Source organism: Taudactylus pleione, unplaced genomic scaffold, assembly GCF_031769625.1.
Source record: "Taudactylus pleione unplaced genomic scaffold, aTauple2 ptg000169l, whole genome shotgun sequence".
Lineage (NCBI taxonomy): Eukaryota > Metazoa > Chordata > Amphibia > Anura > Myobatrachidae > Taudactylus > Taudactylus pleione.
The window spans coordinates 4,279,314-4,423,492 of record NW_028284571.1 but is presented as its reverse complement, the minus strand read 5'-3'; positions in this window follow the sequence as shown (position 1 = coordinate 4,423,492).

Genomic DNA, 144,179 nt, shown 5'->3' with positions numbered 1-144,179 from the left:
GCGCAAGACGTGCCTGCGAGTAGATACATGTACTGCGTTCGCACCAGTGCCGCCATAAGAATGCATGGTGCTATCGCACTGCGCAGGTAATCGCATGGCGCAATGTGTGCACGTGTTTGTAGTGCAATCGACAAAGATGTAGCAGGACACATCTGTATGTAACTGGACATCTTCTACATCTCATTTTTGGAGTCGATTATGACCCTTTTGCCTCAAATTTTGTATTTTGACAGGCTGTGTTGCCGGATCTTGAAACTGGAGTCTCTGCTTTTTACAAAAAATGGTGTGTTTACATTGAATCCCTGGACTTCTCCACACCATCTAAAATTATGAAAATATTTGAAACCACCTCATAGCATTATTTATACAGGCAATTGCCTTGAGTTCTAGATTGTTTTGTTGTGTCTTGGCTATCAATGTGATGGCTTCTTTGGCTGCAGTTGCTTCCTGTGTACATATTGATGGTTGCCACCTGTGGGAAGTGGTGAGCCAATTACCTGTGCTCATAACATATTGAAGTGCTCTATTTTTATTTTCTAATTGTTTGTTTTTTCTTTAGTTTAGTTATTCCCCTCTTTTATATTTTTGTTTCTACTGTAAGTTTGGTTTTATTTTATTTCTTTTTCACTGTTCTCTGTATAACTACATGGTATTCCTATATATATGTTGGATGTGCCTTTATTTAATGCATTTACTTGTCTCTTGTTCTTCTACTGCTCATTGTATTCTGATTGTTGACTATGTATTACAGTTTATTTTAAAACTAATACAACAGATTTTTTTTTTTAAAGGGTAATATATATTTGTTTACCAATGTGTTTTGCAGAGTAGGATTTATTTTAAAACAACTGTAAGACCTATGAAAAACAGTGCCAGCACTACCATTAAGGAAACCTTCAGTGCCAGATGGCATCCAAAACACTGAAATTGGCATGTATCAATTATTAATATTGTGGTACATTCCTCCAACAATCACCTGCATACTGGCAATTTTTTAACTCCGTTATGCAGGTTCATATAACCAATGGGACAGCTTTTAAGATATAGAGCTGTCCGAGCAATAAGAAAAACTTCAGGTTTATAAATCGGGAGTCCTAATTGGAGATGTTCAGTTCGGTTTTCCTGAAATACAAACACCCCAGAACTTAGGAGTTCCGAGTTGAATCGAGTCCCAGCTCGGGTCTGTTGTCAGTTCCAAACTCGGATTTTAAAACTGAACTCGGGTTTTGGATTGCATGTAAACAGATCCAAATTACATGAATCGATTTTTATGAAATCCAAAACCAACCCGAATCTGAAACAAAACACTTGGGGGTGGTTTTGATGAATTGGAACCAAACACGGGGTTCACGCACATCTCTGGCCCTAATGTGCATGCACGGCCATGGGGTACAGAGACAGATGCATTGTTATTTGCTATTGACCTTTTTAATACATATTGATATTCACTGTATAGTGGTAAACCTCCAAAAATAGCAGTCCTGTTCTGAATGAGTGTCATAATTTTACACATTCAGTGTTTTAAGGGTCCTCACAATGGACACCAGCTGCTAACATAACGGAGAAACAGCCTGCAGCTTCTTACATGTCAAGCAGCAGGCTGCTGTTCCTTCATGTCTTTGATACTGTGAGTGTGGTGCGAGGCTATGATGTCACAGCCAAGCAACACACATCTAGCCCAAGGAGGAGATGATGTCATCCTCCTACTGATAGTGGCCTAATAGCGTTTAGTCGGGGTCACTCCCATTGTCTGTTTCTTTTCTGTATATTATTGTATTCATTATCAATTGTAAAGCGCAACAGAATTTGCTGCGCTATATAAGAAACTGTTAATAAATAAATAAATTATGCTGATGATTATGTACTATGTGATTTACAGTCCATTATATCATTGATTGATTTACATTTTTAACTGTGCATCTGCAAAGTTTGTATAGAGAAGAGTTTATTTCTCTCCCACACACTTGTAATAATATGGAGGCAGAAGACAAGGGTACAGGAAATTAAGTTGTTTCAGATAGGAACAATGAACAATTATTGTAGTGGGATGAGATGCAATTAATGAGATGTGGGCAGAAGCTCTTAAGAGGACTGCTTTGTTAATGTTAACTTTAACCAATGTTATTTTTAACACAACAACTGATCTGAGGACAGACTCAAATTGGCCCTCTGGAGCAGTGGCGGGAGTCCCGGAGGCAGCGGAGTCACTGAGATCCCAACCGCCGGAATCCCGAAGGTAAGTAGCGGGGTTGGGGGGAAGGTTAGTGTTAGGGTCAGAGGTTAGGGTTAGGCACTAGGGGGAAGGTTAGGTTTAGGCATTAAGGAGGGAGGGTTAGGTTTAGGGTGCAGGAAGGGGGAGGTTAGGTTTAGACACTAGGGAGGAGGTTAGAGTCAGGTACCAGGGAGCAAGGGTTATTATTAGGGTAGGGAGAAGGGGAGGGTTATAATACTGACCGACAAGTGTCATACCCATCCCACCATGTCTAACCTTTCTTGGCTGGGACTGTCCATATACAAAAAATAGGCACATCTGCACACATTGGGCCTGATTCAGACCCACTCGCGAGCGGCTGTCCGCTCGCAAGTGGGTCGATGTTCTTCACTGAGCATGCGCACGACGGAGGGTGCTCCGTAGTGCGCATGCGCCAGACGCGACGAGCGAAGGAAAGTCCTTCGCTCGTTGTGTCTGATCAAAGGGGGCGTGCTGTCGATGTTGATTGACAGCACGCCCCCTTTGGTGGGCGTGCCGGGGGCATGCCTCCCTGACGGGGGCGTTCCTACGGGAACGCCTCCCGTCAGAAGCCGGCCCACTGACATCACTAGTGATGTCAGTGGGAGTGATTTTGGCTCTGATAGAGCCAAAATCACTCCGGAGCTTGCGGTTGAAAACCTCAACCGCAGGCTCCGGCTCGCAGTTTCGATGGTCGCGATGGTCAAGACCATCGCGGCCATCAAAATGCACGCTCGTATAGGCTGTGGGTGGTGACCCACAGCTATACGAGCGTCCAGGAGGACGCTCCATTTTCATGGAGGGCGGCCCTCATTCAGAGCGTGCGCTCTGCTCAGAGCGTACGGCTCTGAATGAGGGCCATTAATCACAATCTGTGGTGAGGCCCAATATTTATATTTATTTGAATTGTTATTCAACCTGGGGGTGCTGCCTTTTGACAAGGGCAATAGTTACAAAAATAGATGCAAGAAGAAAAAGGTTATGTCAGTATACCGATGCACAGTAATTATTATATTAATGTAAAAATGTAACGTTTACTAGATATACATTAATATATCCTTATTATAGGATAATAACCAGCGAAATAATGGATTAAAAGTAAAGAGTGGTGAAAAAGAATATATTATTAAGAAAATGTGTATTAAAATTCAAATTGACTAAATAAGAATTTGCAATTGACTATTGCGTGAAAAGAAAAATACACATTTATTAAAAGCTAAGAAGAGCCAAATTCAATTAAACCAATAATCATTAAATATGCTAAATGATTCCGAATTCTCATATTATTGATGCGACCACATCAGGTCTCCTTAATAACTTACCAATGTACAGGTCTAAAAATGAATATACAAATGGAAGATAACTGTTACCAGCTTCTGTTTGCGGTGTGGACTTGCATTGCCCAGCTTAGTGTGAATGATCCATGTACAGTCTCGGCCGAAAAGATGCAAGAAGCAAAAGGTTATGTCAGTATACAGACGCACGGTAATTATTATATTAATGTAAAAAAGTAACGTTTATTAGATATACATTAAAATATCCTTATTATAGGATAATAGCCAGCAAAATAATGGATTAAAAGTAAAGAGTGGTGAAAAAGAATATATGGTTAAGAAAATGTGTATTAAAATTCAATAAAGAATATCCCGGCTGTGTGTCATTATTATTTCATCATTATATGTAATATATTCGTATTGAGCTGAGAACCATGAAGGTAATATATTTAATGTTATAATTAGATACCTTCAGATCTCATATGGGTGAGGCTTCTAACATTGTGCAAAGAACTACGTAAATTACAATAGTTGAATGTAGGAATGTCCCAGGGTCTTTTGCTGCAGTTAATAGTGCTTTGATATTTAATTTATATAATCAGTATTCATCCAAAAGAACATATAAGCAGCATGATCCCTGACCATCAGACTCTAGTGATACATATAAAGCTCCTGAAGTATTTTCTATTTCATATTGACATTTAGATCTAAATATGGTCTTAAATGATAACAAGAGAATTATACCACTGAGAAATCATCTTTCTCTACAGTCTCAAATGGTAAATGAGTGTGTTTATATTCCAAACATTCAGGGATGGTACATGGAAACAATGTTACCTATAACTATTTGTGTCCCTACATTAGGTAACAGGGGTTTCACAATTAGCTCAGTGTCCGTGTAACGAGGACATACAGGGCTGGTACATAGTTGGAACAATGTTGCCTATACCTATTAGTGTCCCTAGATTCTATAGCAGGGATTTCACACATAGCTCAATGTCCATGTAACGAGGACATCATCAAGCATCTACATGATATAATATCCTAAGTTGGCATTACATTATCCACAACATGTATTTGCTATTAGTAACACAGTGCGGGCTTGCCGACGCGCGGTTTGCTAATGAGGCTTTGTCAAAGCAAACAGATTGCCTCTACTAACCTGAACTATATTCATAATAGCGGACCAATGGATTTGCATTATTGTGGTCACGTGAAACCAGTGACCAAACTAATGCCCCTTGTCATTTTAGTTGGAGACTCCGTGTCATGTGATGTTTGTGACCAATTGTGGGCTCTTGATATTGCACTTGTCTGGGAATGCCGGCAGCGGATCCCTGTCCCCACCCCCTGGAGGGACTGTGACCACCATCGCAGTCAGTGATTGGCACATGCACAGTACAGGTCGTCCTGTGCATGCGTCGATCATTAAACATCTGAGTTGTACGAAAACCATTGGATTTGCATAGAACTCTGAATCAGGCCCATTGTTACTAAAATCTTTACAACATTTGCACATTATCTCCTGTCTTGACTACTGCAACCTCCTGCTATTTGGCCTTCCCTTTACTCATTTATCCCCACTAATATCCATCCTAAATACTGCTGAACACTGAGTCTCCTCTCTCTCTGTTCCACATCCACTGAGCCGCTTTGTACTGTATATAGTATAACTGGTTAGCCATTACATCCAGAATCCAAATCAAGCTTCCTTTAAATTCCCTAAGAACTTATACCCTCACTCATCTCTTGCCTTTAAGATCTACCTTTGAATGTCGCCATACTGTACCTCCTCTGTGATAATTAACTGTCACTCACTCATCCAAGACTTCTACAGTACTGCCCCCACTTATTCAGCTCCCTATTCCTCCCAACCAGACCCTCGTTCAAAGTTCTTTCAAGTACAGTCTCAAAACCCTCCTCTTTACTAGAGTATTCCCAGTCCCTACATGATAGTACTTCCTGTATGGGTTGTCAGTATCCATCTCTTCCCTATAGCTACCCAACCACTATATGATACTACTTCCTGTATGCATTTTCAAAAGCCACCTCTTCACTTTAGCATATGGAGCTCCTACATGATACTACTTCCTGTAGGTGTTCTCAGTTGCCACCTCTTCACTATAGACTATCCAACCCCAACATGATACTACTTCCTGTATGGGTTGTCAGTATCCATCTATTCCATATAGGCTATCCAACTACTACATGATACTACTTCCTGTATGCATTCTCAATAGCCACCTCTTCACTAAACACTATCCAACCATGATACTGATGCATGTAGGTGTACATGACCCTACTTCTGGTAGGTGTTCTCAAAACACACCTCTGCACTAAAGACTATTCAACCCTTACTTGACCCTACATACTGCAAGTGTTCTGCCAACTACAGCCCCAATCTCCATTCTATTGGCTTTGCATTGTCCTCTTCCTCTAAGTTGCAAGCTCTATTGAGCAGGCACCTCTCTACCCTCTGTCTAAAGTTCACACTTCCTTTGTCAAACTCATCTGTAATTGTTCTGTTTCTATGTATGGTTTGAATTTTCTTTGTACTCATTATTATAATAGTAATATTAAAAATGTTAGAAAATGATGGTGATAGCTGTCTATTTAGTAGCACAATTCAGAAAACCACAGCTTATATCTGGATGACTGTTATAGGATGCTATGTGCCCAATATAGTTTTATATGAAAGGTTTGTACAATTTAATTTATACAAATGTACGCAGGTTGACTTAGGTTGATGCAAATTTGCAGATTTACTTACTGCTGACTACTTAAATTACTATATTTTATATCTTTGCAAATTCAGTTTTAAAAATTTTGATTCTAAAAAGACTCATTATGTGAACTAAATAACTGTTGTGCTTTTTACAAGGGAAAGCATAGATAAAGAACTGCTGGCAGGACTTCCACGGTAATGAAATGTTTACAAGGCACACATTTGGCACTTTGCTTTGGTTTAACATTGGTATATATATACGACAGGACACAAATTACAATGTGTTCATTGTATATTCACACCTCATAAAACATATTATTATGAAGAGTCAGTAAAATCTGATCTTGATCCAAACATTAAATGACCAGCTGTGTCTGATTGCTGAATAAATGCATTATTATTAGCAGTGCAGTGTGCTTGGTTCTGTCATATACATTCTTTCCTTGGTTGAACTATGCTTATTGTTTACTTATGGGGACCATACATCAACAATCTATTGGCACAATAGACAATCAACAATATATTTTACACATTCTATTGGCTGCGTTTTGCTCATAGAATGTGTGAAAAAGTCAGAAAAATTTATCATGTTGCTAAAAATTATCGGAATCGGTGACACATTTTGGATTTTCTTGATCGTCAGAAAAACATAGATCAGGGAATCAGAGTAGGGATTAGGGGAATCAGGCAATTAATGTATGGGCCCCTTTACTGTGTTACTTCAGATTTTCCATTGTATGGACCATCAAGGGACCTGCTTGTGTGGGCTCGCTAGCCTACCTCACTCAAGTGAAACATAAAAAATTTAATTGCTGTTGATTTAAAGCCACAAATATGTCCACAATTATCCTTATACGTTTTGTCCGTGAAGTCAGGACCACCAAAAAAACTGTAAGGCCGGTACTACCGGCATTGCCAAGCATGTGGCTGCTTGGCCACTACCTGCTTTGAATACCGGCGCTCAATAAAGAAATTGTGTGCTTGGCCCAGCGCAAACTCCTTATTGGGGAAAATAATTTCCAAATGTCACTTATACAAAAATTTAAAAATGTCACTTCACAACATAATACCGTCCAATGCTGATATGAAATAATCTTCGGATAAAAATCCTATAACGGCAACTTTTGCCCAGTGTATATTCCAATAATTGTCACTTTTATCCGACTTCTTAGATAGAGGTTGGTACTTCTGTTACTCTTATGCTGTACCTCTGGTCCCGCCAATACATATATAAAAGAAATATAAGTATGCAATAGTATAACACAGCTTTATTTTCGTGACAAAGTTAAAACAGAAGAGAGGCAGCGTACCAGAAAGTAGGGTTATATATTAGCACCATCAAGCATTTAGGACATAAGTAAGGTACCTCCCAGGAACAGGAATCGACCCAATGAGTCCAAATCTGGAACAGCTGCCCTCCTCTGGTCATTCATCAACGCGTTTCAGCTACTATGAGCCTTAATCAAGGTGTACTGGGCTAGTAATGGAAAGATCCTTATATCCCCCTGCCCGGACCCTCATTGGTGGATCTCTCAACGAGGGTCCAGGGATGGGGATATACTTATACAAGAGCATTATTGGTAGAATGCCACAGCCTCAGGTCATCTAACATTGCAGAGGTAAACACCTCAGCAATGTTAGATGACCTGAGGCTGTGGCGTTCTACCAATAATGCTCTTGTATAAGTATATCCTAAATTGAGACTGTTCCATTCAAATGGGAACAGTTGGGTGATATGAACTGTGAGCAGGAGGTGGCTCCGGGGATAGTATTTTTTCAGGAGGGGGCATGGCCATGCCTTCCAGCCCACACTCCCTTCCCCAGTGCCTGGGCCATGTTCACCTTTTAACGACACTGACTGTGGGCCTGGGCATGTAATATGTGATGTACACACGCAGCAAACACAATGCATCAGAAACAAAGAAGTACCTATTGTTACCATGAAAAATAAACTGGCAGCAATGGTCCTGGGGCACGATTCAGCACCATACGCAACAGCGATAATGCACGCAGTCGATCGATTGTTTGCCATTGCGCATGTGTACAAGCCGCACAGCGTTCACATTGCGATCAGCGTTTTGGAGTAGTGACACGGGAGTGGTTTGGAGACACACAGGCGCGCCTGTCCATTTGAACGCAGTTACATGAACGTGCATTAATTAGCCACTGCGATTGCATACGCAGCATGAGAGCTCTCTGCATGCAACGAGACTTACAGTTACTGCGGCTGGTCAGACCTGCTGTAAATGTGCATGACGGGCCGATCTGCGTCTATGGTACCGATGTATTCGTAGACGTGCGAGGTTGAAAGGATATCAGAAAGCAGCAGTGGGCGTCTTTATGCTGGCTGAGCTGTGGCAAGCATTAGCATATTTTCGCAGCTGCGTTGCGTGCAGTTTTGCAACTGTGATTGCAATTGTGATCTGTACTGAATGAGGCCCCTAGTAATGTTTTCTCCATACTGCTGTAGTTTCTATAGTTTACAGAGACAGAAAAAGCTTTACCAACTCTGTTTAATTACTATCTAATTATTTAATCATTATACCAACAATAGAGCATACAGTATAAATCTCTTCTTCCTGATTTCTAAATGACTCCACTGAATTATTTGTTCCCATTTATTAAAATGTTACTGATCAATTTCATTTTTAAATGACACTAACATAAATTAACTGTACCTATCCTTCTCTATTGAATTTCATAACACATTCGCCTTATAGCAATTGGTAATATTTTCAAATATTGCAAATCTGCAACCCAAGTCATCAATATGTTGACGACAGGACGTCTGTCTGCCAGTGACTGTGATGCCAATGCTGGATGCTATAGAAAATATTACATTGCTATTGTATTATTGATCACAGAGTAAAACACCTGAATAAATACATTAATGTAGTGCACTAAGCAATAATTATGTTAATGCAAAAACAAGCTGGCTAACTTACAGTAAAATAAAGTTATAAAGTTAAGAAATTAGGTTACTGGCAAAACAATGATTTGGTATTATTATTATTATTATTTTCTTCATCATTCTTTATAGGTTGTATGTTGAGGGTATCATGGCACAAATTATACCAGTGGCATCTTGTGACTGCGCTTACGTTGAAAACAGTGAACGCGATGTGTGCATGCATGACAAGTGTTCACAGTGGCAAGGAGCTCCATAGGAGTTAGATCTCAAGCTGACTGAAATGGGCATTTCTAGTTGGCAACTAGGCGTCCAGTGGTAAATACGTTGCATGGGAGTGTCATGGGAGTGTCACGTAGCACAACTTCTGTGCATGTTTGAGGTATGCAGATTCAGACGGGATGCCTCAAACAAGGATAGATGCAGATTTTCACCCAGGATGGGGTGAATCCAAGTGCCAAGACTAATGATGGCTGCGACTGTGGCTGGAAAAACAGTAGGCAGTGCAACCATATGCATGAAGCCACATGGATACGCACATATACAGACGGACAATGGGCATATTAGCATTAGGTAGCTGCCCTAACAGCTGCTTTGTGTCCAACTCATAGTCAGACCCAATAACAGGAAACAGAAGGAAAAGGGAATTAGTATGATATACCGCCGGCCGCATGGTTCAAATCCCGACAGCGGAAGCTCGGCATGGGTGAAGATCCCTAAGCTACAAAAGGTAAGTACAACTAACCCTATTCTACCCCCTAACCCTCCCTAAGTGCCTAAACCTAACCCCCCCTTCCCCGCAGCCTAAACCTGTCTCCCAGAGGGGTGCCTAACCCTAACCTCCCCCCGGGGGTGCCTAACTCTAACCCCCCCTTCCGCTAGCCTAACCCTAAGTCCCCCCCTGGGAGCCCATAACTTAACCCTCCCCCCTCGTGGCTGTCCGCGCCCGGCGACCGGCTTACCTTCGATCGGTATGCTGGGTGTCGGGTTCCTTGTGTAGGTCTAATGACAGGCGTCGGGATTTCAACACCTGTCATTAGTTCCTTGTCGGGATTTGACAGTCGGGAAGCCGGCAGTCGGCATTGCGACCATCGACTTCCTGACGGCATCCCAGGAAATGATAGCCCTGCCCAAATGACCTATCTTAGAGGTATGGGGAACACATTATACAGTACATAATGTGTCAGAATAACAATTGTCACTTCCTCTAGCGCTCACCTCCACGATTTTGCTTGTTGTTCACCGCTACTCTGGAACTCACTCAATAGCCTTGTTGTATGCTCTGCTAATATCCCCAGCTTTAAACATGTCCCAATATTTAATTTCTTATTAAAGCTTACTAGCCCTCCTCATAAATTACTACTCATCTTTACTTCTTTACCCCCTTTATGCCTTTTATCCTCCCTAGTTCACCCACCAATACTTCATCCCTTCCCTTTAGTATCTAAACTCTCATAGGCAGGACCCTCTTGTTCTCCCTCTACTCTATCCATGTCACCAGTGCTCCAACTTTTTGTCTTCTACTCCCCTTCAACTGGTTGCTTGACCTTCCAGTGGGTACAGGGTCAATGAGTACCAAATTGACGTCACCCTAAGTCTCACCACTGCTTGCTCTTTCAAATCAAGTTTCAGCGAGTTGCCCATCTCTGTTATTTGTTTTGCCCAGTCTGTGGAGTTATAGTACTGTTCTGTAATTATGCTATGTAGTTACGCTATGATTGGATGTTGTGTATTGTACTTAAGCTCTTGGAAATTAAAGTTAATTATGATAATCATCATTATTATCATCATCATCGCTTTCTTTTTCTACTCACCCCAAAATATGGTTCAATTTCAGATGCCACAGGTTACCTCATTATAGGAAAACTCCTATATGCCAGCCTACATTATAACTGGCCTATGTTTTCATGTATTTTATATTGTTTATGTGCTATTTAGTTGTATGCTAACATTGTTTTGGATTTAGGAATAAAAATCTGTATTTACTATTGTCATCTCACTTTCATCTTTCAATTCAAGTAGAGATAAGCAATGTTGTGGAAAAAATGTAACACAAATCAAATTTGGTGGCAGAAAAGGCCCATTTGCAGCATGGTGATACCATCTTCATGTCCGGTTCCTGCATTGCTATTCTGCACAATGACCATTCCACGATGCATTGGTCATTTCCACATTTTGCTTAATTTCTAGCAATTTTTTAATTTCTAGAATGTAAAACTCTAAGGTAACTTTTGCATGGAACACTTGTGGCCAAATCCTGCCAGAGAAACATGCTTCATTGAGTGCCAAATTGTAGAATTCTCCACAGAACAGGTTTGCAAAGTTTGTTCATCTCGAAATTCAAGTTAGTTAGAGACAAAAGTCAGTGGCCTAACTGTAATGACTAATGATAGGCCACTACAAACCTTTCTCCCAGCCCACAAAGATTCCTTGTATAACTACAATGTAAATGTGCAGTGTTTATAGGACAACATGGATTAGGTACACACAGCTATCACAATTGCATTCTTTAGCAGTACTATGGAAACATACAGCTGACACAGTACCATTTATTGACACAGTCTGACCTATTTCCCTGGAGCTGTGTTTGCTTTGCCACTTATGAACACTTAACATTTAGGAATGTGTCTTTGTCTTGCCAAAGGATGGGTATAAAGATTGATGTTGAGTTATAGGATCAGAATAAGTCAAATGTTTATGCATTTCTAATGGCAGATATTTTCAGCTATCAAGAATAAATACTCAGGCCAATTGATGTAGTACTTTGGCCAAAAAAGTACAGGAAATGGGTTAGATTCATTAATGTCTGTTAAAGGACCAGTAATTGTCATATGGAGAAAAGCCATAAATATGGCAAAAAATTGGTGTTTTTTGCCAGAGCTGAGGTTTCTCCATATTTAAGAAGCCCCCAGCTGGCGATGGACATTGCTGTCTGCCACCAGCTGGTAGCCTATTTTACCGGTACAGCAGCAGTACATGTGCCACCGGCTGCAATTTCAGGATGGGGTTAGTAGATGTGCCAGAGAGGAAAAATGCTGTAAATAGAATATAATAACAGTGACCACAACCCATTGAGATGGATGTATCAAACATTACAAAGAGGACAAGTGAAGACATCATTCTATAAAATGAAAGCTAGGAGCTGATTCGTTGCTATGGGTAACTTCTCTACCTGTCCTCTTTAGAAGTTTTGATACAACTCCTCTTAAGTGACTGCAATTGAAGTGTGACATGTGTGTGACCAGTTTGTAAGGTAAATGTAATAGCCTGTGACTTGCATCCTTCGGCGAGTTCCCAGTGAGTCTTCCTGATGTTTTAAAGTGGCAATAATTTACAAGGGAAAACCAACCTGGTTTGCAATTTAATTGATTGCCCCACTAAAACATTGAGCAGACTCTCTGGGAACTCGCCAAAGCTAGTTGCAGGTTATTACATTTAGCCTCGTGTTTCTAGAGTTTGCATTGCAAGTCACATTATGGCCAACGTTATCTACCCAGGAGATAATGGGCAGGATGTATCAAGCCTTGAAGACAGATAATGTGGAGAGATTGCCCAAAGCAGCCAATCAGCTTCTAAGGGGTAAATTTACTAAGGTGAGAGTTTTTAGAAGTGGGGATGTTGCCAATCAGATTGTAGCTATTCTCTTCTAAAAGGTGCTAGTTAAATGTTAAGTAGATTCTGATTGGTTGCTATGGGCAACATCTCCACTTCTAAAAACTCTCACTACAGTAAATATACCCCTAACTGTCATTTCAAAGACTGTGCTAGATAAATTATATAAGCTGATTGGTTGCTTTGAGCAACTTCTTTACTTTATCTCTCTCCAAGGCTTGATACAGCTCCCCAAATGTTTCTAAAGTGTACACTAAATAGGAAAGGAAGGTGTGTGATTTCCCCAGAGAATGAAGTGTCAGCTCTTGGGAACTTACAGTAATGTACTGTGGCAATTTATTGCAAATTCCAAACTTGTGCAATAGGTATTGTGGTAGAATGAAAATAGATAGTGTTGGTAAGCCACTGAATCTGTGCTGTGATGCATGGTGGGATCCACCCAAGCAAGTTTAAAAAAGGGTGTGACCACATCTATCTGCTGCCCAGGTGGGACTGTGGCAACCAAGCCATGCCAGTGGACCAGCGGACCCATGGAGGTATGTGGAGGCCAGGTCAGTCAGCCAGGAGGCCAATGTAGGTCTGTGGAGTTCAGGCCAGTGGCCCAGAAGTACAGTGGGCTGTACCTGCAAGAAGCAGACAGGACTGAGACATTGCGTGAAGTTGTACGTAGATTAGCTTCCCTTGATAGTTAGGGTTGAAGTAAGGTAACGCCCTGAATAGGAGCAAAGTTGTTTCCTATTTTATGTTACTGTATGCTGACGATATTAAAGCAGCATTTTGTTTGTTTTATTCTGTACAAGCTGTATGGTGACCCTTTTTTGAGCACCCAAATACTGCACCTCTGACCACTCTACTGAGCAAAATCCCCCAGAACATCACATTATTATGAAGATTGCAAGCAATTGAGATCTACGCAGATATACGTGGATTGCAGCAGCAGCTGCTTAAAATATGGATGCTTTCTGCACAGCTGCTTAATGGAGACAACAGGGCCCACATGAAGCCCAGGGAGCTGGTGAGTGACAAAAAACCTGTTGTGAAGTGTTGTTTAAAAAAAAATGTGTCTACATCTGTGAGGTTGCCAAACGGTGATGCTAATTTTTCTAGAGAGCAAGAGGTATATTTACTAAAGTGCTGGTTTTTAGAAGTGGAGATGTTGCCCATATCAACCAATCAGATTCTAACTATTATCTTCTAGAAGGTGCTAGATAAATGTTAAGTAGAATATGATTGGTTGCTATGGGCAACATCTCCACATCTAAAAACCCGCACTTTAGTAAATATACCCTCAAGTGTGTTAAATCACAAGTGTCAAGTGGACACTTGTGATGTGTCTTTGTTGGTTTCAGCTGCTGGAATTAAAGGGCCAACATTATTAAACAAAAACAGACGTGTTTCGTATTGAATATCATTGGCCCCTTTAAATCCAGCGACTGAAACTGCCAAAGATGTTGCGTCTTTGAAAAGCGCTACATAGTTAATTATGCCCTATGTATTGGATACATTTCTACTTTCAGGAATTGCACTTATGATGCTGGGAGAATTTAAACATTATACATTTTAATAACATCACCAGTATATCAATGTGCCAATTTTATTGGTAGGAACTAGAGATGTGTGCGGACCCCTGTGTTTTGGTTTTGGATCTGTAATTATTTTTATAAAATAAAAAAAAACAGCAAAAATCATTTCATTTGGACCTATTGTTACACGCATTCCAAAACTTCAGTTCGGTTTTTAAATTCTGAGCTGATCGCAAAACCGAGCTGGGACTCGGTTTGACCCTGAACCCCTAAATTCAGTTATTGTTGGTTCTCTGGGATCCGGACCTGCACATCTCTAGTAGGAACTCCCACAAGTTAGATGCCTGGGCCCCCCACAAACATTAATCTGGTTCTAATTATCAGTTAAGGGAAAATTCACAGTGTCCCCCTCAGTACACACACTCAGGGCCTGAGTTGACACTGAAGCGCACGCAGCAGCATCTATTGGTGGTTGCCCATCTGCGTCTTTTGCAAATGCTGCTACAAACTCCTTCCCTAGTGTACATCTCTGCTGCCAAATGTGCTGGGGCTGAGACGCTTACTTTCAGCGCCTGTAAACGCAGTAATACCGATTGGTAGGTGCAGTTTTTCCATCTGACTATTGCCTCCTATGCCTGCAGCTCTGCATACTTGAATGCAGCCAACAGGCCAGCAACACTTCCATAACACGCCAGCCGATTGGACTATTTTTACATTTCTAGCCGCCTCCCAGTCACCGCCCAGGAACGCCCATCACTTCTCCCCAGCATGCTTCATACCTTCTGTCTCCATCGCAGCCTTCTGCATGCACATTGTTGGATTCACAGTGACTCACGTAATAAAAAGGTCACCAATGACTCCTCACTTTCATAATTATCTTAAGCCATTAAAGAAGCTATACCAAACAGTAGAAAATGATAAAGGTGTAAATGAATGAAGTTGGTAACTGTAAAATGTTCGTATGTTGGACCTTGCTGTGATTTTCCCTCTTTCTACCTTGTGCAATTTTAGGGCCTGCAACAGAGAGAGGAACATAGATCCCGCTGTGTCTGTCTCTTTGTATGCAACAACTGTGCGAGAGTATGCAAATGCCGCAGCCGCCTACATTTATATTGAGATGCCCACCAGCATTTTCTCACGTCCAAGCGATTGTGTACAAAGGTGTGCCATCAGACGCAGATCAGTCGATTATCGAACTTCTGAGTAACCTACTCAGACTGGCCGTCCGAACTGAGAAGCCGGAGCATTTGCAACTGCCTATGGGAATGCAGTTGTAGACTGAGATACACTCTAAAAATGTTCGCGACAACCCTCCTTTTGAATTGTCACCCCCCTCATTGCCGCCCACAAACAGTCCCTGCCTGTCAATCACATTGCAAATAAATACTCACGGCGAGCGACAATGATAATCCATCTTTACGTCGGTGCCGTGTGACTCCGGCACATGCACAGTAATGAAAACATCGGCCAACTGTGAAAATAACCCTTAAAACCAAATGCTTAGTGATTCTAGGGGACAATTCCCAGGACAATGATGGGAGATGTGTTGGGTGGATGCACATAAAGAAGCAGTATGGAGCTGCACTTTTCAGTTTGTAAATGATGTAATTGACCCAATTTATGATTCAGTCTGATGCTGTCACCACTGTTTTCCAGCTCATCAGCAGTTTCTTCTAGTGGAAAGTCACTTAAACCATCTCTGCTTCTCTTTAAGGATTGTCTTTGTCTGACTGAACTGGATATAGACTAGTGGTCACTGAATCCCACATTCTCATTCTCAGCTGCATCAGATATTAGATCACTATTTGTATGTGTAAAAGCCAGAAGTACTTCCTTGTGAAACTACCATTCTTTTGGAAAATGTATGAAAAATGACCCTACAATGAATCAGAAATTAATATGTTTTTTTCCAGCCAGTATGTGGCATAAGGTTCATTCACACTAGTGGTTTCTTCATCTATATCCCAAATGGGGGGCAAATTTGAAAAAACATTACTGAAGAAATAATGATCTAGTGATACCTATTTTTCACCAGCACTGCTCTCCATATGCAATGAAGTGCTATATGGTAAAAAATGCAGTCAACGCCATATGCTATTGGTGTCCTCTGAGCTGTATACACTGATCCTGGCTGTGAAGACAACATAAGGAGGCGGAATAGCATAAGGTACTAGAATAGCATAAGGCCTCATGTATTTCAATGATGAGCCAATTCTCTGGCAAGTTCTTGAGTTTTGTCCAACTTGAAATGCAGCTTGAAACACCTCTCACATCAAGGGGTTATAATCCAAATGTCCATCGTTTATTAGTGTGATCTCATATGCGGCTACAGTTATAAATAATTCAATATTCTATTTGCCTTGGAAGCCATTTTCAATAAAGCCTAATATATTTACGAACTAGCGACCCGCCCCGGTTTCACACGGGAGCAATTTTGAATTTACAGCTATGGTCTTTTTTAACCGAAGTCTCATCAGATTGCCTTGTAGATGACATTTTTTATCCTGATGCCAACTAGAATAGATTTAGTTTTGACGTGACACACAAAAGGGCCACGGAAAGGTGTCCATGAGCAAAACAGATTCCACTTAGGTCAACTCCAGCCACATTAAGTGTCTGTCCCTGAGCTTTATTTATTGTCATGCCAAAGCAGCCTCTTACCGGGAACTGGACTCGTTTGAAATTAAAGAATCATTTTTCACATAAATGAAATAGGGGTGTGCACCGGCCACTTTTCGTGTTTTGTGTTTTGGTTTTGGATCTGGATCTTTCTTCGTGTTTTGGATCTGGATTGGTTTTGCCAAAACCACCCTTCCGTGTTTTGGGTTCTGGGTTTTGTGTTTTGGATCTGTATTTTTTTTTTAAAAAGCATAAAAACAGCTAAAATCACAGAATTTGTTGGTTTCTCTGCTCCTATGCTATTATTAACCTCAATAACCTTAATTTCCACTCATTTCCAGTCTATTCTGAACACCTCACACCTCACAATAGTGTTTTCATGTCCAAAAGGTTGCACCGAGGTAGCTGGATGACTATGCTAAGCGACACGAGTGGGCGGCACAAACACGTGACCCATCTAGGAGTGACACTGCAGTGGCAGACAGGATGGCAGTTAGAAAAACTAGGCCCCAAACTGTACATAATGCAAAGAAAAAAAAGAAGTGCAAGATGGAATTGTCCTTGGGCCCTCCCACCCACCCTTATGTTGTATAAACAGGACATGCACACTTTAACAAATCAATCATTTCAGCGCCAGGGTCTGCCACACAACTGTGGCTGAAATGATTGGTTCGTTTGGGCCCCCACAAAACAAGCTGGCAATTAATGTGTCCCTGCACAAACTGGCTCTACGGAGGCAAGATGTCATCCTCATCCTCCTCATCCACCGATTCCTCACCCTCTTCAGTGTGTACATCCTCATCCTCACAGAGTATTAATTCGTCCCTGCTGGAACCACAGGTCCCTCTGTACGTTCTGGAGGCTGGTCTCCCTGGAAGAGTTGATAATTCATTTTATGAACATCATCTTCTCCACATTTTGTGGAAGCAACCTCCTACGCCTTTCGCTGACAAGGTTCCCGGCTGCACTAAACACTCTTTCGGAGTACACACTGGAGGGGGGGCAACTCAGGTAAAATAGAGCCAGTTTGTACAGGGACCTCCAAATTGCTTCTTTTTCCTGCCAGTACAGGTACGGACTGTCTGACATGCCTACTTGGATGCTGTCACCGATGTAATCCTTTAACAGACAGACGCACGCTTGTCGCTGCTGCTTTGAGGATTCAAGTGCGGCTACAGCCCACACAATTCACAAAGACAGAAAAAAAAAAAGAATATTTTTATTGTTTGTGGAGCACACTTTGAGGGTTACACCACCCTTTAACAGACAGACGCACGCTTGTCGCTGCTGCTTTGAGGATGCAAGTGCGGCTACAGCCCACACAATTCACAAAGACAGAAAAAAGAAGAAGAATATTTTAATTGTTTGTGTAGAACACTTTGAGGTGTCACCACCCTTTAACAGACAGACGCACGCTTGTCGCTGCTGCTTTAAGGATGCAGGTGCGGCTACAGCCCACACATTTCACAAAGACCGAAAAAAAAAGAACAATATTTTAATTGTTTGTGTAGAACACTTTGAGGTGTCATCACCCTTTAACAGACAGACGCACGCTTGTCGCTGCTGCTTTAAGGATGCAGGTGCGGCTACAGCCCACACAATTCACATAGACAGAAAAAAAAAGAACAATATTTTAATTGTTTCTGTAGCACACTTTGAGGGTGTCACCACCCTTTAACAGACAGACGCACGCTTGTCGCTGCTGCTTTGAGGATGCAAGTGTGGCTACATCGCACACAAGTCACAAACACATTAAAAAAATAGTTTTTTATTTTTTGGAACACTTTGAGAGTTACACCACCCTTTAGCAGACAGACGCACGCTTGTCGCTGCTGCTTTAAGGATGCAGGTGCGGCTACAGCCCACACATTTCACAAAGACCGAAAAAAAAAGAACAATATTTTAATTGTTTGTGTAGAACACTTTGAGGGTGTCACCACCCTTTAACAGACAGACGCACGCTTGTCGCTGCTGCTTTAAGGATGCAGGTGCGGCTACAGCCCACACATTTCACAAAGACCAAAAAAAAAAGAACAATATTTTAATTGTTTGTGTAGCACACTTTGAGGGTGTCACCACCCTTTAACAGACAGACGCACGCTTGTCGCTGCTGCATTAAGGATGCAGGTGCGGCTACAGCCCACACAATTCACAAAGACATAAAAAAGAACAATATTTTAATTGTATGTGTAGCACACTTTGAGGGTGTCACCACCCTTTAACAGACAGACGCACGCTTGTCGCTGCTGCTTTAAGGATGCAGGTGCGGCTACAGCCCACACAATTCACAAAGACAGAAAAAAGAACAATATTTTAATTGTTTGTGGAGCACACTTTGAGGGTGTCACCACCCTTTAACAGACAGACGCACGCTTGTCGCTGCTGCTTTAAGGATGCAGGTGCGGCTACAGCCCACACAATTCACAAAGACAGAAAAAAGAAGAAGAATATTTTTATTGTTTGTGTAGCACACTTTGATGGTGTCACCACCCTTTAACAGACAGACGCACGCTTGTCGCTGCTGCTTTGAGGATGCAAGTGTGGCTACATCGCACACAAGTCACAAACACATTTAAAAAATTTTATTGATATTTTGGAGCACTTTGAGAGTTACACCACCATTTAACAGACAGACGCACGCTTGTCACTGCTGCTTTGAGGATGCAAGTGCGGCTACAGCCCACACAATTCACAAAGACAGGAAAAAAAAGAACAATATTTTAATTGTTTGTGTAGCACACTTTGAGGGTGTCACCACCCTTTAACAGACAGACGCACGCTTGTCGCTGCTGCTTTGAGGATGCAAGTGTGGCTACATCGCACACAAGTCACAAACACATTAAAAAAAAAATTTTGATTTTTTTGGAGCACTTTGAGAGTTACAACACCCTTTAACAGACAGACGCACGCTTGTCGCTGCTGCTTTGAGGATGCAGGTGGAATCTAGACGGGATTTGGAACCGAGGACACACTACCTCCATCAATTGTCTAAATCCCACTGCACTAATGTCGGATACCGGACGCACGTCTAACACCAACATAGCAGTCAAGGCCTCAGTTATATGTTTTGCTTCAGGATGACTGCTGTCGTACTTCATCCTCATCGCTAGGGACTGTTGGAGGGTCAATTGTTTAGTAAAAGTAGTGATGTTCCTACTTCCTCTCTGGGATGATGAACAACTCCCAGCAGCAGCAACAGCACTAGGAGGAAGTGGTTCATGATCTTTCCCTATTTTATTTTTATCGGAGAAAGTTTGGTCCTCCATTTATGTTATATTGATATATAATATACGTGCGGCTAAAGCGCACACAAACACAGAAAATATTTTTTTATTTTTGCTGGAGAGTAGTGCACTTTGTGGGTTACACCACCCTTTAAGAAATGAGCCAGCCGGCTCTTTACTTATGGGACACAGGCGCACGCTTGGCGCTGCTCCTTTGTTGATGCACGTGCAGCCACAGTGCACACAAGTCACAAACACAGAAAATATATATTTTTTTGGTTTGGAGTGTACTTTGGGGGTTACAGAACCCTTTAACGGTCAAGCCAGCTGGCCCTTTACTTATGACACAGGCGCACGCTTGGCACTACTTTGTTGATGCACGTGCGGCTACTGCGCACACAATTCACAAACACAGAAAATAATTTTTTTTTTGGTTTGGACTGGAGTGTACTTTCGGGGGTTACAGCACCCTTTAACGGTCAAGCCAGCTGGCCCTTTACTTATGACACAGGCGCACGCTTGGCACTACTTTGTTGATGCACGTGCGGCTACTGCGCACACAATTCACAAACACAGAAAATATTTTTTTTTTGGTTTGGACTGGAGTGTACTTTCGGGGGTTACAGCACCCTTTAACGGTCAAGCCAGCCGGCCCTTTACTTATGACACAGGCGCACGCTTGGCACTACTTTGTTGATGCACGTGCGGCTACTGCGCACACAATTCACAAACACAGAAAATATTTTTTTTTTTGGTTTGGACTGGACTGTACTTTCGGGGGTTACAGCACCCTTTAACGGTCAAGCCAGCCGGCCCTTTACTTATGACACAGGCGCACGCTTGGCACTACTTTGTTGATGCACGTGCGGCTACTGCGCACACAATTCACAAACACAGAAAATAATTTTTTTTTTGGTTTGGACTGGAGTGTACTTTGGGGGTTACTGCACCCTTTAACGGTCAAGCCAGCCGGCCCTTTACTTATGACACAGGCGCACGCTTGGCACTACTTTGTTGATGCACGTGCGGCTACTGCGCACACAATTCACAAACACAGAAAATAATTTTTTTTTTGGTTTGGACTGGACTGTACTTTCGGGGGTTACAGCACCCTTTAACGTTCCAGCCAGCCGGCCCTTTACTTATGACACAGGCGCACGCTTGGCAGTACTTTGTTGATGCACGTGCGGCTACTGCGCACACAATTCACAAACACAGAAAATAATTTTTTTTTTGGTTTGGACTGGAGTGTACTTTCGGGGGTTACAGCACCCTTTAACGGTCAAGCCAGCCGGCCCTTTACTTATGATGACACAGGCGCACGCTTGGCACTACTTTGTTGATGCACGTGCGGCTACTGCGCACACAATTCACAAACACAGAAAATAATTTTTTTTTTGGTTTGGACTGGAGTGTACTTTGGGGGTTACAGCACCCTTTAACGGTCAAGCCAGCCGGCCCTTTACTTATGACACAGGCGCACGCTTGGCACTACTTTGTTGATGCACGTGCGGCTACTGCGCACACAATTCACAAACACAGAAAATAATTTTTTTTTTGGTTTGGACTGGAGTGTACTTTCGGGGGTTACAGCACCCTTAACGGTCAAGCCAGCCGGCCCTTTACTTATGACACAGGCGCACGCTTGGCACTACTTTGTTGATGCACGTGCGGCTACTGCGCACTCAATTCACAAACACAGAAAATAATTTTTTTTTTGGTTTGGACTGGAGTGTACTTTCGGGGGTTACAGCACCCTTAACGGTCAAGCCAGCCGGCCCTTTACTTATGACACAGGCGCACGCTTGGCACTACTTTGTTGATGCACGTGCGGCTACTGCGCACACAATTCACAAACACAGAAAATATTTTTTTTTTTGGTTTGGACTGGAGTGCACTTTCGGGGGTTACAGCACCCTTAACGGTCAAGCCAGCCGGCCCTTTACTTATGACACAGGCGCACGCTTGGCACTACTTTGTTGATGCACGTGCGGCTACTGCGCACACTATTCACAAACACAGAAAATAATTTTTTTTTTGGTTTGGACTGGAGTGTACTTTCGGGGGTTACAGCACCCTTAACGGTCAAGCCTGCCGGCCCTTTACTTATGACACAGGCGCACGCTTGGCACTACTTTGTTGATGCACGTGCGGCTACTGCGCACACAATTCACAAACACAGAAAATATTTTTTTTTTTGGTTTGGACTGGAGTGCACTTTCGGGGGTTACAGCACCCTTAACGGTCAAGCCAGCCGGCCCTTTACTTATGACACAGGCGCACGCTTGGCACTACTTTGTTGATGCACGTGCGGCTACTGCGCACACTATTCACAAACACAGAAAATAATTTTTTTTTTGGTTTGGACTGGAGTGTACTTTCGGGGGTTACAGCACCCTTAACGGTCAAGCCAGCTGGCCCTTTACTTATGACACAGGCGCACGCTTGGCACTACTTTGTTGATGCACGTGCGGCTACTGCGCACACAATTCAGAAACACAGAAAATAATTTTTTTTTTGGTTTGGACTGGAGTGTACTTTCGGGGGTTACAGCACCCTTTAACGGTCAAGCCAGCCGGCCCTTTACTTATGACACAGGCGCACGCTTGGCAGTACTTTGTTGATGCACGTGCGGCTACTGCGCACACAATTCACAAACACAGAAAATATATTATTTTTTTAGCACTTGGGGGGAGCACCCCTGATGGACAGAGCACCCCCTGGACAACACTACAGCACCCCTTTAGGACTGGGACACTGCACAGGACTTTGGAGTGGACACAGCCCCTATGGAGAACTGACTGCACAACACAGTCCAGCCAGCCCCTATGGACTTTGAAGTAGTGGACACAGCCCCTATTAACAACAGCAGCACAGCACAACACAGCCAGCCCCTATGGACTTTGAAGTAGTGGACAACAGCAGCACTACACTACACTACACTACACTACACAGCCCAGCCAGCCCTAACTCCCACCCTCCCTCTTCACTGTCCACAGCCGAGTGAGAAAATGGCGCCGACGCGGGTACCTTATATAGGATCCAAAACCCGCGAGACTCGGAAGGCGGGATGATGACGTTTTGCCTCGATTTCAGATCCGAGTCAGGCGGGAAAAGTCGAGCCTGATTCGGATCGGACTCGGATCGGGGGGGCTCGGGGGGGTTCGGATTTCAGAAATCCGAATCCGCTCACCCCTAAAATGAAATAGGAACGGTAATAAAAGGGAAAAACTGAAATCAGTAAACAGGGCTTACATCAATTTTTCTGGAGAAACCAGATAATACGTATCAGTCTCTAAATGGTATAAAATAAAGTCTATCATTGTGATATATCTTTAATGGTTTAGGCAGCGTAAGCTAAGAAAGCGCTCGGATTTCTATTTTTTCATTGACTTGCCTCACTAAAATCGCCATTGCTCGGCTCCCTTTTGTCCTACATTAATGTTTGACAAATGCTCTATAGAATAGTGAAAACGGCATCAAAATATGTCCAGTGGTTCTTGAGATTAGCCCAAAGAAACTGACAGACAACTACCAGGGACTTTATTTTATACTTGTGACCCACCCTGCCTTTGCACGGGAGCAATTTCATCTCGCCACAGCCCCCTGCATCTCATAACAACCTACACCATGTCACCACAGTCCCCTGCATCTCATAACAACCTACACCATGTCACCACAGCCCCCTGCATCTCATAACAACCTACACCATGTCACCACAGTCCCCTGCATCTCATAACAACCTACACCATGTCACCACAGTCCCCTGCATCTTATAACAACCTACACCATGTCACCACAGTCCCCTGCATCTCATAACAACCTACACCATGTCACCACAGTCCCCTGCATCTTATAACAACCTACACCATGTCACCACAGCCCCCTGCATCTCATAACAACCTACACCATGTCACCACAGTCCCCTGCATCTCATAACAACCTACACCATGTCACCACAGCCCCCTGCATCTCATAACAACCTACACCATGTCACCACAGTCCCCTGCATCTCATAACAACCTACACCATGTCACCACAGTCCCCTGCATCTTATAACAACCTACACCATGTCACCACAGTCCCCTGCATCTCATAACAACCTACACCATGTCACCACAGTCCCCTGCATCTTATAACAACCTACACCATGTCACCACAGTCCCCTGCATCTCATAACAACCTACACCATGTCACCACAGTCCCCTGCATCTTACCACAGCCCCCTGCATCTCACAACAGCCTCCCGCTGGCCCTCTGAGCTTTTCTCTGCTAGCCTCATCTGGCTAGCAGGGTGCCTAGAATGGCACCCTGCCGCCAGCATCTATGCAGCAGTGCCGCCTGGAGCGTCTTTAGGATGCTTCAGATGGTCACACCGCTGCCCTTACAACTCCCCAGAGCATCCTCAGGATGCTCCAGCCATTGCTGTAATCACCGGTGATTGTGGCCTGGCCCCTGTGTGACATCACATGGAGGGAGCGTGGCCTGCACCGGGGCCGCGAATAATGTTCTATATATCAAAATGGCCCTCGGCAGAAAAAAGGTTCCCCACCCCTGCACTTCAGCCTCCTGCTTCTAACTACTGCCCCCTGCATTTCACCACAGCCCCTTGCATCTCACCACAGGCCTCTGCATTTCACCACTACCCCCTGGTTCTCATTCCTGCACCCTGCATCTCACCAGTGTCACCACAACCCCACTGCTGCAGCCCGCAGCTGGCTAGGCCCACTAGGTAGTGCTGGGCAGGGCACGAGGATCATGGATAACAGATTTGTATTGCAGTTACTGTAAGCAGTATCAGCAGCATGTCCCCGGGGTGGGGCACATGTGAATATGTTTGCAGCCTCCATGTGCACCCCTCCCCAGGTGCCGAACATGATGATGAGCAATATCCTCTTTGCCCAATGTACCCGGTATTTCCTGGGCTTCCTGTTGATTTTATATACTGTGGTGCCCCTGTCCAAGAACAGCGCTGACTTCCATGGGAGTTACCTCCTGTTCACTGAGGATCTGTTGCTGAGCGGGAACATCAGCTGGAGAGGGAGCACTTCACAGTGGAGGAATAGTGGCCAGAGTCCGCCTACAGGTTTAGCGTAGGGATGGACAACAGAATCTGATGGTTACTAACTATCGATGTTTTTGTTCCGATAGTAGTGTTTTTATCATTTGATGGTGGCTGTCCAATGTTTGCCACCATCGAATGGAAATAGTTAGATGGTGTTCCGATGGTTGTTTTTTTTTTTAAATTCCTGACAGCTATGCCTCCCCTGACTCCTTCCTGGCTACTGTGTCTGTATCAGGGCATCTTCATGGGTTTGTTGGAGGCTGTCTCTCGCTCTCTGTTTGCCTGAGATGTTACACTGCTCGGTCCCTGACTCTTCTGGGCCTGATTCAGACCCGCTCGCAAGCGCTCTGAATCAAGGCGGGCGCAGGTTTTTTTAGTTGCAGCCACTTGGCCGCTCGAATAGCTGTTGCGAGCGGCCATGATGATGGTCGCGATGGTCAAGACCATCGCGACCATCGGGCTTGTGATGAGACCCTTGTGGTAGGGTCTTGTGGCCGCAAGCCCCAGAAAGCTTCTTGCTCAAATAGAGCCGGAAGCTCTCCCACTGACATCACTGGTGATGTCAGTGGGGCCGCCCACAAATAGCAGGCGTTCGCATGGGAACGCCTCCGTTTGTGAAGCCACCCCCCCGCCGCGCCTGCAAAATGGGGTAAGCTGTCGATCAACATCGACAGCAGCCCCTTTTGTAGTGAGTCCCAAAGCTCGCGCTTTTTGCGCTTGCTCCAGGGCTCGCGCGTGTGCACTGGGCCACCATCGACCCGCTTGCGAGCGGGTCTGAATCAGGCCCTTTGTCCACTCTTTAGGCTGCTGCTAAGCAACAGAGCACATTGCTATCTCTGAATGTCTCTCACAGTCTCAGAAAGCCAAACAGTGCAGCCCTCGGCCCTGCAGCAGCAGCAGCAGTCACTCAGTGCAATAGTTTTTTCTGTGACTAGCTTCATTCCATGCTTCAGTTTCAGATGCTCTCTTGCTGTTTTGCCACCCTGGCCAGCTCCTATACATCAGCTTGGTGCAAGTTTTTTCTGTCGCTTGCTTCACTAAAATTGTCACTGCTCTGCTCCCTTTTTCTCACAGATGAATGGTTCATACACCTAAACCTTCCTCGACCAACGCTATTTAGAATAGTGAAAACCCCATCAAAATCTGTCCAGTGGTTCAAGAGATTAGCCCAAACAAACAGACAGACCCCTAAACTGGGTACTTTATTTTATATACAGATGTATTTAACAGGATTACTAAAAAACTTTGGGGACAGATTTATCATTGCAGGGAAGTGCACTGCTGAACGCAGATTCCCGATTATTGAGAATCTGCGCGTGCACAGGACCAATTCTGCGAGTGTGCCAAATGGGTCCTGCATAACCACACGCAGCCCCTTCAATGCCTCTACTTGATTGACAGGCAAAGACATTTAAAAGGCGGTGCGGTGGCGAGGTCGTCGACGGACGTAGTTTCCTAGCCTCACTAGCTGACCGACCTGAGTAAGCTGAGGCCTACTCATGTGGTTGTCGACCCAGCGTTGTCCACCTCGGTCGCAGTGCTAGGATCGCAAATGCAGCATTTGCATATTAGCAAGGACGGAATTACAAAGCCGGCTGCGTGCAGCTTTGCAATTCCGTCCACTGCTGAATCACCCCCTTTATCAGCAAACCTGAGTACGTAGTTCACCAGTTTCATCAAAAACTTCAGCTTTGACTTACATTTTCATTTCTTTTGATGCATAGTTGCAATTATATTTCTGCAATTTATTTCTATTTATTCTGCACCTAAGAATATATACTGAGTATAGACAAGTTTAGGCCTTTTCATGGTATTTTAATTACATTTGCATTACTCCTGCTTGGAATGTAACAACTGTATATGACTTCTTCATTAGTACTTTTTATTGTTTTATTCCTAAATTATGCCCACATTTCCGCTGAGGTTTGGGATTTCTTTATATAAGTATATACGGTATGGCATTATTGCTAGTAAAGTCAATTATATTAATGCACTTTAGGATGCTTAAAACTTGTTACATAGGTATGTGTGTTACTGTCATTTCAGTGGGGAATTGGGGATAAAATGTTCCGCTTTCACCATTCTTATTCATGTCTACAGATTGCATTTATCCTATCATAGTAAATACAACTAATAAAGTCACAATTTCCTGCAAGCAGGAGCCAGTACAACATCCAGAGTGCTAGAAATACTTGTGCAACTGCTTTCCAGGTCTTAACCCCTTTAATATTACTTGTCTACATGGCTATTTCCAGATACCTAAAATCCCCTTACTTTTGCCCTAGCATTGGGAATACTTTAATAGTAGATATGTTTTATTCTAATGAGATCAATTTATCTGTGCTCTATATTGGACTATATTTGCATCTGTATCAATTTAGATGACCCATATAATATAGTCATGCATATTTTACTTGTGCCAGCATTTAACAATAGACAGCTGCTTGTAAACAGGATGCGAGCCCATAAGTATTTTATTTAAATGACAATTTCCAAACAGACTGGATCTGCTGTGTGTAATTTATCTTTATATCTGTATGCATGCATGTGTGGGTAGCTTGTCTGTGAGGGGGAAATGGCACATACCACGATTACTAGCATTTCAAATGGATTATTCTCTAGATTGTAAGCTCTCAGGAGAAGTTTCCTTGTTCTATTAGTGTGATTTTTTTTTTTATGTATGGTGTATTATACCGACTTTTAAATAATGATGATGATTACATGCTAACTAAATTAGGTGACAACCATCCATTAGATACACTCTCTTGAAGCGTGTATACTGTATAAAAATCTGATAACAGCAAGAAGTAACTGTTATTTGCAAAATGACATAGAAGAATTTTTTTTTTTTTTTTTTTATGAAAGTCTTCACTACTAAATAGACATATGTACTATTTGCTAATGTATATTTAGGGCAATGGTGACAAATGAATAGCTTGTCACAACAGTCTATGTCTGCCTCCCTAAATAAGCTTTGAGTGCCGCGCTTACCTTCATAAATATCCGAAAAAGCTTTTTAAATCCACACTTATCTTTATGAACACTGTCCAGTTTCCTAAATGCTTTAGATACACAGAAATGTTACAAATTATATTTTACCCTGAAACGTTTATATATATACCCAGGAAGAGTGAGTTACAGAGTGTGTTAACTTGCACATTTATAAACAAGAAGAGATTCTGTTAATCCCAGTACACAGTTATATTAACACTCTCAGGATTTTCCCAGGTGAAACAGGATGTCTGGACATCATAACAAAATGTACAAAAATCAGCTAACTCCACTTGTTATAAACTTGAACTAAGGGTGACGATAAAGATGGGAGAGAAGTCATATGTATTTGATGGAAAGTTCCACTAATATGCTTTGAAATGTTCTTTGTTTGATATTAAAAACACATTGTGAATTACTGCAAGTTACAGTATATATCAGAAATGTATATTATTATTGTTATTATTGTTTATTTTAAATAGAGATGTGCGCCGACCCTGTGTTTTGGTTTTGGATCTGTATCTCCTTCGTGTTTTGGATCTGGATTAGTTTTGCCAAAACCACCCTTGTGTGTTTTGGATTTGGTTTTGGTTTTGGATCTGTATTTTTTCTAAAACAAATCATAAAAACAGCTAAAATCACATCATTTGGACTTTATTATTAACCTCAATAACATTAATTTCCACTAATTTCCAGTCAATTTTAAACCATCTCACAGCTCACAATATTGTTTTCATCCGGTTTAGACCCAAAATTTGCACTAAGCTATCTAGCTGACTAAGCTAAGCGTCAGCAGTGGGTGGCACAAACACGTGGAAGTTTAACTTCCAACATGGAACATAAGAAAACATTTGTTCATTAATCAAGAGGCCTGAAGAAGATGGAGTATGTATGTAGTTGATGGCAGGGACTAGAAGGGTTGATTGGTAGTAAATTTAATAAAAAAATTTGATTCCAAAGCAAATTTTTGAGGGAGGAAGGGAGAACATGGGTTAACAATATGTCCCATGTTTTGCCCACAAATTCAACTTGCTGGTTCAGATATTTTTTTAAATTAAAGGGGTATGCAGGAGATGCTGTCTGTGGCCATAAACATTTCTGGACATTTTTGGCATTCAGCAACCACATGTCAAAAATTGCAGCAGCTGTGGCAGTTCAACTTCCAACATGGCACATCAGGAAACAAATGTTTTTATTATTCAAGAGGCCTGAGGGAGTTGGAGTATGTATGTAGTTGAAGGCAGGGAAAGGAAGATTTAATTAGTAATAAATTTAATTTAACTTTTCGATTCCGAAGAAAATTTATGAGGGAGGAGGGGAGGCATTTACAAAAAATATTTAAATCATTCACATCAGTCCTTGCCCCCAGAAGAATCCTTGAGAGCTATGTCTGCTGCTGGAAGTGGATTTTCATCCCAGAAGGGGACCAGAAAGACTACTAGTAGTACTTTAAAAAACAATTGACTGTTAAACAATCCTTTGCAAGGGGGAGCAAATATCACAGCAGTCACCCAGTTGCACAACAGATCACTGAAGCCATAACATCTATGCTGGTATTAGATGTGCGTCCAATATCCACCAATAATGCAGTGAGTTTTAAACAGTTAATTGAGGTCCTGTGTCCCAGCTACCAAATCCCATCAAGATTCCACTTCACTAGAAAAGCAATTCCCAACCTGCACAGGGACATTAAAAAAAAAACTTAATTATTGGTCTCCAAAATGTCATTGTACCCACTGTCCATTTAACCACAGATATGTGGACAAGCTGAACAGAGCAAACGCAACATTTAAGATCCAAGGTTTAAGTCTTACATTGTGTCTTACTTCCCAATGGACACAGATCTGAAGAGATGCAAAAAGCTGTTGGTAAGCAAATTGTCAGCTCAGGTGGCACGTGATGCAGCGATGGCTTCTTCTTCAGTTTCTCCAGCAAGTGCATCTGCCGAGAAAAAACTAAACTTTGCCTAACGACCCACCCTTGGTGATGCAGATAAGTCAACACAACCAAGTTTTGACATCTGGTTGTGTATAAAGGAATTGCTTACAATTAATGAGACCTCTACCATGACTCCATCTGATACGGTCACCATTCAAAGAATGGTTAGGACTATTTAAATTTTTTAATGATAGCATCCAATGGCAATTAGGCATGTCAGACAGTCCATTTGACTGCTGGCAGGAAAAAAAAGGCAATTTGGAGGCCCTTGCACAAATTGGTTTTGCTTTACTTGAGCTGCCCAACCTCCAGTGTGTAATCCAAAAGAGTTTCCAGCATAGCCAGGAACCATGTCAGCGATTGGCGTAAGAGGCTACTTCCAGCAAGTGTGGGAAAGATGATGTCCATCAAAATGAACTACAAATTCTATACCAATTACATCCTGTAATGGTGGATTCAAGCGGGGACAAATTAATATTGTGTGAAGATTATGTACAAACTGATGAGGGTGAGGAATTGGATGATGATGGTGACAACATCTTGCCTCTGTAATACTAATTATGTGCACATAGAGATCATTGCCAGCTTTGTTTTGTGGGCGCCCAAACAAACCAATCGCTTCATGATTGATATTGTTGATGAAGGTGTTGGTGGTGAAGATGTGCTTGGATCTAGAGAGAAGGGAGCTGGCTGATGCTGGACTGCTTGTTGGAACTTTTTTTTAGCCAAAGTTTCTGAATTTTGAAAAAACTTTTTTCTTTTTTCTTTACCACTGTAATAGATTGGTTCTTGGACACAGCAGCCCCAGGATGGACACAGCAGCCCCTGGATAGACACAGCAGCCACTGCCCCTAGATGGACACAGCAACCCCTGGATGGACACAGCAGTTTCTGCCCTGGATGGACACAGCAACCCCTGGATGGATACAGCAGCCCATGCCCTGGACAGATACAGCAGCCCTTGGATGGGCACAGCACATCTGTTCACTACACTCTCCACAGCTGGAGTGACATGGCGCCGATGACCGGGTACCTTTATGGTATCCAAAACCCACGAGAATCTGACAGCGGGAGGATGATGTTTTGTCTCGTTTTGGGTTCCGAGTAAGGTGGGAACTCCTGAGCTGTGCTCGGATCTTGGCTCGTGACATGAAGTTCGGGTGGGTCCGGTTCTCTGCTTGCTTTCTGCAGACATTGTAAAGCATTCTTGAAAAATTCTATTTATTGGGGCATCCATTGGACATTTTTATTGGTATATAGTTCCAGATTTGACCAACTAATACATTTATTCTTTACCAGCTTTTGGTCTCCGCCATCTGATCACAGTATACCTGGCAACTGTTCAAAACAGATTCAGGAATATGCATGTGTTTAAAAGCGGACATGGCTACAGCACATGGGCATGGCCACATAGGGATGGACATCGATGGTGGATGTTTGCCAACCATCAATGTTTTTCTTGAGATGTTAGTGTTGTTACCATTCAATGGCAGTATTCCGATGTTTGCCGCCATCAAATGGTAATCATCCGATGGTGGCTTCTTTTCTTTAAATTCTAAAAGCTATGTCTCCCCTGGCTGCTGTGTGCTGTGTCTCTGCATGTGAAAATCTCCATGGCTCATGCTTCTGGGTTCGTTGGAGGCTGTCTCTCACTGCCTCAGACATGACCCTCAGTCCCTCCCTCCATCCCCTCTCTGCTAGCTCTGATTGGTTCTCTGAGACAGTGAGTGCCAATCAGTGTGCAGTCCTGTCCTTGCAGCAGCAGTCACTCACAGACACACACAGACAACAGTGAGCAGGTGCCCTCAGAGCTTACCTGGGCGCGGTGGGTAGGCCCATAACCATGGCCATGATTATGCTAAAACCTCTATCTATTGCAAAATGTTATTGCATTATGTCTTATATATAATTAGTAATGTTGGAGATGTGCACTTGTACTTGTTCTTCTTGTGTTCGCAACAATAGTCTCCGCAAGTAGTACCTCCCATTATATATATATATTTGGGGTGTGCAGTCTAGGGCCCCCTTTTCTATATACTCTATTCAGTGTGCTCCCAGGCACACCTGAAGGTATGAGACTCCTTCAGCCTAGATTAGCACCCCTCCCCCATTGGTTTTAAGCAGGGATTCTGGCATTTTAACTGCACCTTAGTACAAGGCACAATTTTAGGTAAGTTCTGTAAATTTTTATACTGCAGTGCAGCTATGGGTTGATTTTTGGGCGTGGGTCCCCTGGATTACTTTAGTTGGGCTGCTTCAGGGCATCGCATTATAAATACTGTTTCTTTTTATGCACTCTTAGCACCTCTATTGTTTGTTTAATATATATGTATTATTTTTAAACCTCTATTTTTCACCACCTTATATATGCAGCAGTAGCTGCTCTTATCTATCTTACACTTTCTTACACTTCACCTTTTCTCATTAGAGTGATGCCCTGGGGTGGCTCAGCTGGGCTGGTTTGGGGGTGTCCTGTGTTCTGGATTTCAACCCCAGTATGTTAGGGACCTACCCTCAGAGGTTACCTGGGCGCGGTGGCTATTGTAAAATTTTATTGCATTATGTATTATATATAATTAGTATTAATGTTGGAGTTGTGCACTTGTACTTGTTCTTCCTGTGTTCACAACAATAGTCTCCGCAGGTAGCACCTCCCATGATATATATATCCAGGGTGTGCAGTCTAGGGCCCCCTTTTCTATAGGTCCCAGACAGTGTCAACTCAGTTGTGACACAGCAGCAGTGGCAGTGACAGTGTTTCTCTCACCTCTTCATCCTCACCTCTGCCCGACCCTTGACTATTCATATAAATAGTCTTAACCATCGATTTCTTTTGATGCAATGATTAGTTACCATCGCATCAAAAGATTCAATGGTGGAAGCCCTGCCATCATTTAATGATGGGCTTCCGATGTCCATCCCTACGGCCACGTCACAATGGTGTAGGGTGTGGTTAGTACTTTTGAAGTGCTAGGCAATCCTTTACTAGCGGTTTCTCTTTAAAACACCCACATTTCATAACCGCAGGGCACAGTTCACCAGGGCCGAAACTAGGATATCTTGCACCCGGTGCAAGGAGGAAATTTTGCACCCCCTCCCTTCCTGTACCTGGAGTTTGTCCTTGCTCCTCAATAAGGCAGTGCACTACTCAGACATCCCTGGTATAGTGATTTACATAATTCCATACACAATAATGCCCATTACACATTATGCCACACACTGTAATGCCTATTACCAAAGTGCCACTTACATATTTGCCCGACACCATTTTATGCCCCACAGTGATGCTTCTAATTACTTTAAAATTACCTGCTCATTGCCATGGGGTTTCATGCTTGTTGCCATGGGGTTTCATGCTCGTTGCCAGGGGTTTCATGCTCGTTGCCAGGGGTTACATGCTCGTTGCCAGGGGGTTTCATGCTTGTTGTCAGGGATTTATGCTTGTTACCAGGGGTTCCATGCTCATTGCCAGGAGTTACATGCTCGTTGCCATGGGGTTTATGCTCATTGCCAGGGGGTTTCATACTTGTTGTCAGGGGATTTATGCTTGTTACCAGGGGTTTCATGCTCGTTGCCAGGAGTTACATGCTCGTTGCCATGGAGTTTATGCTCGTTGCCAGGGGGTTTCATACTTGTTGTCAGGGGATTTATGCTTGTTACCAAGGGTTTCATGCTCGTTGCCAGGGGTTACATGCTCGTTGCCAGGGGGTTTCATGCTTGTTGTCAGGGGATTTATGCTTGTTACCAGGGGTCCCATGATCGTTGCCAGGGGTTTCTTGCTCGTTGCCAGGAGTTACATGCTCGTTGCCATGGGGTTTATGCTCATTTCCAGGGGGGTTTATGCTCGTTGCCAGGGGATTTGAAGGGAGAAGATGCAGCTCTCAGCATCTTCTCCCTGCAGCGCCAGCGTTCCCGGCACTTCCGGGATCGCTGTGTGTATTGCGCTCTGCTAACAGACACTAGAAGTCCAGTAGGACCTCTAGCATCTGTCTCTTCCTTGGCGGCGGCCATTTTTGGATGGCCGTTTTCAGCAGAGTCCATGCGGACGGCTAGTCCGCATGGAATCTGCTGAAAACGGCCATCCAAAAATGGCTGCCGCCAAGGAAGAGACAGACACTAGAGGTCCAGTAAGGACCTCTAGCATTAGTCTCCTCTTTGGCGGCGGCCATTTTCGGATGGCCGAGTCAGCTTTTTCACCCCTCCGCAATCCCCACCCGGTGCATGTGCACCTCTAGCCCCCCCCTAGTTGCGGCCCTGCAGTTCACCACTGTTTTTGTAGGCAGGTGGTGAAGACAGTGGCACAGGCTGGTCAATTCTTCCCTGCACAGTTCTATCTATATTGGTACAATTGGGAGTATATGCCAGAGTACTTACTGTCACAATAAATACTGGCTAGTTTGCAAAAGAGCAAAACTATAGTCATGCAGCACACAAGCTTTATTATTTTATTTATATTATTATTATTATTATTATTATTATTATTATGCTTTATTAATATAATAAATTATACTGCACTATGCAGTCAGAGAATAAATTTTGAAGAAGCAATCACAAATTAGGGAGTTCAGTTATGGGGAGAAAGCCCAGCTAAATGAGAATAATAGAAAATGTGCAGATAATAATAATAATAAAAATAATAATAATAATAATAATAATAATAATAATAATAATAATAATAATAACTATTATTATTATTATTATAACTATTATTATTATTAATAATAATAATAATATTTATGTAAAGCTGTTAATTGTACATTATCTGTACAATACAGCATTAATCAACAGGCTGAAATATAACATAATGATGATAACACAATTTTATATACATTGATAACAAAACGAGAAGACAATAAAAAAAAAGAAAGAAAGAAAATAGAAGAGTTAGAGAATCTATCATCTGGCTAATTATAGAGATATAAATATACTATTTATTAGCTTATATAGGCAGGGCCGGCAACAGAAATCTCGGGGCCCGATACCTGATGTCTCTGGGGGCACCACTTTCTCACCACCACCCCCGATCCCACACATCCCTCCCCTGCATGTGTGATATGTAAAGTATGATATGTTAACTGAAAGATATGCCAGCCTTTAAATAAAATTAAAATACACTATGACTTACCATACTTTCTTTCTGTCACTGATGATGCAGGCTGTAGTTCTTGTCTGCCGTCTCTTCCAAGGTCTTCTTGATGACAGTGCTGTCAAGGGTAGAAGGGATGGTGTTTGCAGTCAGCCATCCTCAGTCCCTCATCACCTTCCTTAGCCCAGAAGCCCCCATCACCTTCCTGTGTCCCCATCCCCCATCCCCTTCCTGTGCCCCCAGCACCTTCCTGTGGCCCCAGCCCCCATCACCTTCCTGTGCCCCTAGCACCTTCCTGTGACCCCAGCCCACATCACTTTCCTGTGCCCCCAACACCTTCCTGTGCCCCCAGCTCCCTTAATCTTCCTCTGCCCCTTCACCTTCCTCCATCCCCTATCACCTTCTTCTGTCTCCAGCCCCCTTAACCATCCTCTGCCTCCAGCCCCTAACAGCTTGCCCCCTCACCTTCTTCTGTACCCAGTGCCTATTAACTTTCTCTGCCTCTGGCTTATTTAGGGCCCCCTCACCAGCGCAGCGGCGGCAGATGTGTGGCAACGTGTCCTATGATGTCATGCCACCGCATTGCTCTCTTGGAGGTCATGGCCGGCCCGGGTAACAGCTGAGCCACTGGGAAGAGCCCAGCGCTGCCCGGTTCTGGCTACAAAGGACTGGAGGTGGAGCTGGGGTTGGAGGCGGCTATGGGTCCCGGCGGCTTCCCTTCCGGTCCTCAGGGCCACTCTGGACCTTGGGGCCTGGTACGGGTGTACCCGTAGTCTTCCCCTGTCGCCAGTCCTGTATACAGGAATATAAGGAAAGGTTAAAGAAATAAAATGCACAAAAGTTTACCCCAAGAACATAGCAATTTGTCAGCACTAAAGCTTACACTCTATGGGCTCTATTTATTATCATTATTTTTACTAAAATAAAGTGAAAAAGGGTGTTTTCATACCCTTTTCACATTATTTTAGTTTCACCTAAAGTTACTACAGGGCAATTGGAGTAGAATTTGTAAAATTCTACTCCAACGCCTTAGTATCACTTATTTTTAGAAATCAGATCGCATTTCCCATAATTGTAATGGGAAATGCAATCTGTGTGCAAGTTACTAAAAATAAATTGTGAAAAAAATACCTGGGGAGACCCTGTGATAATAATGCCACCTGGAGTTGGCGTTATCCAGGGTCTCCCCCGGTTACCGGACTCCTGCTCCACTCTAACGTGCAGAGCAGAGCCCGCAGCCAGCCCCAGTGATCAGCTGTGTGGTCTAAACAGACCACACGCTGATACACTGCAAAAAAAAAATAGTAAAAAAAAATATTAACTTATCTGAGTCCAGGGACCGGAGTTCGTGGCTCCGGTGATGTCCTGCCTCCGGTCAGCTGGTCTCCCATACTGCACTGTGGCCCGGTCATCAGGTGACCAGGTCCCAGTGCAGTATGGGATGTCAGCTGACCGGAGCAATGGAGGACATCACCGGAGCCCGGATCATGTAGGTAAGTGCATTTAAGGGAGGGGGGGTTGTGGGGGGCAGGGCTTAGTGCCGGGGGGACGGGGCTTAGGCCAGGAGGGGGGTAGCAGCGGCGGCTGGTCGGCACATGCGCGGGCACTTGTCACTGTATTTTTTACAAAAATACCATGATAAGTCTGCGGAGGGGATTTGCAGGGACAGAGCTTTATCGCAAGCTCTGTCCCTGCAAGGGATTTTTAGTAAATCCCTGTGATATTGCCTGAATGCGCAATGCGAATTCAGTCGGTAATATCACGCTGCAATCTGCATTACAAATGCGGATTGTAGTAAATAGAGCCCTATATGAAAATAAAATGTAAAAGTGTCAGATACACACATTTGCAAATATACAATAAGCAACCCATAATGTCAAGGGGGTAGCTACGGCCCACAGAGCCCTGCGCTCTCTGCGATGGCATTGGTCACACACCCCTAGTTACAGCCCTGTGTTGTGTTCAAGTGTTAGGGAATATAGATTGTTAGTCTAACTGGGGCAGGGTCTGATGTGAATGGCCAAATATTCTCTGTTAAGTGCTGCAGAATAAGTTTAGTCCCAACTAACCATTTCTTACCAGTAACGACTTGTAACTTGTTTATCCAGCCTAACCCATTTACATTCTTAAATCACCCATTTATAGTCTTTTATATCTATTATGATTAATCTACCACCTATGCACTGTATTTATTGTTTGATTTCTATTAGTATTCTCTTTTCTTTTTTTAGTTATGTCATATAATGGTTTCTATTGTTGGTGTTTTTCCATCTATTATTATTACAGTACTATATTTGTATTATTAAATATTGTTTTTTACCATCTTGCTCCTATATTTATCCTCATTCTCTTTCTGGAACAGGTCTTCACCTTGAGTTGCCAACTTGCCACACCCAGCGCCTCATGTCAGCAATCAGATGGAGGCAAAGCAATACACTGGGGCCCCTACCCACCCATTCACGGGAAAAAAATTTAATTGGTCAATAAAATTAAACCCTCCTGTATGCCCATCAGACCTCCCACACATGCAGAGAGACTCTGTCAGACTGGTCTGAAGCCGGCGGATGAAGTGAAACTGGGACTTTGGTGAGTACTCGTCACGGGGGGGGAAGGGATTGGGGAGGTTAGATCGGAATACAGTAGAAATTTACCAACTGTGCGTGGCTGCAGGGGGGCGGCTTGGCGTGCGCAGGGCTAACTATCGACCCGGTTGCGAGCACATCGGTGCTTGCGACTGGGTCTGAATGAGACCCACAGTTCCATACCCGCAAATCATGTAGGTGAGCCCTAAGAAATGGACATGACACTTGACATATATGGGTGTGATGGAATGGTCAGTAGATCCTGAATTTTGATTAGCTCTCCTGGATTCCCAGGAGAGTAGACCTACCTTCCAAACCCCACCCACTCCCCCTGTTACCGTAAATGTCTGGGATACTGATGACATGAGCTGCACCATTATGAAGCTGGGGTGGGACTTAATGACACAAACTGCATCACCAAGCTCCTGCAAAATCCAATTTGGACCTCCCCACCAGGAGAGGAAACACACATGTCAGCAAGCATGGGCTGAGTCCTCTTATTAGTGGGATTATCACTGAAATGTGTGGGACAAATGATGAAAAACATATTAAAATGATTGTGGAATATGAGGACTCATAAAAAAAGACTGTAGTCAAATAGTCAAACGCAGAATGGGATGGTCCTGACTCGTCTATTAGTGGCTACAGTATTTTATTATTTTATTTTTCCCCGATTTAACAATTCTACAATCTACAATCCACCAATATGCACCCATACATTGCCGATATTTTACAGTGATTTGCAGATCTTTTGATTTGAAGATCAGATCTGTGAATCATGAGAGCCCTGATTGGTTGGTGAAATCGAACATCCTGATTTACTGATTCTGATCACTTTTTGGTTAGAATCGGCAATCAGTGAAACCCTTACATTGCCAATTTTTTTACACAACCCTCTTCAATTGTCCCAATTGATTGCTGGTCCCTTATACACACATTAGACTAATCCTTTCAAAATAATGTATCACAAATTAAATTGCCAGTACCTTAACGTCAATTGTATGACATAGTTGGCACTTGTGTCGCCTTCTGTAATATTAAGGATAAATACATTTTATTCATGATTTAAGTAATTAATGTATATATTAAACAAATTTACAAAAATATACATATTTTTCTTTTGCTCATTTATCTGTTGAGATGTTATAGCGTGTTTGGGTTACACAGTTTTATCATCTATCAACAGTTGTCGTTTCTGATAAAGTGATAGGATACCAAAGATTATTTTTTATCACAAGTGACAGAATCTTCATGTGACTAGCCTACAGACAGTAATATTGGTGATAAATAGAGCACAGACTGTACCACAGACCTTCAGCCTACGGAGATCTATTTAATGTTATTTTATATATTTCCTATGTAGTAGGTCACATAATTGGCACCACTATAACATCTATCGTATAGACCTGGAATTGCAAACCCATCTCTAATAACTAAAATACTCAGCTTATTAAATTTCAATTAATTAATATTCCCTTTTCAATTGCTGCATGGATGCCCTAAGGACCAGGAGCAATGTTGCAAATGCTTAAGAGAAATGCTGGGAACTCCTGGCTAAACTTGTCCACACTTTTGCCTTAATAAATTAATTAATATATTCAAGCTATACTTCAGCCTACTTTTGACTAATTAATCGGATAATTTATTTTGCGACTGCACCCTCCAACTCTTACCCCTTTCAATTCTTCGCTCCTTGCCCTGTCCTTAGTCTCCACAAAAACTATTCATAAAACAGATATATATGACAAACATGGTAAAGTAAGATCGGAAATCAGCAAAAACAAGGCCGGCTGTAATAATAGTTCTGGGTAACTTTTTGAAAGTAAGAGTATGCAGCAGTCTATTCAGACTAAGCACAAAATTCCATCGTCCATATTATGACAATGATATGACACAGTATGTGCAATTTTCCCTCCTAAGAACACAGAAATACAAAACCATTACCATCATTGATTATTTATAAGATGACACAAATTCTACAGTTGGGGCCACCATCAGAGGGGTATGGGCTATACACTTGTAAGGTTTTCAAGGGGACCAGACTCTGATAATCCCATAAATCACTTCACTGAGAGCTGGGTTTTTTACTTATCACTTGTTGATTAATTGCACCATCCAATCCTTAAGTTATGAATTATTTTCATATGTCTCAGTGCATTTTTGGTCTCTAGAAAAGATTGTACAACTCAGCGTGGATCGCTATTCTGCTTATACACACGTAACGCTGTTGCTAATATCAGCGGTGATAAGTAAACAAATTGCATGCGCATTGCGATCGCAGCCTGACATAAGGACGCCCACTTCCCCTTACTCACATCCGTATACTTGGCCAACACAGCAAAATAATCGGTGACATCTAGTAACATTGGACCCATACGCACAGTTAAGGCAAGTCAGACCTCACTCAGGAATTGCTAATAGTCAGTAATAGAAATAACACTGTAAGCTGTAATTCACCTAACACTGATGTGCTCAAGACTTTATTTAGAAACTGCCCATCAACAAAATGCCTGATGCACGCAGGCTATAGATATATGATGTATGCACACAGGCTATAGATATATGATTTATGCATGCAGGCTATAGATATATGATGTATGCACGTAGGCAGCTTTGCAATTGTGATCCTTGCAGATATGGTAATGCAGCAAGAGGCATGTGCATTACTTATCCGAGCTGCGTTGTCCAATGCAGCATCGGATAATCTGTGTAACATCGGCCGGGCTTAGGTGAACCATGGGGTCCCGCAGCCGGCCGTCGCAGTTTAGAGGAAGAGGCCAGGAACTCTCATTCACCCGACGGAGATCCTGGCCTCTTCCCTCCCCCCGAATGGAGGCAACACGTCTCCGTTTCAGGTAACGGAGGCTGTTGCCGCCCCCCTCCCCACCCCCAAATGGCAGCAGACTGTCAATCACTGACAGTCTGCTGCCAGTTTACGTGCAGACTCGCAGACCCGTTCTGCACATGCGCAGAATGGGTCATTCGCCTGCGCAGATTCCCGAAATTCGGGAATCTGCATTCAGCAGTGCACTAGTTTTCACTGCTGAGTTAGGCCCTATGTGTGTCTGTCAGTGTGTATGTCTATATCCCGTGGGAGAAGGTGGGGACAGTTTAGGGAGGTCCTTTATGTTTCATTTGTAAGAGGCCACCCAATTTCTGGTCACTTCACTGTCTACAGCACTGTATAGGGAAGTGGGTTAAGAGAAGAGCATGCTTCAGTATGAAGAGGAAGAGGAATGGGAAAGGTTGAAGATGTGTAGCAGGTATTCAAAGAGTGGGAGCATATGAACTTAAAAGAAACTGGGCGAACAAGAGGAGAGAGTTTCTCAGATTCATTAGTAGATTATTTTTTGAGTTAAATGAGGGGATACGGTATATAGTCAAAAGTTTTTTGGGGGGATGGGGGTGACAGAGTGGCGGGGGTGAGGACAGAGTGGTCGGTTGTGGGGGCACCGGGCAGTCAGCAGTCTGAAGTGACCTGGTGTATACTGTGTAACTTCACTAATAGATGCTCACCGGGCACCTCTCATGTTCCGGTTACACAGGGAGCAGGGGCAGAGTTTTTCTCTCTCGCACTTTTTCCCTCTGCCATTATGATTGGCTAGCTGTCAGTCAGGGGGCAAGATAAGCAGGGAGGAGGCAGGAATACAGGAGACTTCGCTGCTCTTCTCTTCTCAGGAAACTCTTTACACCATCCTGAGATGGCAATTTTTTTCTTAGAAGTGAAAGGAAAAGCTGAGCTTTCTGTACTTCTATGAATCGCTCTCCCCATACTACTGTATGGGGACATGATATCTACTCTGGTCAGGGGAACCACTGGAAAAATCTGAGATTTCTCCACGGTAACCCCTTCTGTGAATAGGAGGTAGCAGTGGAAAGCCCTGTTATCACTGATAAAGGGCTTTTCACTGCTCCATGAATAGACCACTATTTTAGGGATGAGGGTTAGGGGTAAAATACTCAGAACGGAGCTCTGTCAGATGTGTCCACCTGAAGCGCTGGTCACATGACCACCGAGACCCAGAAACAATTCTGGAGATGCCGCTACAGCTGGGACCACGTAAGTGACCATTGGGCCACTAAGAATGTTAGGTTGACATTCTATCATGCTGCATGTTGACATTCTCAGGCCTAACATACCATACCTCTATATGAGAATAAAGAATGACAGATTACGTATAATCAGTCAGTTATATCAATTAAGCCCAGGAAAAGTGGTAAGTGTGAACTCCATCAAATTCTGAAAGTATAAAAATCAACTCAGGACCTAACAGAAGGACATATCTTTCAGCGGTAGCACTGGATCAAGTAATGTAATTATATTTATTTATAGTATTTGGTCAACAAATTTATACAATAAGCGAGAAAGCCTGTCTGTCTGTCCGATTATATGTCCTTTATGCATTGTCAGGGCCACACACTGTCATACAATCCCTAAAAATAAGGGCCACTCTTAAATTACACAGGTTCCGGGGCTGGCTTCAGTGGAAATTGGCAGTCTGCCAAAAACCTGTGAGAAAGGTATTGTTTTATAGTCTGGGTAAGCTTAATGACTCATGCAAATTCATATTAAATCCAAAGCCTATGTGTTTGTATGCAAGGGTGTAACTAGAACTTTGTGGGCCACATAGCAAGATCTTAAAAGGTCCCTCCAGAGGTAAAAAAAAATACATCCATTTGCCACCACATAGAGCCCATTCATGTTATTCCCCACAGCTCCCTTTAGGTCATTGCTTGTCCCAAGAGTATAGACATTTGCTAGCATCTAGCATCAGTACTATACAGGCAATGCCTTTGCCCCATATGTAGAAACAGGTGAGCACTTTCTTAGAGATGACCACATTCTGTAGACAATGGATACCAGGCTATGCTGTTATGGCCGAGCCTTTGCAAGAAATAATATCATCTGCAAAACCCAAATCTGTTATTCATGATGATGACACATAGGTTTCTTTTCAAAATCTGAAGAAGGCCCTCATGTCAGCACCAGCGCTAGGCCTAACTTGTTATATTAAACTATTCTTCCTTTTTTGTACAGAGTTGACTGGATGTGCAGCAGGTGTTCTTACTCAGAAACATGGAAATTGGCATCAGCCAATTGGCTATTATAGTGCCCAGTTTGACACAGTGGCTAGAGGATTATCACAATGTCTATGAGCTGTGGCCACAGCAGCAATGCCAGTAGAAAAGACAGCTGACATAGTACTGGCACATACCTTGTATCTCAATGTGCCACATGCAGTAGCCACATTATTAAATGGATCAGCAACCAAACATATTACTACCTCTAGACTTACAAAATGTGAATTGGCATTGATGATGCCTCCAAATATCATATTACAGTGGTGCAACACAGTCAACCCTGCTACCTTTCTTCCGGGTGTGACAGGATTGTCACAAGTGGTGGGAGATGAGGTAGAGGCACATACATTTGAAAATCATGATTGTAAGAAATTGACTGAACTGCATTGCACACCCAGACCTGACATAAAAGACACACACATTGAAAATGCTGAATTAAATTTCTATGTTGATGGTAGTTGTCATAGACAGAATGACCTGGGTATACTGACATCAGGATATGCTATAGTGGCTGACATTGACATAGTAGAAGCATAACCTTTACCACCACTACACTCAGCACAAAAAGCACTAGGAAAATCATGTCAATTAGCTGAAAACAAAGTTAACATTTATACTGTATACTGATGTGTACAGGGTTTTGCATGATATTTGGCACTATTTGGAAGTTTAGGAACTTTCTAAAGTCAAGTGGAAAGCCAATATCACATGCAGAGACAGTCAAATACTTAATGGATTCTGTTCAAATGCCAAAGGAAGTGGCAGTTATAAAATGCCAAGCACATACCAGCCGAAAGGATCCAATCATCCAGGCTAATGAAAGGGTGGATGCAGCAGCTAAAATGGCTGCCATGAGTACCCAGATTGGCAATTTTAAGATTCCTGAGCAGGGAAAAGTGGTGTCAATATAGAATTTTATACCTATAACATGTGAAAAATAAATGCAATTATATCAATCTTGTCCTAAACAGGAAGTTTCCTCATGGAAGGCAAAGGGATGCAAACCAGATGACGATGGTATCTGGAGAAATAAACAAGGGAGACCAGTTGCACCAAAATCACTATTACCTAGCCTAGCAGAGGCAGCCCATGGGCTTACTCATATTGGACGAGAAGGTATGGTAAGAACGGTTCAATTGTACTGGTGTGCTCCAAGCATCTCACCTTATGCAGGTAAGAGAACACAATCTTGCCTTACCTGTCTGAGAAAGAATCCAGGGAAGATGATTCCCACTCCTATTTGCCATATCCCACCTACACAAGGACCCTTTCAGGCAATACAGATTGACTTCATACAACTTCCACTGTGTAGAATTATAAGTATGCCTTGATTTGCTGCAATGTATTCAGTGGGTGACCAGAGGGATTTCCAGGGGTAGCCTGCACCGCTAGTTTCGCAGAAAAGAAAATAGTACAGGAATTTGTAGCTAGATATGGCATACCCTGTATAATCAAATCTGGCCAAGGAACACTTTTCACAGGACAAGTGTTTCAGGAGATGTGTAGAGTAATGGGGATAGAGTCAAAGTTACATTGTCCCTATCAGCCACAAGCATCTGGATGCGTGGAGAGAACCAATGCCATCATAAAAAACAAATTGTCAAAAGTCACAGAGGATACTGGGATGAATTGGGTAGATGCTTTACCTATAGTCTTCCACAGCATCTGGGTTATGCCCAGGTCTTCATTAAATTTGTTTCCATATGAGATATTGGTGAAAGGGCTCCCCTGCCTATGGCATTAGCCCCCCGCTAGAAAAAGTCCCGTGCTGGATCTGGAAAATACAGGGGGACCTTATGCATTTCTTCCCCCTGTATTTCCAAAAACAGGACCGGATCAGCCCAGTGCTGGTTGCGCAGAATATGGGGGACCTCTACATCATTTGTCCCTCTTATTTTGGCAACCAGGGCTGGCTATGGCTAGCCCGGTGCTGGTTGTGCTTAAGCAAGGGGGGCCCCTACATCATTTGCCCCCAATATTTTGCACAACCAGCACTGGGTCACTAAAGCCCGGGGCTGGTTGCTCTTTATGGGGGCACATTGTTTTTTTTTTGTACACAGGTTTATTAATTTTTATTAGACACAGATGCATGGATGAAGATCTGTTCATACAGCCATATCTTCTTGCTTGTAGCACAGAACTTCTTGTTCCATACCTGCAAGCATCGTATCTGAACGACATATTGTACAGGCATAAACATTGTATAATATGCCGCAGGATCGTGTCTCAGATTGGCAGATCCTGCCTGCAGAAGCCAAGATCTGAAGATGTGATGTACGACCTGCATCAGCATCGTGATCATGAGTGGACACTCACGATCAGAACATATTTTACAAGATCTCTCGTTCTGATGCATCGGAATCGAGCAAATCATGTAAAATATTGCCTAGTGTGTAGGCACCTTAAGAGAGTAACCGACCCGGTATCTTTCAGCTCTCATGCAAGAGGCATACAAGAGGAGGCTGATCTAACCCCAGCTTTGAAGGCACTGTTCACACAGTAATAAAAATGGCATGGTATGGTAAAGGGGTACTAAAGGAGAATGGGGCAGGTGAAGCTGTCCTACTCAACCCAAACCCCACAAGGAAAGCAGGAGCTAAAAGATTGCTAGAATTAAATCTGTTGATGATAAGCCTGATTTTTGTGGGGGTATGGATGATAGGAGGTGTAACTTACTATGTACAGTATGTGACTGTTGACACTGTCTATCCAATCACCATCACCAGACCTAAAGCTAATATGAGGAAGAAACTAGGTACTTGGGAAGATTATGATAAATGGAAGAACTTACCCTCGGTGCCCCAGTGTATATGTAAATATTGTGGTGAAGCCCCTGAATTAAGATGTATCAAATGGTACTGAGATGATAATACTATTCCCTTATGGGGATGAGGGAGAACCAAAACATTGCTATAAAATGACAAATGTGTTTAGATGTATTTGTAGAAATTGTGGTAAAATCCCTAAAAATCAATGTATCAATTGGTGTTATGAAGTGGATGGAGAAGATCGAATTGGGGATTATACTACCAGCACTGACACAAAGGACAGAAGGGAAGTGCATAACACCACAGTGGGTCCAGTTGTTGATTATGAAGATTCAGACTATCATTACAATCCAATAGCCAGAGCTGAGGTTTATGGTAAGAACACATTTGTTGAATTAGCTACTACTGCAGCAGGAAGTGATGCCTTTTGTGTAGTTCTACCTATGCATGTAGGAGAGGGTTACAAACCATGTTTTTTTCTGTATCCCACTTATGGCTCCACAAATGGGAAAAATAGGACTTATACCAAATAATAATAGCAAAATACCATATGATTACCATATGATTTACTGGGAAATCCAAACCCTCATGATACATCAGGAAAATGTCATGGGACCTAGTATAAGATTGACGTACAACCAAGTGCATACCAAAAACACTGCTGGAATATTACAGGGCAGCCTCTACTTCAGCCAAGTTCATTTTATATATCTTGATCGATATTTACCAAAGGGTATATTTTTGGTATGTGGGAATAGTGCTTATCCTTACTTTCCATCTAATTCCTCTGGGGTTTGTAATCTAGGATGACTGACATTTCTTGCAGCGCACATCAAAATAACCTCTTTAATGTCTTCAACATGAGGGAAAATGTACTGTAATTACCTCCAAATTGTAGGTCAGAATTGCCTCTGCTATCTGGCGCGCAGTATAAAGCTTTGGGTTTCTCTTTACTGGGGATCCCAGGTCTCAGTGTGTATAATACCAGGGTCATAAATAGTATTGCTTATGGAATGGCTAAAACTAGCACTGCTATTTCACTGACTAATCATGAATTAAGAGAAGTTAGAGAAGGAATGTTAGAAAACAGATTAGGTATAGATTACTTGTTACTAAAAGCAGGCAGTGGATGTGAACACTTCTAAGGCATGTGTTGTTTCAATATTTCGGATAATTATAATCCCATTGAGAAGAAAATAAAGCAGTTACAAGACATACAAGAAAGCATGCACCAATAGCAAGGCTGGGATGCTTTCGGATGGATAGGAAAAGGTATAACTAATTGGTTTATGAGAATATCACACTTTGTCATGATGGGTTTGTTAACAATTGCTATATTATACATATGTATAAAGTGTTTTCCCACCATGATACATGGATTCAAGAACATGAGTACCCCAAAACCGGGATGATCAACTACCTATCTTATGACCGCAAAGCCTGTTCTGTATGTACCCGCAACATAAACTCAGCTTATACATATTAATTTTCCCCCCAATATTTTCTGCATAAATACTTGCATGCACACAAACCAGCTGCTGAAATATATATGGTAACAAGGCTTGTGCCTCAAACCAATGAAGGACTGAAGAATCTCTTTACTGTCGCAAATCTCCAGGTTTTCACTAACTCTGGCGGGGGTGGTGCGCTCCACACCATTACCAATAGTCCTGTGTGACGAAACCAGAGCATGCACTATAACCCTATATCCTCATTTCCTTTTCCTATCTCACTTAGGAAGATATTTAGAACTGTGTAATTTGCACCATTTTTGATTTAAGTATTTTAGGTGTTAATTGGCATTAACAAGTGGTGGAATTGTTGATGTTAAATAAAAATGGAGTCTGTATTGCCTGAATAAAGGAATTATTAAGGTTTTATTCTAATAAATGTGTTTGTAGCTCTTGCAGTGATTCAGATGGATATGGGTTAAAATGATCTCAATAAAAGGAAAGTAAGTTAAAAATAATAATTATTTTCTATGGACTACTGATGTTGATCGCCTGACTATCTGGAGATAACACCAACATTGTGTTTACTTAAAGACGTCGACCTGGGCATCAAAAGTCAAAGAATGTAGATGCATCAGCAGTTTTGCCTACTTATTTACTAACGGATCAACCCCATTACATGCTTTATTGTATATTGTCACATTATTCCACACAATAGTAGTGCCCCTTTCACATTATACCCCCCCAAAGACTCACTTCCCTGTGTCCCTCCAGCAGCCTCTCATCTCCGCCTGTGTGCCATCAGCGGCCAGCAGGTGTGGATGTGTGCTGGGGCTGCCTGCTAATTACAGCTGGCACACTGGAAGGCAGCGGCAGACATGGACAGCCCGTGCCAGCGCAAATTGAATCTGGCGCTAGTCGTGAGCCAATTGGAGCTCGTGCACTGGCAGCCAATAAAGAGCCGTCACTGCTGATTGGCTGCCGGTCCGTAAGTTGTGATTGCCTTGCGATCAGCAGCGCTTTCTCTACATGACTGCCTGCCAGTGTGACAGCTGTAGTCATCCGGCACCAAATCAACATCGCTGACACCCAGGCCCCTCTTAATGGCCCTGAGTGTGCGTGACTGGGTGCAGGGGGAGCAGCAGGCCACAGAGACACTTGGGTACCATAGCAGCCGCACCACTTGCACCCACCGTAGTTACACCACTGTTTGCATGCATGTTAGCAGACAGTGCGGTCCTTTTCAGGATCAATGGAATGGGGTTATAGGTGAGGACAATGTAAAAATATAAAGGCTGCAGCTGTACCTTAGGGTCCAGTCTTCAACACAGGCAACGCCGTATATCCCAGCTAGTTTAAAATAACATAGTGTGGAAAGGGGAGGGGGAGGATTGTTTAAACATAATGGTGAATAAAATATTAAATAAAGATTTACAGAGCGAAAATCAGGGAAGCCGTCACACATAGGTCGAGATTCAACTACCCCCGTTAATTGAACAGATGCTAATTGATTGCCGGCCTTTAATCAATTAGCCCCGCTTATCGGGGATTTCTTTTCAGGTCTCATGAGGCCTGAAAAGAAATCCCAGTTAACTGTGTAGTTATCAGGTGATAACTGACAGTTAACGCACAGGTCTGTGAACTTATCACGGATCCTGTGCGTTTACGCCAGAAAACCTGTGTTAGCGCATGTGGCTTTAGCAAGGTTATCGGGCAAATGCGGGAGGCTAATTGAATAGCCACGGATGTTAAAGCCCGAGGCTACCTCCAGGTATTACCCACGGTAATTTACTGCTGGTGAATGGATTCCCCCCATAGCGATCAGGAATGTACAGTAAAAGAAAACTTATGCCCATCGGTTTTACTTATTATCACCATACATAAATAATATAAATTCTATATATATACGGAAGATAAGCTCCACTAGGACTGTGCACTATTAAACATTCTCTGCAAAGCATTGTGTAATGTGTTGGTTTAGTATAAAGAAAAGTAAATAATAACAGCGATTATTTAAAACAACAATTAGCTTTATGTTGTTTTTTCAAGGTGTGTTAATTTTTTCATATACTTGTATTTATATCTACATGTTGCTATAACTAACATGTAGATATAAATAAACATGCTGTGATTGTTTTTCTTTTTCTTTTACTTTTGTCGATAGAGGAAGTGGATAGACAAAAAAATTGGAACTGGCTGAAGATTAGAAAGATATAGTGGCTTGGGCGGAAATAGATGGTGTAATTGTTAGCATTACTGCCTCACAGCACTGAGGTTGTGGGTTCGATTCTCACCACGGCCCTAACTGTGTGGAGTTTGTATACTATCCCTGTTTTTGCTTGGGTTTTGTTTCGGGTACTCTGGTTCCTCCCACACCCCAAAAATATACTGGTAGGTTAATTGACTCCCATCAAAATTAACCCAAGTCTGCATGTGATATGGAATAACTGAAAAATACCAGCAAGTTTAAAACATCAAAATATAGCATGAAAGGGTGAAGTCAATCATTTATCTAGATAAAGAGTATTTGAAGAGTGATCCTCCAATTTGAAATATAAGAATACCAAGTACAACGCTAACATTTGTCTGCACCTTTGGAATTTTAAGTGACATTTAATAACTGTAAAAGTATAATGCCAACATAGCAAGTATTTTTAGGTGTTGCATTTATTAAATTGAGAACAAAAATGTTTTATTGATGTAAATGCCAAATATAATACGAAAACATGTAATTTGCTAATATGATAAAGTGAAATCTTTAGATGTGAATTTATAATTGATTTTTATAACAATGTACATTTTATGTTATCTTAAAATTAGAAATTGAAAGCATCAGATAAGGACCACACAGCCCATCTAGAAGCAATTATATGAAGCTAGGTGAGGCAGAGGGGATGTAGTCTGGAAGCCGACGGTCTAAATGCCAACCGCCAGCTTCCAGACTTTCTAATCACGGCGTGGTACTAATGACAGGCATTGGAAACTCGACGCCTGTCATTAACCATACGCTGGAAGACCGACGCCCAGCATACCGAACGAAGGTAAGCCGAGCTCCAGGCGTGGACAGCCGTGGGGGGGATGGTTAGGATTAGTGCTCCCAGAGGGACTTAGGGTTAGGCACCCCCTAGGGAGGGTTAGGTTTAGGCTAGGGGAAGGGGGGGTTAGGGTTAGGCACCCCCCCTGGGGGACTTAGGTTTAGGCTGCGGGGAAGGGGGGGTTAGGTTTAGGCACTTAGAGGGGGGACTAGGGTTAGGCACTCTGGGGGAGGTTAGGGTTAAGCACCCCTGAGGGAGGGTTAGGGTTATGGGGGGAATTAGGTTAGCAATACTTAACCTAGGGACAATCGGGATCTTCACCCTTGTCGGGCTGCCGCTGTCAGGATTTGAACCTCCGGCCATGCGGCCGGTGGTAATACCTACTACACCCAGGCAGAGCCTTTCCTGTCATACTTAGGTATACTCCAGAGTTTTGACTTAGAGATGAGGGGGTCGGGGTCTCAGAGATCTGGGTTGGGATCCGAGTCCAACTCGGGTTTTCCCATCTGACTCGGATCCCAAAATGAGACAAAATGTCATCATCCCGCTGTCGGATTCTCGTGGATTTTGGATTGTATATAAATCCCTCCCAGAGGTGATCGGCGCCAGGGCCAGATTAACAATGGGGGTGGTTGAAACTGCAGCTCCAGACATCCACATAAAAACAGGCCAATCTTCATGACAGTATGATGATGACCAGCTGCCTAGCTGACACATAGTCAGTCATAAATCATAAGTAATAATATTGTATTTAGTTTTCTCTCAAATTATGCAATTTTAAAAAATGTTAGGTATTTAGGGAGACACTGGGACTGATAGTGTAGGGGATGTACACTGTCATTTGTCTTTGGCCACACAGCACTCATCACAGCTCCTTCCATTCTCAATATAGGCCTTTGAACATTTTCAGATCCAGGCCCATGTGGCCCTTAAACCAACCCTGATCGGCACCATTTGCTTGCTGAGTCCCGGCTGTCAGACTGTGCTCCATCCAAGGGGGGCTTTGTTGTCCAATTCAGGCAGGGTGTGTTGTGAGGTGCTCTGTCCAGGGGGGCTGTGTTGCCCATCAAGAGGTTTGCTGTGCTGGGCTGTGCTATTTATCATTGCTAATCCAGGGGTGTGCTGTGCTGTCCACCAAGGGCTGTGCTGTCCAGGCTTGTGCTGTCCATCCAGCGTGCTGTAAAAAAAAAAAGTAACTAAAATAAAAATCATAAAATAATAATAATAAGTAAAAAAAAAGTTAAACATATTTTTTTTGTGCTGTACCCCACACTGTGATGCTCTATGCCGTACCCCCTCCCCCAGCAGTGTATCCAAAGCTCTGTCACGCTGCTGGCCCTATTGTGAGTGATGCTGTAGGTTCATCATACTGCAGTGTATAATTCGTAAAGTATTGTGAGTGACGCTGTTGGTCAGTAATGTTATTCATACAAGAATTGTGACACTGTTAGTCAATAATACTGTGCAAGTATTGTGACATTGTAAGTGGTAGCACAGTGTAATATTCAACATGTATTGTGACATTGTAAGTGGAAACGCAGTGTAGTATTCTTAAAAAATAGTGTAAAACTGTAAGTGGAAATGCAGTGTATTATTCATAAAAAATATTGAGACACTGTAAGTGGTAGCACAGTGTATTATTCATAAAAAAATATTGTGACACTAAGTGGAAACGCAGTGTGTTATACACAAAAAATATAATATTGTGACACTAAGTGTTAGAGCAGGGTATTATTCATAAAAAAAATTGTGACACTGTAAGTGGAAACGCAGTGTATTATTCACAAAAAAATGGTGACACTGTAACTGTTAGTGCAGTGTATTATTCAAAAAAATATATTACGACACTGTAAGTGGTAGCTCATTGTAATACTCAACATATATTGTGACACTGTAAATGGAAACAGTATAATATTCATAAAAAATATTGTGACACTGTAAGTGGAAATGCAGTGTAATATTCATAAAAATATTATGAGATTATAAGTGGAATTGCAGTGTAATATTCATAAAAAATATTATAATGTAAGTACTAGCACAGTGGATTCATAAAAAATATTCTGACACTAAGTGGAAATGCCGTGTATTATTCATAAAATATATCGTGACACTGTAAGCGGTAGTGCAGTGTATTCTAAAAATATATTGTGACAATGTAAGTGGAATCACAGTGTATTATTCATAAAAAATATTGTTTTTTAAAATATATTGTGACACTGTAAGTGGTAGTGCAGTGTATTATTCATGAAAAATATTGTTACACTGTAAGTGGTAGCACATTGTATTATTAATAAAAATATTGTGACACTGTAAGTGGAAAATCAGTGTATTATTCATAAAAAATATTGTGATACTGTAAGTGGTAGCACAGTCTATTTTTCTTAAAAATATTGTGACACTGTAAGTGGCAGTGCAGTGTATTATTCATAAAAATATTGTGACAATGTAAGTGGAAAAAATATTGTGACACTAAGTGGTAGTGCAGTGTAATGTTCAACACATATTGTGACACTGTAACTGTTAACACAGTCTTATTCATTAAAAATATTGTGACACTGTAAGTCATTGAAACCGCAGTGTAATATTTAAAATTGGTACAAATTGACGTGTGTGCTATACCCCAAATAATTTGTGTTTGTTGATATGGAGAATGATCAGTGAGAGGAGAGCAGGAACCACATGCTAGTACTGGAGCTTCTGCAAGTGCCACCAGTCATGATGATAATAGTCCAAGGGCATACAGGGCTTAAGTCAGGGCATCTAAAATCAAAGAAGCAATCTTTTACATTGGTAAATAGAAAGTTAGATACAGAAAGACATAAAATTGGCAAAATGCCTTTCACTGCATGAAGTGGCAAGGAAAGGCTAAGGCCTTGGCCTTTATTTATGACTGGTGGATCTGCCTCTTATGATGATGTAAGCCATTCTCCCTGTAAAATTAAAATAATTAAGGCACAGGAACCAACTGTGCACTCAGAAATGTCACAAATCCCTGGGGAGAGTCTAAGTGTGTCGGCAGGTGTCATGTGTGAGCCTGACCCTTCCAAAACTGTACTCGAAGAGGAGCTTTCTTCCACCACTTATGCATCATCTGCAAATGTGGGGATGAGCAGCACAAGTAAACATGCTGACATAGAAATTGAAGATGCTTCTGTGGAAGTGCACCAGAATGAGGAAGATATTTGAGTAGCTGATGCTATTAAGGATGTTGACGATGAGCGATGAAGATGCCGGTGATGAGGATGTTGTTGATGAGGATGTTGTTTGTATAAATCATGTCCCAGTTGAAACAGTTGTTGCTCATTATAAGGAAAAGCCCATTGTCATGCCTGGGCATAAAACAAAAAAATCCACTTCTTCTGTGTGGAATCATTTCTACCCAAATCCGGACAACAATTGTCAAGCCATCTGTACCCATTGTCATGCCAGAGTAAGTTAAGGTAGGATACTAAACCACTACTGCCAGTTTCACTACTGGCAAGAAAAAAAGGCAATTTGGAGGCCCTTGCACAAACTGGCTTTGCTTTACTTGAGCTGCCCACCCTCCAGTGTGTATTCAGAAAGAGTTTTCAACACAGCCGGAAACCTTGTCAGCGATCGACGTAGGAGGCTACTTCCTCAAAATGTGGAAAAGATTATGGCCCTCATTCAGAGCCGTACGCTCTGAGCAGAGCGCACGCTCTGAATGAGGGCCGGGCTCCATTTTCATGGAGCGTCCTCCTGGACGCTCGTATAGCTGTGGGTCACCACCCACAGGCTATACGAGCGTGCATTGTGATGGTCGCGATGGTTGAGACCATCGCGACCATCAAATTTGCGAGCCGGAGCCTGCGGTTGAGGTTTTCAACCGCAAGCTCCGGAGTGATTTTGGCTCTATCAGAGCCCAAATCCCTCCCACTGACATCACTAGTGATGTCAGTGGGCCGGCTTTTGACGGGAGGCGTTCCCGTGGGAACGCCCCTGTCAGGGAGGCACGCCCCCGGCTTGCCCACCACAGGGGGCGTGCTGTCAATCAACATTGACAGCACGCCCCCTTTGATCGGACACAACGAGCGAAGGACTTTCCTTCGCTCTTCGCGTCTGGTGCATGCGCACGACGGAGCTCCCTCCGTCGTGCGCATGCTCAGTCCATAACATCGACCCACTTGCGAGCGGACAGCCGCTCGCGAGTGGGTCTGAATCAGGCCCTATGTTCATAAAAATGAACTACAAATTTCACGAGGAAAACCTTTACCACCAATTACATCCAAATATTACAGAGGCACCTGAGGCTGTAATGGTGGATTCCAGCGGGAACTAATTAATATTGTGTGAAGATGATGTACACACTGATGAGGGTGAGGAATGATGATTGCAACAACATCTTGCCTCTGTAACGCCAGTTTGTGCACAAAGAGATCATTGCCAGCAATGTCAGCTGCCCGTTGGTAGCTTGTTTTGTGGGGGCTCAAACAAACCAATCGTTTCGTCCACAATTGGCAGTCCCTGTCGCTGAGGTGATTGGTTTGTTAAACTGTGCATGTCCTCTTTACTATATACAACATAAGGGTGGGTGGAAGGGCCCAAGGACAATTCCATCTTGCACCTCTTTTCTTTGCATTATGTGCTGTTTTATGCATTGCTGCCTTTGCATTTTTAATTTTATAGTTTATTAAACTGCCACCCTATCTGCCACTGCAGTGCCACTCTGTGCCATGTTGAAAGCTGAACTGCCACATGTTAGTGCCGCCCACTGCTATCGCTTAGCTTAGTCAGTCAGCTAGCTCGATGCAACCTTTTGGCCTAAACTGGATGAAATCAGTATTGTGAGCTGTGAGGTGTTGAGAATTGACTGGAAATAAATGTTATTGAGGTTAATAATACTGTAGGAACAAAAACAGGTCAAAATTATGTGATTTCCGCTGTTTTTATGAGAGGCTAGATAGAGGTACAATAATGAGTGTCTGCAGGCAACAGTGAAGCATGGCAGAGGCTCCTTGCAAGTTTGGGGCTGCAATTTCAGCAAATGGAGTTGTGGATTTGGTCAATTTTAATGGTGTCCTCAATGCTGAGAAATTCAGCATTTTGGATTACTACAAACAATACCTGTGTACTAGCTTCTTGCATCTGTGCTACTGTCTTTTTTACCTCTTGACTATTGTCTTTCCAGCATTTGCCATGCTCTCTTTGTATTCTCCACCCGAGGCACTCATCTGTCTGGTGGATGAGGGGAAGGGGGGGGGGGGCAACCAACCACAATGAGGTCCTATGGAGAGAAGCAGCAGTTCTGGATCCCTGATATTGTGTGGATAAGACTGTGACCAAGGTTGGCAGAGATGAGCTGGGGGTTTTCAGTGAGAGCAGGTCCCAGGAGGCACTAGATTGGGAAGAAAAGTTGGCAGTGGAGAGAGTAGGATCTAAGGGACTAACAGAATCCGGATGAGGATCCAGAACTCAGAGAAGACACGAAGGCCTAGGAAGTAGGAGGATGTGAGGGGTGTTGATTAGGCCAAAGCTATGACCTAGATTAGCTACATTTGTTGGATTGTGTCCCAGAAGTTGCAGGAAGACCAGGGTGCCTGAATAAATGGTTGAGAGATGGGCATCATAATTTTCTGTGCACTGTGCAAATAAATATTAATTATATTTCATAAATTATTTCTCTGCTCATGCCCACATCTCATCCCACTGCATTACCACTCCCTACTGATATTCAAGAATAAGATCAGAGTTACCCATGTTTATTTTATTTTCTGTATGTGTGTTGCAAGCCGATGTGGTATTAGGCACCAGTCCTAGAACCCATTGAGTGACAGCATCAAAGATCTTCCCAGCCCCTTCTGAAGAATTGTAATGAACATGGAAGGAACTTGCAGCAACTTCAAAGAGGTAATGGTAGAGAGAAGTGGGAATAGTGGCATTAAAGAGGTTTGATGGTAGTGACAATTACCTTACTATAACTTGGGATACAATGGTGCTGTGCTATTGACTCACAAAGTTGTTGAGTGGCTGGCTTTACCAGCAGGAGTAGCCAGTGATGTCTATTTAGCTTTCAGAAAATTATACTTTTGTTCTATAATGCTTTGCTAAGTGATTTATCATTGTGACTTTCTGAGAAGCTTAGGAGTGCAGGACTGGGGATCAGATGGGATGGGATAGTAGGGCAGGGGAAGCTCAGCCGGCAAATGGGTTGTTATTTTATTGGGAACATAAGTCCTCTTAAAACTTGCCAGAACAAGTAGTCATGTTTCCAAAAGTCCAAAAACAAAATGCAAAAATGTATATATCTTTAAGAATTTGAACATATAAATAGAGTAAATTGTTCCAGGATGGAGATATTTGGATTGGTATATTACCACAGCTATAAATATGGCCCCGTACCCGAACCCATTTATGGAAAGGTGTTTTTAATAAGTGTACAGTAGCCAGCTAGGTCCCACCATCATAGAAAATAACCTGTAGGCAGACTTAGCATAGAGAGGAATGTATCCTGTTACAGAATGAATTGTCAGTGTTGTTACCCATATGAATGAGTCATTTTGTCGCATTAGTTGTGCATTCGCGTTGTGATCAGAGTGTGTACTGATCATGTTTATTAGCTATAAAATCATCCTGTATGGCCTGTATGTATAATCCTGTATGTATCATGCACAGTGAGAGTTGGGGTGAGTCTCTCTCATTGGCCCCCACCCCCAGATGGAAGTTTCATAGCCGATGATAGCAGAGGTGTGAGGGAACCCTGCAGTGCTGACCACACAGAGTAAGAGTTCAGAGGTGGGTGGGGCAGAGATAGGGGACCCGCATACAACGGGTCCATATTACTAGTATTATAGAGTACATTATTATTACAGAGTGCCTTTAGTCTGTAAAGTGTTCTCCTGCATTCTTGTCCACAATACTAAATACATTAACAGTAATAAAACATAACAAGCATAACATAGCGCCAATGTAGAATAATTTTACTTTCTCACCCATTACAGATTTGCTTTTAAAAGCATAGCATCAATTCTGGGAACTGAGAATGTCTGTTTCTTGGAGAGATTTTACATTTCAAGGCCGGCTTTATCCCAAATGTAACTTAAAATATTCAGTGTTAATAAAGGCGGCTCTTTGTGAGGCTTGTGCTGCAAATTAACTGCTAGAAAAATAGTTCTTTTATTGTTACTGGAGATGACAAGACATGCTTCTCTTTTCTATACAACCACAGTCTTCAATCCTCTTTATCGCTAACAGCATCTCGTATACGAAATTAAGAATTACAAATAGGATTCTGAGCTACAAAAGGTCTGAAAAGATCTTTTTTATACGTTTATGTGTGAGCAGTGTCGGCTATTGCCCTGTCCCTTTCTTAAATATAGAAGGGTTACAGACTCCCCCTGCACAGTGGTTAGAAATGATATAAAAAGGCTCTTTTTCATTCAACAAGAATTACTTTTAATGAATACATTTTATGGAGATTGATGGAGGTTGATGTGAAATCTTTGCCCTATGAAATAGAATCTGTTAACATTCAGGCATACAATGCTGATGACTAATGCCATAGAATAGTTTAGACATTTCTTATAAGTTAATTGTAGTTTAATCTTAAAATAGAATGTGGCATATTTAACTGTGGATGAACTAAGTAAGTGCCACGGATGGTAGCATAAATCCTACAAAATACTATTTTCAGGACTGGAGTTCCTCTAATAGAGCAGGGTGACAACTTGGCATTTGCATAAGAAATCCTATGTATGTAACAAGTTTCACGGTGGCACTTTTACTGTTGTCTAAGGATGGCAGTAGCAGATTAAAATCACTAAAAAAAATTTCATGTATGAGTGTTTTTCAACCTTTTTTTCTTCTGCTTTTTACAACATTAGTGACTCAACTGCACGCCTGCAAGCTAGCAACATAATTCACACATGTGTGGATATCTGCAGAAACTGGCCTAGCAAAGAGGTAAATTAATCTTTGCCACTAACCTAATCCTATCGCTTAACCCTAACAACTCTGGGCCAGTGTTGCCAGAGTACTGTTATATATAACTTTTTTTGGATTGTTGTAATCGAATGACTATTGATCAATAGGCTCCAAATTTTCAGAATGGACAGACTAAGTGGTCTATTTACTATTTTCTGGAATTAACTTATTTTTCTTTTTACCACAGCGAGTGAAAATCTATTGCCAGAATTTACCAATAAAATTTAGAAGAGTAATGCTCAGCTCCCTAGCTGGCAGCGGTAAAAGAACTATTGTCTTGGAGTCTTGACCCATGCATACGCAGTAGAACTAAATGCCAGGATTTGGGTATCTAGATTCACTTTTGTGGAAACTAAATGAATAAGAAAAAAAAATGTTTTAATTTTTTTTTTATTGAGGTATAAAATACTTTATTTAACTAATAAAGCATTACTTCATTGGATTTTTGCTAACAACAACTTGGGATTCTTTCTAGATGGGATTCGTATGAGGAAGTCCCCATCCAGTGTTCTTGACAATTAATGCAGGCCTGAGGGCTTGTTTATAATAGGGGGAATCCCTATGTGTAGAGGAGCTAAATTGTTTTTGTTTTTAGAATTTTAAATAATTTCTTAATAGGTAAAAAATAATTTAGAGTTGTATTAAGAAGGCATTAAAACAAACACATTTAATGTGTAAGTTAGAAAGTAATGTTCTAGGGGAAAATTGTATGACTGCCTGTACATGGGAGTATATTTATCTAAACATAAGAGTAATTAACTTACTATAGCACTAGACAGAATAGCACAAGCATTTGTACCTGTACTGTTAGTGCTCTTGCATCTGCCCTCCATGGTAAAGGTGCTTTAGTATGCGTTTATCACACAATATAGCATAGTACAGTGTTTGCCTTCACTCTACAAAGTTATGCTTAGTCAAGCCACAGCTTTGCCTTGGACAGTTCCTGGAATTTAGGGACCCTTGACAACTACACTGATGTGAATAAATGCAGGGTGCAGAGTCGTCATAGACCTGCCAAAATCAGGACTAATGGGGTGCACTAGTGGGCAACTAATGTACATTGGAGTATATACACTATTTGTTAACATTAGTAAGAAGAAAAGTAAAAACAATAACATTTCAGAAGTGCTATTTCATATCGCATCCATTTATAGCACTGACCATTACTACTGGCCTCACCATGGGAACATATTTACAATTCTCGTGGGTAAAAACAAAAGCAGTTTGACAGGTTATGAATCACCTCCCTATTCCCTGGATCATACAATGAATACAAATGGAAGTTGTGGCTGTTTGAGGTCACATCCTATTTGTTTTTGAAAACCTATCTATATATACATATTAAAATATCTTCACTTACAATATCCTGTTCAAATACGTTCAAGCAAATTTCGTCTTCCATAAGCAAACTAAGTGTTTTTTTCATTATGGAGAGGATCAAGAACCATTTGAAATCACATCTACGGTTGAAGAATATTTAAAATTTCCAGAGAAATTATTATTGTTACATGCTGATATACAATAGTTTGATTTTGGAGGATACCCTATTTACATAGAGGTATTTGCATTAAAACTGGGCTGCTCAGTTGATGAAACCTAAGTTTCTAAAGCAATAGATCCTAAATATACCTTCCTACCTTTAATTGCTTGTAAAATAACAATTATAGAGCAAGATTTATAATTTACTTAATTTATATATATAACTATATATAATACTATATATATAGTATTTAGCAGTACAAGCTTTTTACATACAGTGGTGATACCACAGTCTTCCTTCCCTTGTATGACGGGAGCCTCGTATTATTACTTTGCTATTATCCATCATGCTACAGCCTTTGTCACATGCAGCCCTGTCCAACATGACCACACAAGGTTTCTGGTCATTGCTCCCATAAATGTAACGCTCTCAGTGAAAAATTCTTAACTGCTGTGAACATTCCAGTGATTTGATTGGCTACACTGTTAACATTCTTCTGAACTGACTGGTTAATAATAAATTGGTAAAAAAAATGGCAGGGGGTGATGACTGAATTCAATAAGAATTCAGACCAAAATATATATACAGTAGAGGTTGAGTCACCCATATCCAAAATGCTTGGGACCAGGGGTATTTTGGATATCGGCATATTCCGTAATTTGGAATATTTGCATAAAATAATGAAATGACTTGGGAATGGGACACAAATCTAAACACTGAAAGCATTTATGTTTTATATATACCTTATACACAGAGCCTGAAGGTAATTTAATACAATATTTTTAATAATGTTGTGCCTTAAACAAAGTTTGTGTACATTGAACCATCAAAAAGCAAAGGGTTTACTATCTCAGTCATGCTAAAAAAAAAATCTGTACTTTGAAATATTTGGATATGGGAGGCTCAACATATTAAAGTTTCAATATTCTACATATGTTTCTTGGCTTTGTGTGGAATGCTATTTACAATCCACAATGAGACAATGATTGGATACTGCTACCATGGAAAACATTTCTTTCTGAATCCTATTTACAATAACATTCTTCCCATAGGGGTGTAAGTTCATACCGGAGGCAAAATAGATGGTGGTGTGTCCCCCAATGTGCATGCGCAGTAGAACAGCTGAGGGGGTAAAGGAGGAAGTACTGTGCCAGTAATGCTGCCACATGGGGATAATCTTGAGCCACCTCCTCCCAGTTCTCTTCAGCCTCATCTCTCCTTGTCTCTCTAGCCTCATTCCCTCATGTTTCTGCAGCTCCAGCCCTGCACTCTCTTTCCAGTTACAGCCAGCTACATACTGTCTCTTCAGCCCCCAGTGTCTCTCCAGCTAAAGCCAGCCCCACAGTGTATCTGCAGTCCACAGTATCTCTCCAGTTCCAGCCAGCCCCCTTCCGTCTCTTGATCCCATAGTGTCTCTCCAGCTCCAGCCAGCCCCTTCTGTCTCTGCAGCCTCTGTCCCCCAGTGTCTCTTCAGTTTCAGCCAGCCCCCAGTGTCTCATCAGCCCCCCAGAGTCTCTCCAGTCATCCCCCTAGTGTCTTGCCAGCTCCAGCCAGCCCCCTTTAGTCTCTCTAGTACCACAGTGTCCTTCAAGCTTTAGCCAACCTCATTCTATTTATTTAGCACCCAGTGTCTCTCCAGCTCCAGACAGCCCCCGTCTGTCTCTTCAGCCCCCCAATGTCTCTCCAGCTCCAGCCAACCACTCCTGGTCTCTCCAGCCCTCCCGTGGCTCTCCAGCTCCAGCCAGCCTCTTTCTGTCATTCCAGCCACGTGTCTATCCAGCTACAGCCACGTGTCTATCCAGCTTCTGTCTCTCCAGGAACAGGAACTGTCCAAGGCAAAGCTGTGGCTTGGCTAAGCATATCTATGTAGAGTGAAGGCAAACACTGTACTATGCTATATTGTGTGATAAACGCATACTAAAGCTCCTTTACCATGGGGGGACAGATACAATACTTGTACTATCCAACTAGCAACCAGTGTTTTACCAGTGCAGCAATGTCTCTCCATCCAGTCCCTCTGTGTCTCTCCAGCCAGCCCCTCATGTCTCTCCAGGTGTCCTGTGGAATTTATAGAAAGGGAATTTTCTCCTGATGATTTCTTGATCTTAATGGTGTGTATAAGTATTAATACTTCCTCTCAGCAATGTGATAAATTTTTTTAAAGAAAACAAAATCAAAGTGTATATTGTTGTATAGTCATGTAGATGTGTGATAACATATATTAAAACTCACTATATAAATGACAAATGTAGATTTTGGACAATCTTAACATAATGTTGTCCTGTAGTAGTTACTCTGCAATGGAGTGTCCTCTTTATATTTGGGTTTTAAGTATCATGGTTCCAATAGGTGAAATAAAATAGTGTACTGTATATCTGCCAAAACAAGTGATGATTTGCTCTCACCTTTAGTGAATAATAATGGAGTTTTGTACATTCATTTATCTATCTCGTTGTCCATCGGTGTGATGAAGAATATTTACTATAACTAGCCCATAAAATCCGGTATTATAATAATTCCCAATAAATAAAAGGGTCCGGTTAGATAGAGAAATTAAAATAGAGCTTTATTAGGGAAATTAAATACTGTACATTTTGTTAATACAAGCATGACCAAATGTTGCAGCAAAAGATTGATAACAAGTTAAAACAGTTGTAAAAAAAATAAAATAGAACAAATATATAAAATAACTTGAAAAAAGGGGATAAGGGAATGAGTGTCCTGTTCTAGGAGATATACTTGTCAGGATGTGGCCTGGGATCGGCCCCTACTTACCAATGCACTGGCGTCCATGAATGTAGGTGTTCAGTCACCGGGGGTGGAGGTAAGTGCTGGACTGAGTGTTCTGCCCGGGGTCTGCTAGGGCTTCCATGGTGTGTCCTGGTTCCTGTGGTGGCAGGCATGGGTGCAGCCATGTTGGTCCGTGTCACTTGACTAGTCTCTTCCAATGGTAGTCCTGCGGTCACTCAGCTGAACTTCTGATCCAATGACCAACTTCCTAAGGGTATTTAGTCTGACTCCAGGAACAGGAAGCTGCTGTTCAACTTTGCTTTTCCAGTTACTGTGATTACTAGCTGTTGCAGCTTTCCAAGTTCCACGTGTTTTCCTACCAGTGTTATATTCTAGTGTCTGGATTCACTCCTAGCTTTATACTGTTTATTTCCAGTGACTCTTTCCAGTGTTTCTCAGGATCAGACTCCTCCAGTTATTTCTTCAATACTTGTTTCTGTGCTGAAACTCCAGCACTAATCAGCGGCTAATTCTCCTGTGTATATCTCGGCACCTGTCTCTAAGCTGAAACTCCAGTACTAATCAGTGTCTAATTCTCCTGTGTATATGTCAGCACCTATCTCCGTGCTAAAACGCCAGTCCAACAACTTCTGCACCAGCGTAATCAGCACAGCAGCTGTGAACTGACTCCAAGTGTCTGTGCATGCGTATGAATCACCAGTGAGTGTACTCAGGTCAGCATCTGTGTACTGACTACAAGGGCCAAATGTAATAAGGTGTCTGTTTTAGTAACAGCACAAACTCGCACCTTCTCGCATTTTGTAAAGGTGCGAGTTTGTGCTCCAACTTGCAAATGTAATAGCCTGCAAACTTTTCAGCTCGAGGCTACTACATATGCGAATTTAGGCGAGTTTAGGACTATGTAAACTGACACATTTTAATGCGACTAGCATTAAAAGGTGCGAGTTATACAGAAGCCATCACAGATCAGAGAGATCTGTGACGGCTTCTGTCTGTGTTTAAAAAAAAAGACGTGCAGCCCTCCCCCAAAAGCATAACCAGCCCTGGGCTTTCTAAAGCCTGTCCTGGTTCTAAAAATACAGGGGACAAAATACATAGGGATCCCCTGTATATTAAGAACCAGCACAGGGTTTTGCTGAGCCGCCCTGGTTGTGGAAAAACGGGATAAAATGAGTAGGGGTCTACTGTATCTCCATAACCGCGACATTGTATCCAATGATGTGACCACAAGGTTACTTGAGGTGAACCTTGTGGTTACATCATTGCATACAATGTTGCAGATCCCACCATAGACTTCAATGGAGATTTCTCCCCATTGAAGTCTATGGAGGAGACAGGCTGACCGTACACAGCCAATCAGTGAGCAGCTCCGACTGAGACGCGCGCTGATTGTCTTTTGGCTCCTGCAATGACTGGGCACATGTAGGCCCCAGTCATTTGCGTGGAGCAAAGGTATGTGTACACACACATACCTTTCCTCCTGTCCGGCTTGGTTAAGGGTATTTTCAGTTTTTTTTAACCCCCTGGATGCCTATTTGGAACAAAGAGGACCTGAACTATGCATAGGAGAGGTGAGTATGGATTTTTTATTATAGGTACCCCTATGGATTATCTACTGGACATGATGGCATCAGGGATACTAGGTAAGTATGTGTGTTAGTGAGTGTGTATGTATGTTATATTAAACTTTTACATTCACAGTGTGTGTTGTGTTTTTTTACGTATTTCTTTAGCTGTGGAACTACAGGTACCAGCATTCCCGTAATGCCCCGCATGCTGGTACTTGTGGTTCTCCAAGTAACAGCATGCAGGGAAGCTTGCTGGGACGTGTTGTTCCACAGCTAAAGACAATATTTAAACATTATTTTATACTACACTTTGACATTATCAACCCGGCACCCACTGCCTAGGGGTGCCAGGGATAGCCCCGAGTTAGCAAGTGAGGCCTGGGGTGCCCTGGAGTAGGGAACCCCTTTATTGGGGGGGTCCCCTACTGCCCTGGGATCCCTAGCCTGGGCTGACTAGCGGTCAGGGGTAATGCTTTGGCAGGGGAAACTGGTAAAAGGTTTTCCCTGGCTGTGGTATTACCCCCTGCTAGAAAGCGTCTGGTGCTGGTTATGGAGATACAGGGGACCCCTGCTCATTTTGTCCCCTGTTTTTCCACAACCAGGGCTGGCTCAGCAAAGCCCTGTGCTGGTTCTTAATATACAGGTGACCCCTACGCTTTATAAAGCTTGGGTCTGGTTATGCTTTTAGGGGGGGGCTGCACGTAATTTTTGTTTTTGTAATCGTTCTGCATAAGTACACACAAAAACATGCATGTATCTTATGGATGTGTGCATGTATCTGTGTTAATCTGACCTGATCAGGGTATACTCGCTATCCCAAAGCTGGTCTATTATTTGGGGACTTTTGGTAAACTTTTTTTTGAGAGTATAAAACTTGAACCCTATTACATTGAGAGAGTTGTTTTCAATGAGAAAACATCTGGATGCGATTTTGAGAATGGGGATTTTTAGTAACTCTGAAAAACTGAGAGTTCTAGTGAACTGACACCCCATTACATTGGAGAGTTGTGAAAAATTGCGAGTTTAGCGCTAAACTTGCAATTTACCAAAACATACGTTTGGCCCCTGGTGTTATTCTCCTGTGTCTGTGCTTGCGTCTGGATATCCGATATTTCCCAGTGCACCTATGTGTCTACATTCCCTGTGTTTCCCAGAGCAAGTCCGCTTCTGGATCCCAAGTGTTCCATTTAGTTCTACACGTCTGCATCTCCAGTGTTACCCAGAGCAAGACTGCTTCTGGATCTCCAACGTTTCAAAGTACATTAAGTGTCTGGACTTACTATATCTTTTCCATTGCAAGTTAGCCTCAGGACCTCCCGTGTTTCCCAGAGCAAACCAACGTCTGGATCATTTCCAGTAACTTCCAGTGCCTTCTCATTTCTAGTGTTTCCCAGTGTCATTACATTTCTAGTGTTTCCTATGCTATCTCATTTTAGTATTGTTTCCTGGTCACTGGTGAAGACCACCAAGTGGGTTAGACTCTGCGCCTCTGGGCAGATCTAGCCAAACCTGGGTTTGGCCGTAATAGGAAGACTTAATCACTGTCACTCTCTCAGTTTCCTAGCCACACAACCCCTGACTTTTAGTCCTCTATTGAGGAATTCCCTGAGCTGATCGGGACAATACTTCACTTTGTCATGTTCCTTGAACTCTTTGTCATCATGTTCCTTAAACTATTTCTTCATCAAATCATTCCTGAACAATTTGCTTAGTGTGGCAGGGCACATTATCCCGCTGAAAGTGGCCACTTCCTTTACAGAATACCATTGCCATGAAGTGGTGTATTTTTGTCTACGACAATGTTTAGGTAGGTAGTACATGTCAAAGTAACATCCACATGAATTCTAGGCCCCAAGGTTTACCAGCATAATATAGTATCTTCCCATAGTACATTCTGGTGTTATCACTTCCCCTAGTAAATGATACACACACATATAGTAAGTTGTGACATAGGCTTACAGTGGGATGTCTCCCATCTTGACTCAGTACTCTGCACTGCACACTGTCTCTCTCTTTCCTTGACACTGCCGGGACTCGGCTGCACTTCACACAGCAGTTACTCAGTGGCCTTTTCCTCCTGCATTACTTCAGCAACATCGCTCGCCCCGTCCCTTCAGTCAGTCCTGCAGCACCTCACCTCTGCTCTCCAGCTACGTTCCTCAGCATTTCCCAAAAACTTCTGTAGTCTTTCACTTGCCTGAATGCCCACAGTACCACCAAATGTCAGCCTCCGGCATTGCAGAGTCCATACACTTCAAAAGGAAGCAAGGGGTATCACATCACTGCTGTGTTTCCAGTGATGACCCAATCTATGGAACATGCAGTGGGTGAGTAATGCACATTTTTTGTATAATCCTGGACACATGAGCTTTATACTGAGCACAGGAGTCTCATACATGTATGCTGAGCACCTGGGCAGTATGATGGGCACATTTGATGTACACTGGAGAAAACAATGCATATGAGTATGTGCACCACATTTATCTTTTGGTATATTTATGCAATATGTAATATATTAAATTTATAGATATCATGTCATATTAGACAGTGGAAACATATTTTGTATTCTGTACTCATATGTACTCAGATTACTTTATTGCTTGCTATGCTCTATATATTATTTTACAGGAAAACTAATGACTACATTCTTATAGTGCCTGCTTTGTGCACTGAATGGAAGCAAAATACCCCTATTATTTTCATTACAGACTTGTTTAGTGTGCTCTCTTCTGAATATTCTTTCACTGATTATTGTCTGAGATGTGCTCATTTTATTGAAGGAAGTTTATATACAGAGAAAACATAGGAAATACATTATTACAGGAAATCTGCAAGATGGATTACAAATACAGTGACATTAGACAGTGTTTCAATGACTAGAATGACATTAAATTACTTGCACCATGCCAAACGTTTGCTAATAGAAATAAATCTTTTCCACTTCCGAGTCCTTGTATGTTTTAGCAAAGGAATGTCAGGTATTTATTCATTCTTAAGAGCATCGCCCACTGTGATGTGACACTAGCGTTGCTGCTAGAGATTACAGGTATGGAAATAATGAGCAAAATGTAATAGGGTGAGGGTTTAGAAAATGTGAGAGTTTAGCAGTAAACTCTCACACTTTTTTAACTCGACCAATGTAATCGAGTGCGAGAACATGCAAAGTAAACCTGCATGTTTTAAAACTCTCACGATGCCTGTCCCTACACTGCTGAGTTGCTGTAATGATGTCTGTCCCTGCATTGCTGACTTCCTGTGATGGTGCCTGTCCCTGCAGTGCTGAGTTCCTGTAATGATGCCTGTCCCTGCACTGCTGACTTCCTGTGATGATGCCTGTCCCTGCAGTGCTGATTTCCCTTAATGATGCCTGGCCCTGCACTGCTGACTTCCTGTGACCAACAGGGAGACTTTGGGGTCTATTCACAATGCCTTGGATGGAGATAAAGTGAACAAATATAAAGTACCAGCCAGTCAGCTCCTAACTGCAATGTCACAGGTTGTGTTTGAAATAGGGGTGTGCACCGGCCCCTTTTCGTGTATTGTGTTTTGGTTTTTCTGGACCTTTCTTCGTGTTTTGGATCTGGATTGGTTTTGCCAAAACCAACCTTCCGTGTTTTGGGTTCTGGGTTTTGTGTTTTGGATCTGTATTTTTTTTTTAAAAAGCATAAAAACAGCTAAAATCACAGAATGTGTTGGTTTTTCTGCTCCTATGCTATTATTAACCTCAATAACCTTAATTTCCAGTCTATTCTGAACACCTCACACCTCACAATAGTGTTTTTATGTCCAAAAGGTTGCACCGAGGTAGCTGGATGACTATGCTAAGCGACACGAGTGGGCGGCACAAACACGTGACCCATCTAGGAGTGACACTGCAGTGGCAGACAGGATGGCAGTTTGAAAAGCTAGGCCCCAAACTGTACATAATGCAAAGAAAAAAAAGAGGTGCAAGATGGAATTGTCCTTGGGCCCTCCCACCCACCCTTATGTTGTATAAACAGGACATGCACACTTTAACAAAGCAATCATTTCAGCGCCAGGGTCTGCCACACGACTGTGGCTGAAATGATTGGTTCGTTTGGGCCCCCACAAAACAAGCTGGCAATTAATCTGTCCCTGCACAAACTTGCTCTACGGAGGCAAGATGTCGTCCTCATCCTCCTCATCCACCGATTCCTCACCCTCTTCAGTGTTGTGTACATCCTCATCCTCACAGAGTATTAACTCGTCCCCACTGGAATCCACCACCACAGGTCCCTCTGTACGTTCTGGAGGCTGGTCTCCCTGGAAGAGTTGATAATTCATTTTGATGAACATCATCTTCTAGACATTTTGTGGAAGCAACCTCCTACGCCTTTCGCTGACAAGGTTCCCGGCTGCACTAAACACTCTTTCGGAGTACACACTGGAGGGGGGGCAACTCAGGTAAAATAGAGCCAGTTTGTACAGGGGCCTCCAAATTGCCTCTTTTTCCTGCCAGTACAGGTATGGACTGTCTGACATGCCTATTGGATGCTGTCACCGATGTAATCCTCCACCATTCTCTCAATGGTGACAGTATCATATGTAGTGACAGTAGACATGTCAGAAATTGTTGCCAGGTCCTTCAGTCCGGACCAGATGTCCAAACTTGGTCCTGCCTGCCCTGCATCACCGCCAGCGGGTTGCTTAGGATAGCTAAGTTTTTACCTGGCAGCCCCAGTTGCGGGAGAAAATGAAGAAGGAGCTGTTGACGTGTCACGTTCCGCTTCAGCTGACAGTGTGTTCACCAGCAGGTCTTTGCACCTCTGCAGGCTTGTGTCGGCCGGAAAGAGAGACACCACATAGGCTTTAAACCTAGGATCGAGCACGGTGGCCAAAATGTAGTGGTCTGATTTCAACAGATTGACCACCCTGGAATCCTGGCAAAGCAAATGAAGGGCTTCATCCACAAGTCCCACATGCCGAGCGGAATCGCTCCGTCTTAGCTCCTCCTTCACTTTCTCCAGCTGCTTCTGCAAAAGCCTGATGAGGGGAATGACCTGACTCAAGCTGGCAGTGTCTGAACTGACTTCACGTGTGGCAAGTTCGAAGGGCTGGAGAACCTTGCACAACACGGAAATCATTCTCCACTGCGCTTGAGTCAGGTGCATACCCCCTCCTTTGCCTATGTCATAGGTGGATGTATAGGCTTGTATGGCCTTTTGCTGCTCCTCCATCCTCTGAAGCATATAGAGGGTTGAGTTCCACCGCGTCACAACCTCTTGCTTCAGGTGATGGCGGGGCAGGTTCAAGAGTGTTTGCTGGCGCTCCAGTCTTCGGCACGCAGTCGCTGAATGGCGAAAGTGGCCAGAAATTTTTCGGGCCACCCAAAGCGTCTCCTGCACGCCCCTGTCACTTTTCAGAAAATTCTGCACCACCAAGTTTGTTGTGTGAGCAAAACATGGGACGTGCTGGAATTTGCCCAGATGTAATGCCCGCACAATATTGGTGGCGTTGTCAGATATCACAAATCCCCAGGAGAGTCTAAGTGGGGTAAGCCACTGGGCGATGATTTCCCTCAGTTTCTCTAAGAAGTTGTCGGCGGTGTGCCTCTTACTGAAACCGGTGATACACAGCGTAGCCTGCCTTGGAACGATCTGGTGTTTCTGAGATGCTGCTACTGGTGACGCTGCTGCTGTTGCTGCTTAAGGTGATACATCTACCCAGTGGGCTGTCACAGTCATATAGTCCTTAGTCTGCCCTGTTCCACTTGTCCACATGTCCGTGGTTAAGTGGACATTGGGTACAACAGCATTTTTCAGGACACTGAGGACACTTTTTCTGACGTTTCTGTACAGTCTCGGTATCGCCTGCCTAGTGAAGTGGAATCTAGACAGGATTTGGAACCGGGGACACACTACCTCCATCAATTGTCTAAATCCCACTGCACTAATGGCGGATACCGGATGCAAGTCTAACACCAACATAGCAGTCAAGGCCTCAGTTATACGTTTTGCTTCAGGATGACTGCTGTCGTACTTCATCCTCCTCGCTAAGGACTGTTGGAGGGTCAATTGTTTAGTAAAAGTAGTGATGTTCCTACTTCCTCTCTGGGATGATGAAAGACTCCCAGCAGCAGCAACAGCAGCAGTGGCAGCAGGAGGCGTAGCAATGCAGGATCCTCCGGAGGAATCCCGGATAGGAGAGAGTCATGCCAGTGACATGGCCTGCAGGACTACTTCCGATCCTGACTAAGGAGGAAATTGACGAGGAGGGAGTTGACGGTGTGGTTTGCAGGCGCTTGGATACAACAGGACAACGGGATTTAGGTGTCCCTGGACTGCTTACGGTCTTAGCCAAAGTTTCTGAACTTGACAGTAACTTTTTATGAACGTGCTGCAGGTGCCGTATAAGGGAGGATGTTCCTAGGTGGTTAACGTCCCTACCCCTACTTATTTCACCTTTACATATGGTACATATGGCAAGACAGTTGTTGTCCGGATTTGGATAGAAATATTGCCAGACCAAAGAGGTGGAATGTTTGGTCTTCTGCCCAGGCATGACCGTGATGGGCTTTTTCATCCCACGGACAACAACTGTCTCCCCCGGAGCCTGATTTAAACAAACCAAATCACCATCAGAATCCTCCTCGCCAACTTCCTCCTCAGCGCCAGCTACACCAGTATCCTCATTCTGTTGTACTTCAACAGTGACATCTTCAATTTGCATATCAGCAAGTGGACTGTGGGTGCTCCTTTCAGCACTTGCAGGGGGCGTGCAAATGGTGGAAAGAGCCACCTCTTCCCGTCCAGTGCTGGGAAGGTCAGGCATCGCAACCACCACCACACTTGGACTCTCCTTGGGGATTTGTGATATCTTCTTAGAATGCACAGTTCTTCGCTGTGCTTTTGCCAGCTTAACTCTTTTGATTTTTTTAGTGGGAGGAGGGCTTCCATCGTCATGTGAAGCTGAACCACTAGTCATGAACATAGGGAAAGACCTTAGCCATTCCTTGCCACTCCGTGTCGTAAATGGCATATTGGCAAGTTTACGTTTCTCTTCAGATGATTTAAATGTTTTTTTCAAGGTCATTTTCCTGAACTTTGCCATTTGGGATTGTATGTGCCCTCTACTATGACATTGGGCATCGGCCTTGGCAGACGACGTTGATGGCATGTTATCGTCTATGTCATGACTAGTGGCAGCAGCTTCAGCACTAGGAGGAAGTGGTTCTTGATCTTTCTCTATTTTATTTTATCGGAGAAAGTTTGGTCCTCCATTTATGTTATATCGATTTGATATATACGTGCGGCTAAGGCGCACACAAACACAGAAAATATTTTTTTATTTTTGCTTGAGAGTAGTGCACTTTGTGGGTTACACCACCCTTTAAGAAATGAGCCAGCCGGCTCTTTACTTATGGGACACAGGCGCACGCTTGGCGCTGCTCCTTTGTTGATGCACGTGTGGCTACTGCGCACACAATTCACAAACACAGAAAAAAAAATTTTATTTGGTTTGGAGTGTACTTTGGGGGTTACAGCACCCTTTAACGGTCAAGCCAGCCGGCCCTTTACTTATGACACAGGCGCACGCTTGGCACTACTTTGTTGATGCACGTGCGGCTACTGCGCACACAATTCACAAACACAGAAAATATTTTTTTATTTGGTTTGGACTGGAGTGTACTTTGGGAGTTACAGCTCCCTTTAACGGTCAAGCCAGCCGGCCCTTTACTTATGACACAGGCGCACGCTTGGCACTACTTTGTTGATGCACGCGCGGCTACTGCGCACACAATTCACAAACACAGAAAAAAATATATTTTTTTTAGCACTTGGGGGGAGCACCCCTGACGGACAGAGCACCCCCTGGACAACACTACAGCACCCCTTTAGGACTGGGACACTGCACAAGACTTTGGAGTGGACACAGCCCCTATGGACAACTGACTGCACAACACAGTCCAGCCAGCCCCTATGGACTTTGAAGTAGTGGACACAGCCCCTATTAACAGCAGCAGCACAGCACAACACAGCCAGCCCCTATGGACTTTGAAGTAGTGGACAACAGCAGCACAGCGCAGCACAGCACAGCACAACACTACTCTGCACTACACTACACAGCCCAGCCAGCCCTAACTCCCACCCTCCCTCTTCACTGTCCACAGCTGAGTGAGAAAATGGCGCCGACGCGGGTACCTTATATAGGATCCAAAACCCGCGAGACCCGGAAGGCGGGATGATGACGTTTTGCCTCGATTTCAGATCCGAGTCAGGCGGGATAAGTCGAGCCTGACTCGGATCGGCCTCAGATTGGGGGGGCTCGGGGGCGTTCGGATTTCAGAAATCCGAACCCGCTCACCCCTAGTTTGAAACAGACAGTTAGGAGCTTGTTGGTTGGTACTTTATCTCCTTTCCATTTATCTTCACCCAAAGCTTAGTAAATAGACCCTTTTATTTAATTCCATAGCTTCTCTGCACACTCTGCTCTTCATCCACTAGTTCTCCTCTCTTTATTATGATGCGAGACATCAGGGAACAGCCCTGGCCCCCAGAAGCCAAATCCCTCCATTGCTCAGCCCCAGATCAGAAAACAGGAAGTGTGTTCTCTTCCTGTCTGAGGAAGGAGATGCTGGGCATAAAAGAAGAGGAAGCTACAAGTGAGAATGATAGCAAACAGGAAAATTGCCAGGCCCAAACAGCGTCCCCTGCCCTGCGGTGCCCTGTGCCATGGCACTGGTCGCACTACCCTAGTGAAACTATACATATACAAAAATATAGGAAAGAAAACTTCTGTAAATTCACACACACACTGAAAACCAGAATATATATATATATATATATATATATATATATATACACAGGGAAAGCAATGTGGATTCTCTCTCTCCCTACATAAATAAAAGAAAGGTCGGAACTACATAAAATACATTGAAAAAGCAACAAATACATGTGAAATAAATTGAAATAGTCAGACCCATATAAAAATCCAGAAGGAAGAAGTGCAAGACAGGGAGGACCTATTGGGGGCACAGGGATGGCTAGACATGGTGGAGTGGGGGCGGTGGCACAGGGCACTGAAGGCTGGACATTAATGGGGGGGCACATGGCTGGGAAGGGTGGACTGAGGTGGCAAAGGTCAGGGAAGGCAGGCTGGCTGGCTGGTCAGGGAAAGCTGGCTGGACTGGGGGGCACAGTGCAGGGAAGGCTGGCTAGATTAGAGTGGGGCACAAGGTACAGCATACCTGGTTTCTTCAGAAACTGAACATCGGCATTTCCTGAGAGAGAGGAGGCCCGGGTGTCAGCAGTTAGGAATGCACCTGGCGACAAACAGGGAGAAAGAACATCGGTGTCGCGGCAATTAAAACACGGAGGCGGCCGTGAGCCAATCACAGCTCGTGGAACAGCAGCCAATCAGGAATATCTGCTGCGGCTGCTACTGATTGGCTGCCGTTCCGTGAGCTGTGATTGACTCACGGTCGGCTCCATATTTCAAATCCAGCCGATGCACTTTTTCCCTGCCTGCCACCTGGTGCATTCCTTTCTGCTGCCACCCGGGCTCCCTCTCTCTCTCCAGGCCCGGGACAGGAGTCCCAGCAGTCCTCCCCCCACCCCCACCCCCCCCGTTATGGCAGCCCTGGTGGCAATATGACTGCTACGGAGGGTGTGGGGACAGATTTGGAGAAAGGCAGATCAGGAGACAATTTAACTACTATGGGGTTGTGGGGGACAGAGATTTGGAGAGAGGGGGCAAAGTAACTGCTGTGAGGGGACACAGATATGGAGAAAGGGGACTCAAGGGGAAATGTGACTGTTATGGGGGTTTGGGGGACAGAAAGATTTAGAGAGGGGTGCTCATGGAGCAGTGTGACTGCTATGGAAAGTGGGGTGCAGAGCTATAAAGAGAGGGCCCAGAGGGCAATGAAACTGCTGTGGAGGGGTGCAGAGAGATATGGCGAGGAGGGGGGCTTTGTGGAATGTTGAGACTGCTATGGAGGGGGATGGAAGGGAGATATGGAGGTAGGCGGCAGTGAGAGAGCTATGGAGGGGGCAAGTGAGATATACTAGGTCAAGTCAGATATGTAGGAGCTAATGAGGGAGATATTGATGGAGGGGTTTCAGGGTGTGATGAGACAGCAATGGAGGGGTAAGATAGAGAAATGGAGGTAGGGGCAAGCGAGAGAGCAATGGAAGGGGTAATTAGAGAACTATGGAGGGACAGTGAGAGATATGAAGATGGTAATGAGAGCAATATGGAGGGAGTAGGTTATGAGAGAGACCGTTGCATGCTACTGTTTTAGGTTGGTTGCAAATGGAGCTTAAGGGGACTGGTTGCTGGGAAGGGGGGTTAAAATGTTCACTCATTGGGGGAATTCAATTCTGCCCAGTGGACATAATGAGCCATTCCGAAATGGCACATTGCATCCTCCGACATCGCAAGTTTTCCTCCACAAGGGAAAACTTGCAATGTCAACACTACTGTAAAAAAATCACCGCCCATACAGCCACCATGGTGTCTGTTTACTGACTGCCAACAAGATGGGGCGCCAGCCCATTATTTTGTCAGGGGAGCTCGGACCCCTAGATACACCCCTGCTAAGAACACTAGCAGGCAACTGCAGCCATTTCTCCAGGTGGCAAGTACAGGTAAGATATAACTTATTTTGCCCTTGTTTATTGTATGTATTTTTTCTTGTTGTACATACAATATTATGTACAATATTATATTTCAGTTTGACAATCATTATGTTACCACTGCCTATCTTGGAGTTCTATTGCTGGCAGCAGTATGCCAAAAAAGTTACTTAAAGTATTTTAATGGTGTTGCTAATCTAACTTTAAACATGCAATAAAAGCAGCATATTTAAAGGTGTACTTGTGACACTGTATCATTTTAACGTTGTCCGCATACTGATCCTGGCAACAGTTCTCCAACATCTGCTGTGTTGACATAATGATTGTCAATTCTCCCATTACATACCATTGTACGGTTGTTCTTTTACAAGATGGGCCGCCAAGAACCCATAACTCCTCCAATAGTGCACCACAACATAACAACTGCTGTTAGACCCTATATTTAAGATTGGTGTATGGAGACATGCCATCGTTAACATGGCCACACTCCCTCTAACTCTACCCCCCTAACAGGATCCACCACTGCATACTGGACTCAACTTCAGACTCAGATGCTTCCGGACACCGAAAATGAGCATACTGGAATCCTGAGGCTTCTCTTTCTGATTCTCCCAAACTGCCTCCTTCTCCCCTGCATAGTGGGCTGCGGCTATGGACGAACCTGTAGAATAGAAGTGTGTGGAGTCAGAGGCCGGAGCAGCTACAGAAGAAGGTATCAGAGCGCGGAGCCATTTGGAGCAGAGTTTGTGTGTGTGAGGCCATGGTTGCAGCGTTTGTGTGTGAGTTCATGGGGGAAATGTTTGTGTGTGTGATGCCATCAGTGCAGTGTCATTGTGTGTGTGCAAAGCTAGGGGGGCAGAGTGTGTGTGAGGCTATGGGGACAGTGTGTGTGTGAAGCTATAGGGGCAGTGTGTGTAGCTATGGGGACAGTATGTGTGTGTGGCTATGGGTGCAGTGAGGGGGGAAAAGGCGCCAAAGGAAATTTTCACCATGAGCTTGTACCGGCCCGGGATTTCACCATGAGCTTGTACCGGTTTAGTACCGGCCCGGGATTGTCCCTCATTACTTTGGTATCCAACTCGCTTTAAGTTGCAGTGGTGGATATCAAACTGCGGGGACAGCTGTTCTGAAAAGCACATGAGTAAACTGGATCCCTCTTCGCAACCCATACATTCTTCCCATAGAATAGAACAGGGATCCGGTAACTGACGCCATCTGAAGATGGCGTCAGTTCCCATAGTCATGTTATCTGATGAATATCAGACAACCACATCGGGCCAATAATGGTGAACGGGCCCGTTACTGCATGTGTAACAGGCCTGTTCGTGTTAATGAATAGGCCCCTTATTGATAAAGTGATAAAGATTCAGCCTAGCAACCTGTAAATTGGTGAGGCAGCAGGTGTGAGCTGTTCCAGGTGCTGGTAAAGGAGATGGTATAGAAATCCCATCATCACTCATGCACATAAATTATTTATTTTATTAATCTTTATTTATTTTTATTTCCCATACAACACCCCGCCCTCCTCCCCTTCACTTCCCCAACCACCAGTATCTGCAGCTCAAGCACCCTTCTGGAACATTGATAGCTTCACAACACATCAATGTATGGTAACTTGGTGACACATTGATTAGCATTGCTACCTCACAGCAGGGGTAGCAGTCGGGAAGCCGACAGACGTAATCCCGATTGCCGGCTTCCCGACTGTCTAATCCCTGCAGGGGTCTAATGACAAGCGTCAAAATCCAGACACCTGTCATTAGACCTACCGTGGGAGCCCGACACCCGGATTACCGATGGAAGGTAAGCCGGGCGCCGGGCGCGGAAAGCCGTGCGGGGGGGGGGTTAGGTTAGGGACTCCCGGGGGGGACTTAGGGTTAGGCACCCCCCCAGGAGGTTAGGGTTAGGCTAGGGGAAGGAGGGGTTAGGGTTAGTAACCCCCGGGTGGGAGGTTAGGGTTAGGAACCCCCGGGTGAATTAGGTTTAGGCAGCGGGGAAGGTGGGGTTAGGTTTAGGCACTTAGAGGGGGGATTAGGGTTAGGCACTTGGGGGGGAGGTTAAGGTTAGGCACCCCTAAGGGAGGGTTAGGGGGTAAAATAGGGTTAGTAAATACTTACCATTGGACGATTAGGATTTTCACCCCTGCCGAGCTGCCGCTATCAGGATTTGAACCCGATTTGCTGTGGGAATCATACTGATTCCCACAGCAGCACAAGGGGCATGTTACATTCATGTCTCTGTGTATGAGTGGGTTTCCACCAGTTGCTCTGATTTGCTTCCATAATAACACATACTGGTAGGGTAAGTTGTTTCTGGCAAAGTGGACATGTGTGTGTGCGTGTTTGTGTGGTAGGGAGTTTAGCTCCAGTGCAGTAATTTCTAATGTGAATAATTAAACATTCTTTGAAACGTTTAATATAAAAATAAAACACAGAAAATTATGAAAAATGCTAATTTATCAGTGCAGTCTAATTGCATCATGTATCACTGTAATGTGTTTCCTCTCTTTACCACAAGTACCAGCATACAGTTTTGTTATCTTAAGGTTCACCTGAAAAGATCAAACTGTATCAGCAGTTCTAGTGGAGTAAATATCTTTATTTCAAGCTGCATTATCAGCTATAACACATATATATCACTTACCCTACCAAAGTTCCTGGGGGCTTCTTCATGTAGCTGCTTTTCCTGGGGTTCTGTAGTTTGTCATGGATCAAAAACCGCGGCTGCCTTATGCTGCACAGAGAGGTGTGAGGGGGAGAACCAATCAGAGGCTACAAGCACAGAGGTTGCAGTTTCTGATAGGTCTTCCCACTTGCATGCCACCTCTACAGCCACTTTAAAGTAGCAAACTTAAATACTCTGCTGCTTAGATAATAAAACTGGAAGAATGAGCAACATCTCCCTTTCTGTCTTATTTGTAGAACTACTAGTTTTTTATTGTTTTTTTTTACAAAGCTATATGTTGTATTTGTCGAAACTTGATATTTCAAGTAATATTTTTAACAAATTCTATTGATTGTATTTTGGACTGTTTTTATTTTAAGACTCAGGTATGACTTTGAATTAAATAGTACTTAGAATATTGGAGGGTGTTAAACACTGCTGCAGGGGTTGACAAACATAGCTGAATTTCTAAACACATGACATGTAGAAATATTTATATAACGCACAGTTGTTTAAATATACAGTATACATGTTGCATATATTTGTAAAACCACACTGATTTTGCTTTACATCTAGCCTTCCTTACTACAGCAATTATTACTATTCATTTGCAGGATTGGTTTTGCGTAGCAAAGCTGTTACGCTTATATTTTGCATTTAGCTGCTCCCCTCTTCCTGTACATTAAGCTATTTTCTGAAACTAAGACTCAAATCGCATGAGTTGGAATGTAAATAAGATCACATTTGAAACCTCAAATATTCACTCATATGCAAACACGAGACATGCAGCCTTCACAGAAGAAAATGATACCTATTTACTATACAATGTGTATAATCATCTCCTTAGCCGGTAACTTAGATGCACCAGATGTTTTTAATTGCCTTAAAATAGGCATTGTGAATGAAAGATGCTTCAGCAAAAATTGCAAGGAACATCCTTTGAGAAACAAGACACATGGAAACCATATATAGTATATACTGTAGGCTACCTTGAGAAAATAAGCAAAAACATACCCCAACCAGGGCCAGATTAACAATGGGGCGGATGGAGCTCCAGCTCCAGGCCTCTACATAAAAATAGGCCCATTGTCATGACAACATGATGTTGACTGGCCATCTGCTCTCCACGCGGTCAGCCATAAATCATAAGTAGTAAAATTGTATTTCTTTTTACCTCACAAAATGAAACATTTGTTTTCTTTTACATATTTAGGGCAACATTGAGGCTGAGAGTATAGAGGTGTACATGCCCACATGTCACTGGCCACACCCACACAGCACTGGTCACACCTCCTCTGCTTCTCATAATAGGCCCTTTGTCATTTTCAGCTCCAGGCCATGTGGCCCTCAATCCGCCCCTGACCCCAGCAATACATTTGTTTGCACTAATGCACCTATTTTCTTTCTTCATTCCATTTTTTTAACTGCCCTTATTAAATCAGTCTGCACCTGCTTTGTAGGATACTGTGACAGGCTGGAATGAATGTTGTACAGAAGATATAGGGTCATATTCATTAAATTAACCTAATTTTTGTAGAAATTAAGTATCGGGGCAATTCAAAGAACTGAATTGAGCGTCTCTTTTTTTGTCTTTAAATTATGTGAAACGCAAATTTAGAAATACAATGCAAAATATAGCTCTGCAGAAGTGGGACTGAGATTGTATGACCAGATCTTTGCACCTCCTTAGAACTTTGCTGCAACTTTATCCCTCTCTAGTGGAAACAGGTGTCAATTAAAAGATCTACACTATTTATATAGACAGTCAAATGATCAACACCAAGGGCCGTATTCAATTAGTTTCGCACCCACGGAAAAGTTTTGCCTGCCAGACTTTTCGCCGACATCGCGTGTTTTGGACGCGGAAACTTATCGTGCGAGTCCCTGCTATTCGCCATATTCAATTACAAACCACACGAAAACAGCAAGGGGCAGAGCAGACGGAAAGTGCTGGCAGAATTGGGTAAATCAGCCGGAACCCCTCAAAAAGATGTACTAACATTGGATATCAATGTAGATGTGTCCGAATAGCCCTAATAAAACTATTTGGGGTACTTAAGTTGTTTCAATAGCTTCTTATTAGCATCTTTGCACAAGTGGTGAAGAATGGCATTAAGCAGTATTTTTGTGTGAAAATAAGTAGTCCTGTCAAATTTGGGGTACGTGAAAATGGGTGCTAGCATATTTTAAAGTCTCTAAAGTTGTTTAAAAAACATGAGAAACCACCCTCATACATGCACCTGCAATCTCAAAAACACTTGATCCCTCCTTAGCACTCCAACAAGTCTATTTCACTAGTTTTTATGCTTGTCTCCCCACTTTGTATTTTTTCGTCCCCAAATTGAAAGTACTTTTTTGGGGTGTTCTTATTTTTTTTCCCAGGTTTTTTTTGACACAGTTGTCCTTTGGGGGGCTGTCCCAAGGGTTCTGAGTGGTTTCCCCACGTTTGCACCCCAAAATAAAAATTTTGCCCTTCTTTTCTCCTGCTATTCTTAGGTAAATCTTTTTCACCTATTACATTGCATTGACTCGCGTAGGTAAAAACCGTCTGGAATTGAACTTGGAGATAAGTTCCGACCACGCGAAAAGCCCTGATCCACGATACTTTTTAGCGGAAAACAGCTTTTCCCTTCTAATTGAATATGGCCCCAAATGGTGGACAGGCAATAGGCCGACAAGTACAAAATTTCAACATACAAAAGGTACACATGGATGAAGATCGACAGGTACAAAAAGTCAGAATGGTCAAAAGGGCGGCATTCCCATGGTCAATCTTCACCCTAACCCTCCCTCCTGGCACCTAACCCTAACCCAGGAGGTAAGTGTCTAACTCTAACCATCCCCCCTAGTGCCTAACCGTAACCCTCCAGTAAGTACCTAACCCTAACTGTCCCTCCTAGTGTCTAACCCTAACCGTCCCTTCTAGAGCCTAACCCTCAGGTAAGTGCCTAACCCTAACAAACAAAAAAAATGTGTCAAGCATTTCTGTGCTGACCATTCCAATGTTGGCCTTTTGATGGAATGTATAGGGTATTCTGGGCTTTGTAGTTGGCTGGCTAGTATTAGCACGTGTGTCCTACTGTGGTATGCCTATGGCAAACAGTGGTGACACAGGGTATTGAGGCCTTTCATGGCTATGTGGAGTAGATTCTCAGGGGTGCGCTAATACAGATTGGATGTCAATGGAGAAAGAAGCGCAGTAATTGCGCATGTACAGTACTGCATGTCGGAGGTCAAAATTCTGGGGAAGAGCCACGGCACAAAATTAGATGTTTCACCTGCAATCAGAAACAAGAACAGTAATGCAACATAGCACAATACTGAAATACATCAACAATCATATAGGTTACTTACAGTCCGCATTCCTGCAAAAGAAAAAATATTTAAGACATGAAATGTCTTAAATATTTCCCGCTGCATGCTAATCTAGGTTGTTAACATTACAGAGTACATTTTAATGTTTTAACTCTCTATAGTCCATAGTTTGCAGACGCATGTTGCGATCTTCTCACCGATGATACCGGAAATCTGTTGAGACACAGTGGATCAGTACAACACCAAACACGGTCTGCTTACCATGTACTAAACCTTAGATATCAAATAACCTTTATTTCACAACATTAATAATTACTGAATAAACCTTGAATTTTACACTTTAATAGTAGGGAACCTTTTATGTAAGTGTGCAGTGTGTAAGTATTGGGGAATTGGGAAAAGATGCTAGTTAGCGCTGTGCGACTATGTGTTTTGTGTAGACACAATTAGAGGGCATTCATGTGTCAAGCCTGTGCACTTAGGAATGTGCAATCTGCCTAGATAATCCCATTAATATACGCAAGGTGGGTTTCCTTCTTGATTTACAGATAGATGTACTCTTCATAAAAATCTGTACTTATACAATAATTGGTGCATGATGCCACAAAGCGCAGATGCACTGAGTAGGAACCTTTAAAAAAACACACATTCACATGAATACGAGTATATCTGAATATATTACAGACACTAATTATATTTTAAGTACCTTTTTAAAACATATATAAAACAATGTTTGGTACAATAAATTTAATATTGGACAGTTTAACAAACACATGCCTATGAGTAATAAGACAAAATCCGGCGAGCAAAGTATAAATGATTTGCTAAGTGACAATTAAAAAATGAAAGAATAGATTTCATAGTTCATCCTCTACAAGTAATATTCTCACTGGTTAGGGATAGAACCAACCAATTAGCATATGCGCCATGATAATCCATGCAGCCTTTTATACAGAGTACATAGCTACTTCACGTCCAACATACAGTGGATTCTAACAGCACAGATAGATGGCCAGCAGTAGGAAATAGATAATACTTCTCTTCCATAATATGAATTTATAAAACCCAAGCAAGAGGAATAGATTCTGTGAAAATAATTTTTAGTGGAGTGCGCTACTGTGTAGACTGTATGCTTAAACTACCTCCAGGTACTTCATTCCCTGATCCAAGATGGCCAACAAGGTTAGTACTGCACATGTGCTGCGCCATCTTGTTAATGTAAGAGAGTAACACAGTGGGAGACGGATGTCTCCTACTTAGCTCTCGGCTTAGAGACTCGGCGTATTAACCTGCAATAATCGGTCCAGCATCCTGCACCGTTACCCACAAGACACGCATATACATATATATATATATATATATATATATATATGAAATTTAAAGCCCAAAAAAGGGGCGTCACATTGTGCATCAAAAAGTAACAATGACTCCCAGTCAGGACCACCGCAAGTATTAACAGTGTAACAATAAAATGAGGCCAGTAAGTCACCCGAAAATCTCCAGCATCTTAGTCAGCAACTCGATCATTCAATGAGAGTAACGCCAAGCCACGGCCCAGATTTCGTCAGGAGGCTGGTTGACGTAATTCAAGGTATGTTTTTTATAGCAGTCATCTTTCACCTACCACAGGTGTTACTGTTCATACAATCAGTGAAAGGAATTGCCGTACATTTCAGCACAGTTCATTAAAACAGTAACGATGTGTTGCAAACACTAAAAAATAACATTGATAAATACAATATTTACAAAACATACACATATATTTGTAATAAAAATTAACACATTATATCTTTATAAAATTATCATAATACCTGAGATTCTAAAAGAAGATAAAACATATAAGGTGAAGTGCAAGACATAACAATTAATCAATACATCAATCCTTCAAAAATGGAATAATATCATACCCCTCATTTAACCCTTTAAGATACAGGGTATTCAACATGATAATCCAAAAGGATTCTCTTTTTGCCAGCAAGTTCTCCCTATTACCACCTTTCTTATCAGGGAGATATTGTTCTAGTCCCATAAATCTCAGGGAAGCAGGATTACTCCCCTGACATTTCTTAAAATGTCTGGGTATACTGTGTTTTTCTATGCGGTTTTTCAGATTCTGTAGATGTTCCAGGATTCTAATTTTCAATATCCTTTTAGTTTTACCTACATACATTTTCCCACACCCACAAATCAATAAATAAATTACGAAGGTGGTGTTACAAGTGATAAGACGTTTAACCCTAAAATCTTTCCCAGCGCTGCTCTTGAACATTTTTGTCCTATTCAAGCCGTGGGGACATACTTTGCACTTTCCACAAGTGAGAAACCCTTCCGATCTCATAAAGGGGCATAGCTTATTTACTCCCCCTTCATCCATCACAGGTGATAGACTGGGGTACAAAAAATATTTTAAAGTGCGGGCTCTTCTAAAAACAACGTCTGGTTTCTCTGGCATAATGGACGATAAAACAATGTCCATTCGTATATAGCGCGTATTTTACCCGATGTCGGGCACCGGGGACCCACTTTTTTAAAGTTACCGGGTCTCCGGGGAAGCGCTATGCTGTGGCCAATCCCTGACAGCTGGCTGCAGCACAGCGCGTCCCCCTGCAGTAACAGACACAACGCTGTCTGTTAGAGCAGCCAATGAGAGTCAATCAGACTCTCATTGACTGCTGCTGTGGAAAGCCGTGCTGGGATCAAGTCTGATCCCAGCATCGGCACAGCATCCTTGCCCGGCGCTGGGACAGTGTGTTTGTTCCCAGCGCCGGGCAAGCCACTGTGGCGGGTACCTGGTGAGGGACCACCTGGTCCCTTCCACCAGTGGCGGCGGGAGTAGCTTGGCTCCGGACACAAGCTAAGCGGAGCCCGCTGCCCAGAAGCCAAGTAGCGGCGGTCGGCGGCGGTTGTTTAGCACTGGCCGCGAGCCAAGCACGGCTCGCAGTCCAGCAGCCAACAGGAGGCAGATGTGATGAGCCAATCGCGGCTCGCTGTGTCATAGCCCCGCCCACTCACTGCGTCTTGAATTAGATGCGGCTGTGTGGGAAACTTCAGTACCGACGGCGGAGAGGAGGAGAGTAGACCTCCTGAAGAGCAGAGTGGCGCGGCAACAGTTTCGGCAGCCGCGCAAGAGGCCAGAAGACGGCGTGATCAAGAGGGAAGAAAGGAAGAGGCAGCGCCGCTGGCCAAGACGGGCCAGCGGCAGAAGTATGAAGCTGAAGACCGAAGAGGACTGTGGGGGTGGGAAGAAATAGAGCTATCGAAGATTCCCCCCCGCAGCCTCTTCCACCATGCGGGTAGGCAGCCTTGGGCCACCATTATTTACCCCTCCCTAGACCACCAGGGTTGTTGGGCACTAGGCCCGTGGCATAAATTCAGGCAATAGGCCTGTTGGTATATAGGTGGGCACAAGACCCAGGCTACATAGGGGGCATTAGGCCCAAATGAAGGTATTTGCCCCAGAAATAGGTGAGTGACCTGGGCATTAGGCCCAGGTCACTAATGGTCAGAAAGGTGAGGCAATGCAAAGGGGGTCAACTATTGGGGGCACTGCATAGGGGGATGACCACTGGGGCACTGCAGAGGGGGGATGATTACTGGGGGCACTGCAGAGGGGGGGTTACTACTGGGGGCACTTGAGATTGGGGGTGACTACTGGGGGTACTGCAGAGGGGGGATGACTACTGGGGGAAATTCATAGGGGGGATGACAACTGGGCGCAATTCATAGGGGGGATGACTACTGGGGGCAATTCATAGGGGGGGATGACTACTGGGGGCAATTCATAGGGGGTGATGACTACTAGGTGTTACTAGTGGGGGCAATGCATAGGTGGACTACTGCTAGTGGCAATGCATATGGGGTCGTCTACTGGGGGCAATGCATAGGGGGAATAAAGGGCATTAATGTGCAGCATAATATGTAAAGGCTGGGGATGGCTGTGTGGCATCATTTGTAAGGGGCATTACTGCGTGGCATTAATGTGCGGCCTAATGTTTAAAGATCTGACATTACTGCGTGGCATAATGTGTAAAGGGCATTAATGTGCGGCATAATGTGTAAAGGCCGGGCATGGCTGTGTGGCATCATTTGTAAGAGGTTAGGGGAGGTCTGAGAGTTATATAGGGAGCTCTAAAGCATAAATTATGATGGGACCCAGAAACAGTCAGGAAGGACCCCATTTTTTTAAAGTGGAGGGTCCCTGGGACCCACATATTTTGTCACTCACCGCGATCACTGTGCCAGTATTTACTAAGAGTCTTAAATATCTCAATACTAGAAGAACTATATTGAGTGATAAATGCACTTTTAGTATTCTCCATATTATCTCTCCTGGTATCTTTATTTTTAAATTAAAATAATTTATATTTAAATATCTCACAAAATTATCAAAGCTCTCTCTATGACCACACCACACCACTAAAATATAATCGATGTAGCATTTAAATAATATAATATTGTCATGATGGGGATTTTTGGTTAAGACATACTGTTTTTCCCATTCTCCCATATATAAATTAGCTACGGTTGGTGCACAGATAGTCCCCATCATACAACCGCATGTTTGGAGATAAAAAAACATCTAAAAAGGTAAAATAATTGTATTTGAGTACAAATTCAAGGCATTCGCTTATAAACCCAGCTGAGGCTAAAGGCATATCAGGAGCCACTTTTAATACATCTTGAATCCTAGTTATACATTGCTTATGGGGAATGGAGGTATAAAGTGATTCCACATCAATAGTTCCCTAGCAATAGCCTTCCTCCCATCTAAGCGTATCTAAAATTTGTAACACATGCATTGTGTCTTTAATGTATGTTTCCAACTGTACAACATAAGATTTTCGAAATTCGTGAACTTAAAGAAATTATCCCGGATACAATCAGGCGACCAGGAGTGCGTCACGATTTTTATGTATCTTCGGTAAGTAATAGATGTTAGCTATACGTGGATACATATTATACAGATAATGATACTCATCATTGGTCAAAACATCAAGATTTACCCCTTTATCAACTAGAATTTTTAATTCTCTTAAATAATCTTTTGTGGGATCTCCTTTCAATATTCACATATGATTTTTCATCAGACAACAATCTCAAAATTTGTTTTTCATAATCAATCCGATCCAAAATTACAGTTCCACCAGCCTTATCTGCCTTTTTAAAAACTATATTTTTATTATCCACCAATTTTTTCAAAGTATGACTTTCTGCTGCAGTTAAATCCCTGCTCATAATTGAGGTTGTCCCACATAACTTCTCAAAATCTTTCTTTACCAATTGAGTGAACATGTCAATATGTGAGCCCCTTCATTCTACAGCATAAAATACAGATCGATTTTTAAGGCCAGAGGAAGACACTGCTTTAGCCTGTTCACAATTTCTTTCGGGAGCAAAAGATTTATTATTTTTTTTTCTAATAAAGTGCCGTTTCAAGGTCAGTTTGCATGTAAATAAAGATCTACTTGGAGATTAAGATTATTACAGCCTACATTTGGAGCAAAAAATAATCCCTTGGATAATAACTGTTCATCTTAAAACGACAATGGAACTGTAGACAAATTAAAGATACCCTTTTTATTGGGTTCTAAAATAACGCCCTCTTTTTTGCGAGGTCCCTTTCCCCCCACTTTTACCTCGACTTCTCAATATATTTTTACGGAGAAGGATGGGGTGTATTGACCTTGATTATTGTCCTCCAGAAAATTCTCTCTCTTGCGCCCCCCTAAAAAAAGGCCTCCTAATTGCTGGTGAAAATTCTCTACCATGCAATGTATTTAATGTACTAAAGCGATTCCTCAAAGCCGGGGAATAATTAGTGTTCTCCTCATTTGTACTCCTATAAGCTTTCTCCTTGGTTACCTTTTGCCACCGTGGTGGCAACGGTTCCCATTGTGGTTTAACCCTCGGAGGGTCTGCTTTAAAATCTAATTCTGATTGTTTCATTCATAGGTGCTGTTTTTTGTTCTATACAGTACTATGCAAAAGTTTTAGGCAGGTGTGGAAAAAATGTCAGATATGAGCAAGATGTTTGGAACAACCTCCCTGCCGAGTTCCTTCAAAATCTGTGTGCAAGTGTACCTAGAAGAATTGATGCTGTTTTGAAGGCAAAGGGTGGTCACACCAAATTCTGATGTGATTTAGATTTCTCTTCTGTTCATTAATTTTGCATTTTGTTAATTGATAAAAATAAACTATTAACGCTTCTATTTGTAAAGCATTCTTACTTTGCAGCATTTTTTCCACACCTGCCTAAAACCTTTGCACTGTACTGTATATATATATATATATATATATATATATATATATATATATATATATATATACATATATATATATATATCTCATAGGCCAGGTTGCTAGCTATCATGCCTGGCGTTGCAGGTTGTTTTTCCTCCTGCCTCTCATCTCTGTCCCCTTCTTCCAACCCCTTCCCCATCTTCCTGTCTCTTATCTATATCTCCCTGTCATTTATTATTGTCCCCCTCACTTCCTCCCCAAATCTCACATCTGTAGTGCAGACGGGAAGGGGAGAGGATGGCACAGACAAGGGAAGGGGAGATACTGGTGCAGAAAGGAACGGGTAGCGGCTGATGTAGACACGGAAAGGAGAGAGACTGATGTAGACACGGAAAGGAGAGAGACTGGTAGAGACATGGAAAGGGGAGAGGCTAACATAGACAGGGAAAGGGGAGAGGCTGGCACCAGGGCCGTAGCTAGGGTAGTACGGCCGGTGCCATCGCACAGGGCACCACAGGTCAGGGGGTGCTGTTTGGGCCTGTCAAATTTCTGTTTATTATCATTCTTGCTTGTAGCTTCCTTTTATTTCATCCCCAGCATATCCTGGCCTCTCCTATCTCTTCCCTGGCCCTTCCCCGTGAAGCCATGGCCCCTTTTTTGGGTGCATTATGTCCCTTTGAAAAATTAGGGGGGCGCCAATGCTCTTTCTGGCACAGGGCACCAAAAAGTCTAGTTACGGCCCTGGCCGGCACAGACACTGAAAAGGGAGAGGCTGGCACAGAAGGTGGATGGCAGAAAGGAACAGTCACACATGCACAAGTTGGCACACAAAGACATACAGGGTCTCACAAACATAGGGTCACACATCTAGAGGCACATACTGGGGCACCAAATATAGTGACTTTTTTCAATCTTTCCTTACAGCCCAGGTAGCTCTCAATCTGGGCTGCTCTACCCACTCCTACCTCCCATGTTGCCTGGAGAACAACTAAGTACCGTGTAGTCCCATGCCCTGCTCAAATTCCAACCCATTCAAATAAATTATCTGGGGGGGTGTGATACTAACGTCTCCTATGCTACCCTCTTTACCCTCACATTTCCTCTTGTTCACTTCCGTAAAATACAAAAAATACCCCTCAACAGGTGTTTATGGTTATCAGTGTATTAATGTATTATGATTTCTGTTGCCAGTTATAAAACACGGTCCTTGCAATACCCTGTTTGATTGACAGTGCTACATTCTGGCTGACAGTGCTGCTCTGTCTGGTACCAGTGGTACTTAACTCCAGATTCTGGGGTACCACATTAGATTTATTAAATATTGGAGAGAGATAAAGTACCAGCCAATTTGCTTCTGTTATTTTTCTAGCACTTCCATCCAACAACTGTCTGTGCTTGTCAGCTAAATTACTTGTGCCACTATATAAAATACATTGTCCAGTTGTATTTGGCATAATATGAATTGCGGGCATAACTGTGGCATAATATGGTCAGAGGTAAGTGAGATGATGGAGTTGGTGAGATTAATGGGGGATATGAGGATATGGATTGGGGGGACTTGATAGAGAGAGACGGATTGATGACTACACCTCTCATCGCAGACTAGGGGGTAAATTTACTAAAGTGAGAGTTTTTAGAAGTGGAGATGTTGCCCATAGCAACCAATCAAATTTTAACTATTATCTTCTAGAACACAGGTTCTCAAACTCGGTCCTCGGGACCCCAAACAGTGCATGTTTTCCAGGTCTCCTCACAGAATCAGTGAAATAATTAGCTCCACCTGTGGATTTTTTAAAATGTGTCAGTGAGTAATGAATACACATGTGCTTCTGCTGGGAGATCTGCAAAATGTGACCTGTGTGGGGTCCTGAGGACCGAGTTTGAGAACCACTGTTCTAGAAGGTGCTAATTAAATGTTAAGTAGAATCTGATTGGCTGCTATGGGCAACATCTCCAGTTCTAAAAACTCTCACTTTAGTAAATGTAATACCGAGGGCCAAATGTAATAGGGTGAGAGTTTAGAAAAGTGAGAGTTTCTGACACTATTTAAACTTTGCCAATGCAATAGAGTCCAAAAACAAAGTAACAGAGTGAACTTGCATGTTTTTTCAGACTTAAAAAACTCTCATGATTTAAAATCTCATTCAGATGTTTTCCCATTTGGAAGATAAAACTCAACCAATGTGAGAGTTTACTGCTAAACTCTCACATTTTCTAAACTCTCACCCTATTACATTTGGCCCCATGTGTTAAATAATGCATGTCTTTGCATAACATGGGAGACCCATATATATAGGTGCAATAAGGTTCAAGTAATAAGTGTATGGAATTGTGATATAAATCTGTGATTTTGACAGGCTTGTGAACATACAGTTATGAAGGCAGTTCTCCTATATAAACACTTATGGCATCACACAGATACATAGGAAATTATGGTAAGGGAGATTGGATTCACAGAAAGTTCCAGAGGCTGCACGTGCTAAGTGCAGAAGCTGGAGTGCAGGGAGGCTCCCGCGGCAGAGCGGGAAGCCCAGGGAGAGAAGCTCGCGGAAGCAAGGGAGGGTACAAAAGGGAGATCACCAGCGTCAGCAGACAGACGGCAGTTCCCCCTCGTGCGCCCTCTGGATCAGGGTTGCAGCGCCGCGCTGAGGTAACCGAGCGGGAGCAGCGGCTGTGAGACAGACTCGGAGGTGCCAGTGTGGGCTAATGAAAACAGGGAGATCCCAGTGAGACGGGTACCTGTAGAAAGGCAAAGGCGGCTGAGTGAAATCCCGGTGAAGGTCTGGGCGGCTGTCCGGAAAGAGAGTGACTGTGCCTGGTGAGCAGTGGAAGCCCTCCGTCAGCTGGAGAGGGCTGGCTGCTGTCACACACCCCAGAGGCTGAGTGGATCAGCTGGGAAGGAGGCGGGCTGTGTGACAGGATTTTCCCTGCAATCAGCGGAGTCTCAGGCTGCAGGAGGTGGTGAGCTTAATGAAGTGCTGTGTCCCTATTTACATTGTTAGTGCAATCACACGCACCATCCATTATACTGCTCAAGCAGAGTGATATCCCAGCTATTCCACATAGTTGAGATTATGCTAATACCGTAAGCATTTTTAACAGAGGAGCGTTATAGGAGATCTAAAACCCGTTCTACCATAGCATAAATCACAATAAAGCAATAAAATCACCTATACTGAGGCAACCTGATCCATCAGGCAACAAAAATCTAGGATAACCACTATATTGGGGATCAAGTCAGTGGGTGCTCATATATATTTGTGTATTAATACATACAGCGCACCATTCAGATTTCTCTGATCGGGTTTAATTTGCAAGGGAGATAAAGCCCATAGTCCAAATGAGGAAAACACAGAGCAGTTGACATATGGGAGGAGTACCTTCATATTAAGTGATTATTTATTTAAAAGTGCTGGAGGTGGTTTTCTACAATAGAGAAGGATTTCTGTCACTGTAACTGACCACCCTACAACATCAGGAGTAATTGCACATTAGTAACAGGAATTATAAACATCCCGCAAAGTTATAAGCTCTGTAAGCGCTACCAGCTTATAACCTCCAATCGTAGCTATCAAGGGAACAAACCAAACTTTTTAGCACAGTTCACAATTCAGGAACCCAATACAGCTTAAAGGATTTTGATTTCTAAAATAACATCGGTTAATGGAGTACTTGCATACCACCGTCAGTTCACCTGCAAAGGCTACTAACTTTGGGAAACTGTTCAGATACTATTATACTGTGATATCAGACTCGATACACTAAGGAAGAAGAGTATATTTTATATTAGATGTACTTAGTAATAGAGTAATAAGTTGTATTGTGCCGCAGTATACATCTGTAAGGAAATGTTAGTGTTAACATTATATTCTTTATGAGGAGTCTATTCCTATTTGTTATTACATAGTATGTGAATATCATTAACTTTAAGAGAATAAATAGAAAAGTAAAAAAGATATATGATTTGTGTATTATTACTTACCTGTTATATCTGAAGCATTGCTATATCCGAAACGAGTCCTGGAAAGAAAAAAGACAGGAAGAACGTGAGTTACTGATATTGATGGAATAAAAAACATAGACATATATTGTCTTCATACACTACTCTAGTAATTGGGTTTTCCCAAGTAGGCCCATACTAACCACAAATACTTGGGTGGAGGCACTGGCCAAATATAAGATTACATCATTTAACGGACTGCCATAGGAGGGTCCAATTAGGACGTATAGGGATTTAGTAATCCATTATCCCCTATAGAGTAAAAGAGGAGGGGTTACATAAATATACCCGTATGACTCTCTAGATTTTGTTGTGAGCACATCCTAATGAAATGTGCTGCACACCCCAATGGAACTAGTTATAATTGAAAATTACAGAAAGAAAGAAAAGGTGCAGGTACTGCGTACCGCTGGGTACCGCCACAAAAAAAAGCCATATACAGTATATATGTATAAAGAGAAAGATCCTTTATGAAGCACATTTTGTTTTATGCCAAAATATTGCTCACTTTATACTCATGTTCTACATTACTTTATCTTAAGAGCGTTGGGGCAATAAAGATTCCAGTCCTCACCTAAACTGCTGAAGGTCCTGTGGCCAGGATAGTACCTCCAGTGAGGAGTGATAAAATATACTGGCAAAGACAGAAGAAGAACTCATCCAAATAGCCGCCTTTTACAGATCTAACCGCCAAACATATGGCATTCTTCCTACAACAGAAATCAAATCTGTCCCATCTGTCCAGTTCATACCAAGCCTGATCAATGGGGTTTAATTCCGGAGACACTGCTGGTCATTCTATGATTTCAAGCCTACTGTCTTGTTCTTTTACTTAAAGATAGTACTGACATAGCTTGGAGGTACCGCACATTTCGGGTCCTTAATATGATGTAGGATGAACCATTGGCCAGCTAGGCATAGGCCAGGAGGTATTCAATGGCGCTGCAAAATACTGTGGCTGTCCTTTTGTTTTAGGGTGTCAGTCATTTTGTGCAAGTCGCCAACTCTGGATCCAGTACCATCATGCTTCCTCCTTTATATTTCACATTGGTGTCACAGGGGTTTATAATGCAAGCCATTGCTTCCCAGCTTGTTTAAGGGCAATGCTTTTAATAGACAAACATGGGGGTTTTGCTATTAAAAACTTTTTACATTTCGGGCTTAAACAGCAACTAAATCCTACACACTGAGAAACTATCCTTTTGCCTGTTGAACAATGAACAAAAACCCTACATGATAAACCAAAGATTTCACATTTTGATTCATCTGTCCATAAGACCTTGTTCCTGTCTTCAGTAGTCCACTGGTGGTCCTTCATGGCCCAGATAAGCATTTTTTTTCATTGCTGCAGAGCAGCTGTATAGTAAGTTACGTACATGTTCCCTAAAAAGGGCTTTTTTTATAGCTCTGAAAGTAACATTATTTTTCAGTTTTTGATAACTATACTTTTTTTAAACTCTAGGGGCTATATTTACTAAATTGAGAGTTTTTAGAAGTGGAGATGTTGCCCATAGCAACCAATCAGAGTCTAGCTATTATCTTCTAGAAAGTGCTGGTTAAATGTTAAGTAGAATCTGATTGGTTGCTTATGGGCAACATCTCAACTTCTAAAAACTCTCACTTTAGTAAATATACCCCTAGCAGTTTAACGATTAACTTTTTACCATTCGGGATATTCACTACACTTGAATTGCTTAAATTTTCTATACAAACTGGAAAACGGGGGTGTTCTAAAACTTTTGACCAATATTGAGTGTCGTCTATATTGTTTCTAGTACAATATTAAACCCTGATGTCAACTACAAAAAAAGGTGCATAACCTTTACCTTAATCACGATGTCATAGGTAGAAACACAGATTAAGTTAGCAATTTGTTAGGTTATTAAATAAGACCCACGAACCAGTTGCCTGAGACTGTTCTATTACAGATACTATAGATAGATTTTATGTTGAATGATAAGTATACACACACATAAAGTACAGTCAATGGGCTACACAATGAATGGTGTGCAGAATTCCATAGCATGATGACACATGTTCTGAGCAGAGCCTTGCAATCTATATAAACAACTCTCTACATCTCTCTCTTATTAATTCTTCAAAAACCATAAAAGCAAAAACTTGGCAGGAAATTGTACAGTGAATTAAATGGAATAGAAGGCTCCATTGTTCAGGGTCATTTACCTGCATCTCAGAAGTTGTTACCTGCATAGTACTGCTTCCGTAAATAATGTCTGATGATAAATACAGTTCCAGATTAAACAAATCATGTATATTACACCTATGACTAAGAGGGTTTTTTTTATCAACCAATAAACCAACCATTAGGTATCAAACCTATTTTATCATGTTTTTAGAATTATTTTTAAATTAAAAATTGTTTAGTAACTTATGTTAAGAAAATCATTATATATTTTATTTATAAAAGTCAACATTCAGAATGTTAACTTTTTGTTTATTTTCATGTTTGTGTGTGTTTTAATATAATTTATTTTTAAGCATTTATTTATATACTTATTCATTTATTAATTAAATTTTTTATTTTTTTTTGTAATTAAATGGAATGCCCAAGTCTATCATTTGGTGACTTTCCTGGCCTCAGACACACAACATTTCTACTACACAGCCCTCTTACCAGCAGAGTCGAAATATAAGAGATCAGTCAATGCTGATGCAATTAACCTATCCTACCAATTCAGTCGGTATACATTCATGGTGTTGACATGTCTGAATGTTGACATTTAGAATAATGATACCAGAATGTTGACATGGGTAGAATTTAGTTACGGACAGAGTGTCGATATTGTCATAATTTCGACATTGTGAATTTAGGGTTAGGCTCCCTTTAGGGTTAGGTTTAGTTGTGACTGTCGACAGTCACAATATTGACATTCTGGGAATGGTGTGACACCTAGTCCATGTTGACATCCTGAATGTTGACTCTTTGTATCACAACCGTTCAGTCAGCTTGGGTAGGAATGTGTCATAAATTGGGCTCATGAATCCATTTTTTGAGGCTTCTGTCTATTCAGGAGCTTTATTTAATTGGAGTTTTCACTGTAAGCACATACAGCTTTCATCTCTACTGGCTGTTCTACGCAGTCCAGTAACAGTGTTCTAAGTGGTGTTATAACATAATTAAACCTTGTACAATCCTGCCTATACCTTCTAAACCTTTATATGCTCCTGCCTATACCTTCTAAGTTGACGCTATTTGCTATTTGCTATATAGTAAAATAAAAGCCTTCAGACATTGAAATGTGTTTCCAACGCACAAAGTATATTATTCAACATAAAAACAGTAGGTTACACGCTGTGATCTAAAGACAATTTAGTGTAACTATACAGACCCAAGATACAGTTACACATATGCACGCGCACTGGAACCAGTTACCGGTATCAGCAAGAAACCTCCGTCAACAGCATCAGCAAGAAGACTCCAGATTGGAGTCTGTATGCACATTTATACCCTTGCAGGGATTGGGAATACAATAGATAAGTTTGGCATGATTCCATTGGTTCTTCTTAAAGTTGTCTTGGCTACAGGATCATTTATTGGACAATTTCAAATGGATACAAATGGTCTCCAACCTCCCTTTGTATCCTTTTTCCCGCCGCATGCAAATCTGAGCTGCTAACATTACACAGTACATTTTAGTGTTTTAACTCTCTACAGTCCATAAGTTGAGAATGCATGTTGCGATCTTCTCACCGATGATACCGGAAAGCTGTTGAGACAGAGTAGATCAGTACAACATCAAACATGGTTTGCTTATTATGTACAAAACCTTAGATTTCACAACATTAGTAATAAATGAATAAACTTTGAATATTACACTTTGAAGATATGGAACCTTTTACTCGAGTGTGCAGTGTATATGTATTAGGGGTTTGGGAAAAGACGCTAGTTAGATTTATGTAGTGAGGACTTTTAACTTGGGGCAGATGTGTACGCATGCAGCTAATAAACAGCGTTCACATGCAGGATATGCATTCGCTAATGTGCATATTTTTAATGTGTGTATGGGGAATAGTGAAATATGCGATCGCATGATGCTAATAATAGCATCGCTGTATGTACTTAAGTGTGAGTTTCTCTAAAATGGCGCTGGACGGCAATTCGCAAAATGGCGTCATGCAGATTCTTATTTTTAAGATGGAGTCTGGTTGCCATTCGCAAGATGGCGTCGCCCCAAGCTAATTTTACACTGATTCTGTCTCAGCCACTAAACCAGCTTCGACAGTGGGGAACCCCATCAAAAGGCACATGGAGAAATACCTCTAAAGAGCAGTGGTTGTCCAAGATGTAGAAATTTTAGGTTGGTTAGGAACACACTATGGGCAACGCATACAAAATGAGATGATATGCAGTGGTCACCAGAGCTTGCACTTGCAGTCATAGGTCATTAGAGGACACTTCAGTGATTTGCCATGCTGGTCTCCTATTGTATATGATTAAGAATTCATCCTATGGGCGGGATGAACTAAGCATCGCATCTGTGATGAGGTACATCCCACCTGTCTTTGGGTACATACTGCGGTTGATTACTGCAGTATGTACCTAGAATATCGCAAAGGACAGCTCTCCTGATAAGAGCTGTCCTTTGCGATGGCTCCGGAGAGAGGGACTTCTGGGTTTAACATCACCAGGCCGCGCTGCGGTGATGGGAGGAATCCCATAGGCTTCTATTGGGCAACCCCACCTGAAGATGGCATTATCCATCGAGACGAAGCACCGGAATACATTGCATTCCAGTGCTTAGTACATATTGGGTATGCAGTAAAACCCCAGAAAACTCAATTTTCGGGGGTTTTACCGCATTTTCCCCTTTAGTACGTCCCGCCCTATATCTTTAAAAATATCCATCATTTCATTTCCATCAACATGTCACTCATATAGGGGTATATTCATCATCAATTAACATTTTTCACCTACTTTTGTATAAATTAAGTGTCAGGACCATTCATCATAAAGTAACATAGGGGATATCACTGATATCTTCTGCTTACCTTTCAGCCCAGGTCTAGCCCGCTGTCCCCATACACTAATATTGGGAGCTAAATTCAGCAAGCTCTGAAAATACCAGGTTTTTGGAGCTTGACTGCAAGAACATTTGCCATCTTCAGATGGTGTTTGTTCCTGCGTCCTGCTCCTTCCTTTGGGATCCCTTTGCCTATGTTCAGCTCCTTCCGGCGGACGCCTGGGCTTTGTGCACCTGCGAGAACCCCAGTTCATGCAGGCACACTAGCACTGCCAAGTCAGACTAAAACAGACTAAAGTGCTATAAGGATTCGTGGGGACAGCTGATCTTTGGATCAGCTGTCACCACGCTGGATCAATTTTAATTACTGAATGTTAATTATCAGGGGCCACCCAGCCCCCAATATTAAGCATAATGAATAGGCCCCATAAAGTGATGTGGGCCTCACACACAGACAGACCATTTAGCCACCTTGCAACTAAATATCTATCCCATAACCATGATTCTTGTTGCAAAATTCAGCTTTGGAAATTGTGGAAACAAGAACTCATTCATCAGGATGGAATAATTTTTTAGCCCCAGAACTTAATGGATGAACTTTGTGCATGAACTTGGATGTTCTGTGTTATCCTGCGCTACTTAACCGCTAGCTATGAACAGAAAGTTATCCAGATCATGGCATTGATCCCCATATCCTTCCTTACCCACTTGATAAAACGCACACAATATCAAACAGCCCATGAGCAAATACTTGTAAGTTTCAAGCAAGGGCAGACTGGGGCTACCAATCAGACTATGGTGCATGCACGGAAAAAGAGGACATGGGCACTAATCACAGAGGCCTATTGTGAGTCACAGGGTGTGGCCTTATGTTAAACACTGAATTCAAGTAGCTTCCGCAGTCTACAGCTGCATGGCGTGATGTCATGACATAATGGTGCATCCACAAATTAAAGAAAGTCTGACGGCCAAGCAGAAATCGCCAGGAGGATAAGCTACTCGGCCACGTCCCCATAAGGCTGGACCGGTCCATCAGGCTATTGGCCCTTCTGGCATTTGGCAATAATGCCAGATGGCCTGTCCAACCAAGGTTCCAAGTGATGGGACCATTCTGGACATACATATAATATGTATATATAATACTTTTTCATATCAGAAATAATCTGACCCCTTCTCACTAATTTCATTCCCAGACAATGTCGCCCACTATTCCCCTACTGCATTCAGCTGTGTTCGCACAGCCCCCACTGTACACAGCCCTGTTTCTAATCTTCTGTTTCTATTAATCCCCAGGTCAGGGAAGCTACTGGTCAGGGAAGCTACTGTAGGACTGCCTGGAACTGAAGATACAGCCTCTTGAAACCACTTACCAGACAGGGTCAGCCATCAAGAACCATGACATCCAGGAAACGCCCGAATGAAGCCTATGGCCAATTCGCCACTGGATAAAATATAATATGAAGAGCCCATTAACAAAGAGAATCTGCTCTCCTGAAAGTTCCAGCTACTGCTTGTGATCTGTGAGAAAATCGATTTCTGACTGAAGAACTAATCAGAATTGTTTTGCAGCAGAAATGGGCTGTATAGTTACATTTCCAACTGTAGAATAACTTGTTTAATGGGAGTCTCTCCTTTGAACAATTTAAGGTGCTTATTATTGGTGCCTCATGATTGTTACTGCAGAATTTTTAGTACAGGGAAAGTTGACCGGCCAACATTCCTTCACAGACTGCAGATTGGTTGATTCATACATATTGGTTAAATATTATAACAATATTATTACAAGTGTAACTAAAGGATTACATTTTAAAAAATTGATACCACTTTAAACCCTATGGATCTGATTCTGAGCCACATGCAATGCCAATGTTCAAGTAGATGAGCAAAACAATTATGAAAACCCTTACGGCACCAGCAGGGCCGTAGCTAGGGTAGTGCAGCCGGTGCCATCGCAAAGGGCACCACAGGTCAGGGGGCGCTGTTTGAGCCTGTCATATTTCTGTTTATTATTATTCTTGCTTGTAGCTTCCTCTTATTTCATCCCCAGCATCTCCTGGCCTCTCCTATCTCTTCCCTGGCCCTTCCCCAAGAATCCATGGCCCTTTTTTGGGTACATTATGTCCCTTTGAAAATGAGAGGGGCACCAATGCTCTTTCTGGCACAGAGCACCAAAAAGTCTAGTTACGGCTCTGGGCACCAGAGTTACACAGAGTGTATGCACAAAGGCGCTGCATGTGATCGGTTCAGACGGTATCAAAAATGTTGTGGAAAAGTGATAGGCGTTCATGGGCAGTGACTGGGAAGTGGCTAGTAGTGCATGGGGGTGGTCGGTGAAACGCAGGCATGCCAGTGCGTTTGAACACCGTTGCATGGGCATGCATACATTATCCACTGCAATGCCCTATGCAGCCTTGCGGCATAGTGATCGCAATGGATTAGCATACTATCGCAGTTGAACTGTGTGCATAATCGCAGCTGTGATTGCAATAGCGATCCAGCTAAGAGGGTGCAAAGGGCTAAAATGTTACCTCCCCTTTGCTGTGTCCTGACTGACTGACTCATCATGGCTGCAGCACAGTTCAATATTCATATAGGAAAGCCACACCAACTGCCACTCCACATGCTGCCGAACATCACTGGCAGTTGGTGTGGCTCCCCTATTTGAATGTTGGACTGCGCTGTAGCCACACCTCTGGAGCTGCCACTAGCCGTATGGTCCTGACGTGGCTTATGAGGCAGACAGCATGGCAAATAGGTAAAATGTGTTCACAGATTTCTCAATAGCTCTTAGGCCACAGGTGAGGGAGGGTAATGTGTTATTACAGGTGTGAGGGAAGGAATGTGTTACTACAGAGGTCAGAGAGGAAAATGTGTTACAACAGCAGTGAGAAGGGAATGTGTTATTATAGAGGTGAAAGAGGGGAATGTGTTACTACACAGGATTGGGAGGAAAATATGTTACTACTGGGTGAAGGAAGGGAATGTGGTACTACACGGGTGAGGGAGGAGAATGTGTTACTACAGGGATGATTGAGGGTATTGTGTTACCCAGAGGTGTGGGGTGGGTGTCACTACAGGGGTGTGTGAGGGTAATGTGTTACTACAGGTGTGAGGGAGGGATTGTGTTTCTACACAATGTTGAATGTGTTACAACACAGACGAGGGAGGGATTTGTGTTACTACAGAGGTGTGCAAGGATAATGTGTTACTGCAGAGGTGAGGGAGTGGAATGTGTTGGTACACAGATGAGGAAGGGTAATGTCTTACTATAGCAGGTGAAGGATTATTGTGTTACTGGAGTGGGGAGATGGAATGAAAACAGCAAATAACTAAAGTCTACCTAGGTGAAACTGGGCATATCAGTTAGTAAAATAATATAAGTATTACTTGATTATATAAGACACAGTAGGAATGTTTGAAAAACAAACATCTTTTGTTTTCCTAAAAGTGATTAATAAACCACTAGAGGAGGGTATGGTGTAGTGTAAGACAAGTTCTTAAATTGTTTGTTTTGTTACACTTCTGTTGGCCTGCTTTTGTTCCTTATTGACTAGAAATATGTGAACATTTTAATTGGCACAAAACTAAATTTAATTTCACAGGTTCAATATGGTACAAAGTTTGAAATGTATTCACTAGTCACTGTTTGTAGTTCGCCAATCATGCACGATTTATGCTGCTCTCAATTTACCATTCATTTTTGAGATTCACCATATGCATTTTCAGGTCACGCTTGCTGTTCACATTAAAATTAGTGTTTTAATTTTTCAAGCACTCTCTAAATAATTCCACTGACTAACTCAACTTACCAGGTTGATATACCTTAGCTGGTCTTAATTGAGGTAATGGTGTGGTTTCTCCCGGGCTATAGGGAGGTTAACCCTTTCCTCAGAATGTGGGAGAGACCCACTCTGTAACATACTTCCCTGGTTAAATTGCGAACCTGAATTGCCTGTGGTGGAAGCCGACTCTCCAGCCCAGTACGAGACAAAAAATCCACATTCATATGTAGACATCCCAGTCTGTGTCGGACTTCAAAAGAAAAAGGCTGGAGAGCCAGGTACCACCTTGTCAGTCTCGCTTTAGAATGTTTCATAGACTGTAACCATTTTAACGGTGCATGATCAGTAACCACAGTAAACCTGGTCCCACAAAGATAATGTCTAAATGACTCAAGAGCACATTTTATAGTGAGGCATTCTTTTTCTATTACAGAATACCTAGTATCTCTTCTATTAATATATAGAATGGGGTGTTCAATGCCATCAAACTCCTGACACAAAACTGCCCCCAAGCCCACATCTGAGGTGTCTGTTTGTACGACAAAAGGCTTAGTAAAATCTGGAGACTTTAAAACCGGGCCTTTACACAAAATGTGTTTAATTTTGGTGAACGCAGACTGACAGTCCCTAGACCACTCAAATTTATTTGGGGCAGAAGTTTTCAAACGATCTGTTAAGGCAGCCGCTAAGGTAGAAAATTGAGGCAAAAACCTCCTGTAATAGCCTGCTAAACCCAAAAGTACCTAAACTCTTTCTTGGTAGTTGAAACTGGAGCATCAGCTAGTGCCTGTACCTTACTCACAAGGGGTTTCAGACACCCACTGCCCACCACATACATTAGATACTTGGTTTTATTTTTACCTAGAACACATTTCTTCAAGTTAGCAGTTAAACCTTACTCTCTCAAAGACTGAAGAACAGTCATAAGCCTATTAACATGGGCATTCCAATGGTGACAATATCATCTAAGTATGCTAAAGCACCCGATCCATCACCCTCTGAAAAGAGGCCAGGACACCATGCAAGCCAAAAGGCAATGTTTTCCACTAAAAGAGGCCCAACGGAGTAGAAAAAGTAGTTTTCTTCCTAGCCTCCTCTGTCAGCTCAATTTGCCGATATCCCTTTGTAAGATCAATGGTTGAAATATATCTGGCTGAACCTAACCTATCAAGCAGGTCATCGACCCTTGGCATTGGGTAGGCATCTAACCTGGACACTACATTAACTTTGCAGAAGTCTATGCAGAATCTTGTAGAACCATCTGGTTTTGGGACCAAGACAATGGGGCTACACCAGTCACTAGACGAATCCTCAATTACCCCTAACTTCAACAATTCTTGTATTTCCTTGATTACTAGTGCTTGTTTTCCCCTTGGAAGCCTATAGGGTTTTTGTCGAACTACTACGCCAGGTGGGGTTACAATGACATGTAAGACTAAATTTGTCCTCCCTGGTTTATCAGAGAAAACATCTGAGAATTCATTAACAAGATTCCCCAAGGAAGGCATCAGGTTGTCTGAATTCAAAGGTTCAAGGGGTGGAGAAACCCAATTCGGACTGAGGAATCTGTGGACCAAGGTCACTACAGCCATTACTAGGGTCTACAAAAACACCTCTTGATCCTTCCGTGCTTTCAACAGGTTAACATGGTAAATCTACCTACCTGTATGTGAGTCATGTTGAGAGACTACATAATTTACTTTGCCAACTTTTCTAATTACTTCAAATGGCCCTTGCCACTTTGCTAGCAATTTGCTTCCCCGAGTAGGTAACAACAAAAAAACTTTATCCCCATGTGAAAAAACTTGAGTTTGGGCATTACAGTTATAGAGAAGTTTTTGAGCCTCCTGTGCATTTACCAAATTTTCCTGGGCCAATTGACCTAGTAGGTCTATGCAATTATGCATCAGGACCACATATTGAAGGTTGTTTTCACCCTCTATTGGCCATTCTTCCCAAGAACACCCTGTGGCTTCCTCCCATAAAGAAGCTCAAAATGGACAAAGCCAGTAGAAGCTTGGGGCACTTCTCTGATTGCAAAGAACAAATAGGGTAGAAGCTCGTCCTACTTTTTTCTGTGTCTATAAACTTCTTTAACATAGACTTTAGTGTACAGTTGAATCTTTCAAAAAAGCCATCCGTTTGGGGATGATATACTGGGGTTCTGACAGATTTAATTTTTAACAACTTTAACACCCCCTGTATTAACTTAGACATAAAGTTTGTCCCTTGGTCAGTCGGTAAGAATTTCTTTAGGTAATCCAACCCTGGAAAACAGCTCTAATAACTTAGTCGCTACCTGTTTGGCTGAAGCGACCCTTGGATAACGGGTGGCATAGTCAACCATAACTAAAATTAATTTATAGCCTTTAGACGGTGGTTCAAGTGGATCCACTAAATTAGGGGCCCCACAGCTGTTGTAGAACTATACATCACAGCATGCCGTGCAACATTTTTACCCTTTGACCATTCTAAAACTGTTGCAAGGCATGCCGGGATTGGTAGTTTAACAACACCTGGAGGGTCGCTTATTGCCAACTCCTGCACTAAATCAACCCCTTTATTTTCAAAGGAGACCTCTACAGTTTGGAGAGGGATGAGCTGGACAGGGGACGATCAGTTTACTGTTGTCTTTTGACACTCTGAGCAAGCGGAACAGAACTGTGAGACCTCGGCACAAGCACCTGGCCAATAAAACTGGGAGGTTATTCTCTCCACCATCTAATCCATCCCAAATAACCACCCCAAGGAACTGCATGGGCTAAAACCAGAACCTGCTTTCTGAAAGGGCCAAGGACTACCAACTGTCGTATCACTTCCCCCATTTGTGTGCTTGTCTAGTCGATATATAAAACCTCTCTAAGCAACACAAAATGGGGATATTTTTCTTCTGTTACATGTGACAACAGAACACTATCTACTAAAATAACCTGTTCAAAGGCCCTTTTTAAAGCAGGATCTTCCTGTTGGGCCTTTCTTAAATTAGGCTGAGGCGCAAGGGGAAGTGTTAAAACCTCTTCATTAATACTACTTAATTGAACCTCAGTATTATTCCCCGTGCCACAAGGATTAGGCGGGCTGCTAGACACATAAGTATTCCTAGTATTCTCAGCATTGCCATGGACATCAGCATGCATAGGCACATTAGTAATGACAGGTTCATCAGAATTATCAGATACATTGACATGAACAGGAACATCAGCATTTACAGGCACATTGCGAGCAGTAGCATTATGGGAAAAGACCTTTTGTCCCAACAAAACATCATGAGCAAGGCAGTCTCTTTTCCTATGTTTCTTAGATTTAGGAGCCTTTACCTGAGACAGAAACAAATCAGGGGAGAATGGAAATGTCTCCCCAATGGTTGCTGCAAGCACCTGTTCCTCTGACAAAATAAAAGCCCAGAAGTGAGGCCAGTCATGACCTATTAGCACAGGGGCTGGTAACTAAGGACACACACACGTAGTTTGGCAGTCTTTCCCCTGATTATCAAAGGGACCATTGCAACAGGAAATGCCCAAACATCTCCATGCACACAACAGATGCGGACTAGTTTGTGGGAAAACAACAACTCGGGAGACAACAAATCCCTTTGTACCCTTTGTATTTGGTAGTAGCAGATCCAGAGTCCACCAAGCCCTTGACCAGTCTATTACTGACTTGCACATGTACCTGTATTCTAGATGGAAGATGGCAGGTCTCTATAGCTGTAAAGGCACCGGAAAAAGAGCAATCCATCTGTGGACACGCCCATTCTTGATGCACACCTTGGTCACATGAGGAACACACTTGAACTGGAGTTATTGAGGAAGTCCTCAACTCTGGACCTCCATCTTCTGGAAAACAGGTGGCCATCACCTTCCCCATAGAACGACTTCTGGGCTGAAACCCTCTTTACGTGAAGAGAAGGGCAAAGCTGTGGACCTCAATTTTCATGGTCTGCAAAGGATACTGGTGCCTATCCAAATCCATACATAGGGACACCTTATCCCGAGACAACGCCCACAGTGGAGACAGATGGGGAGACTCTGGCATAATTAAATAAGAAAGGTTCTTCATACCATCCTGCACCAACAAGGCATTTTTCACTAGCCAGACAGCAGAATCCAAATTTTCAACTCGATGCAGCTGGATCCAGCGAGCAACTTTGGCAGGGAGAAGTGCAACAAACTCTTCGAGAGTGACCAACTCTACCAGCCAGGTGGAATTATGTAGATCCAGCTGCAGCCATTTAACTGCGAGGTCAGCCAGTTTCTGGGCCAGGACGTGTGACCTTCCATCAGGATCATAGGACACAGACCTGAATTTCCGCCGGTATGCTTCTGGATAGAGACCACACTGATATGCTATGGCAGCCTGCACTCGGTCATATATTTTTGCATCTTCCAGGAAGAGGGCAGTGTATGCAGCTTGGGCCTCCCTCTTTAGCAGAGGGGCAATCCATATAGCCCACAACCCTTTGGGCCATGCTTGCAAGGTAGCAACTCTTTCAAAAGTGGTAACAAAGGCCTCCATATCATCTGTGGCCTGCATTTTGGGAAGTACTGGAGCAGTTGCTGCTGTTAAAAGAAGTCCAACATTTGTTGCAAAACGGCTTCCATCTTTAGGATCTTTGGCACAGGACCTACTTTATCCCGCTTCTGACACCACAACGTAGCGTGTAAGTTCAGACGACTAATGGGAGACTGACATGATACAAACAAGTAAGCTTTTTATTCCAGGCTTGAAAAGGCAGAGCCAGTGAAATGACTTCTTACACAAGGCAAACACAGTTCAGGAACAATAATACAGCTTACTTGAGACAGCAGTTCAAATTAGCAGAGTATTCCCAGCACAGTCATGGTTCAGTTTGTCCAGCTTAGAGAGAGCTGCTGAAGGTGCAACCTCTCCCTCACATTTCTGCTGACTAACTCAACTTACCAGGTTTTTATACCTTAGTTGATCTTAATAGAGGTAAGGGTGTGGTTACTCCCTGGCTACAGGAGGTTAACTCTTTCCTCAGAATGTGGGAGAAGCCCACTCTGTCACACCACCATACAGTACATAGAGTATTATGGTGACCACCATAGAGTACAGGCAGCATAATAGTGACCACCATACAGTACACAAAGTATCTTAGTTAGTGCCATACAAGCATTCCAGTGATCACTAAACAATTTGCAGAGCACCACAGTGCCCCATATAATACAGAGAACATCATAGCCACACAGCATGGCCACATGGTTATACCAGTAGTGTCAATGTTTTAAATCTGCAGTGCCCATATAATAATACTCACATGTATAGTGTCAGTTACAGGGAGTTTACATGTAGAATGAGTCCCACGGAGGTGGCTGCTTGGATTTGTTTTATTTCTCCCTCATTTCAATCAGCAAGCCATGGTGTTCAAGAAGCAAAGGTTGTGAGGAGGAGGGGCCATCAGAGGAGGCAGGGGGTGTGCAGGCTATTGCTGCAGCTCGCAGTCCCTGGGAAGGGATAAGTCTGCTGTAACTTTATGCAGCTGACCTCCCTGTATCTGCCCCTCAATGGGTGGGAACCTGTTGTGAGTGTGCAGTGATAATGAATGCTGTGGTCGCATTCGCTGCCCATGCAGCCACACAAAGGTCAACTAAGCCAGTCCAAAATGTTCAGCAGGAGATCAGCCGGGAGGACACATTTACCCCGGCCCATTCTTCCCCCCCATTTGCAACAAACCCGCAAAATTGGGAGCACATGACAAACCATCCTAACTGTCCTACCCCAACCCATGACCAACTTATTGTCACTGTAAATTCGGTAACTGGATTATATATTAAATTTAATAGAAGGGTAAGGCTTGGCTTATGTGAAGAATTGCTTACATACTTAAAATATATAATTGTAGTTATATTTCTAACATTCTGTTTGCGTCATCAGAATACAAAGTGTTCCGCTTGGCTCCTGTCGCTTCAGTTTAGTATTGACATTTATACGGAGAATGTGAAAAGTCAGGAAAACATATTAAAGATCAATTTTAAGTAAAGAAGCAATCAGCAACAAAGTATTGATGCCCAGGAAAGTAATTCCACAACCAATTGTTTATAAAAGGCGAAGAGAAAAGTAATAGAGGTTATTAATAAGCCCTGCCATCAAGAATGATCCAGTCAGCCAGATCAAATGTACCGAATAAAATGGTTTTCTACTTATATAAAATCATAGAAACATATTCTGCTGGTGCATAGAGTCAGTACTTCACACATGATCCATTGCATATATTCTTTCTGTCATTGCATCCAAAGAATTACATATTTGATTCAAAACATTTTGTTACTGTAAACAAAGAAGAAAAAAATATAACAATAAAATCATCTACTATTTATCTCTAAAACAGTTATTTTGAACCTGATAACGTACAATTTTTTTTTGTAATGTCAGTTGTTTTGTTATTAGGATTTAGTGCTAGGCGTTCTACTTAGCACTATGGATGTATGAAAGCCCAGAAACTTTGTTGGTTAAATTTACAAATCCTTGCAAAAATTTTTATTTAAAAATTCTACCAGCAGATTCGTGATTTGATCTGAACTCAGGTGTAAATTTTCGCACTGCCCACAGTTTTCATGCTAGGATTTCCTGTGTATCATAATACACTAAAGTGCACTGTTGACATCCTCAGACCACAGCCAAGCTCCCAGCATACAGAGAGGAGCCACGGAGAGGACCGAGTGACGCAGTTAGCACCTCCTTTCCTTTGTTCGGCCCTCTCTCTGTCCCACCACAACCAATTTCCCGCAGTTTGGGCTTGTTTTGTTCAGTACGTCCTCGGCTTTTGTTGGGAGTTAGTACTGAATGTGTGAAACAAAATGTTTTTGCCGTAAAAATTAGTTCTTCTCGGAGATGGTATATTAACAACCCTGATGTTATTTGTTATATTTGTGGCAAATATAGTGTTGCAAAAGAAAGAAAAAAATATAACTGTATTTGTAAAACAAGCGTATCAGGCTTAGTTTGGACGTCACATAAGCTAGCAAGACGACATTTGGGTGCCTCACAAAGTTTGTAAAACCTGCGTGGAATCACTCCACAATTTGACTAAAGGTGATCGAAAATACTTAACTTCGGTATACCTATGATGTGGTGTGAGCCAAAAGATCTCTTGAGTGACTGCTATTTTTGTGCTGTAAATGTGAAGGGTATGAATCGATTTAAGAAACGCAAATGGGATTACCCAAGTATGAATACTGCAAAACAACCAACAACACATAGCGAAGATTTACCTGTACCATCACTCAGTTCTTTATGTGAAGTTGAATGTGATGATGTAGAAATGTTAATTTCATCCAGTGCAAGTGACAACACAGATGAAAGTGGTTTCCGGAACTTCTACAGATGATGGGTTTACCAGAATATCGAGCAGAAGACTGGTGGCTCTTTTTGGATAGTTCTAAAAGGAGCTTAAAATGCGTTTTACTACACAATGGGAATAAATTTGCTTCGATTCCTATCAGTCGTTCAACAAAACTTAAGGAACAGTATGAAAATATCAAGTTAGTCTTAGAAAAAATTGCTTATTCTCAGCATTAGTGGTCTGTTTGTGTCGATTTAAAAATGGTAAACTTTCTTCTTGGGCAGCAAAGTGGATATACTAAGTATCCTTGTCACATATGCTTATGGGATAGTCGTGCAAAACAAAAGCACTGGCAGCAAACTGTATGGCCTCCAAGAGAAGTTATAACTGTAGGAGCAGCCAACATCATTCATGAGCGCTTAAAATAAAAATCATACTGCCGCCTCTCCAAATCAAACTGGGTTTAATGAAACAAATTGAAAAAGCACTGGACAAGTCAGGCGATTGTTTCACGTATATTTGTCGAACATTTCCATCTCATGGTAAATTGAAAAATTAAAGGCAGGAATTTTTGACGGCCCACAGATACGGAAACTGGTGAAGGATCCAAATTGTACCACATCTATGACTGAAACCGAATCTGAAGCTTGGCTGAGTTATGTGTCTGTCATTCCAAAATTTTTAGGCAATCACAAGGCAGACAACTATCATGAATTAGTCCACAACATGCAAAAATGTTTCAAGAAAGTAGGTGCCAACATGAGTATTAAAGTACATTTTTTGTACAGCCATTTAGATCACTTCCCATCCAATCTGGGAGATTTAAGCGAAGAACAGGGTGAACGGATCCACCAGGATATTCAGGTAATGGAAGAAAGATATTAAGGAAGATGGGATTGTCACATGATAGCCAATTACTGTTGGAGTCTGCAGAGGGACTGCCCACAACAAGAATGCAAAAGAAAATCCTACAAAAAACGGTTCTCATAGCTACCTAACACTTATAAATGTAATTATCCTGTGTCATTTAATAACATTTTACGAATCAAATTTAATCAGAATTAAAAAAAATCTTTTTAACTATATTTTACATTGTTTAATTACATTTTTCATAAATATTAAAGACATATGCATATCTCAAAAACTAGAGCCAATTGAAAAATAAGCATGGCATATTCATGATCAGGAGCACAAAATGAATCGAAATCGACTCTTAAATCCCTAGCAACCGATTGACTGTTCCCCAGTGTTAATGTGGAATATCCAGAACTTGATTGGATGCATCCTCCATCTTGGTGGCCTTGGCTTCACCTAGCAATCATCATTGGTCAGTAAATACATGGGATGCTACTTATCCAAGGTCACTTGAATATTTGGATGCTATCCATAAGTCAATGTCATCTTCGCACGTGTATTTTTTCCCACTTGAAGATAGCGCCATGGAGGAGGTGTGACCTGCTTGGAGGCACATTCTGCTGCTAAGAATAGTGTTCCCATGTACAGTGGGGTCCCTCAGGGGACAAATTTAGTGTTTTTGCTAAACTAGTTTTTATTTTGCTAAGCATGGACCCTGGATCCATACAGGGACCTTTTGGTGTATGGTTGAGTAACAAAAAGATAATCAGGGATTTTCTTAAGCAATCTTTATTTGAATAAAATACTTTTTTCATGGTGCATGTGTGTTTTTTTTCAGTATTTTTTTTTACAGTTGGACTACAGATGCCAATGGGCCTTGGATGTCATGTTCAACATGCCCTTGCAACCACTAGCATTTGGCATGAGATAAACATATTTATTCTGTCAGCAGTGGGCTGGTTTCTCCTTGGGAATACAGCCCGATGCTAACCAGCCTAGTGCTGGTTGGGTACTATAGTGGGGGGACACTATGGTGCAGGGTTTTCTCTAATATAGTGCTGCCAGCCCTGGTTGGCAAAGCCTAGTGCTGATAGCAGCAATTCCTAAGGAACTCAACACTATTTGTTCCCCTGATTTTACCACTACCAGCCTAGTGGATATGCTTTACATAAATCAGGACAGTGAAATGGCGTCTTCTACAATGGTGGTTTACTGACAATATGCAGGCAGTGTTTCAGCAGTTTTGACCTAAGTAAATAAGTGAGTAGGTTTTAGCAAGTGTGTCTTAGACATACTATAGACATGCTGTAGGCATGCTCTTGTCTAATTTTACCAATGGGATCAATATAATTTCCCTTAGATCCTGTGTGTTATTATTTTTAGACATGATTCTATCATCTGTATGAATTTAAATGTATGTGTATGATGTAATCTTCCCTGATGCAAGCTTCCTGGAGTACAGCCCAAATAAGGTACGGTACACCGCAAAATTGCTGATGACTCGTCTGGATTCTGGAAGGCATACCTGCATTCAGTACCTGGATCTGACTAGCGGAGCTAAATAATCATAGGAACCACCATCAACAAGAAACCATGGCTGTGACTAATAGTCGCAAGTCCTGACTGGCTGTGCCCCCGTACTGCATATATCTTATTTCACCTTGTCTAGTCACCAGAAGCAAAACAGCTGCAGTGCTGACTGAAATAATCATAGGATCGTTAGGAATAAAAAACTATGGAACCGTTTAACCTCCAAAGTGTACAGTGAGACCTTTCTGGGAAATATGTTATTATAGAGAGAGAAATGTCTTATACCTCCTCGTTATACTAATTTTGATGGTCATGTGAGCTTTCTCATACTCTAAATACCCTTTACTAACATGTTTGAAAATAAGGTGTACAATGACATAAGGGCTTTCTCATGGTTTAGTCCATTTATTAGGACAGACACAAGGCCTGATCCAGTGGTGCACACAGTGGCAATGCCGCATGCTAGCAGCCAAAGTTTTCAGTCTGCACATGCGTTCAAGTTGCACTGCGCATGCGCCCTGATTATTACCGCCAGAAGCCGCAGAACAATTCAGAGGACGTTTCTGGGTGGTAACAGGGGAGAGCTACCCAGACACAGGAGTGTCGTGGTCAGCGATTCCGTCTTTTGCCACAGTTGCACTTAATCTGGTGGCCATGTTCAGAAGGAAATTTTGCACCTCCATAGGGCTGGTGCAATGTTTGATGGTAAAATCGATGGTGCATCTTAATGCACACCTCGGCGGATAAGAGCCTCAGCTGGTTGGCGCTTAAGTACCAATCCCATCAGCTGCGGCATTATCATAAAGATGCAGTCGTGCTGTGGAAAAAGATGCGGTTGCGGCTATAATAGTATGCACCTCTGAATCAGACCCACAGGGTATTATTTTTTTGCTTTCTCTTAAGGGTCTTTGGTGACATGTTCTCCATTTTCACATTACCTGACTCGCCCTGCTTTGTTACCTTACTTTTTCAGTGTTCTCCAGAATTATATCCTATGGGGGCAATTCAATAAGTGGCAATTGGTGGGATCCGTCTGAGCTGTCGGAGCACAGGCACTTCAACACAACCAACATTACAGACTTTCCCTCGGGATGTAGTCCGGAAGCCGACGGTCTAAATGCCGACCGCCAGCTTCCAGACACTGTAATCCCGACTAGGGATGAATGACAGGCATCTAAATCTAAACCGACGTCGGGAGACCAGTGCCCGGCACCCCGATCAAGAAGATGACGGGCGCCGCAGCGGACAGCCGCGGAGGGTGGAGGTAGGTTTAGGGCTCCCGGGGGATACTTAGGGATAGGCACTCCCCCGGGAGGTTAGGGTTAGGCTAGGGGGAGGGAGGGCTAGGTTTAGGCACCCTCGTGAGGGAGGGGTTTGGCATCCCCCCGAGGGACTTAGGTGTAGGCAGCGGGGAAGGTGGCCGGCGGTCATACATATCACACTCTTTCCCTCGCACCCTATAGAGGTGTGGTGGAAAATTGGTGACTGTATTCTACCACTATTTGCGCGGCTGCACATCGCAATGAACTGAATATGGGCTTACACAATAAGCTAGAGATGAGCAGTTTGGTTTTGCTGACAACCAAACACAGCTGAACTTTGGGGTTCCCAGTAGAACCAGGTCCCGGCTCAGGTCTTCTCACCGAGTCTGGAACTCGGATCTAAAAACCGGATCTCATGTATATTGGATGGCATTTAAGTCCTTCCCTTGTGATTTCAGGTGCTGTGAGGTGGTCAGAATTGACTGGAAATGTTATTGATGCTAAAAATACTTTAGGAACAAAAACAGGTCTACGTTACAAGATTTTAGCTGTTTTTATACATTTTTGAAGAAAACCAAAACAGAATCTGAATCAAAACAGTTGAGGGTGGTTTTGCCAAAACCAAAATACGAGATGAATTAGAACCAAAACCAAAACAGCTCTACAATAAGCATCCTCTAAATCTATTGAGGTAAAAATCTGCTTTTTATAGTACGTTGAGAATGCAATTTACAGATAATTTTTCATGATGAAACCTATTGAGCCTTTATACCATCCATGCCTACCCTCCATGCCTACCCTCCCAGAATTCTCCCATTCTGCCCACTCCTGGTGAAGTGGGAAGAATGGGAGAATTTCCACCGCGATCACGGGTCCCCGTGTAGGGGGCGGGGTTTAATGATGTGCTTCTCCATGAATCACATCATTTAGCCACGCCCTATTTAAATTAGTGCCAATTACGGCAATTTACCGTGAAGGGGTTGGGCTTAATGACGTGCCCATCAGACCCTGCCCCCATCGTAACCCATCTGCCTCTCCTCCCTGGGCATCTCCTGGTGAAGAGTCAACAAACGTAGGCAAGTATGCTTTATACATTGAGAAAAATCATGAATGTAAACTAAAACGTAGAGATTGTTATCCCCAGACCCTTTCCCACTACTCCATCAGTGGCGTAAAAGTATGTAGGACATATTATAGAAATAAGAATAAAACAGAACTTTCAGGGATATTCCCACTCAGAAAATGCTGAGTGATGCTTTACTTAAATGCTACAGAGAAATAGAGAAGTGTTCTGCTTATTTCTAAAATATTGCTTTAGTTGGTTGGTTGGAATGAAATCCAGTAATGAATGGGAGCACATGATAATCAGCAATTTGCTCCCAAACACCACAAAACACGAAAAAGGTTGTTCGGGCAAGTTGGTTAGATCTGTTTGATGGCTGATTTTCATTCCAACCAACCAACTAGTTGGATGGTTGAAGGAAAGTAGGTCTGGTGTATGGCCAGGTTTACAGTCCTCGGACTATGCCAGCTTAATGATTCATTACATTTCTTGTAACAGCTTTGACAGGTTTTAAACATAAAGCAGCATAGCTTAAAGTGGTGTTTGCCACTTGCAAGTGGGGCTTATGGGCCTGATTCAGAGACGAACGCTCTGACCAGAGCGCTTGCTCTGAATCAGGGCCCTCCTACCTCATTTTGGAGCGGCCTCATGGACGCTCGCATAGCTGTGGGTTACCACCCACAGCTATAGCGAGCGTCCATGATGATGGTTGCGATGGTCAAGACCATCATGACCATCGGGATTGCGACGAGACCCTGCGGTAGGGTCTCGGTGACCGCAAACCCTGGAGTGATTTTGGCTCTATCAGAGCCAAAATCACTCCCACTGACATCACTAGTGATGTCAGTGGGTCCAGACCCAGACGGTAGGCGTTCCTATGGGAACGCCTCCGTCTGGCAGGCACGCCCACCAAAGGGGGCGTGCTGTCACTCATCATCGACAGCACGCCCGCTTTGGTGCGAGACCCCGAGCGCCGACTTCCTCGTCGCACGCCGGGTCTCGCGCATGCGCACGACGGAGCTCCCTCCGTCGTGCGCATGCGCACTTTGGCACCATCGACCCGCTTGCGAGCGAACAGCGCTCGCGAGCGGGTCAGAATCAGGCCCTATGTGTGGAGTACAAAAAGTGATCATGAGCAAAGATCCTTATGATTAATTCTAGGTCATGTTTACTGTACAATTAAATGCCATTGGAGCACAACTTATGATTAGATAAATAGCGGGGGGGCAGGTTATCATCCTAAACAAAGATTGTGTCTGTCATCATCGCCCTCGTGATCAGAGTTTGGTCTGCAGAGCTTTGCTTCTTTTAAGATAATCAAAACCAAGATAAGTAAAGTTTGTTTTTCTCTCTCTTAACTTCCTGAATTCATTGACTTGTTACAGTTTCTGTGTAATTTAGTGTAAGTCAGTATTGGCCTGACGTAGCTGCGATGTCACATACCCTCCAACATTTTCCTGTAACAACCCGGTACATGGGGGGGGTGGCCACAGATAAAGGGGCATGTCCATGGGGGCTGGAGGCATCGTGCCCTGGCTGGTTTAGAACTTTCAGTTATACTGTAAAATTACCGGCGCTGGCGTCGGTCAGGGCAAGAAGCACGGAGGCCGGAGGTCGGAGAAGATCCGGCTGTCACTCAGCAGCGCTGTGGGAGTCCTGTGTCCCAGCAGCGCTGCTTAAGAAATCTGGTGAGTGTACTCACCCAGTACAATCAGTGCAGCCCCTGTTTGCCGGTACAGACCATTAAAAAATGGTACTGTACCGGCTAAAACTGTATAGTTGGAGGGTATGATGTCATACATCGCATCCAAAGTGGAGCAATGTTTTTTGTCACACCGCACAGGCATCCTGATTTTGTTCAACTGAGACACAGTACAGATTTAGATGCACAGTAGCAGAAGTATATTGGAAAGATATGGAAATTTCCTGGGCGATGACTGGGAGGTAACAGGGGGAGGCTAATCAGACACACAGAGATGTTGCATCTTAAGGGAGTGTCGCAGGCGTGTCACTGATAGAAGAGGCCATACTCAGATGGATAATCTGCACCCGTCATATAGGGCTGGTGCAAGTTTGGATGGTGCGTCCAATGGTGCGACTAAAAATGCACCAAGCACGATTGACATTCAAAGTGGGCGTCTCAGTCCTTGCACATTCGGAAGCATGGATGTACAACAGGGAAGGTTTTGTACTGTAGCTCCATTAGCATAACGTCACAGACGCAACTGCAGCAAAAGATGCACAGATGGCTGCAGACCCTATATGTGTGTGCAAGGAAACGGCTGTGCAATTCCATACAACTGATATGCTAATGCCGCAGGAGCCGCCTGGTGTAAATAGATGCCTCGAGGCAGAATAGCAGATCTGAGTGCTGAATCAGCCTCTATGTTAGGATCGGAATCGGTATGACATACCGCCGGACCTAATCCCGGCAGATGAAATACCGATGCCAGAAGTCCGGCAGATGAAGATCCTGACTATAAGTATCCTAACCCTCCCCTCTAACCATAACCCTCCCTTAGGAGTGCCTAACCCTAATCTCCCTTCCTAATGCATAACCCTAACCTTCCCCCAGGGGTGTCAACCCCCCCCTCTCTGCACCTTAAACTTAACCCTCACAGGGGGGTGCCTAATCCTAAACTCCCCCTGGGGGTGACTGACACTGAAACCCCCTTCCCCTAGCTTAATCTTAACCCTCCTGGGGGGGTTGGTGCCTAACCCTAAGTCCCCCCGGGACTCCCTAAACCTAATCTCCTCCCCCGTGGCTAACAGGTCCCGACACCCGGCTTACTTACGTTCGGTATGCCAGACGTCGGGATTTCGGCGTGGGGCTGGTGATAAGCATCGGTATTTAGACACCTGTCATTAGTCCCATGCCGGGATTTCACAGTCGGGAATCCGGCGGTTGGCATTTCGACCTCCGGCTTCCTGACTACATACCATTAGGATCACATACTCTAAATATTAACAGAAGCCTTATTTGTAATTATAATATGTCATATACATATTTTTTGTTTTGTGTAATCTTCTTTCTTTGGTCCCTTGACCTACGTTTCCATGATACAGTGTCAGCAACCAAACACCACAGCCCCTCCCCTCCCCTCTCCCATACACACACACACACACACCCTTCCATGGCTTAATATGTTCTATTTGAAATGTTTTATCCAATTGAATTGTGTCAATCTGTAAAGACGTTTGAAATGAAAATATGTAAAAAACACATGAAACTTCTATTCTAAGATATATTTCAAAAACCCTTGTGTCTACTCTGCATTTAGATAGTACATATTATACAGATGATGTACAAAATGCCATTGTTAAGACATGGTTTGAGTCCTTATGCATTTTAGAACAAATCACTGCATGAGAATCCAATAACAGCCCAGTGTACACACTCAAACTAATTACAGATCAATTAAAACTCAATGACAGGAAGGACAAATAATAGGGCGTCAGGTGCTGGTTAGTTCCTACTACAGATGTGTCTTTCTAAACTACAGTCATCATTCAGGTCACATGACCAGCTAATTGTCGGCTCTGCAACTATTTTGGTTCTGTCAATGAGTGTGCATTTGTTCAGTGGACCGTATCACGTTTCCAGCTATGGTTTCTGCATTTCAGGAATAAGTGCAGAAAGTTAGTTCTCAGCTCTTTAAACACTTATGGGGCTCAAGTAACAAGATTTGCTCTTCTACTGGAATGAGACACAACAATACATAATTATAAACGTACAAAGGCCACTGAAATAGATCTGCATACGTCACCCTGCCTAAAGGGTTATCTGTATTTAATCATTACGGACTTGGATGTTTGCAGTCACATTGCTAAAATTCTGCATTTGCTTTGTGCATATTTTCCATCTTTCATATCCTGCTGATGTGTTGCTTTGATAGCCGACTTCTCATATTTGGAAGAAAAAAGTGCCAGACAAGGCAGGTTTGTTGATACAGATTGTATAACTTTTCAGACAAGAGATCCCAGATACCGCAGAAAGAACTTTGTAAAGGAAATATAATTTCCGATGCTAATAATTTTGCAACATTTGCATAATAAAAAAGACATTGCATTATATATATATATATATATATATATATATAATTTTTTTATAAAAAAAAACCTCTTATCCATGTAGTAGAGAGGTCTCTGCATTTTCTCTTCTTAGCCCATCTTCTCTGTAGGTTTACTTTTCTGATCTAAGGGGCCTATTCATCATCGAAGGCCGTATGGTTTTGAACTCGCTGCGAGGGATACTTTAGTATCCAACTCGCAGCGGGGGAAGCCTGACACCGGAGAAACACGTTGAGCCTCTGTTGCGAAACCAAGCACTCATGGCCTGATTCAGCATGGATCACTATTCTGCTTCTGCGCAAGCAACTGCATTGCTAATATCAGTGGTGCTATTTAAATTTTTGCATTCACATTGCGATCGCAGCCTAACATAAGGACGCCCACTTCCCCTTACTCACATCCGTATACTTGGCCAACATAGCAAAATAATCGGTAACATCGAGTAACATCAGACCCAGATGCACAGTTAAGGAAGCTCAGACCTCACTCAGGAATTGCTAACTTCTGTGCACGCTATGAGTACTCAGGAGGCATCTGGTATCGCAATGGATAATTTATCCACGGCCATGCAACAGCACTGAAACACTCTGGCACGCCTGCGTTCGTACGGCCACCCCCGTCACCACCCACAAACGGCACTTCCTGTAAATCACTCTGTCATGCGTCTGCGTACCCTCTGCGTACGCAGTTCTGACCACAGCGTCTGGCTCATGCACACGATGCATACTCATGCGCAGTGCAAATTAATTGCACAACTGCGTTCCTTGCTGAATCAGGCCCTCAGTGTCCAGTGAGAACTGCCTGGTCCACCCGCTGAGCTCCGGAGGCCGGTATATATTTCAGCACAGCCAGAGATACCTGCTTCTTACATGCGCTAATTGGAAGCCAAATGTCAATTGACGGCTAAGACAGTTACATTATTTTACATTGGAGCCTAGGGGGTAAATTTACTAAAGTGAGAGTTTTTAGAAGTGGAGATGTTGCCCATAGCAACCAATCAGATTCTAGCTATTATCTTCTAGAAGGTGCTAGTTAAATGTTAAGTAAAATGCGATTGGTTGCTATGGGCAACATCTTTACTTCTAGAAACTCTTACTTTAGTAAATTTACCCCTAGGTGTTACGAGACATTCTTATTTCTTAATCTCTGTGGTGCAGTTAAATTGGAACTTGGAATCTTTCCATATTCAAATAGGAATATGCATTTCTTTATGTATATTTCTTCTTTTCATTTTTATTATTAATTTGTTTTATCTCTGTTGTTTCCATCCTATAAATGTGGATATTTATTCATATGAGTTTGAGACCTTAATTACGTCAGTCAGAGCCGTAACTAGACTTTTTGGTGCCCTGTGCCAGAAAGAGCATTGGCGCCACCCTCATTTTTCAAAGGAACATAGGGGGTCATTCAGACCCGGTCGTTAGCGCTGATGCGCTCGGACCGGGTCGATGGCCCCCCACAGAGCATGCGCACGACGGCGACGGTGCCGTCGTGCACATGCGTGAGACCCGCTACGACCGACAGCGCCGGTCGTAGCGGGTCTCGATCCAAAGGGGGCGAGCTGTCGATGTTGATTGACAGCTCGCCCCGTTTGGAAGGTGGGCCGGGGGGGTGGCAGCCCAAACGGAGGCGTACCCATGGGAACGCCTACCGTTTGGGGGAGGCCCCACTGACATCACTAGTGATGTCAGTGGAGAGCTTCCGGCTCTGACAGAGCCAGAAGCTCTCCTGGGGCTTACGACAAGGGAGACCCTACCCTAGGGTCTCGTCGTAAGTCTCTGACCATCGCGACCATCACCGGAGCGGTCGTTAGAGCTGTGGGTGTTAACCCACAGCCTAACGACAGCAACAGAGGCGGGCGGGTCAGGATGCAAGTGGCCGTCCAGTTTCTGAGCGACCGCTTGCATCCTCCGACCGCCTCTGAATGAGGCCCTTAATGCACCCAAAAAAGGGCCATGGCTTCATGGGGAAGGGCCAGGGAAGAGATTAGAGAGGCCAGGAGATGCTGGGGATGAAATAAGAGGAAGCTACAAGCAAGAATGATAATAAACAGAAATTTGATAGGCCCAAACAGTACCCCCTGACCAGTGGTGCCCTGTGCGATGGCACCGGCCGCACTACCCTAGCTACGGCCCTGACGTCAGTAAGGTGCACAGTTTATATATCCGTTTGCACTGATTAGGCTACTCAGTGGTGCTTGGAGATGACGTCATCTTCATGTGCCCACTGCCTGACGGGGGACCCAGGTCACTGGAAGACCTGGGTACGGTGTGAAGGGTGACGACCCGGGAATAACTCGGGTTCTCACCCAAGCGGGAATGTGGGTAAGTACAGAAAACCCTGGCTTCAACGATGGCTCAGTGTTCCAGGTCCGAGCTGGATTAAAGCTGGGATGTGTGAAAGGGGTATTAATCTCTCTGCACATTTTACAACTTCCCCACCTGCGGTGCAAAATGGTTTTATCAAGGTGCAAAGCCATTTCATCTGTTTTGCTTTATTCCCAACTCAGAATCAACCCCTAAGTGTGGACCTTGCCTCTCTTTGAGGATGACTGCAAAAATAGGATTTCATTTTGTGAAGCGATATTACAGTTTAGGGACATTCCTTGCTTTGTAGATTGCACAACCACTTCCAAAAACTTCGTGGAACAATGGACAAAACGCTATTCACAAAATGATGCAGCAATTGTGTCCAAATATTTGGCAAATTTACATAAATAGAGTTGAAGATGATTTTTATTTGCATAAAGAATATTTGGTTAGTTTGAAGTGTCATATACGACATCATCATCTTGCATGTAAAAAAAACCCTTTTCGTAAATATAATTGAACAGGATGATGCTGTATAGAATAAATTCAGTGTCACAATATCTATGTATACCACACCTTATTCATCCCTTCAGGGGAAATGCAGTCTATCTGCCTGATCCAATTTTCATCAGGGGGATGGCCTTGTTACCTCTTAAGGGATGAATGAAACACTTCACTTTAAATGTTTTTTTTTAATGATATATACTTTTTAAATAGTTTAGCACTTCTATTTTCCCCATCTAACTTTATTCCAATTTCCAACAGGGTAACTCAGGGGCAGGCAACGTCTTTCTCTTTGGGTGCCACACAGGGCTGCCATCAGAAATTGTGGGGTCTGGGACTGGTAAAATGGGTAGCCCCCCCTCCGTGTTTCTGCAACTCCAACCCCACAGTGTCTCCCCAGCCAGCACCCCTTCTCTCTCTCTAGACAGCACCCTTCCGTCTCTCCAGCCAGCCCCTGCATTCAGCCCCTTACAGCCCACAGACACTTACTTTCTCCTGTGTCATCTGGCTGCTCCTCTTCACGCTGCGGCTGGTTCCTCTGTCAGTGGTGCGGCGCCCGTGATGTCATGATGTCATGTGCGCTTTGTATCAATAAGAAAAAAAACTGTATTGTACCAGGCATCAGCAATCCCCCACATTTCTCTCTCAGTGATCCCAACCAGATTCTCCTCTCTCTCAGCGACATTCCCCTCTGCCTGTCAGAGACCCCCACAAACACTCCCCTCTGCCTGTCAGTGATCCCCCCCACACACACGCACTCCCCTCTGTCTGCCAGTGACCCCCACACACACACTACCCTCTGCCTGTCAGTGACCCCTCCCCCCCAACACACACATTCCCCTCTGTCTGCCAGTGACCCCCACACACACACACTCCCCTCTGCCTGTCAGTGACCCCCCCACACACACACACTCCTCTCTGTCTGCCAGTGACCCCCACACACACACACTCCCCTCTGCCTGTCAGTGACCCCCACACACACACATTCTACTTTGCCTTTCAGTGACCCCACCACACACATTCTACTCTGCCTGTCAGTGACCCCCACACACACACACATTCTACTCTGCCTTTCAGTGACCCCCACACACACACATTCTACTCTGCCTGTCAGAGACCCCCCCACACATACTCCCCTCTGCCTGACAGTAACCCCTCCACCAACATGCTCCCCTCTCTCTCAATTATCCCCTCCACATTCCCCCCTCTCTCTCAGCGATCCCATCTATATTCCCCTTTCTCTCAACAATCCCCTCCACATTAGCCTCTCTCTCTAAATGATCCTCTCCCCACATTCCCCTCTCTCAGCGATCCCCTCCACATTCCCCTCTCTCACAGCGATCCCCTCCACTTTCCCCTCTCTCACAGCAATCCCCTCCACATTCCCCTCTCTCACAGCGATCCCCTACACATTCCCTCTCTCTCTAATTGATCCTCTCCCCACATTCCCCTCTCTCTCAGCGATCCCCTCCACATTCCCCTCTCTCTCAGCGATCCCCTCCACATTCCCCTCTCTCAGCGATCCCCTCCACATTCCCCTCTCTCTCAGCGATCCACTCCACATTCCCCTCTCTCTCTCTCTCTCTCTTTCTCATTCTCTCAGCGATCCCCTCCACATTCCCCTCTCTCAGCGATCCCCTCCACATTCCCCTCTCTCTCTCTCTCTTTATCTCTCTCTCAGCGATCCCCACCACATTCCCCTCTCTCTCTCAGCGATCCCCTTCACATTCCCCTCTCTCTCAATGATCCCCTCCACATTACGCTCTCTCAGCCCCCACACACACATATTCCCCTCTGCCTGTCAGTGACCCTTACACACACATTCCCTTCTGTCTGACAGTGAACCCCCACACACACACCCCCCTCTTCCTACCACTGATCCCCCCTCCATCACACACACATTCACCTTCTCCTCTGTCTGTCAGAGACCCCTCCCCACACACTCTCCTCATCTTGTCAGTGCCCCCCCCCACACACACACATTCCCATCTGCCTGTCAGTGACCCACACACACACACACACACACACTCCCCTCTGCCTGTCAGTGACCCCACCTACCAACACACACACACTCCCCTCTGCCTACCAGTGACCCCCCAACACACACACACACTCCCCTATGCCTTCCAGTGACCCCCCCTCCAACGTACACACACACTCCCCTCTGCCTGTAAGTGACCACACTACACACACATACTCCCCTCTGCCTGCCAGTGACCCCTCCTCCAGCACACACATACTCCCCTCTGCCTGCCAGTGACCCCTCCTCCAACACACACACATACTCCCCTCTGCCTGCCAGTGACCCCTCCTCCAACACACACACATACTCCCCTCTGCCTGCCAGTGACCCCCTCCTCCAACACACACACTCCCCTCTGTCTGTCTGCCAGTGACCCCTCCTCCAACACACACACATACTCCCCTCTGCCTGCCAGTGACCCCTCCTCCAACACACACATACTCCCCTCTGCCTGCCAGTAACCCCTCCTCCAACACACACACATACTCCCCTCTGCCTGCCAGTGACCCCTCCTCCAACACACACACACACTCCCCTCTCTCTCAGCGATCCCCTCCACATTCCCCTCTCTCACAGCGATCCCCTACACATTCCCTCTCTCTCAGCGATCCCCCCACATTCCCCTCTCTCTCAGTGATCCCCCTACTTTCCTCTCTCTCTCAACAATCCCCTCCACATTACCCTCTCTCACAGTGATCCCCTCCACATTCTCTCTCTCGCTCAGAAATCCCCCCCACATTCCTCTCTTTCAGCGATCCCTCCACATTCCACCCCCTTTCTCTCTCTCTCAGCGATCCCCTTCATATTCCCTCCTCTCTCAATGATCCCCTCAACATTCCTCTCTCTCTCTCTATGATCCCCCCCACATTACCGTCTCTCTCAGCTATCCACTACACATACCTCTCTCACAGCGATACCCCCACACACACACACATTCCCCTTTGCCTGTCAGTGACCTCCTCCCCACACACACATTTCCCTCTGCCTGTCAGTGACCACACACACTCCCCTCTGCATGTCAGTGACCCCTCCCCCGCAAACACACTCCCCTCTGCCTACCAGTGGCCACACGCACTCCCCTCTGCCTACCAGTGACCTCCCCCTTCATCACACATACACAATCACATTCCCCTCTGTCAGTGACCCCTCCTCACACAAACACACTACCCTCAGCTTGTCAGTGAGCCCCATACACACACACACATAGTACATCCTGGCTGCACATGATTGTTCACTTCTAGCTAGAAAGAAAGATCTCAACAACAAAGTCCATCACTGACACATGTGAAAGTATTCAAGGTTACCAAGGGATACTGGACTAGTGGTCGGGATCATATGACTATATGTTATCTTGCAAGGTTTTTTATGGTACGCACATCTATGATTATTACAATATAACTTACAAAGGAAGTACTACACTGTATTATTTTATTTCTGGCTCTGTTTTGAGCCCCTCCTATAAAATCTGAATCAGGCGCAATAATAATTGAAACTAATATAGCAGATGTTTATCCTAATAGCAGCTCCCAAAAAGTATTCTGGGGACACTAGATAATGAACAATATTGAAAGACCATAAAGTCACATAGGGAGCGTTTAAAACACTTATTTAATATAATGATTTATACATTTACACTCTAAATATCACATAGAATTTATAAAAGACATACTTATATTACAGGCTAAAAAATTCATACATAGAGAGTCAGGTGTTCCAATAGCAGGATATTAATCCACTTAGTAAGCTCCATAGGAAAAAATCCACAACATAATAAATGATAATAGTAATAGTCACTTGAAAGCAATAATGTGTCTGAAAAACTGACATAAATCTCAACCTCCCCATTGTAAGATCAGCACTACCTGCGCAGATATCAATCCCCGGACACAGTCACAGAGTAGCAGCTTTACAATATCATTCCCTTATCAATAATTAACCCTTCCTCAAAAATCATTTACTACTTTAGCATCACTGTAACACCCCATTCAATATAATGACACCACTTACAGGCACTCATCCTTCTTGCAGCTGCTTCCCTCTGCCTTCAAGGGAATTATCAGAGCAGCCCGGGCTCCTTACAAGTGTAAATGTATTCACATTTAATTAATAGTCTTCCTAGTAGTGGGGTTGGGAAGAGGGTTAGCGTTAGGGTTAGGGTTAGACACTAGGGGGAGGGTTTAGCACTAAGGCGGAAGGGTTAGGCTTAGGGTGCGGGGAGGAGGAGTTTAGGTTTAGGAACTAGGGGGGGTTAGGATTAGGCATCAGGGAGGGATGGTTGGGGTTAGGGTGTGGAGATTGGGAGGGTTAGAATACTGATCCTGTCAAGAGTCTGACCGCCATGATCCCAAGGACCAGCATCCCGTACCCATCCCGCTGTAAGTACCATAGCTATGTTAATTTAAGCAAATGGAGATGGGCTTGTACTGAAGTAAAACTTATCAAAACATTTAAGATGCCACAAAAACACAGATATTATATAGGTAACAGAACATTCCACCCTCCTCTCCTCCTTCTTCTCTCCTCCAGACTACGATTTTAACCTTACATATTGAAATAGCAATCAGCAGCTTCTGATAATTCTATACTGCTTTACATTATAATGGTGGTAGAAGCTGTTGTGATTAGCCATGGGAAGCAATGTAGACATGTACCATGGGATCAGTATGAAACATTCAAATCCTGATGCCGGAAGACCGGCAACAGAAGATCCTGACAAGTAAGTATTTTTACTATTACTAACCCTAACCCTCCCTTAGTGCTACCTAACCCTAACCACCCTCCGGGGGGGGCCTAACCCCCCCTTACCCTAGCCTAACCCTAACCCTTCCAGGGGGGTGCCTAATCCTAATTACCCCCCGGGAGCCCCTAACCTAACTCCCCCCCCCCCCTTTGTTCGGTATGGCAAGCGTCGGGCTCCTGGCATAGGGATAATGATAGGCATCGGGATTTCGACTACTATAATTAGACTCCTGCCGGGATTAGACAGTCGGGAAACTGGTGGTCGGCATTTCGACTGTCGGCTTCCTGACTGCATCCCTGTAGCATGGCTTTACATAAACAATAGAGCGCTTAATACTGACACCGTTGATGAGTCCAATGTTGCTCTTTTAATAGATTCAAATATAATTGTAAACACATACAAATATACATGAATTAATATCAATATAAAAGCAATGTTATAAAACAGATCAATGTGGACTGATAATCTTAAGGCTGGCACAATGTAATAAAGTATCCAGTGAGCAATGTGGAACTAAGGGCCTGATTCAGAGCCGGACGCTCTGAAAGAGCGCTCACTCTGAATCAGGGCGTTTTTTTTTTTGTGCGGCCTCCTGGCCGCTTGTTTAGCTGTGGGTGACCACCCGCAGCTATTGTGAGTGGCCAGGTAATGGTCACGATGGTCTCGACCATCGCGTCCATCGGGGCTTGCGACGAGACCCTTGTGGTAGGGTCTCGTTCCCACAAGCCCCAGTGAGCTTTTGGCTCTATTAGAGCCGGAAGCTCACCCACTGACATCACTCGTGATGTCAGTGGGGCCGCCCCCAAATGGCAGGCGTTCCTTCGGGCACTCCTCCATTTGGCCAGCCACCCCCCCCCTGCCCGCCTCCAAAACAGGGCAAGCTGTCAATCAGAATTGACAGCTTCCCCGCTGTGGTGCGAGACCCGTAGCTCCAGCGTGCGCATGCGCAGGGGCCAAACATCAACCCTGAATCAGGACCTAAGTCACTGGAATATAAATCCTCAGTGATGGTGAGGATGATGTAAAGTGTAGTCTTTTACCGCTTGTTGGCAATTAATTATCATTAGTAATAGGTCCCATACGGTGTTGGTTCCATTTGTATGTTTATTAATCTGCCGGAGAGGTGAGCTCCTTATCCCCAAATGGCAGGTGTGGTTCCGAGAAATGCACTCCATGTAACAATTGTAGTGTGGGTCCTTAATACTAAAAGTCCGTTGGCAGTCAAGCTGTATTCTCAAAGCTCACTCTGGTAGTGTGATCCCCTGGTGTTTCGTGGTTCTGGCAACCACAGAAGATCATAGGGGAGGCCTCGATAGTAGTCGGGTGTTCACTACCCACTCGTAGCTAGCAGGCAACGGGAAACCACAGCTTCTCAGTCGGCAATAGCGGTGAACAGTGCCAGCGGCTTTGCAACTCAGAGGGTATTGATGACGGCAAATCACAGTTCACTGGAGATGGATTTGTGCAGCAGCCAAAGTGAAATACAGAGCAGCAAATGTCTTTGACGTGTTTCTCCGGGCAATGTATCCCCTGGTTTCATCAGAGGGCTAGGTGTAGTAAGGGGCCCAATTAGCCCTTATATAGGGATGTTCCTTGAACATTATAAAGGAAAGGTTTCTGCTGTATGGTTATAGCTTTCAAGGAGGATACACCTGTTCTATTATGCTGCTAAATACACATGATGTATTAATCTGACTTGTAACAAATGATATAAAGAAAAAAAATACATATAAAAATAATAAAGATAATAGATCGCTTGAGGAGATATAAACATAATCAATCTCAAAGGGGCAGGAGACTTAAGTAGAGAGAATAATAATAATAATAATAATAATAATAATAATAATAATAATAATAATAATAATGAATAGGAGGAAGTAATAAAACATATATACACATTTCTACAAGTAAAGGTAAAAGCCACACTATTCTAGGGACTTAATTTAACCCTTGATGGTCACAAGGATAATGATAAAAAGATACAAAGTTTATAATAGTTTACCCCTTCATGATCATGGGGATAATAATAAAGATAAATACTGTATATAATCGAGTTTATACCAAGTTTTTCAGCACATTTTTTGTGCTGAAAAAGCCCCCCCTCGACTTATACTCGAGTGACCAGGGCCGGTTCTCCCGTTACGCAGCTGAGTAGGGTGCCACATATTGGAGGGCGCCTCACTCAGCTGCGTACCATGCGGGGCGAGGTGCAGACTGTATCTCTGTGATACAGCTGCACCGCGTATGTAGCGCTGACCGGACGGAGTTCGGTCAGCACTACACAGTGCCAAACACACAGCCGCCGCTGGCAGCTGTGTGTTTGTTGTAATTAGCAGCCGAGGAGAGTCTGTCAGACTCTCATCGGCTGCTGCTGCTCCCACTGCGGGAGCCATCTTCCGGCTCCCGCAGTGGGTAATGGGAGATACGTCGTGATGTCATGACGTCTCTCCCATAATGCAAAGCGGCCGGAGGAGCCGGTCGCAGCGTCGGGACCAGGAACGTGGTTTCAGGTAAGTGTTTTAGTTTTTTTTTATTACGTCTCTCTCTACTGGGGGCAGTACCAGGGGGGGAGATTACTACTGGGGGCACTACCAGGGGGGGATATTACTACTGGGGGCACTACCAGGGGGGATTACTACTGGGAGCACTACAGGGGGGGCTACTACTGGGGGCACTACAAGGGGGGGCTACTACTGGGAGCACTACAAGGGGGGCTACTACTGGGGGCTACTTTTTATTTTTAAAATTTACCAGTAGCTGCTACATTTCCCATCCTAGGCTTATACTCGAGTATATACGGTAAATAAGTAATAGTAAATAAAAATAAATATTAACAAAGTAAATATATTAATGATAAATATACAAAGAAACAAACTAATTGACAATCTTCTAAATGTAGATGAAAGAAAAAAAGAAAAGAAAAAAAAAATTGTACATATGATCCTTTTTTTTTCTTCTTTTCCTTTTTTCCTTCATCTTAATACAGCTTGACTGTCAACGGACTTTTGTGATGTCAGTAGGGCCACCCACAAACGGCAGGCGTTACTTCGGGAACGCCTATGTTTGCACAGCCACCCCCCCCGACCCGCCTACAAAATGGGGTGAGCTGTCGATCAACATCGACAGCTGCCCCGTTTTGCTGCGATCCCCAAGCGAGTGAAGTTCCCACTCGCTCTGAGTCTCGCGCACACGCAGTGCGCACGCTGCATGTGCGCACTGCCCGACCATCGACTGAATCAGGCCCTTAGTTCCACATTGTTCACAGATTGCTCACTGGATACTTTATTACATTGTGCCAACCTAAGGATTATCAGTCCACATTGATCTGTTTTTTAACATTGCTTTTATATTGATATTAACTCGTGTATTTGTATGTGTTTACAACTATATTTTAACCTATTAAAATTAGAGATGAGCGGTTCGGATTCTGTGGAATCCGAACCGCTCCGAACATTGGGGATCTGAGTCCACCCGAACCCTGTTCGGGTGTTCACCGTCTGACTCAGATCCCCGTTCGGGGCCGAACGGCGGCCCCCTGATGTCGGATTCTCACTAGAAAATCCGACATCAGGGCTCCTATTGTGTAGGGCAGAGCGCTGTGATAGCGCTCTGCCCTACACAGACACAAACACACGGCAGCTGTGTGTTTGTTACAGCAGCCAATGAGAGTCACATAGACTCTCATTGGCTGCTGCACGGAGGGAGCCGGCTGGAGTGGCCTGCTACTGGGGGTGCGGGGGGGCCATACTACTTGGGGGGCCTGCTACTGGGGGGGCTATACTACTGGGGGGGTCTGCTACTGGGGGGGGCTATACTACTGGGGGGGTCTGCTACTGGGGGGGTCTGCTACTGGGGGTCCATACTACTGAGGGGCCTGCTACTGGGGGGGCTATACTACTGGGGGGGTCTGCTACTGGGGGGGTCTGCTACTGGGGGGGCCATACTACTGAGGGGCCTGCTACTGGGGGGGGCCATACTACTGGGGGGGCATACTACTGGGGGGGCTTACTACTACTGGGGGGGGCTTACTACTACTGGGGGGGCATACTATTACTGGGGGGGCCATACTACAGGGGGGGCTACTGCTGGGGCAGCCTACTACTGGGGGGGCTGCTACTGGGGCAGCCTACTACTGGGGGGGCATACTACTGGGGGGTCCATACTACTGGGAGGGCCATACTACTGGGGGGGCTGCTAATGGGGGGCATACTACTGCGGGGGCCTGCTAATGGGGGGCATACTACTGGGGGGCATTCTACTGGGGGCACTGCATAGGGGACCCTACTACTAAGGGGACTGCATAGGGGGCACCACTGCTGGGGGCATTGTGTAAGGGACACCGCTACTGTGGGCATTGTGTAAAAGGGGCACTACTGTGGGCATTGTGTAAAAGGGGCACTACTGTGTGTCGTAACATAAATAAGAGACACTACTTTATGGTGTAATGTGAATCAGGCCCTATGTGCGGTGTAATGTGAATAAGATTGTGCACTGTGACTCTTTGGTTCCAGCAGCCACAACAATTACTTCCTGGCATTTGCTCCCCGAGCCTGGACCTGACTCCTCCCACCAGCTGTGACATGTGACCTGAAGTACGCGAGGGAACACTGTAGCAGAGGAGTCAATTACATTGACAGCAGCCTCTGATAATTGTTGTCATTTGCACTATAGAAGGTCTGGGTTCTATCCCCACATAGAGGGAGAGACTCCAATGCTGTGATATCACCCAGAGGCTCTGGCAACCCTGCTGCTGCTGGCACCCTCCCTCTCAGTTATCCAAAGCATGTTCCCCACTTGCATGTGTCTCTGAGACACCCCACGGTCCTTTCATTTTCAAATGCAGCCTCATTGGTTTCTGCGGGGGCTGCTGTGTTGCCGGATTTACCACCTTCAGATGACGTTACCCTATAGTAGCCTATGGGCTACTTCGCAAAAAGCGGCGTCTCCGGCTCCCTCTTTGCAACCACCTGGTGACGCATGTCCTGACCGACAGCGATGCATGCGCATTGGTTGCAGGGGACCAGAACCAGGAAGCAGAGTAATAGCGTTACACTATCATACTACTTCCAGCTCTTCACCAGCTCTTATTGGAGCCCCTCTCCTTGCAAGAGGATTTTAGTTCATTTACGTGAAAATATTCATTTTCACATTGCAAGTCTGAGCAAAAAATATTTATCACATCTGATTTAAAAATGCAGTTTGTTATTATAAATATGCTCTTTAGGAATATACTGTATTATAACAATGGATAAACTCACAAAAAAACACATTATTATTATTATTATTATTATTATTATTATCCTTTATTTATATGGCGCCATAAGGGGTCTGCAGCACCCTACAAAGTACAAAAACACAAACTGTATGGACAGAAAACACAGGAACGAAAGTGACACAATACAGAACATTGCAGGGCATACTTGCCGACTTTTAGGCTGGGGAATATGGGAGGGGGCTGGCAGGTACGTCCAGCAGGGAGGATGGGGGCGGGTCAAAGAGGCGGAGCGTGGGCGTGCCGACACGACCACGTCATCGTGGCCCCGCCCCCCGCTTTATAATGCTGGCATTATAAGGCAGGGGGCGGGGCTACGATGACGCGACTCAGCGCGAATCGCGTCATCACACCCCCGCACTGCCCACTTTGCGGCTGGCGCGGGGGATAGAGGGGTGCCGGCATCCATTCTGGGAGACTTGTCTAGTCTTGCGGGGTGTCGGGAGCGGCACCCGATTTTCAGGAGGCTCCCGACAGTCCCGGGAGAGTAGGCAAGTATGTTGCAGGGCATGGACATTGGACCGCATTCAGAGTCTCTCACTAGATGCGATCGCTCACCCCCAGCATATGCAAATTTGTCGACGTGACGCCACGGGAAGCGATCGCTCGCCAAGCCATAAGCACGCCCACCATGTCTTAGCGAGCGGCCAGCAGAGCCGTAACTAGACTTTTTGGTGCCCTGTGCCAGAAAGAGCATTGGCGCCCCCCTCATTTTTCAAAGGGACATAATGCACCCAAAAAAGGGGAATGGCCTCATGGGGAAGGGCCAGGGAAGAGATACGGGAGGCCATGAGCTGCTGGGGATGAAATAAGAGGAAGCTACAAGTGAGAATGATAATAAACAGAAATTTGAAAGGCCCAAACAGCGCCCCCTGACCAGTGGTGCCCTCCGATGGCACCGGCCGCACTACCCTAGTTACAGCCCTGGCGGCCAGCGTACGCCCAATCGCACAGGCAGAGCCGCCCACCAGCACACGTCATCTCCAGGAAGTATTTTAAAACATTGGTACATCGAGGACAATTCGGAAGCGATCGCAGCACTTGTGGTTGCCTTAACCTACCGCAAGCACTGCGAGAACTTCAGTGTAAAAAAGCAGGCATGTTACGTGTACTATGACGCTGCGTGTTAATTATGCACGCCTCTAAAATGTCGTTGAAACACTCAGCCACGCCTGCGTTTGCACCTCCACTCCCCCATTATTAGTGTCCTGCCCCTGTTACCACCCACAAACGGTCTCTCCTGTCACTCATTTCACTCCGCTGTCTTTGCTGGGCGAGCGAGCGGCCTGCGATCGCACAGAGTAGTTCGCGCACGCGCAGAACAAAGCATGCGCATGTGCATACGCAAACCATTGGACCGCTTGCGAGCGCACAGCACTAACAAGAGACTCTGAATGAGGTCCATTGTGAATAAACTATAAACATTGCTGTATCAGCATCATAAAACTCAAGCAGGGTGGCGCTGCAGGCAGTGAAGAGGATTTGGTGGAGGAAGCAAGGAAAGGAAAAGCATATGAGGGAAGAGGGCCCTAGTCATAAGAGCTTACAGTCAAATGGAGGGGACAGACAGATGGGTGACACAGAATGGAAAGGCAGTTAACAAGAAGCATGGGGCAGTGAGTCAGGAGGAGAGCTGGAAGACTTTGATGAAGAAGTGGGTCTTGAGAGACCGTTTGAAATTTAAACTAGAGACACAAGTATGTATTGACAGTTATTATTATAGTAAAATTGTGTTTCAGTACAATACAGTTGTCAGCGGGAAAGCAGTTGGGTTAATAATCTGGTTAATATACTTTAGGGCTTTATTTGATTAAAGAGTAATTGATAATGGCAGTTGTAAAGTAACCAGAGGAGACCTTTTATATAGTTTAGTTATTTAGTAACAGTAGAATAACATTAGTGGATAGATTAATATTGTAATGCTTGTTTAAATAAGCAAGGTGTTGCCACTAGTTTGGACCTGAGAGTGCCCAGAGGCAGCTGTCGACCCAAAGTTCCAATGTCTGGGTTGTTCGGGTGGTCGGTTATTTTGGGCAGTTGAGGGGTTGGGTTTTGCGGTGTTAGCCATCAGTCTCTTAATAAAGAAGACTTATCAAACCAGCTCCGCTGTCTGGCCTGATTCAGCAAGGATCACTGTAGTTAAAGCACACACAGATGGCCAATTGTTGCATACTGCGCATGTGCATGCATTGCAGTGCGCACATGCACCACTGCGATCGCACTGCAATTAAGCAGATCTTGCAGAGCCATTGCAGTGTGATTGACAGGCAGTGAGCATTTGGGGTTGGTGACAGGGGGGTGGTCGGCGAAACGCAGGCGTGCCTGTCCATTTGAATGCCGTTGCATGGGCGTGCATAAATTAGCCATTGCGATTGCATACACAGCTTGAGTACTTACTGCGTGCAACGAAGTTAGCAATTTCTAAGTAGGGTCAGGGCTGCTGTAATTCTGTGTGACGGCCGATGGTACTCGATGTTACTGATGTTTGTGGAGAATTGCAAGGTGTTACAGAAGTGAGATAGCGGTAGTGGGAGTCTCTATGCTGGCAGTGCGATGGCATCGCGATTGCATCCATTACCATATTTTCGCACCAGACCTGCGTACGACTATGGTGCTGCAATCGCAATAGCGATCCGTATTGAATCAGGCCCTCAGTATGAGTTATAGAGTACCCACGTTACCTCACTTGAGTCACAAAAAAAAGAAAAATAAACATGAAGGATCAATGATTAAGTATATGTGTCGGCAAATGTTGGCTGGCTAACTATTCACAAATTAGACTCAATTGTTATTGAGGGCCTATGGTACCCCAATAATTAAGCAACCAACTTGCTGCAATTCTTAACTACTGCGGCAATTCATTATTGCCCTGGTGCCCCAAAAAGCAGCTGTTCTCACGATCCCTAGCACTGACCAAAATAACAGTGATATATACTCCTGCTGAACCTGCTCATTGCACGTGTGACCTGAGTTCAGCTCCATCTGAAGATGGCATAGGTTCTTGCAAGCAAACTCCAGAAACTTTTAGTTTTCGGAGGTTGCTGATTAGGAGGTGACCCCATCGTGCCCCGAATAATTAATGGACCCATTCGTTTTTAATAACTAGCATTTCCACATGTGTTACAGGCTCATTAGTGGCAATAATAATATTAGCACATTAAACAATATTAGCATTTGATGCAATGGATGACGAAATTATCTGTCCAAGGTCACATGGAGCTGATACTCTGATATAAGCGGGGATCTGCAGCAGGTCTCTCAGGGTCATTGTTATTGTACATGCTCAGTGTTTGTAAAGTTATTTAAATATGAGCATTTAAAAAGCAATGTAATTATGACATAATCTGGTCTGGTAGTTATGTTATGATGGGTCATACTTACCAACTTTCCCTGATTGTCAGGGAGACTCCCTGAAATTGTAGCAATCTCCCTGTCTCGCTGAAGAGTCTGACAATCTCCCTGATTGCACCTTACTAGGGGTGTGCACCGGCCACTATTCGTGTTTTGTGTTTTGGTTTTGGATCTGGATCTTTCTTCGTGTTTTGGATCTGGATTGGTTTTGCCAAAACCACCCTTCGGTGTTTTGGGTTCTGGGTTTTGTGTTTTGGATCTGTATTTTTTTTTTAAAAAGCATAAAAACAGCTAAAATCACAGAATGTGTTGATTTTTCTGCTCCTATGCTATTATTAACCTCAAAAACCTTAATTTCCACTCGTTTCCAGTTTATTCTGAACACCTCACACCTCACATGTCCAAAAAGTTGCACCGAGGTAGATGGATGACTATGCTAAGCGACACGAGTGGGCGGCACAAACACGTGGCCCATCTAGGAGTGACACTGCAGTGGCAGACAGGATGGCAGTTTGAAAAACTAGGCCCCAAACAGTACATAATGCAAAGAAAAAAAAGAGGTGCAAGATGGAATTGTCCTTGGGCCCTCCCACCCACCCTTATGTTGTATAAACAGGACATGCACACTTTAACAAACCAATCATTTCAGCGCCAGGGTCTGCCACACGACTGTGGCTGAAATGATTGGTTCGTTTGAGCCCCCACAAAACAAGCTGGCAATTAATCTGGCCCTGCACAAACTGGCTCTACGGAGGCAAGATGTCATCCTCATCCTCCTCATTCACCGATTCCTCACCCTCTTCAGTGTTGTGTACATCCTCATTCTCACAGAGTATTAATTCGTCCCCGCTGGAATCCACCACCACAGGTTCCTCTGTACGTTCTGGAGGCTGGTCTCCCTGGAAAAGTTGATAATTCATTTTTATGAACATCATCTTCTCCACATTTTGTGGAAGCAACCTCCTATGCCTTTTGCTGACAAGGTTCCCGGCTGCACTAAACACTCTTTCGGAGTGCACACTGGAGGGGGGGCAACTCAGGTAAAATAGAGCCAGTTTGTACAGGGGCCTCCAAATTGCCTCTTTTTCCTGCCAGTACATGTACGGACTGTCTGACATGCCTACTTGGATGTTGTCACCGATGTAATCCTTTAACAGACAGACGCACGCTTGTCGCTGCTGCTTTGAGGATGCAGGTGCGGCTACAGCCCACACAATTCACAAAGACAGGAAAAAAAGAAGAATTTTTTTATTGTTTGTGGAACGCACTTTGAGGGTTACACCACCCTTTAACAGACAGACGCACGCTTGTCGCTGCTGCTTTAAGGATGCAGGTGCGGCTACAGCCCACACATTTCACAAAGAGAAAAAAAAGAAGAATTTTTTTATTGTTTGTGGAGCACACTTTGAGGGTGTCACCACCCTTTAACAGACAGACGCACGCTTGTCACTGCTGCTTTAAGGATGCAGGTGCGGCTACAGCCCACACATTTCACAAAGACAGAAAAAAAAAGAAGAATTTTTTTATTGTTTGTGGAGCGCACTTTGAGGGTTACACCATCCTTTAACAGACAGACGCACGCTTGTCGCTGCTGCTTTAAGGATGCAGGTGCGGCTACAGCCCACACATTTCACAAAGAGAAAAAAAAAGAAGAATTTTTTTATTGTTTGTGGAGCGCACTTTGAGGGTTACATCACCCTTTAACAGACAGACGCATGTTTGCCTCTGCTGCTTTAAGGATGCAGGTGCGGCTACAGCCCACACATTTCACAAAGACAGATAAAAAAAGAAGAATTTTTTTATTGTTTGTGGAGCGCACTTTGAGGGTTACACCACCCTTTAACAGACAGACACACGCTTGTCGCTGCTGCTTTGAGGACAGTATCATATGCAGTGACAGTAGACTTGTCAGAAATTGTTGGCACGTCCTTCAGTCCGGACCAGATGTCCAAACCGGCCCTTGACTTATGACACAGGTGCACGCTTGGCGCTGCTACTGTGTTGATGCACGTGTGGCTACATCGCACACAAGTCACAAACACATTAAAAAAAAAAGTTTTTTATTTTTTGGAGCACTTTGAGGGTTACACCACCCTTTAACAGACAGACGCACGCTTGTCGCTGCTGCTTTGAGGATGCAGGTGGAATCTAGATGGGATTTGGAACCAGGGACACACTACCTCCATCAATTGTCTAAATCCCACTGCACTAATGGCGGATACTGGACGCACGTCTAACACCAACATTGCAGTCAAGGCCTCAGTTATACGTTTTGCTTCAGGATGACTGCTGTCGTACTTCATCCTCCTCGCTAAGGACTGTTGGAGGGTCAATTGTTTAGTAAAAGTAGTGGTGTTCCTACTTCCTCTCTGGGATGATGAACAACTCCCAGCAGCAGCAACAGCACTAGGAGGAAGTGGTTCTTGATCTTTCCCTATTTTATTTTTATCGGAGAAAGTTTGGTCCTCCATTTATGTTATATTGATATATACGTGCGGCTAAGGCGCACACAAACACAGAAAATATTTTTTTATTTTTGCTGGAGAGTAGTGCACTTTGTGGGTTACACCACCCTTTAAGAAATGAGCCAGTCGGCTCTTTACTTATGGGACACAGGCGCACGCTTGGCGCTGCTCCTTTGTTGATGCACGTGCGGCTACATGCACACAATTCACAAACACAGAAAATATTTTTTTTATTTTGTTTGGAGTGCCCTTTGGGGGTTACAGCACCCTTTAGTGGTCAATCCAGCTGGCCCTTTATTTATGGGACACAGGCGCACGCTTGGCACTACTCCTTTGTTGATGCACATGCGGCTACTGCGCACAAAATTCACAAACACAAAAAAATATATTTTTTTATTTTGTTTGGAGTGCCCTTTGGGGGTTACAGCACCCTTTAGCGGTCAATCCAGCCGGCCCTTTATTTATGGGACACAGGCGCACGCTTGGCACTACTCCTTTGTTGATGCACGTGCAGCTACTGCGCACACAATTCACAAACACAGAAAATATTTTTTTATTTTGTTTGGAGTGTACTTTGGGGGTTACAGCACCCTTTAACGGACAAGCCAGCCGGGTCTTTACTTATGACACAGGCGCACGCTTAGCACTACTTTGTTGATGCACGTGCGGCTACTGCGCACACAATTCACAAACACAGAAAATATTTTTTTATTTTGTTTGGAGTGTACTTTGGGGATTACAGCACCCTTTAATGGTCAAGCCAGCCGGCCCTTTACTTATGACACAGGCGCACGCTTGGCACTACTTTGTTGATGCACGTGCGGCTACTGCGCACACAATTCACAAACACAAAAAAATATATTTTTTTATTTTATTTGGAGTGCCCTTTGGGGGTTACAGCACCCTTTAGTGGTCAATCCAGCCAGCCCTTTATTTATGGGACACAGGCACACGCTTGGCACTACTTTGTTGATGCACGTGCGGCTACTGCGCACACAATTCACAAACACAAAAAATATATATTTTTATATTTTGTTTGGAGTGCCCTTTGGGGGTTACAGCACCCTTTAACGGACAAGCCAGCCGGCCTTTTACTTATGGGACACAGGAGCACGCTTGGCGCTGCTCCTTTGTTGATGCACGTGCAGCCACAGTGCACACAATTCACAAACAAAGAAAAAATATTTTTTTTTTAGCACTTGGGGGGAGCACCCCTGACGGACAGAGCACCCCCTGGACAACACTACAGCACCCCTTTAGGACTGGGACACTGCACAGGACTTTGGAGTGGACACAGCCCCTATGGACAACTGACTGCACAACACAGTCCAGCCAGCCCATATGGACTTTGAAGTAGTGGACACAGCCCCTATGGACAACAGCAGCGCAGCACAGCACAGCACAACACTACACTGCACTACACTACACTACAACACTACACTACACAGCCCAGCCAGCCCTAACTCCCACCCTCCCTCTTCACTGTCCACAGCCGAGTGAGAAAATGGCGCCGACGCGGGTACCTTATATAGGATCCAAAACCCGCGAGACCCGGAAGGCGGGATGATGACGTTTTGCCTCGATTTCAGATCCGAGTCAGGCGGGAAAAGCCGAGCCTGACTCGGATCGGCCTCGGATCGGGGGGGCTCGGGGGGGTTCGGATTTCAGAAATCCGAAACCGCTCACCCCTACACCTTACCCCCATTATGTAGAAGTTAAATATTTGGTTAAAAAAGAATCAGATATATACATTAAAATTATATAATCAGTGCAATTTCCCTGCATTGGCTTTAAGGCACAATAATCCCTATGGATACATGCATTTGCATATAAGGTTTCTCTTGGCCACTTATATGGAACCCCTTGTAAAACGTAATACATGAGCAAACCCTGTAAAGTATCAGTGTGTTCTCATCAACAAGTAGATCTTACTAACTGCATTGGGGCTCATTTACATTTGGATTAGGGGTGAGCGGGTTCGGATTTCTGAAATCCGAACCCCCCCAAACCCCCCCGATCCGAGGCCGATCCGAGTCAGGCTCGACTTTTCCACCCACAGCTTATGCGAGCGTCCATGATGATGGTCGCGACCATCGGGCTTGCGACAAAACCCTGCGGTAGGGTCTTGCTGCCGCAAGCCCTGGAGTGATTTTGGCTCTATCAGAGCCAAAATCACTCCCACTGACATCACTAGTGATGTCAGTGGGGCCGGACCCAGACGGTAGGCGTTGTCATGGGAATGCCTCCGTCTGGCAGCCATGCCCCCGGCACGCCCACCAAATGCGGCGTGCTGTCACTCACCATCGACAGCACGCCCCCTTTGGTGCGAGACCCCGAGCGACGGCTTCCTCGTCGCTCGCAGGGTCTTGCGCATGCGCACGACGGAGCTCCCTCTGTTGTGCGCATGCGCATTTGGGTACCATCGACGCGCTTGTGAGCGTCCTGTGCTCGCGAGCGGGTCTGAATGAGACCCTGTGTCCACTCTTTCAAAGTCCATAGGGGCTGGCTGTGTTGTGCTGTGCAGCTGTTGCCCATAGGGGCTGTGTCCACTCCTCCAAAGTCCATAGGGGCTGGCTGGACTGTGTTGTGCAGTCAGTTGTCCATAGGGGCTGTGTCCACTCCAAAGTCCTGTGCAGTGTCCCAGTCCTAAAGGGGTGCTGTAGTGTTGTCCAGGCGGTGCTCTGTCCATCAGAGGTGCTCCCCCCAAGTGCAAAAAAAATAAATAATTTTTCTGTGTTTGTGAATTGTGTGCGCAGTAGCCGTACGTGCATCAACAAAGTTGTGCCAAGCGTACGCCTGTGTCCCATAAGTAAAGGGCCAGCTGGCTTGACCGTTAAAGGGTGCTGTAACCCCCAAAGTGCACTCCAAACAAAATAAAAAAATATTTTCTGTGTTTGTGAATTGTGGGCACTGTGGCTGCACGTGCATCAACAAAGGAGCAGCGCCAAGCGTGCACCTGTATCCCATAAGTAAAGGGCCGGCTGGCTTGTCTGTTAAAGGGTGCTGTAACCCCCAAAGTGCACTCCAAACAAAATAAAAAAATATTTTCTGTCTTTGTGAATTGTGTGCCCTGTGTGCATGCACGTGCATCAACAAAGGAGCAGTGCCAAGCATGCGCCTGGCTTGTCCATTAAAGGGTGCTGTAACCCCCAAAGGGCACTCCAAACAAAATAAAAAAATAGATTTTTTTCTGTTTGTGAATTGTGTGCGCAGTAGCCGCACGAGCATCAACAATGTAGTGCCAAGCGTGCGCCTGTGTCATAGGTAAAGGGCCTTTTTGCTGGACCGTTAAAGGGTGATGTAACCCCCAAAGTGCACTCCAAACAAAATAATAAAAAAAATAAAAAAATATTTTCTGTGTTTGTGAATTGTGTGCACTGTGGCTGCACGTGCATCAACAAAGGAGCAGTGCCAAGCGTACATCTGTCTGTTAAAGGGTGGTGTAACTCCCAAAGTGCACTCCAACAAAAAAAAACATTTTCTCCTGTGTTTGTGAATTGTCTGCACTGTACGTGCATCCTCAAAGCAGCAGTGCCAAGCGTGCGTCTGTCTGTTAAAGGGTGGTGTAACCCTTCAAAGTGTGCTCCACAAAGAATAAAAAATATTTTTTTTTCTGTCTTTGTGAATTGTGTGGACTGTAGCTGCACGTGCATCAACAAAGGAGCAGCGCCAAGCATGCGCCTGTGTCTCATAAGTAAAGAGCCGGCTGGCTCATTTCTTAAAGGGTGGTGTAACCCACAAAGTGCACTAGTCTCCAACAAAAATAAAAAATTATTTTCTGTGTTTGTGTGCGACTTAGCCGCACGTGTATATCAATATAACATAAATGGAGGACCAAACTTTCTCCGATAAAAATAAAATAGGGAAAGATCAAGAACCAATTCCTCCTAGTGCTGAAGCTGCTGACACTAGTCATGACGTAGACGATAACATGCCATCAATGTCGTCTGCCAAGGCCGATGCCCAATGTCATAGTAGAGGGCACATACAATCCCAAATGACAAAGTTCAGGAAAATGACCTTGAAAAAAACATTTAAATCATCTGAAGAGAAACGTAAACTTGCCAATATGCCATTTACGACACGGAGTGGCAAGGAACGGCTTAAGGTCTTTCCCTATGTTCATGACTAGTGGTTCAGCTTCACATGACCATGGAAGCCCTCCTCCCGCTAAAAAAATCAAACAAGTTAAGCTGGCAAAAGCACATCGAAGAACTGTGCGTTCTAAGAAGATATCACAAATCCCCAAGGAGAGCCCAAGTGTGGTGGCGGTTGCGATGCCTGACCTTCCCAGCACTGGACGGGAAGAGGTGGCTCTTTCCACCATTTGCACGCCCCCTGCAAGTGTTGAAAGGAGCACCCACAGTCCACTTACTGATATGCAAATTGAAGATGTCACTGTTGAAGTACAACAGGATGAGGATACTGGTGTAGCTGGCGCTTAGGAGGAAGTTGGCGAGGAGGATTCTGATGATGATGTGGTTTGTTTAAATCAGGCTCCGGGGGAGACAGTTGTTGTCCGTGGGATGAAAAAGCCCATCACGGTCATGCCTGGGCAGAAGACCAAACATTCCACCTCTTTGGTCTGGCAATATTTCTATCCAAATCCGGACAACAACTGTCTTGCCATCTGTACCATATGTAAAGGTGGAATAAGTAGGGGTAGGGACGTTAACCACCTAGGAACATCCTCCCTTATACCGCACCTGCAGTGCGTTCATAAAAAGTTACTGTCAAGTTCAGAAACTTTGGCTAAGACTGTAAGCAGTCCAGGGACACCTAAATCCCGTTGTTCTGTTGTATCCAAGCGCCTGCAAACCACACCGTCAACTCCCTCCTCGTCAATTTCCTCCTTAGTCAGGATCGGAAGTAGTCCTGCAGGCCATGTCACTGGCATTCCTGACTCTCCTATCCGGGATTCCTCCGGAGGATCCTGCATTGCTATACCTCAGGCTGCTGCTGTTGCTGCTGCTGGGAGTTGTCCATCATCCCAGAGAGGAAGTAGGAACAACACTACTTTTACTAAACAATTGACCCTCCAACAGTCCTTAGCAAGGAGGATGAAGTATGACAGCAGTCATCCTGAAGCAAAATATATAACTAAGGCCTTAACTGCTATGTTGGTGTTAGACGTGCATCCGGTATCCGCCATTAGTGCAGTGGGATTTAGACAATTGATGGAGGGGCGTGCAGGAGACGCTTTGGGTGGCCTGAAAAATTTCTGGCCACTTTCGCCATTCAGCGACTACGTGCCGAAGACTGGAGTGCCAGCAAACACTCTTGAACCTGCCCCACCATCACCTGAAGCAAGAGGTTGTGACGCGGTGGAACTCAACCCTCTATATGCTTCAGAGGATTGAGGAGCAGCAAAAGTCCATTCAAGCCTTTACATCCACCTATGACATAGGTAAAGGATGGGGTATGCACCTGACTCAAGCGCAGTGGAGAATGATTTCCGTGTTGTGCAAGATTCTCCAGCCCTTCGAACTTGCCACACGTGAAGTCAGTTCAGACACTGCCAGCTTGAGTCAGGTCATTCCCCTCATCAGGCTTTTGCAGAAGCAGCTGGAGAAAGTGAAGGAGGAGCTAAGATGAAGTGATTCTGCTCGGCATGTGGGACTTGTGGATGAAGCCCTTCATTCGCTTTGCCAGGATTCCAGGTGGTCAATCTGTTGAAATCAGACTACTACATTTTGGCCACCGTGCTCGATCTTAGGTTTAAAGCCTATGTGGTGTCTCTCTTTCCGGCCAACACAAGCCTGCAGAGGTGCAAAGACCTGCTGGTGAAAACACTGTCAGCTGAAGCGGAACGTGACACGTCAACAGCTCCTTCTTCATTTTCTCCTGCAACTGGGGCTGCCAGGAAAAAACGTAGATATCCTAAGCAACCCGCTGGCGGTGATGCAGGGCAGGCAGAACCAAGTTTGGACATCTGGTTCGGACTGAAGGACCTGGCAACAATTTCTGACATGTCTACTGTCACTGCATATGATACTGTCACCATTGACAGAATGGTGGAGGATTACATCGGTGGCAGCATCCAAGAAGGCATGTCAGACAGTCCGTACCTGTACTGGCAGGAAAAAGAGGCAATTTGGAGGCCCCTGTACAAACTGGCTCTATTTTACCTGAGTTGCCCCCCCTCCAGTGTGTACTCCGAAAGAGTGTTTAGTGCAGCCGGGAAACTTGTCAGCGAAAGGCGTAGGAGCTTGCTTCCACAAAATGTGGAGAAGATGATGTTCATAAAAATGAATTATCAACTCTTCCAGGGAGACCAGCCTCCAGAACGTACAGAGGGACCTGTGGTGGTGGATTCCAGTGGGAACGAGTTAATACTCTGTGAGGATGAGGATGTACACAACACTGAAGAGGGTGAGGAATCGGTTTATGAGGAGGATGAGGATGACATCTTGCCTCCGTAGAGCCAGTTTGTGCAGGGACACATTAATTGCCAGCTTGTTTTGTGGGGGCCCAAACGAACCAATCATTTCAGCCACAGTCGTGTGGCAGACCCTGGTGCTGAAATGATTGGTTTGTTAAAGTGTGCAAGTCCTGTTTATACAAAATAAGGGTGGGTGGGAGGGCCCAAGGACAATTCCATCTTGCACCTCTTTTTTTTCTTTGCATTATGTACTGTTTGGGGCCTAGTTTTTCAAACTGCCATCCTGTCTGCCACTGCAGTGTCACTCCTAGATGGGCCAGGTGTTTGTGTCGCCCACTCGTATCTCTTAGCATAGTCATCCAGCTACCTCGGTGCAACCTTTTGGACATAAAAACACTATTGTGAGGTGTGAGGTGTTCAGAATAGACTGGAAATGAGTGGAAATTAAGGTTATTGAGGTTAATAATAGCATAGGAGCAGAAAAACCCACAAATTCTGTGATTTTAGCTGTTTTTATGCTTATTTAAAAAAAAATACAGATCCAAAACACAAAACCCAGAACTCAAAACACGGAAGGGTGGTTTTGGCAAAACCAATCCATATCCAAAACACGAAGAAAGATCCAGATCCAAAACACGAAAAGTGGCCGGTGCACACCCCTAATTTGGATGTATGTCAGTTTTATGACACGCCCCATCAGATGTAACAGTACACGCCCACTTTACCTCCACGCTCATAAGTGTTGCTTTCACAATCTCCCTGAAATGCTTTTTCAACAATAGGTAAATATGTGCTTGGTAGTAACATATGGCTTCCTAATATCTTCCACATATACACAATCCCCTGAGCAACGTCAAAGTGACTCTGGAAACGACTTTGAAATGATTGCAGCCAGGTATGATCATGGGAAATGTTGTGTCAGCTATACTATAGTGCACACCAGCTGTAAAGCCTAACTTGCTGTCGGGTATCGGCTTGTTTGTGCAATATTTATAGACTTGTAAAAATTCTTTTTTATTAGCTATCAAACTATAATTTCCTGCCCATCACAGGCCGCCCCAGACATAACAGCTCCAGAACTGACGTTTCTGTGAACATTTACCTAGTTCCTCCTAAACGGGCAGTTTGCACTATACCTAATGTCCTATCTGACCTAATTCCAAGCCTCACATTCTTTCCAGGTTGTTATGATCCACATACCCTTAATATGCATTGCTTGGATGTTTATTTTACATTGTAATAATTAGACGGTTTAATATCCGACCGTCTGCACTGTGTACATTTTAAATGTGTATCCTTGATCTGTGACAGTGGTTTTACTTCCTTCCTGGACATGCAGCAGATTCAGGCAAACACTGATGAACATGGGAAAGGGTGTTTATTTAACGGCTTCTCATGTTACAGGCTGTCTGTTTATGATGATAAATCCTTAATATTACATACTGTACATAAAGTAAATTAATATTATTACGAAACAGGCTAAGTCTAAAACTAATGGTTGACTAAACAGGAAAGTAAATTTTGTTACTTTTGGCAGAAATTAATATATTAGCTGCATTATTTTTTAGTGTGACCCACCTTCATTCTAGGAAATATTTACACTGGTTGCTCAATATGAAATTATTTTGTTCCCAACCTGTTTGAACATAAAATTTGTGCTAATTTACTCAGATTTGTCATGTTACTTTTGTGTAAAATTTAGGTTTCAAAATTAATCAAAAACAAATACAAAATAACTCGAAAATCTTTGAGTTATTGCAGAAAATATATAGGAAAAAAAGAATCACTGTCAAATCTTCTTTTCCATAGGTAAAAACACTAGATACTGACATATCGTGCAAAAGTAAAAGGAACTGAAATGCTAAAAGCTAGTTAAATTACTCTTTATGGCTCATAAGCTGAAAAAAAAAGAGAAAAAAACTTTCCAAAATGGCATCTTTAGTTGTGGAAGGGGCCTATTAGTTCACCGGGCACATTCTGTGGTGCATGCCACTGTCCAGTAGTCATTTTCATCTGCAAATCCACACACTTATGCGGGCCATACATCTACGGGCCCAATTCCCCATTCTGCCGATCTTATGCATTAATCGGCAATCAAAAACGCTCATTCACGGACATCAATAATCGATGTTCCGTCTGCGAATCGGGAGAAAACTGCGTGTAAAAATCTGCGACTCACTGATTCCGATCATTTTTTAGTCGGGTTCAGTGAATCGAGGATTAAACATGTTGAATTTCCCCGATTCCCTGACCCCAGTGTTGGCAGAACAGGAAGTTGGGGCAATACATTGCAGATGTCTGGACCCCATTACCTGTACAATTGTTTTAAATGTTTGTAAATAAAACTTTGTGACCTATTCACCAAACCTGAAAAGAACTCAGGGATGACTCAGATATTTCTTAAGGTGTACAAAATTTACAGAGATTCATTTTTCAAGACTGAAGGGCCATCGATAAATGGCCCGGTAACCATGCGGTAACGCTAGTTTCCCCATATTTTAGTTACCAGTCCATTCATCATCAGGATCTGATAGGACCTCCTGATATTCAGCAAACTCTCGTAGCCCCGCTCAGGAGTTCCGGGGATGCAGAGAGGGATCCCTACGCCGCCTTCTCACGGACTCTCCGGCGGCTATGTACATGCGTGACCTCGGGACGACGGGGAGGAGGTAAGTAATGCAGCTACTTCTGTAGCTGCGATACTAACTGAGGGGATAGCTGCTTTTCGGAGCAGCTGTCCCTGCACCGGAGCAATGATGAATTGGTCCGGTGTAAATGTAAACTATCCCCCGCTGTGAGTCGGATACTTAAGTATCCCTCGCAGTAAGAACGATACATCCGATGGTGAATAGGCCTCTAGATACAGTATATAAATGACAAGGTAGGCTTTATTTAGAATGGGTGCAGGGTGTACAGTAGACACAGGCCCCTGGGCCCAGGGAGCCCACACTGCACACCCTGCACCCATTATTAATACCTACCTCTCCATTCCTGCCTCGGCGCTGCTACAGCAGCGCAAATCACTGGGAAGAAAATGGTGCTGCACCCATTTTCCCGGATATTTAGCATATACAGTAGAGGTGTCTCAGGAACCATAGAGCGGGTGCCATATTACCGGAGACTTGTGAGTATAAAAATAACTTTTTCCATGGTCGCCTCCTTCTGGTAGACATTCCATCTAGACAACCTAACTGTCTACTGTGTACCATTGATGTCAAAAGCTTGTACACATGCATTCCCCACAGTTTGGGCATCGAGGCGGTGAGGAAACTGATTTCCAACATTCAGTTATTTTCTGGATGTGATTTGGATCTCTTCTTGGAGCTTTTACCGCTGACGCTTAAAAGAAATAATTTTTCGTTCAATGACAAGTTTTTTTTGCAGCTATCTGGCTGTGCCATGGGCTCGAGCATAGCTCCATATATCGCTAATAGCTTCATGGTTGATATTGAGACAGCTCTTTTCTACCAGAAGGAGGCGACCATGGAAAAAGTTATTTTTTATACCCGTTATATAGATGATCTTCTATTGTTTTGGAGTGGTGATTGCCGGGAGCTGGAACATATACTGGACTCACATAACGCTACCCAATCTCCTGTTCAGTTTACCTATAGT